Below are 140,386 nucleotides of genomic sequence, written 5' to 3' on the forward strand. Positions count from 1 at the left end.
TTAGCCAAAGGGGAGGAACTGAAAATGTTCATTTCTAGAAAATGCTGCATCATTTTGGTTGTTGGGTGGTAACTATGAGATGGAGGCTTGTGCGCAAGTGGCAAACCCAGGGGGCCATTCAGGAGTACCACCTACAGTGGAGGTCCAAGTTTTATTCTGTCTACAGACTCACGTGTGGCACCACTAGCTCCAATGTACAAGGATCTCAAGCCAAAAATAACCCACCCACCCCAAAACGGAAGACTCTACTTGAAGACAAGGAACTAAAGCAAGGAGGATTGGATGTGGGGCTCAAGTGGTGGAGTGACTGACTTGCAAAGGCTTGGCCCCTGGGTTCAAGCCCCAGTACCAGCCCCACCATGAATGTGTCTTATTAGCTATTAACTTTTCACAGCCAAAAATGTGGTTCAGCCTCTTATTTATAAAATCTGGAAGTCAAATATTTCAGTTAGATTTCATTTGTTTCACTGTGGTTAGTGAATACTATTTAACAGTGGATGTTTCATCATTGATTTCTCTTAGGTTGACCTAAACATTACAGCCAAATTAACATGATCATATGTTACCATTACAGATCGGTTTTTTTTTCCCTCATGATATTATCATTCACCACTGTCTGCTGACCTCTGAAGGAAATCTAAGGATGGCCAAGTTACACTGAAAGGGGAAAAATATTCACTGCAAATAAAGACGTGAGGGCAATTGACTATTCTGCCTTCTCAGGAGGGGAGGAATCCCCTCAGGAAAGGAAAGCTCTCTCAATTAATGATAATGATAATAATAATAATAATAATAATAATAATAGTTGAGACAGGCTGAGGGCTGGTGGGCAAAACAGAATTTGATGAGAGTAGAGAGACATATTTCTATCTTTAGTAATAGAAATTCCAGAGACTAAAGGCTCTGGAGAAACTAGACAGCAACACAGTAGACATCAATGAATATTCATATTTGGGAATTTTTTTTCTTCATGCACCTGTCAGAAACAGAGCACCCAAAATCCCAAGTGGTTCAAACCAGGAGGAAGCTTTTCTCTCCTGTGATAGTTCAGAGGCAAAAAAAAACCCACAACACCACAAAAACAAAACCCAAACTTCAACAACAACAAAACCCCCAAATTGCCACATTTAAAATGGTCAGTGAGGGCTGGGGATATGGCCTAGTGGCAAGAGTGCTTGGCTAGTATACATGAGGCCCTGGGTTCAATTCCCCAGCACCACATATACAGAAAACGGCCAGAAGTGGCGCTGTGGCTCAAGTGGCAGAGTGCTAGCCTTGAGCAAAAAGAAGCCAGGGACAGTGCTCAGGCCCCGAGTCCAAGCCCCAGGACTGGCAAAAAAAAAAAAAACAAAAAACAAACAAAATGGTCAGTGAAACCACCCAGCATGGTTGAGCATGGACCAGTTTCCTTTTTCTGGATTATTCCACCATCCCCTGAGAAACTGAGCCCCTCAGCATGGCAGAAACATACCTTGTTAGCAATTCTAGCCTAGTGGGTGGAAGGAGAAAGTGGAGAGCAAGCAGCTTCCCTGTTAACGAAGTGCCATTGGGCAGTTACTACAAAGCCAGATCTAGGCCAGCAGCCATGGCTTCTGCTGATATTTAAAGTGGTAGACAAAGTTCTGCTACTTATAATACGCAATCTTTGCTATATCCACTAATGGACAATCTTGCGACTCCTTAATACTGCTTCAATCTACCCAAGCCTTTTCCAGGATGTGTGACCGGCTTTGCACAAAACAGGATAAAAAGAAAGTCATAAAGGAATAGAGCCTTCTAGAATACCCAGAGATACAAAGGATAAAGGGGGGGGGGGGGGGGGCTCCTGTTTTACTATTAAGGAGAACAGTGGCGCCATCAAGTGGAGGACTTGGGATAAGCAGGTGGCTGTCGGGGCCTTCATCTGGGGCTGGACTGCAGAGATTGGACACAAATGTAAACCTTTTTATGAAATATGGCATGAATGACAGAGACAATGTGCACAGGAGTTCAGAGGATGATAGAGCTCCCCCACAGCAGGGCAGAGCAGGGCTGAGGGACGAGTAGATGACATTTACACTGACCTCTGACCGCCGAAGTGACATGCATTCATGGAACTCTAGAGTAGAGGTGGTTCAGGAGTGCATTGGTTTGAACCAATGTACATTGAACCAACGAACTTTTGCAGGCCACACAATAAAATTAGCGTATTGACTTTATAGAATACTAAAGGACCACAAAGACAAAAGATTTTGACCTGTAAAATTTTAATTGAAGAAAAAAAAAAAAGTTCACTCCGTATCCAGTAAAGCAAAAATGTATTAGCCACAAGATGATCGATAATACCATCATCTCAAAGCAGTGATCATGTCTAGATATTCATTACGGTATCCACTTCCCACTCAGTGACAAGAGTCTCTAAACAGAAGTGGCTCGATTCACAGCTGCCAGTCATCCAGGCTGCCCCTTTCCTCCCTCGAAGGAAAATCATAGTGATAACTCCAGGACTGCTTATCTGGCCTTGTCTCTCTGTGATTCCAGCAGCTCAATCTCCAGAGACAGCTTGTAGATCTCCAGGGCCATCTTCACCTCCTCCGCACTTGGGAGACACTGCATGAGTTTTCTGCCCTGCAGCACTTGCTTGCAGCCTTCAGGGGCATCCTGAAAGAGATGGGGGTGGAGGATGGGGGTGAGAGGGCCCTGCTGAGCATCCAGAGACAGGACAACAGTACGCTATATAGTCTAGAAAAAGCACAGTTAGGAATATGTTTGTCCATGTCCAGCAGACCCTGCTAAGGGGCTGAGCTTTTGCTGTTCTCGAGTGAGAAAAGGGAAGAGGAGGAGAGGGAGAGAGAGGAAGAGGAGGAAGTGGAGGAAGAGAAGGAGGAGGAGAAAGGAGGAAGAAGAAGAAAGGAGGAGGAGGAGAAGAAGCAAGAGGAGAGTAGGTAGAATCGAGAGGATGAAGAAGAGGACTGGGGTGAGGAGCGGGGCAAGAAAGGGGCAGTGGAGAGGAGGGAGGATTCTCTTGGAATGACTGAATCCTGCCCGGCAGATACCATCATGCTTGGCTGAGAACGAGCTTTGCAGAAGCCATCAATTTGAGGGTTTGGCAGGAGAGAATGGCCTGGAGTCGTACCACTTACCCACTCACACTTGGGCACCTTCGGATACCAGGTTCCATTCTCTGAGCAAGTGATACTTTGGGGACCCACCACGGAGAAGCCAGAGTCACAGTGGATGGTGACATTTTCAGGTTCAACATACTGAGCCTTATTCACAAATACCTTTCCATGTTCTATCTGTGGTTTCTCACACTGCGCTATAAGAGAAACATATTTTTAGGCGATATGCAACTCAAAGAAAGACATAAGAATTAAGTGCGTGTAGGTAAGACTTCTTGTTCTGCTTTTTACTTGCACTTTTATGTCCAAACTATGAGTTAACATTTTTATTGAGAATGATGGCTACACGTTTTATGTGACTGTTTCAATTAACTGTCACAATAGTTTTAATGAGATGAGCATTACTATTATTCTCATTTTATTTAGGAAAAAGTTTATCTATGCAGAATGTAAGAAATGTGCCCACAAGAATAGCATATTCAAATAATATAATAGGATGCCAGGTGCCAATGGCTCACACCTTGAGTAGCTAAGAGGCTGAGATCTAAGGAAAGAAGTTCCAAGCCAGTCTGGACAGGAAAGTCCCTGTGAAACTCTTATCTCTAATTAACAACTCAAAAAAGCAGAAAGTGATATGATGGCTCAAGTGGTAGACTGCTCAGGGACAGTGCCCAGGCCCTGAGTTCAAGTCCCACATAGACAAAAGAATAAATAAACAATAAAATGTATAACGTGAAAGGTTCTTCCTCTAGCCAGGAAGAGCTTTAGACTTTCTCCTGAGTGTTTTGTGCTCTTGGTCCTGCGCTGAGAAGGAAGATGACTTGCCTTTACACTCGGGGGCTGCTGGTGACCACAGCAAATCGCCACAGGTTAGTGTTGCTTCTCCAACTAGACTGTATCCTTCCTCACACGTGTATGTAGCCTTTGTGCTCCTGCCAAGGAACGTTGAACTGAGTTCAAACTCTCCATGGGCAATTTTAGGAGGAAATCTGCAATCTTGACAATAGGACAGAAGATGAGCACGTTGAGTGTGTAAACTATTGCAACATAGAATTTGTACTGTTTGTCCTTCTTTCTCTGCCCATGAGATTACTTGGCTAAACTCATCCATCCAGTTGGACTGTCCTCTGGGAGGTCTCAGGCAGAGGCCTAGAAGGTCTCGATCTCTATTCTTCCATAATCTGAATAGTGAAGCTCCCCTAGTAGCCCCTAAGTTGAAGGCTTTGTCTCCAGGTGGTGGAATTTTCAAGAGGCAGGGACTGGTGAGAGGTTCTTAAGTTAGAGTTGTGTCCTAGAAGGACATTGTGGGACTCAGACTTTTCTCTTTCTCTCTCCACCTCATAACGAACTGAGCAGTTTGGTACCATTTTATGCTGCTGCCAGGATGTGCTGCTTCTGCACAGGCCCAGAGCATCAGAGTCAATGGATCATGAGCCAGAATTCGAAAACTGCGAATCAACATGGACCTTTTCTGTTTATAAGTTGCTTATCTCAGTCATCTGTTGCAGGGACCGAAAGCTGACTCATACACAAGCCCAGTGTGTACTATATCCACTCGGGCATGCTAACTTCCTGAAGTTATTTAAAAATGCCTTCTACAATCTGCTATAGGAAATTCAAGGGTTGTAATTACACTTATGGTCGGCTATTTTTTTTTTCTGTGCTTTTAGGGGGTATCAGTATAGATACAGTCTTCTTAGTATAGTATACAATTTTCTTTTGTGTTAGTGACAAATCGTTCCATTTTACATTGCTTGGGGACCACATTTGCACGAAGCCTAGATTTAGACTTGAGTCAAATCGTACTGTTGCCACACCATTCATCATCTCATGTTCAATGCCAGGATGCCTTACACAGTCAATGGTTTCTCACCAGAAAATACTGTCCCTGTGAACTGTTGTGTTAAAGCCACTGAACATGCAAGGAGGTTCTTTGCCTTTCCAGTTTGCCTGATGGTGGCAAAAGAGAAATTCACAAAGGCAGCACATCTTTCTAGGAAGTGGTGCTGTGACTCAAGGGGTAGAGTGCTAGGCTTGAGCACAAAGAGACTCAGGGCAGTGCACAGGTTCTGAGTTCAAGCCCTAAGATGGGCGAAAAAATAAAAGATCTTTTTACCTTTTCCTGTCTAAAACAAAGCTATAAATTTTCACTGGTTTACTAGCCAAGAGACAGCATTCGCAGGCCAGAGGCATCTGGGAATAGACTTCAGAAATGTTCTTTCCTTTGAGTTGCCATTTCTCCAACATTTATGATTCTCTGTTTAAATACTATTTAATACAAGGTTCCAAGAAATTGCTTTGAATTGATTTTTTCCTACTTGGTAAGCCGAGCAAATGTTATTAGCTTGCTTTAAAAAAAATTCTTGTTGCTCTTTATATAGGGGTGTCAAACTACAGGCTTACCAGAGTTGCACAGATTATGTTTTTTCTTCCTTTTCTATATATCAGGTCCATCCACAATTTCTGAGTCAGTCATTTCTCCCCCATCAAAACTCTTCATCCATCCCCACCAAGAAAATTCTTACTGTACTGTATAATGTTTTAGCAAATAATTTATAGGAAAAAGAAGAACGATGACTTTCATATTGTAACAATAGTCATGACAAAAGTGTAGAACACCTCTCCAAAAGAGAATTGGATCAGTTTCCAAACACTGCACAGGATGTTAATAAAGAAAGGAGAGGTATGCCCAATGCTGGTGGTTCACACCTGTAATCTTAGCTGCTGAGAAGGCTGAGATCTGAGGATGGTGGTTTGAAGCCAGCCTGGAAAGTAAAGTCCATGAGATGCTTATGTCTAATTGGCCATCAAAAAGCTAAAAATGATGGGAGAAAAATGAGGGAAAGGGTAACAAGTTTGACAAGAAATGTAATCACTACCTTACTTGCATAACTGTAACCCCTCTGTACATCACCTTGACAATAAAATTAAATTTTTTTAAAAGATGGAAATGGAGCTGTAGCTCAAGTGGTACAATACCAGCTTTGAGAGAAAAAAAACCCCCACAAAACTAAGGGACAGTGCCCACAACCTAAGCTTAAACCTCAGTACCAGCACAAAAAGATTAAAATTGAAAAAAAAAATTAAAGAAGAGGAAATATCAAAGTACTCTGCCAGTATCCTATACTATTTTCAAAAGAAGTAATTATTTTCATAGTTCCAGATATTAAGAGAAAACCAGAAAGATAAGAGACACACAGGAGTGGGGAGAGGAAGTTAACGTACTTCAAGAACCATGCAAGAAATGTAAATCCCTTTATCCAATTATAAGCTTTTTCTTTGTTCCTTTTTGTTGTTGTTGTTTTCTGATTTTGTTGCTGTTGTTGAGTTTCTCATGTAATCCAGACCGGCATGGAACTTATTATACCGCCCCTTGAATTTGTGATCCTTCTACCTCAGCCTTCTAATAAGCCTTCTCTTAATAAACTCCATCACTGGGATACGAAGAATCTCCCCAAATAACGTCATTCTAAAAAGTTCTTACTGTGAAGACATGATGGTGTTCGGGGATGCCACGTGCCATCTGCTTGGCATGTTGCTGAAAACATCTTTTCCCCATAGCATGTATATGACACAACATCTTCATAGACGTAAGTGCAGCCTGTGTCAAAGTGGGCTTCTGTACGGTAGGTGGTTATCACATTCTGCAGGCTCGGCACTGGACAACATACCTCTAAAAAAAATACAATAATAAGCTTAAGGCTTGTATAGTTAACAATCTCACTTCCACTACTGAAGAGAAGCTGGGCAAACACCACAGGAGTGCCAAGGAATCTGTGCTCTCTGATTGCTGAATAATTTTAAGACAGTCATCCCTCCTCCCCCAGCTAAGTATTTTCATTACAAGCTTCCAAATGAGAAACTGTAACAAACCTGTGTCAAAATGTACCTTTTTACCATGATTCAAGGAGAAAAATAAATACCATCTGCTTATGATTTCACTGGCGTTGCATCATGATTGAATTCTCTAATAATTTACACTTATCATAGGAAGGAGCAAGTTATCGACAGTTTATATTTACCTGGTGACTAATACATAGAAATAAATTTAAGTTATGGCTAAAATTTTTCTTTCTTGATGTAAAATTCAAAGTGCAATAGTGATTCAAATCTTTTTAAAAACCATGATAGCTGATCTAGGGACACCATTTTTTTTATTAACAGATGGAAATGTTTTAAGATTAAATTTGAAGGCTAGGTGCTGGTAGCTCATGGTAGCTCATGTCTTTAATCTGTGCTACTCAGGAAGCTGAGATCTGAGGATCCTGGTTTGAAGCCAGTCCAGGACACAAGAGTCCAAGAGTTTCTCACTTCAACCAGCAAAAATTCACAAATGAAGGTGTGGCTCAAGTGATGAGTGCCAACCCGGAGTGAAAAGGCTAAGAGAAAATGTGAAGCTCTCAAATCAAGCCCCAGTACCAGAATAGACAAAAAAAGAAAAGGTAGAACTTGATATACTGCCTGACATAAGATAACAAAACATCACAATGGAATAAATTATTCTCTGTGCAAGAAATATAACAATCACCATGATGTAGTTTTATAGGTATGCTCCAATACTCATTTGTTAATGAAACAATAAAAACAACATTCATATGATTTTCACATTGTGAACTTTTATGAAATGCTTCACAGCATAGAGGACACTATGGCATAAGTCTAAATTCATAATCAGATGTTACATTGTGAACAAATACCATTTCACTCTGTTCTATAATGATTTAAATGTCCTATATTAAATAATTAAGTCAATAAGACTATTGTAAGCAAAATAAATTGCACTAACAAGTAGGTTTTTAATTATCTACCTGTAATACTTGGTTACATGAAAGGTGATACATTTTGCTTGTTAAGAATCAATTCGATTTGTGTCTCTTAGAAAAGTAGAATGGGGGATGGGAATATGGCCTAGTGGTAAAGTGCTCACCTCGTATACATTAAGCCCTGGGTTCGATTCCTCAGTACCACATATATAGAAAAAAGCCAAAAGTGGCGCTGTGGTGCAAGAGGTAGAGTGCTAGCCTTGAGCAAAAAGAAGCCAGGGACACTGCTCGGGCCCTGAGTCCACACCCCAGGACTGGCAACAAAAACAAAACAAATAAAAAATTATTTAAAAAAAAAAAAAGTAGAGTGGGTCTTAATAGCTTCAAATTAAACTTTGCTTTTATGCTAATATGGAAGAAGTAATCTGATAGGTTGATCTAGACTACTGCTTTTCATTATTTGTGCATTTCATACATTTTTTGAATTCTATTCCGTGGCATGAAGTTCCTTGTAGTCTGAGTCTCCATCCATTCACCTCTGAAAGGGCAAGGTTCTGATTGGGTAGGAGACATTTACTCCTTTTCTTGTCCAATTCCACATAGGCCCATAAAATAGCACCCACCTTTCAGGAAAACTAGAGAACACTTCCTTTCCAGCTTCCTGAGGTAAGAACGCTGGGTGAGGAGTCAAGATCTGCTTACCTAAAACAGCTAATGAGACCCCACTTTGTTGAACTTGCTCTCTCATGGTGGCTCGAGCTGGCTGAATACATGACTATCTCGCCAACTTTCCTGTCAGTCACCCCAAAGGTTACATTTGGGAAGGGAAAGGCTGTGAGGGAAGTCCATTCTGAGAGTAGTTGAGCTGTGTTCTCCATTCTATCACAGTAATGAAGCTAATCCTTAATGTGAATAGTGTTTAACACTTGTGTCTATTCCTCATTTGATTCTGAACTGGGCTAAGGAAAGATTTTAATTGAGTATCTCAAACTCTATGACCTTTTAATTATCTCTTTTGGAAAAATGCAGTTTACTATTTGATTGAAATTGTGTATTCTAAATTTATCTTGAGGAATAAATTATGCTTAAAGGTACAAAATGCTATCACTTACTAGGTGTTCAATATACAAAAACATTTGGAAAACAAAAACTTACTTTTACACCCGTTGAATGGACTCCATTTGAAATCTCTCTGACAGATCACAGATGTAGGCCCATTTATAGCAGGTTTATAGCCAGAATCACAGCGATACACTAACATATCCCCAGGGTAATATACACCCTCTCTTCTAACATTGTAGTAGTCTGTCCAGGAAGCATGTGGAATGTCTGGTCGGCCTAGGCAACTCTCTGTTCATAAAGCAAGAACAAAAGAAAAGAGAACTGTTATTATGGTTGCTCCAGTGCTCAATGAACCTGTCCTATCAAAGTCTATCTTGTGTCTAGTCAGGAACTAGCTAGCAATGTTTCATACATCAGTGATACCAGAAGACAACTATGAACATCCATCTGTGTGTGCCTACCATCAGAGAGGTTCTTGTGTATGGAACTACCCAATGTTTTCTGTATGTTGGACCAACTGTACTTAATATTAAGTCTGATTACTATTTTTTGAAATTTTATTGTAAAGGTGTAATTAAGACATTGAGCACATATTTCTTTTTGAATAGTGTTACCCTCTCCCTTATTTTTCTCTGACTTCCCCCTCCATTCCCTTCTTCCCCAAGTTGTAAAGTTCATTTCTAACATAGTGTCTAGTGAGTATCACTGTTGCATTGCTTCACCCTTTGTCCCACCATTTCTGTGATTCTCCTTCTCTTCCCCAAATCAGATAAACTTACACACAAGACAAAGTATACAGGAATAAAAAACAATGACAACAGGAAATAAACCAAAGGAAAAAGAAAGAAAGAAAAAAGAAATAACTGCCAACAGTATGCTAAGAAAATAACTCTTGTTTCCATTTCTTGGAGGTCACTTCAATAAACATCAGTTTATATGGTCCTTTGCTAAGCATACCCTGGACATATTCTATACAGCCTATGTTTGTTTGTGTCTGGAATGTTTCACTTAATATAATTTTTCCCAGGTCTTTCCATTTCCTTATGAATGGGAGGGCAATGTCATTCTTTGTGCATATATACCACATTTTCTTGATCCACTCATCTGCTGAGGAGCATCTGGGTTGATTCTATATCTTAGCTATGGTGAATAATGGCACAATGAACATGGTTGCACTGGTAGCTTTAGTGTGATTACTCTTCATTGCACTTCAGGAAGAGTAGTTTCTGAATGTAAGAATCACATATGCTAAGCAAATATGGCAACAAAACTGAGGGACAACCACTTCTAACTTTCTGTGTTTCCTGACTGACTAGGGAATGAAAGCCAGAGCTCTCTGCTTATCCAGACAACACCAGGAATGTGAAAGGGCTTCGCAAAGACAGATCAAGCTCTAAGAATTGTTTTCTTTTTAAGTCTGGATTTGTGGGTCCTATTTTATTTCTATTCCTGACTGCTTAATCATAGGCTATGGAAATAGAATACAAACGTCTTCTGAGTTGGATGTTTATTACATTTTATCTTCAAACATTTGGCATGAAATGTGGAGTAAAATCTTTTAGGAAGAATAATTCAAAGGTTTGTTTTTGTTTTTTTTAAAGTATACTCATGGAGTTATGTGGCCATGACTGTTAACTGTCTTTTCATCTCAAAGAGAAATCTCATGTTTATGAGCAGTTGTTCTCAATTTACTTATTCTGAACATTTCAAATAAATGAGATCCTAAGGTCATAATTTTTCTGTGGCTATCTCCTTTAACTTGGTGTTTGGTTTTTCAAGGATCCTCGTATTGAATCATATATCAGTACTTCAATTTTACTGTCAAATGGTGTTCCATTGTATGATGTACCACTTTTTATTTACCTGTTGTTCACGTATTGGACATTTTGGTTGCTTAGTTTTTATGTATAGGATTACTCTGGACCCCCATGTGACATTTTAAAATGTGAACATCTGTTTTCATTTCATAAAGGTGACTTCTGAATCATAAGACAGCTGTGTGCCTATTACTTCCCAAAATGGTGTGCCCATTTATAGTCCCTCTGTAGTGTATGAGAAGTCTAAATGTTCCCACACATGTTGATGAGGATGTCTAATTTCATAGTCATTCTAGTGGTCATAAAGTGGTATCTGCTTGTGGCTAGAAGATCATCCTTATAAGAGATACAGACATAAGTTCTTTAGGCTGAAAGCAGTAACACTAACAGTAATCTAAACCCCCAAAGGAAAACTATGAGCACTTGAAGAGGTAGTTTTGTAGGTAATTAAAATACAATATGTAATTCTCCCTTTGTATCCATTGGATTCTGAAACCCCAAACTCCGCAGGTACACATCTCAAATATCAAGTGACACAGTATTTCTATATAGCCAACCTGCATCTTCTTATAGACTTCTTGACTACTAAGGTACCTAGCACAATGTAAATGCCATGTTGGTGCCTATGGTACTGTATCATTTATTGATAGTGGAAGAAATGTCTGTATGTGTTCACCACTATAGATAAGAATACTAGGCACCCATGGTTTACTCCCCTTACCAGTCTTACAATCCATGGGTTCGTCACTTAACATCTTTGAACGATTTCCTCATCTATAAAATGAGGACAATGATACTGCCCACAATTGTTGAAGGTATTCATTGACCTAATTCTGATATACTGAATATTGTTTTATTTCTGATTATTACTTTTATCCGTAGTTTCATGATATATAAGGTCCTAATTTTAGAGTTAGAATCATAGCTAGTCCATAGAATACTTTCATATAAGTTAGGAAAAAAAGGCTTTTTTTTTTTTTTTACCCTTAAGATAACTTAGCTTTAGGGGCTGGGAATCTGGCTTAGTGGCAAGAGTGCTTGCTTTGTATACATGAAGCCCTGGGTTTGATTCCTCAGCACCACATATATAGAAAAGGCCAGAAGTGGCACTGTGACTCAAGTGACAGAGTGCTAGCGTTGAGCAAAAAGAAGCCAGGAACAGTGCTCAGGCCCTGAGTCCAAGCCCCAGGACTGGCAACAACAACAACAAAAAAGATTAAAAAGATAGTTTTAAAAATAATAATTATAGGGCTGGGGATATAGCCTAGTGGCAAGAGTGCCTGCCTCGGATACATGAGGCCCTAGGTTCGATTCCCCAGCACCACATATACAGAAAACGGCCAGAAGCGGCACTGTGGCTCAAGTGGCAGAGTGCTAGCCTTGAGCGGGAAGAAGCCAGGGACAGTGCTCAGGCCCTGAGTCCAAGGCCCAGGACTGGCCAAAAAATAATAATAATAATAATTATTGCTGGGTGCTGGTGGCTCATACCTGTAATCCTAAAGAACCAAGAGGCTGAGAGCTGAAGATCATGGTTCAAATCCAGCCCAAGCAGGAAAGACTCTTATCTCCAACTAAACCCAGAAGTAAAGCTATGCTTCCAAGTGGTAGAGCACTAGCTTTGAGCAAAAAAGGTCAGGAAAGTGACCAGACCCTGAGTTCAAGCCCTATGACTGACTCTCTCTCTCTCTCTGTCTCCCTCTCAGTCTCTCTCTATAATTCATTTTATATTTATTCATTATATATTATATTATTTAATAATATATTTCTTCAGAAGATAATTTTCTATTAAAATTTTTCGATTAAAAACTTGTTGAAATAAGAATTCCTGCAATATAGATGCCTCCCCTTCAGACTGGAGTGTCTACAACCTGCCAGACATATACAGCAACCTTTTGCAGTGACAGAGAGCTCACACTGACATTCCTGGGGGCCTGTAGATGTAGGACATGCAGGGCTTTTACTTACTAATCTCACAGGTGGGAGGAGAAGGATTCCAGTTACCATCAGCTTCACAAAGGATTACACTGCTGCCCCTGAGGGCAAAACCGTTCTGGCAGGTGAACATAATAGAGTGTTTGTAAGTATAAATGGGTGCAAACCCAGAGATGATCTTTCCATGTGGAACATCTGGCTGAGGACAGTTGATCTCTAAAGAGCCATGAGAAAAGACAGGGATTTTAGAAGACAAGCAACAGTCAAAACTATTTACTGCCACAACTAATAGAGTATAAGGGCATGTCATGTAGCTGCCAGAGAAACGTTTTTAAATGTTTCTAAATGAGAAACATTTGAAAAACATTTAAAACTTCTAAATGAGCTGGGTGCTGGTGGCTCATGCCTGAAATCCTAGCTACTAAGGAGGCTGAAATCTGAGGATCATGGTTTGAAGCAAGTCCAGGCAGGAAAGGCTGTGAGACTCTTATCTCCAATTAATCACAGAAAAAGTTGTAAGTGGTGCTGTAGTGGAAGTGGTAGTGCTAGCCTTGAGCAAAAGGAGCTTAGGGATAGCACCCAGGCCCAGAGTTCATGATCTAGGACTGGCAAAAAAAAAATATATATATATATATATTATATATATAATATATTATATATATATATAATATATATATATATGGCAGCTTCTCAAAAACTCAGCAAAATGAGCAAATGAGGTTTCATCACTTTGGTCCTCCTTTAAAATGAGTGTTCATTACTCTAACTTATTCACCAATAAGGTCTAGTCACATGTGACCCATTAAGAAACATCTATCTCCAAGGCCCACTGAATTTCCAGGTTAACAGCCTAATTTCCTAGATGGCTTGGGCTGTGGGTCCGTGCTCCCTGCTAGTGATATTATGGTCACAAAGAGGCAACCACAGCATCAAAGACCTGCTTCCCCATAGAACAGTCACGCTGACTCCACTATAATCCTTCAACTCCCCCCCAGGACATTGCTATGGCAACAGTTGAAACTACTACCCTCACTTCTTGGCTGGATGGTTGCAGTAGAGGTTATCTGAGCCCATTTTTGCTGCTATAACAAAATGCCTTTTACTAATTTATTTATAAGCAATAGAAATTTATGTTCTCACAGTTCTGGATACTGGGAAATCCAAGAGCAAGGCATCAGCAGGTGTAACTGCTTTGTTCTTGGTTTCTAGGAAGATGCTTCTACACTAGATCCTCACAGAGGAAGGGATGAAGACTGTATACTCCCATGGCAAAAGAGTCAAAGGGACCAGGTCTCTTCTTTTCAACCTCTTTTGAAAAGGGTACTTGTATCATTCAAGATAACAGAGTCCTTGGGAATGAGCCATTTCCTGAAAGCCTAGTTTCCAGTATGAATTGGAGGGACACATTCAAATCAAACCAGGAGCCTATGCCACACATACTGTACTTGTTTTAGAAAAGTCAAGAGTTGACATGGTTAAAGAGAACATATTTACTCTCCGGGTAGGGTCTCAATATCTCCCTTTCCTCTTCATTCTGAACTCCTCCTGGGGGAGACTCACAAGGTCCTTTATAAGACCTCTGTGAATTCTTCCAGCCTCCACTTTTGCCTTTTCGACCTCTAGCTGTCCCGACTTGGCATCTGAATTTGTTTTAAGTGTCATGCTCACTTGTCCCCTGGTTTGAAAAGCACTCAGGAACAAAGGGAAGATGCTTATGGTTGGCAAGCTAATACCACCATGGTAAATCTTCCCATTCGGTTTATAACTGACTTTGTCGTGTTGATCTTCTGTTATTTAGTGGGTTTTCACCTTAAACACATACACAGTTGACATTATAAATGCTAATCCATATTCCCAGACCACTTCCTGAAAAGATCACATTTCCTAATCCTCTGGTGGTAATGGCCTACATATTTCTAGTTCTAGACAAAGGCTGTGGTCATTTTTAGAGCTCTTTTAATAGGTAGAATATGTGTCAACATAGGGATGCCCTAAGACCAGAGCAGCTAAAGGGGCTGAGCTGATTACTAAGCACATTCAGAGCAACAGTCAGTCTCTCTCTCTCTCTCTCTCTCTCTCTCTCTCTCTCTCTCTCTGTCTCTCTCTCCTGAAGACTCTCCAGGACCTGTAATCTTCATATGAATGAAGGGGAACTTTTCCTCTACTAAGCCAGTGAGATGCTGCTGCTACTTGCGGCCTTATCCCAAAGCGTCAAATAAATGGCTGCTTTAGTGCAATCATTATTTTGTCTTTGAATTGTTCTAATTCCCCAATAAATTTATCATCACCTAAGGAAAAATTTAAGGCAAAATTCATCACTGTGACTTACTCTTACAAGTAGGAGGGTCTGGGCTCCAGACACCTATTGTTTGATTTACCACAGAGCAGAAAATGGTGGCATTGCCTATGAGTGAGAAGTTGGGGTTACAGCCATAGGTGACTGAGGAGCCATAGGTGAAGATATCTTCATCTCCACCACCATGCTTCCCATTGCTGATGGCCGGAGGGGGCTCACACTTGACACCTGAGAGATGCAAGTGAAAGAGAAAGACATGCTCAGAGAGGGCACTTTCCCAAATGCAATATTCCTGCACATCCATACAGGAGGGTACCACTAAGAATAATGAGTATCATTCATATTCACTAAGAGGGATAGCTCAAGTTTATAGCCAAGTCAGGAGAAGCCTTCACTTACTTACACATTCAGGGAGAGGATTGCTCCAGCCAACTCCTTTATTTTGGATCTCGCAGAAACTTGTCGTTGAGCCATGTAAAATATATCTGGGTAAGAAAAGATGGAAGATGTCAATGGAATTCTTCTTTCCCCCTAAGAAATTAAATAAAAGGGCCTAAGAATGGAGCTGTTCATATGAAAATGGAGAAATAATTATCCAGTTTTATTGCTTCCCACTGAACACAAACAGTGAGTAAAATTTTACCATGACTATGCGATGTCTGTACTTGCTCAGTTCTTGAATCTAAGCTCTGCTACCTTCTGGGCGTCAGGCATGATAGTTGGACAGGACAAAGACTCAATAAATGTGCTTTTCAATTTTTTCCTTAAAAAAGTACCTGGGTAGATTACTGACCCCAAACTCTCCTGACCTATAGCCAGCCCACAGCCTCCTTCTTCTTGAAGATGCCTGGCCTTCTTCACACAATATTAAATCCATTTGCCATTCCTGCTTCTTAATGGCTCTTGTCAGGCCCTAGGTTTTCCTCAGCTGACTTCCCTCAGGTCTGCTAATCGCAGAAAGGAAAGGCATAGCTTTCCCATTGTCCCAGCCTTGGGTGTGAGTAAACACGGCAGGAGGAGAGGGTATCACCTTTAGCAAAAAGCTTCTGGAAATGGATTGAGTAAGGCCAACTATAACTAGAAGTAGCCATTTCTTTACTTTGAATTTACTATAAAGGGCAGTTTTCCTGTGGAAAAAATAAAGTATTGATACTGGTTATTTCAATAGGAAGACCTTCAGTGTCCCAGCAGCACTTAAGGTCTGAGGCTCTTCACTTTCCATCCTGAGAGGAAACATGCCACAACGTGAAAAATCAACGGAAACAAAACTGCAGCAGGAAAGCAAATAGAGAAGAAATAGCAGATATAACTAACAAAGGAAACTTGCATGCTTTATGAAGAACAGAAGAGCCCTATTAAAATGTATTTCAAGTAAAGGTTAATATGCATATTAAAATTGCACATCATATAGCAGCAAGACATTAGACCAAATGGTCTAATTTTTCATGAATGTAACAAATAAAAGTGCATAGCATACAAAAAGTGATAAAAATATATAGTACTAAATAATATATCTATCAAATTAGATTGTTCTAAACAATGGTAATATGTCACTACACCCAGTACAAGTTTACACACATCCAAGATAATGCATCCAAGTGTGATTCAAGACTGGGAACACACATGGATTAATCAAACGGACTTTTTAAGTCAAAATATCACTATAAAATAAGATTCTATGCAACTAGGAAAGGAAATTAATGAGCAATCTATATACAAACAAATAATCTCATTTGTATATATCTATGAATAGAAAGGCAACGAGATTCCAAGCCACATTTTTCTAGTGAGACATTTAAGAAAAGTTTTTTTTTTTAAACTACATTTGCTTTTGGAAAGGAGAACCTTAAGGATATATGCATATTTCTAGCTCATTTAAGGAAATACCAGAAAAAGTACATAAGAAACCAATATAAACGCAGTGCTGGTGGCTTACACCTGTAATCCTAGATACTCAGGGGTTGAAATCTAAGGATTTAGGTTCAAAGCCAGCCCAGCAGGAAAGTCCTTGTGAGACTCTTGTCTCCAATTAAGCACTCAAAAAGCAGAAGTAGCACTGTGGCTCCAGTAGTAGAGTACTAGCCTTGAGCGAAAGAGTTTAAGGTAAGCACCCAGACCCTGAGTTCAAGCCCCATGACCAATAACAACAACAAAAAGAAACTAATACATGTAACATTTTTGTTTTACTGAGGAAAGAACAAGGTGCATTGGAAACGAGGTGGAAGTGAAAAGTTTCGATGTAAACCTTCTCTTATCACTTTAAATTTTGAACTACATGGACACATTAACACTTTTTTTTTAACTAAAAGAATTATTTCTCAATTACTTCACGCTCACCCTTCTGAACAGCTGAAATGTATTTGTGATCCAAAAGAGAAATCTGTCTGGATTTCCACTTGGCCATGACGCAAATCTCCTGGATTTTGGCACCGTTTCTCTGGGAGCAAAACGTAAATGGTTAGTGAATCCAAGCTGGGCACTGGCGTGGCGCAGGCATACAATCCTAGCTATCAGGAGGCTGAGATCTGAGTATCCCAGTTCAAAGCCAGCCCAGGCAGAAAAGTTGTTTACCCAATTAACCACCAAGAAGTTGGAAGGGAAACAGTGTTTCAAGCCAGCAGCATCCAGGCTTTGAGTTCAAACTTCAGGAGCAGCCCACATGTGTGTGTGCGTGCACGCACGTGTGCACGCGTGCACACACACACACACAGATGAATGAATCCAGGTACTCACAGATACAGCATAGGAAGAAATAAGAAAAAAAAAGAAGGAACAACTGGTGGTGCTAGTTCTACTTTTGCTTCCAGAAACATCCAGATGTTAAGATTCATGGTTATTTTGTTTACTTACTTATTTAAGTTTCCTATAGGCCACCTTAAACTCATTATGTAGCTCAGGGTAGATTCAAACTCACAATCCTCCCACTGGTCTCCTGAGAGCTGATATTACAGGCATGTACAACAGTACACATCTAGATTCACATTTATGCCTGATCCCCGTTAGCTGATATTATATATTGCAGGGGGAAAAATGGATATGAAGCCTGATCTTGTTTGTTTGTTTGTTTCAGCACATTTTACCAAAGGTCATACCCTCAGTTATAAGAGATACAAAAGGAGAAGGTCTAGATTGTAGGTTTTTACTGTTGGAAAACATCACAAATTGGACTCTTGAGAGCGAATCACCTTCTCCCAAACCCGATTGCTACAGTTTATCCACTGAAATTTTTATAATTCTTTAAAAGTAAATCTAGTTTCCAATAGAGCCAAATGAGATTGGTGGTTCATTGCTTGAGAGAAGTGTTTGGTGGCCTACTTTGCAGAAGTGACTTCTTCCATACAATCAGCTAGCTCCTAGTTCTCCATTCTATTTTTTGAAAGTGTCACATGGGTGGGCTAAAAATCAGTAGCTGAACAAACTGGAGGGTTTTTAGTAACTAACTACAGGTTCAAGATGTTTTGATGCTCTGGAAGTCAACCACAACATTGGTAGAAGCATAAGTGAGCAGAATACACATTGATACTTACTGACACAGAATTCATCATATTCCCATGTGCCGTCCCCTCTGCAGACAATGTCCGAATTTGAGCGGATCCTACTATAGCCCAGACGGCAAGTGTATTTCAGAACAGTCTGTGTGTCAAAGTCTTCCTGGTCCACCTTCTTTACAGGTAAGGCAAAGGCTAAATTGGGTGGGGGTCCACATTTTCCTGGACACCAAAATGACAAGGGACACCAAACAGCACACCTTGGGACACAGCAACTTAATGTTTCAGTAGTAGAATTTTAGAGCAAAGACTATTCCTTTCTCCTTAAAAAACAAACAAACAACAACAACAAAAAAAAACTCTTGGAGTCTTTAACTCCTCTTTCCTGAATTGAGAGCAGAAAATGTTTCTCTTCTATTTTTTTTCCAAAAAAAAAAAAATGGATGATCAGGAAAAGGAAGCTGAGAGTCTACACACACATACAAAAATAAATCTGATTTTCTTTTAAAAAATAATCACAATGATGAAGATGCATTTTTTTTGTTTTTGTTGCCAGTCCTGGGGCTTGGACTCAAGGCCTGGGCACTGTCCCTGGCTTCTTTTTGCTCAAGGTTAGCACTCTACCTCTTGAGCCACAGTGCCACTTTTGGCTTTTTCTGTTTATGTGGTGCTGAGGAATCGAACCCAGGAATTCGTGCATGCTAGGCAAGCACTCTACCTCTAAGCCAAATTCCCAGCCCCATGAAGATGCATTGGACACAATTACAGGACTGATTTTACCTTTACAGAACATGGCTAGAGGTGTGCAGTTCACCACTCTATTCTGGATGAACTCACAGACACTGAAAACTGTTCAGTCAGACTGATGGGTAATATAAATTTCTTTCAAGCCATATGTGGGAGACAGAATGCTTTGGAAACTTCTAGAGAAGACACTCTAAGGGAATGTCTAGAGGCTCGATTTCTTTGTGAGCAAAGCAAATGCTCTTACATTCCAGCTAGCCAAAAACACCTTTTGTTGCTAAAATCAAATTTCTGCTAATGCAACAACTCTTTTTTTTGGTCTTGTAAATATGGAGGATTTGAATGGTTGGCTTTCCACCACTCACCAAGAACAGTAGCCAACAGAGTGGTAACCAAGGTGATTCGGAACAGACTCGGATCAGAGACACTGCTCAGCCTAGGGAAGAGCCAAGCTGCCATCTTCTCTGCTGCTGCTCTGAAGAAAAAATAAAACCTAAATTTTCTAAACATAAAATACTAGGATACATGTGATGGGATCCATGTCTTCAAGAGATGCAGCCTAGTTCCCTAGAAAAGACATGTGCACAAATGGCCTAACTCCACTAAGAAAAGCCCGTATGGATGGATGTGCTGTGTTCCTCTGGCACTGTTCCTGAATACCTTAATGAATACTACATTCCACAGCCAGAGGTTTGGCTCAAGTAGGAGAATGCCTGCCTAGCAAGCACAAGGCCCTGGTTCCAAACCCCAGGACTGCCAGAAACCCAAACAAACAACAACATCTGTTTCCTCATGAAATACTGTGGATTCAATGAGGGCAAATGAAAGTATTTGCTCCAGTTTCTTTCTCTAAGCTGCTGTACGGTGGTTATCTCTAAGCGTGATGGATCAACTGCCTCCTTGAGGGCAGGAGGAAAATGTATGTGAGGTGTTCTGACACTTGTGTAGCCATCCCTCATTCACTCCAAGAACAGATCTGAGCTTATTTCTCCAGCTGCTCCCTAGATTGCTAAGAACAGGCACCGAACTCAACCCGCCACTGACTCTGGGGAAGAAGGGGAGGACTTGCAAGTGGAGGAGACCTGAGTTCACCATACTCTTACCTCTAATCTTGAAGCAGCTGCATCTGCTTCTTGCTACTCAAATTTCCTCATCTCTAAAACGATCGCATCCCACTTAGCTGATAAACTCTGTTCATGACAAACTCAGCCATTCTTTCTCTGTCCCCTGAAAAGCTGAAGCAACTCTAGCAAATATCTTTGCATTTCAATGACATCAGCATGTGTTTAATTTCTAGAGAAATGAAACTGAGTCCTGAAACCCAGGTCATCTTGCTGTCCTGGATGAGGTCAGCACTTGCCAATGAAGTACAGTCTAAGAGACGCTGGGAAAATCTTCAGTTCCTCCAACTTCTCTTTCCATTAGAGATTAGTTTTTTGTGTGTGGGGGGGTGGAGATTACAAAGTGGTGCGTTTCAACAGTACAGACTGGCCTTTGAATGTCCTTTGTGAAAGCAAGTGTAGTGTCCAAATTCATAGAGGAGTGGGAAATATCACCAGGGCTAGTATTCTTTCCCTTTCCTCTCCGTTGGGATTTTATAGAGATTATCTTTTAAGTGAGTGAATTTTCTAAATTTTACCTTTAACATTTAGATAATCTCTGAAAAAAATACTATTTATATCGTCTCAGTGCTGCTTCTTTTACACCTAGACTCTCAATTGTATCACTTACGAACACTAGAAAGACTTTCTTACATTCTTTGAATCTCTCTCTCTCTCTTGCTTGCTTACTTTCAGCTCTTTCCTTCAATGTTCACGTTATGTTTGCATGTATACCTAAGCCTACCACAAATCTTATTTGCTGCTTTTGCTTCTTCTATGTACTCTTGTTTTTCATTCTCTTCATACTACCCTATTTGGGGACAGAAAAAAAAATCAGCAAAATGACAATTAAAAATGAAGACCAGAAAAGAGTCCTGGACAACAAAGGAAGAAGAGAATTTCAAGAAGGAAGGATGTTACCAAAGTTGGAAAGGAAAGGAGAGAAAAGAAGTGTGTGACTAAGACATGTAGCTTCAGAGACTAACTGAAAGCTGATGCATATATTCTCATTGCCAAATCTAAAGGTCTCTGCCAACAACAGAGCTCTGGAAGAGTTAACAACCTCTCCCAAGGAAAATACACCTGCTTGCAGCATAGACTTTGAAAACCAGGTCTCCTGTGTTCCCTTTTGGAATCCTGGTTCACTTCTTGCCTCACTTCCCTATGTAAGGGGATCAGTGAAGGACTAGCAGAGCAACTCACTTGTCTCTTAGATGCAATAACAAGATCAACATCATCTTATGCTTCTTTTATACCCTATCTGATTCATAAATATTAGTTCCCCCTTTATTATACAAATTAAAGACTCTTAAAAGGTTAAAAATATATTTTTTCAAATCACACAATCCACCCCCTTCATTCAGGACTCCAATAAAGGTTTTTGCTGAAAACATCATGGTTTTGTCTTCCCAGTGCTGAATTCTCTGAGAAGACAAGCCATCAGCTCTTTTCCCAAGTGCCCAATAGCCCACTGACCTGCAATAGCAGAGGAAGGCTGACTGCAACGGTGCCTTGATCTCTCCTGTCTTGATTCCTCTGAGATCATGGCTTATCCTAATTTCCTGTTGTTAGCTAGTAGCCCATGCTATTGGCTGCTCAGGAATAGCTGAATGCAAATGGATGGGCAAAAGCTCTTCCCAGACCCAGTGAATGATTAACGGCAGAACCGGAGCAGTGCTTGCCTAACCTCCTTCCTCTTCTCCAGTTCTCATTTTTTATCATATGTTGCAACCATTTCTTTTCTCCTCTGCCAACCATTTCCCCTAAGTGAGAATGGTAATCTGAATTTAATGCCAGAATTCCTTTTTTTTTTTTTCATAAACAAAAGAGAGTTATGCAAGACACTCTCGAGGTAGCTTGGAAGCTTTGACTACTGCAGGATTCAGACAAGCTCCACCAAAATGATCCATTCCCGACAGCACCAGGGCCGGAGGCTTCCCAGGTGTTCCTGGCCCAATAGACTTGCCCTTCAATGGCCTCCATTAGTCCCAAGGAACACCAGAATGTGGGAAATTTATCAAACAGGGATTGAGTTTCTGATATGTGCTGAGTTAACCTGGGATGTACAAAAACCTCAAAAAACATACAACTACTATTCGTGCAGATGTGTTACATGTGGGTGCGTGCACGTATGTATCTGTGTGTATGCTGGTACTGGAACTTGAACTCAGGGCCTACATACTGTCACTTAGCTTTTGTGCTCAGGACTGGTGCTCTACCATTTGAGCCACAGCCCCACATCTGGCTTTTTGCTGGTTAGTTGGAGAGAGGAGTCTCGTGGGCTCTTCTGTCTGGGCTAGCTTTGAACTATGATCCACAGATGAGGAGCTATGATCACAGATGTGAGCTACCAGTACCAAGCTAAATATTAATGGCTACTATCACTATTAATACATACCAGGCACTAAAAAATATCCAAATACTGGTCTGTTGTTGAGTGCTGTTTAGATAAATGCAATAAAAGGCCAATAATATTTGATACCACATAGATATCATGGCTTTGTGTTCCTAGGAAGAAATTTATAACCTGACATTGTCCAATCAAGCTATTCACCATAAACTTTCAAATTTGTGTGCCCAAAGCTTATTGGCTTTCTGACAACATAATGTTCTTTCTGAAAGAAAGAAAGTTTCCATGCAGGTTTAGAAAGAAAGGAGTTCATAGAGCAGATTGAGTTCATCCCAGAAGTTTTGACAGCTGTGAGATTTTTAGGCTGAACTTTGAATGAGCAATGAAAATTATTAGCGGAAACTGAGAAGGATCTTAGTGTTAAAGAAAACATGGCTACATCCCCAAATGAAGAGACTGGTTGGATAAGAGTGAGCTTAGAGGAGGACTCCCAGCTGTGCAGTCTTGAAAGCTAAGTTCAAGGAAATAACACCTTTAAAATTAGATCTCCAGGGGGCTGGGAATGTGGCTTATCAGTAAAGTGCTTGCCTAGCATGCATGAAGCCCTGGGTTCGATTCCTCAGCATCACATAAGCAGAAAAAGCCAGAAGTGGTGGCATGGTTCAAGTGGTAGAGTGCTGTCCTTGAGCAAAAAGAAGCCAGGGACAGTGCTCAGGCCACTGAGCTCAAGTCCCAGTACTGGCCAAAAGAAATAAAAGGGATCTTCAAGGCATCATTTCCTAATGCACTAGAGTCCTTTTCCACTGTAATCATTGCAATTTTTTCTCTTCAGGTTACCAACTGGTATATCCATTCTCAAAAGATAATCTTGTTTCCTATTTGACTAAAAACCATTCTGTATTAGCCTCACTCAGGTCAAATTTTCTCTTATTTACTCCTGATTCAAGAAGAATGGATCCTATTTTTCCTCCTTCACCTTCCACATTTCTCATCCCAAATGGTTTCCATAATCTTGCCAAAACGTCAAATCCCATTTTCATTCCTTTTACCAGGCTCTGCAACTCTTCTCTGAAGTGTGACCTGTGCCTTCTGCATGCTCTTTCTCAGTTATCATCCCCCACGGCCTTGCTGCCTGGCTCCCGCCCGCCCTCCCAGAGACATGCCTCCCTACCGTGTGTTCTCTTCAACTCAAAAATTTCTTTCAGTCAGGCACCCGTGGCTCATGCCTGTAATCCTAGCTACCTAGGAGGCTGAGATCTGAGGACTGTGGCTTGAAGCCATCCCATGCAGCAAAGTCCTCATGAGACTTTTATGTCCAGTTAACCACCAGAAAACCAGACATTGTGCTGTGGCTCAAAGCAATAGATCGCTAGCCTTGAGCAAAAGAGTCGAGGGACAGCTCCCAGGCCCTGAGTTCAAGCCCCACAACTAACAATTTCTTTCTTTCTTTTCATTTATACTTGCTTCATAATTTGTATCTCACATTAAAACAGGAGAAGAACACTTATTTGAGATTTAAGCTAACTCATTCTCTCACAGACAGGAAATTAAACTCTCCCCTCTCTATGAATGCATTGCTAATTCTGGCCCCTAAACTGATTATCACTGCACTTGATTTTTCATCTTGTAAGTATAATCACACACACACACACACACACACACACACACACACACACTACATTATACAACTACTGCATTGGCTACTATGAAGTTGCATTTCAACCCAGTCAGAGACTTTCTGACAGCTTCTGAGCCAAGAAAATGTATTCATTGTTTTATTTCCATGACCAATCTTCTCAGCTATGATGTTGTACTATCTTTGCCTTTAACTCTGCTTTCTTCATCTCCAGAGAAGATTTCAGTTCGTCCACTGTTAAGCCACTTTCCTCTAGTCTTTTCAGAAAGCTCTTGGTGGCACTGCAAAGGTCTTTTCTCTCCTGAAAGGCGTGCTGCAGAAAGAAAAAAAAAAATCCAAACACCAAAGTTACAGCTGGAAGAAACGAGGAAGGGCTAGGTAGGACTCTGAACCCTACTAGCCCTTGGAACCCAGGAGCTTCAGCAGAGATCTGGATCTTCCGGGAAGTACTGGGATTTGAACAGAAGATTTGGCTTTGCATTTGGGCTCATGCCTGTGAATCCCAGTTACTCAGAAGGCTGAGATCTGAGGATCATGGGTTGCAGCCATCAGGGCAGAAACGCTCCTGAGACTCTTTGCTCCAACTAACTAGCAAAATGCCCAAAATGCATTTACCATCTCAAGTGGTAGAGCACTAAGCTTGGTTTAAAAAGGAAAAATAAGGGGCTGGGGATATGGCCTAGTGGCAAGAGTGCTTGCCCTGTATACATGAGGCCCTGGGTTCAATTCCCCAGTACCACATATACAGAAAATGGCCAGAAGTGGCGCTGTGACTCAAGTGGCAGAGTGCTAGCCTTGAGCAAAAAGAAGCCAGGGACAGTGCTCAGGCCCTGAGTCCAAGCCCTAGGACTGGGGAAAAAAAAAAAAAGGAAAAATAAAAAGCTAAGGGAGAACCTGAGCCCCCCCCCACTCCCCCAGGTTCAAGCCTCAGTGCTGGTCCCGAAAGAAAAATAATATATAAATAGATCATATAAAATGAAATAGACTCTGCACTTGCTAGGAAGGCCCTGTACCTCTTGAGCCACGTCCCCAGAATGCAGCTGGGTCCTAAACACAATACATCATTTACGTTTTCTAATCCGAATGCACTTGTTTTCCACGACAAATTATTTTCTCAGTAATAAATATAGATTGAAGGAAGAATCTCAAGGAAAATCCTTTTTATTGAAGTCAGAAGAACCGTAGGAAACTTTTCACGGCAGTCAGTGCTTAACAAATCTCAGGCACACTGAGTCCCTGCACCTTGTTCTATGAGGCAGGATGAAACACTGCTTTCCATCGGAGTTTAATGAGGTGTTTGCAATTTGGGGGCGGTGAATGGACATGTCCATTGCGTGCAGAATGTAAGGTGATGGTTCATGAAGCTCCTTCCTAGGAAAGCCAGCCCATTCAACAACCAGGTCCTAAACCGTGCAGGTGTCTACTGAGCACGTTCACTTATTAATTGCTTTGTAATTTGGAGCCGCAGCCCAGCAGTGGAGTTGCAGCTGAGAACAAGACAGAAGCCGCTACTTACAAGGGCCTTCTCAAAGGCAATCTGCCCGGCCGGTGTGGGAGCTTCTGGGTTCCGCTCGCAGGCCGGAACTTGGCCGCTCCACTCCCCGTCTAGACATCGAAGCTCCCGCTGGCCCACCAGATGGTACCTGCAGGCAAAGTCGGGTCACCGAGGCTGCTTTGCCTACTTGTAACAGGTCAGTATAGGCTGGGATCGGCCTCCCTGCCTCTGAACGTAGAATCTACGATTCCATTCTCTGAGTCTTACAAAGCAATTGGGTTATCTTCGTCTTACAAATGCTGGGCAAGGGGGACGAATCGATGTGCCACACACAAGAGTGCCAAATTCCCAAGCAACGTGTTTGTGCACAGTCGCTGCACGGGGAGGCAGAGGAGGACATGGTTTCCTCGTTCAAGGGGCAAGGGGAGGAAAGGGGCAGCAGGTCCATGATAAGAGCCACCAAGCAGTCTAAAGCTGAGCACGGTGGTACGTACACACCTGTAATGCCGGCCGCTAGAAAGGAATGCAGATTGAGGCCGGCCTGGGAAAAAATTAGCAAGATTCAGATCTCAAAAATAAGTAAACAAACCAGATTGAGGGGGGGAGGGGTGTACACACCTGTACTTCCAGCTATGTGGAAAACTAGGTAGTAGAATTGAGGTCCAAAGCTGACCTTGAGCAAAAAGCAGACTTTGCCTTAAACCACACACACACACACACACACACACACACACACACACACACACACACACACACACACACACACACACTGAAACCAGGTGCCAGTAATTACACCTGTAATCCTAGCTACTCAGTATGCTGAGCTCTGAGAATCATGGTTCAAAGCCAGCCGTGGCAGGAGTCTGTGAGACTCATATCTCTAATTAACCACCAGAAAAAAAAAAAAAAAAAGAAGTGGCATAGTGATTCAAAATGGTAGAATGCTAGCCTTGAGCAAAAATGCTCAGTGAGAGGGCCCAGGCCCTGAGTTCAGGCCCCAGGACCAACCAAAGCAATCAAAAACCACCCAACAAGCAAACAAACAAACGCTGAAAGCAAGCAAAGAGAAATCAAGGGATGCAGAGGAATTGCAGACATAGCTCAAGTGGTACAGTACCTGCTCTACCACAAATCCTTGAGTTCAAACCTTACCACCATCAAAAGGATAGACTTTAGGTAGGACTTTTTAAGGATCTCCGCTGTAAATCTTTATATTTTTGACCTTCTGTGTTTTGAGGTTTTCACTGAGGCCTTAGAAAACATGCATTTTTAGTACTTAAAAGGTATCTTTCAGATTAAAGAAGTAATACCTTCACTAGGAAAAATAGGCTTCTCTAAGTAGGACCCATCTTTTATAGGGACTGGAAGGAGCTACCTGTGGGCTAGAAGAGTGCTTACCAAAAAAAAAAAAAAAAAGAAAGAAAGAAAGAAAAAAAGAATGAGGGAGCCCAGAACCTTGAAGCAGCCAGAAATTAGTGGATTAGGGGGAGGGACATAGACTGTTCTCCAATAGAGCAAGAGCTCCTACTTGTAAGCCTGTGTGCGCTCACCTCTCCTTACAGAAATAAGTCACCACAGATCCCGAGGTGAACGCTCCTCCATCAAAATAGCCATGCTCCGGATACCCAGGAGGGTCACAGTCTCCTGAGCGAAGGAAGGGTACAGTGAGGAACGCACCTCTCTCCACTTGAATGACTTGCACCCCTGCAGCAGATGCCTGTACCTGCCTCTGCTATCTTCCTAGCCGTCCATGGGAAACCCAGGGATGTTGCCTTCTCACCCAAATCATCTTTGTCCCTGGGAAAGATCCCTCCCCTCCCCCCAATGGTCCTCTGACTTAGCAGGGATTCAGAATATGTTCTGACTGGCAGAGCATGGTACTCACTGGTAGCCTACTAGGAAAGAAAATTTCAACCACAGGTGAATGGCCTTTTTTTCCCCCAAATTCGTCGAGGTTTCCTTTTAATAACCTAATCACTTGGTTTTTATATTTATGTATTTGAGTCTATCTAGAATATGTTTTTTCAAGCAGGGTGTAAACTAGAGCTACTACTTTGCCTTTTTCCAAATGGGCAATTATCTCATTTCTACTAAAGCAAATTATGTTTCCCATAGATTTTAAACAACCTGTCCTGCCTTCCTGCCTTATACTTACTATTTTAGTGGCATACTAGAGTACCTATTATTTGCCATGCTAACTTATATATCTGTGTATATAATTTTGCAGTAGACAAATTATGACTTTTTTCCTGTTTTATATATTTTTCAAATGAAAACTTCTAAGTAATTATTTTGAAATGCAGTCATAACATTACAACCATATTGTTGTATATTTTACTATCTGTTAAAGTAACTTCTATTTTTAGACAAATACAAATATCATCATTTTCTTTTTAAAAAGTAAGTTTGCAACACTAACTATGTATCCTTTCAAGTGAGATTGTAAAATTATTTTTTTGCCTTATGTATATTTTAATTAAAAATGCCAGGGGACCACATTGTAATATTAAGTCTGCCTATCCAGGATCACAGTATATGTTTTCTTTTACTCAAGTCTTATTTAATGTCCTTCAGTAAATTTTCACATACATCATATAAGCATTATTTCCATATTAGCTAATTATTATTAATAAGCAATAATACCATCAGCCTTTCGATTTGTATTTATATTCCAATATGTAGCAAAAGTCTTTAGAATTTTCTGAATATCTCACATATAATATGCAGTAATAACAATCTTTAACCCAGCAATCATTCTAGAAATTTACTCCACAACATATGCTGGGCACCAGTGGCTAACACCTGTTTCATAGCTATTCAGGAGAGTGAGAGCTAAAAATCGTGGTTTGAATACAGCTAGGGCAGAAATGTCCACAAGACTATCTCCAAAATAACCAGAATACAACAGAGATAGAAGTGATGATCACTGGTAGAATGTACAAGGCCCTGAGCTTCAAGCCCCAGAATTGTGAAAAAAAGTAAAGGAAGAAAAAAAGGCAAGAGAAAGACAGAATAATGAGACATGGGTGCGTAAAACATCCATTTAAACACTGCTGTAAAACAATGTTTTGTTTGCAACGAAAGGTAAAAATAAATGTCCATCAATATGGGAAATGTATAATAAATTATAGTATAACTATATGTAGTTATTTAAAACAAAGAGATAAAGCTGCATTGCTAGTCTGGAAAAATTCCTATATGCATTGTTATATAAAATACAGTCGCAGGGGGACTGGGAATATGGCCTAGTGGCAAGAGTGCTTGCCTCGTATACATGAAGCCCTGGGTTCGATTCCCCAGCACCACATATATAGAAAACAGCCAGAAGTGGTGCTGTGGCTCAAGGGGCAGAGTGCTAGCCTTGAGCAAAAAGAAGCCAGGGACAGTGCTCAGGCCCTGAGTCCAAGGCCCAGGACTGGCAAAAAAAAAAAAAAAAATACAGTCGCAGGTATTTAAAAGTATGTATAGCAGGGTCTCATTTTTATAGCTATATAATTATGTGTATACATATATACATACACATATGTGTACATACATATCCATGAACATAAACATTTCATGTTTATTGAATTTAAAACATTTTACTTGAGTGTTTGCTATAAATATGTGCATAAATATAACAAAAACTCATGACATAAGCACATCTAGCTGAACACCTCTGAGAGGCGTGAACTATAGTGATTCACAGGGGATTGCACTTCTCCTTGTATATAACTTGGCAGCAGACAAGAGAAAATCATCAGGTCTTTTCCTGCTTTCAAATGAAAATTGTTTAGTCACTCTCTTGTAATAAAAACATAAATAATCAGGAGAATGAAGTTGAAGGTACTTGACATGCATATAGGAAGATAGAACAATGAAACTTGCTACAATTGTTTTAAGAAGGGGGCATAAGGGAGTCTATTAAAGAGGTGAAGCTGATGGGGTATATTGTATGCATGTATGGAAATGTCACAATGAAACTCCCCTTATACAACTAATGTATATCTTAATGAAACTACAACAGTCAACGCCCCATACCACTTTGTACGGGACATAGTAGAGCAGCAGTCCTGCTTATGCTTGGATACCATTCATTTTCTAGGAATACATCACTTGAATGGAGGTTGACTTCTGTGAGCTAGATCTCTCTGTTTCTTGGTTGTCTGTTAGATCCTAACAATTTCCCAGAAGACACATTGCAAGCATATGGGGCAACGTCTAGGGTAACACTATCATCTGTCTCTTTGGGCGTCTCCAGGACTTATTACTTTTGCAGATGGGGAGAGGAGGCTCCCAGGTGTGGTCCCCTAGGCACTCGCTCCAGTTGCTGCCCTTGAGGATGTAGTGGTCATCACACTTGAACGTGACTTTCTCTCTTACATTCACCGGTCCTGAAGAATTAGATTCTCCATTTGCCAGCACAGGACCAGGACAGTGGCCCACTGGAGAAAAGCAGAGAATGGATGAGAAAGGACCCGGATGGAGCCTATCAAAGCCAGACCTCCTTCAGACGTCAGAGAAAGAGTATGAGCCTAAGGCTGCACATTTTTAATAGGTAAAGGTAAATGGCACCTAATCATCTCAACGTGGGATGAGAAAAGACCACCCTGATCGTGGCCTTGATCACGCATAAGAATTATTTGACTGGCAGCTGAATTTATATCAATATAGCCAAGCACAGGGCTGGAAATTACCAATCATGTGACCATTATTATGTTAAATGTTGCTCTAAAAATGTGTGAGCCTATATTATATTAGTCTGTCCTTCTCTCTCATTCAGCTAAGTTTATATTACTGATCATTTTTTTTAATTCTCTTCTGTGAAAAAATAGGAAAGAATGCAGAAGGATATGATTTTTTTCAAATGAAAAAAGTTGAAAATATTAGTGTAAGTGTGTGGAACTATAACCATAAAATTCCCTCTCCCCTATATGACGAATTTAGGCTATTTTTAATTTAAAAATTGATGTAAGTGCATAGATATTGAATGTAATTGACTTGCAAATAGTTAATAATAAAGAATACATGGGGCTGGGGATATGGCCTAGTGGCAAGAGTGCCTGCCTCATATACATGAGGCCCTGGGTTCGATTCCCCAGCACCACATATACAGAAAATGGCCAGAAGTGGCGCTGTGGCTCAAGTGGCAGAGTGCTAGCCTTGAGCAAAAAGAAGCCAGGGACAGTGCTCAGGCCCTGAGTCCAAGCCCCAGGACTGACCAAAAATAAAAAATAAATAAAAAAAGAATACATGAATTATTTATCCTTCATCCTACCACCACCAGTTCTATGACCTTGGGCAAGCCAGGTGGATCTCACTTCCCTTATTTGTAAATTGCCAACATAATTTTTTCCCAGAAATTACATGAAATGAGTAATTGTACCCCCTTTGCACAACACCTTGTCATAAATTTTAATTTAAAAAAAGAAATTACATGACATGAGACACATTTTACATGAGAGATAAAATGACTTACTTTACATTAATAAGGTAAGGACAGAGATGAAATCATTTGCCAGGTATTGCTAAATGAATATAAATGTCACCTTGACTTTTTTGACTTTGTATATAGTTGGTGTTCAATAATATAAGAACTTGTTCAAAGTTCACTGTATGTATCAGAATAACAATGAATTCCCCTCAGATCATCAATATATGTTCATTCAAAGATAAACTTAAAAGAGTTTTTAAGCAGTATGAGATTAAATAAACTATAGTGAAAAAAAGAAGTTTTAGTAAATAGGAAAACATTCTTTTTGAAGAGTGAGGGTATAGCTCAGTGGGATAGTATATTGTGCAAAGCTCTGTGTTCAATCATGGCACTAAAAATTTTAAAAGACTTCCCTTTTCACAGGAGCAAAGAATTCTATGAGCTCAACTAAATTAAGACTTATCAAGAGCTGATCTTATACCTTCCAAGAGAAGCTTAACCACTACAGTGCTTTAAAATTGAATTCCTGGCAGAGAAAGATTGCCCACACCTGCAATCCCAGCACTGAGGAGGCTGAGGCAAAAGGAATGTGAGTACAAGATCAGCCTGGATTACAGAGTGAGTCCCTGTCTCTAAAGAGAACAAAATGGGGCGGGGGGGGGGGGGGGGGGAGGTGGAATGACAAGTCATTCGCCGGAAAGGGGATGGCAGAGGAGCTCATCATGTTAAGTAAAACAAACCAGTTCCTCCAGACAGCTAGCCCATATTTTTCTCCCATTTGTGGATGCTAGGGGGAAATAAAACAAAAAAACCCCACCAACCCATGAAAGTAAAAGGGGGACTACTGGGAAGGTGGGAGAGGAAGAGAGAAGGGAGAGGAAAGAGGAGGGCAAGAAAGAGTAATAGAGGGAGTGAATATAATCAACATCCATTATATGACTATGTATGGAACTGTCATGCTGCAATCCTATCCTATGTACAATTTTACAGACATCAATGGAAAAAATCCACTAAGTATTAACATGGTCAGGTAGGACAATATGGGCAAAAAAAAGCAGGAAGAGCCAACTTACAGCGGCACTCAGGGGTGGAGGCATCCCACTCTTTCGAGTCGTTGCACCAAAAACTGTCTGGTCCTACCAGGTGGTAGCCCTTAGTGCAAAGGTAGGTCCCCCAAAGCTGTCCTTCCGCCTCCTTTGCGATAAAAATGCTATTGTCCACTGGAGGAGGTTCTGGACAGCTCGCTGCTGGAAGAGAAAGAGAAGAGGTTTGTATGATATAGTGCTGGCTGCAAGAAAGCCTCCATTAGATTCCACATTCAGGTGTCCATTTGCTGGATGACGGATTCTAATTTCTTGCACTCTTCTCTGTCCATATATATCCAAGCCCTGCTCTTTCCAAAGATTCCCAGTTATATTTCTCAAGAAATAATAGGAACTGTACTCGAATTTCATGCAGTGTTTGAGCTCATCGTAAGTATAAATTCATAATCTTCACAAGTTTGGAATGGGCAAGATTTTAGAATACAAAGCAAAAGTCAACAGTAACCACATCCTTCAGAGAACAGGATTACCGCTAAATGTAATCGTCTAATGAGTACACAGTATTAGGTGGAGTGATTTGAGATGTCCTAGAAGTGAAATAACCACCATAAGTGTCACATTTATTAGAACCCTAAGAGAATGATGCCTCATACCCACAAACTGATACCAAGCACCCCATGAGCTGAGGAAATTATACATACCACCTGAGTCAGAAATCAGCCACATAATCATAAGACAGGACACAATCCTACAACACATCAGGTGATCAGACATCAGGTGACTTACTGAAATTAACTTAAACCCAGCCACCTAATTAGCACCAAAATAGATCTTCTTCTAACACCACTTGAGACTAAACACTTCCCTCTTAGAAAAGAGGTTATATTGATTCCCTTCCCTGGGGGGAAAAATGCAAAAAAAAGAAACTATATCCTGCAACAGAAAATAAGAACAGCAGTAAGAAACTTAGCATTGGTCATGAGTGAAAAGAGAGAGTTAAAAGAGCAGCCAGCGGTAAAGCTCAGTTTCAGAAATTTCCTAATTTCTGGGAATGCAAACCCAGTTCTCCAATCCCTTTTAACTGCAGGTTTACCTTTCTTTTGCACAGATGACCCAAATGGTTTTGCCATGACCTTGAGCTCTGTCAATATTTGCCAGTGTTTACAGTCCACCAGTAACTGTCTCCAGCACTGGGTTAGACAGAGGACAAGGCACCAAGCAGTGGTGCTTTCCTAAGGAAGACCCAGCCCTAAGTGCTGCCTCCTCTACATTTCCTCACCCTCAGACATCCCAAGGCTGGAAGCAGCCCTGAAGACTCAGGAGGATTGGAAAATAAAGGAAGTAAGCAAACCCCACCTGCCCCTGTCCTCTAGATCCATGGCTTCCTAGCAAGGATCAGATCTTAGCGGATTCCAAACCTGAGCATTCCAAAGTCCTTTGGTGACACCTTAACCCCACTTGCCAGGAATGTGCCAGGCTTCCCACTCTGTTGCTCCTCCTCAAATAGGTACTGGCCTGAGCCCATAGTGAACCAAGTGGACAAAAAGAGAGGTGAGGAGATTGCTTGGGAGTCAGGATTTAGAGCATGTCAAGTGCGCTAGGGGTGAGGGGAGGTGTTTTACAGCCTCTTGTTCCTATTGTAGGTTCTCGGTGCTCCAATGATAAAATTGAGATAGAGTTCCTAATAAATTTTAAGTGTTGATAAAATAATGAAGTATACCAAGGACAACAGTAACCTTTCCAATATTAATCTTTCATCCCTTTGCTTATGTCTTGTTCCCAAAGAGATCAGAATATGTCATCTCCACTCTAGGATAAAGACCATGTGAGCTGAAGACATCTCCAATTCAACAAATACAGAGAACAACTACTATCTTGTAGCTCCCTTATTGAGCTAAAAGCAGCAAGCTCTGGGAAATTAGACAGGCATGAGTGCCTTTAGAGGCAGATCTGAAACCAGAAGGCGGAACACCAACAAAACATATCCCAATTTCCACTATCCTATTGCCACTTCTTGGAGTTCATTTTGGTAAGCATCATGTTCTATGATCAGATGCGCGTAGCTGTTGAGCCCTTGTACAACACATCTTTATCTGCCCCTCCCATCTGCCCATTCACCATCCCCTTTCCTTTCAGCCCCCTGTAGTCAAGATATGCTTTAGTTTCCCGGCATTCTTTTCATAGAACTATTAATTGTCCAAAGAGGGGTTGCACCATGGAATCTCACTCCTGAATATACCATCTTTCATCAGTTTTAATCACATGAATATGCTTATGGCTTTGTGCGTGTTTTCAGATATGTCTGCATTTTAGGTCTAATTTCCACACGAGAGAAAACATGCGCCCTTTGTGTCTCTGATCCTAGCTTACTTTGATCAATATCATTTTCCCCCCGGTCTATCCATTTCCCTGCAAATGATATAATATTCTTCCTTGATCCATTTGATCAACATATTGATCCTTTCATTGGTCACAGAGCATCTGGGCTGCTTCTATAACTTGCCTATGGCGAATAGTACTGCGATGGAATGGGTGTGAAGGTGTCTTTATTGTATCCTGATTTGTAAATGTCCAAGAGTGGTAACACTGGGCCATAAGGTAGTTCTAATTTTACCTTTTTGGGTGATGTCCATATTGCTCTCCAGAGTAGTTGTGCTAATTTACATTTCCACCAATAGTGTCTTATGATTCTTCCCCCTCCCCCATCCTGGCCAGTGTCTGTTGTATGTATTCTTGATGATGGCCATTCTGACCAGAATGACAAGAAATGTCAACACTGTTTTGGTTTGCACTTCCTTTATTGCTAGGGACTTTTTTGTTTTTGTTTTTGTCAGTTGTGGGTCTTGAACTCGGGGCCTGAGCACTGTCCCTACGCTCTTTCACTCAAAGCTAGCACTCTACCACTTTAAGCCATAGTGCCACTTCTGGTTTTCTGGTGGTTAATTGGAGATGAGAGTCTCATGAACTTTCCTTCCTGGGCTGGCTTTGGCAATCCTCAGATCTCAGCCTCCCTGAGTAGCTAGGATTACAGGCATGAGCCACTAGCACCCAGCTTGCCAGGGATTTGAATGAACCCACACATCTACAACCATTTGATTTTTGAACAAAAAAATACACATTGGGAGAAAAAAATCCTCTTCAACAAATGGTGTGGAGAAAACTGGACATCCACATGCAGAAACCTGAAAGTGGATTCCTGCCACCTTGTACTAACACCAATTCCAAGTGGATCAAGGATGTAAGATATGAAACCTTGAAATTACTACAAGAAGTAAGGAAAACACTAGAACTTACTGGTATAAGCAATAATTTTCTAAATGGAATTCCAGGGACTCAACAAGTAGGGGAGAGAATTGAGATGGGATCGCATCAGTCTAAAGAGTTTCTGCATAGCAAAGGACATAGTTACTAAGCAAAAGAGAAAGCCTTTAAGAATGGGAGAATAACTTTGCCTGGGCTTGCCTCAGTCTCACAATCCTCGCGCCTCTGCCTCCAAGTAGACTGGGCTTTGACCTTCCTCACAAGTGAGTCCTAAGAGATTTAAGAGATAGTGTCATAATTGAAGCTGTGGGAGAAAAGCAACATGACCATCATCACATTAGCAGCAGAACATTCTTTGAAGTCATTTTCTGATCTTGATGTCTTTGTTAAGTTGCTAACTATATTTAACAATGATACAGTATGTGTTGCTTGCTTCTCAATGGTCAGGAATCTGCCAACCGATTTCCTAGCTCTGAGGTGGTAGCTTTGACAGTTCATTCTGTAGTGTTTATTTACTTGTCTATGAAACAAAGAAAATGACTTCAGATACTTCTAGCTTTTACAAGGGATGGTTTGAGGCTGGCTTTGTGCTTGCAAAAGTGACCAGAAAGGTGTGCTGTTGATCAAGATATATTATACACAAGACATTGAAGTGGTGAATTGAAACTCCTTTATACAACTATTTAAAGATTTTAAAGAAATCAAAGTTACTGGTGCTCTTTCCAAGGAAATTATAATACTGATGATACACCCTCATTAATGTTAGTCTTCTGGCTATAGTATTAAAGCAATATGTATTTATCAACACTGGTCACTTCTCTTTCTTCTATCTCAATACTGATAACTTCTCATCAATCCTTTTGATTCTATTAGAAGAACCCTAGAACTTCAGAGAATTTGGAAATGTTCAAGGGCTAGTAACTCCAAGAAAAAGCTTCCAGTTGTTTTTATCATATAGATTTACAAAAATACTATCTAAGATTCTTAGTGGGGAGAAAAGCAAGGGGAAATATGGGCCTGTTAACCTTATCCTTTCCAATAATAAACTCTAGGAAAAGGGCAACTAACAAGTAATCATTACATAATTGTATACAAATAAGTAAATAGAATACCAATAATGATTTAACACTGAAATGTTAGTGCAACTTAATAGTCATTAAGTAAAAACACTACTGTATCTGGGAAATGTAGTTGCTACTAATTTGAAAATCACTTTAAAGGAGCTCTTTCCAAACACATTGTGGATAATGTCATTCATATTTCTTGCATATATAATCAAAGATCACAAAATGTTATTTTCTTTTGTGTGTGACTTCAAAATCACTTGCTTCCTTTAATTAAAAATAACCTTTATTGTATTTTCTCATTATAAAAGCAATGAAGGTTACTGACATATTTTAACATGATTTTATTTATCCAGGAGATGAATGTTTCTTCAGAAACATATCTTTTTGGTTTATAATAAAACTCAATGAGAAAAATAACATTCAAACACAAAGAGACCCACTGAACCACACAGTATGGTATACCCTCTCACAGAACATTCATAGTCTAGAAATTAAACTTAGGGTCTATAAATAGCATACTTAAAAATTCAAGTCACCTAGATTTCTGCCCAGAACACAGACAACATAACTTACATGACAGTCCGACTACATACATGCAAATGCTAATACGAGAGCTTGAAAACGCCTTACATAGAATAAATAGCTAAATAAAAATATTGTCTGATCATCATCAGAAGAAGGGTCTCAGATGCAGAAAGAAGTCTGCACCGCGAGAGGAGCAAAATCATTACAGTACAGCATGCTACAAGCAGCTGATGAAAACCTCCTGCTGTGGGGCAGAGGAAGGAGCCTTCTAGAAGGCAGCTTGTGCATACAAAAGGAGCTCCAAGTTGCTGGATACTGAGCTGCCTGCAGCCCAGATCACTGCATCTTAGGTAACAGTCTTTGTACCATCCACAGTATAAAAGAACCACTGAGTACATAAAAACCACATACATTCTATTACTTTTCTTGCTACTCATTCTTTGGCCCAGCTAGTGAGCATTCTCAGCAAAAGGGGGAGACTGTTTAGAGCTAAAAACATAGTAGTATTCATTTAAAAAAATAGTCTTCGTTTATAAGATACAATAGACTTTAGGGAGCTTACATTCTTCCTCAGAAGTAATAGTATATTAAGATCACATTAACAAGAGACCTGTCTGTGCATTTGACACCCACGGATCTAGGGAGTAGAGAGCTAGCTAGCTAGTGCGTTGAGGTCTTGCTTCTCCCTGGCTTCTTCAGAGTGAGCATGCAAGATCAGCTGATCATGGCAGTGACTACTGTCTTCCATCTCAGTCGTGATAACTAGCTCTCAAAGTCGCCACCCAGCCATAGCTTTCATATAGACTACAGCACAACACCTCCCCTCCCCCTTTTCTTAGTGGAGGGGAGAGGGGTGTGCCAATACTGGGACTTAAACTCTGAGCCTGGGTGCTCTCCCTTAGCTTTATCACTCAAGGAGGTGATTTACTACTTGAGTCACAGCTCCAGTTCTGACTTTGTTTTGCTGGGTAATTGGAGATAAAAAAATCCTATGGACTTTCCTGCCCAGGCTGGCTTCCAACCATTGATCCTCTCAATACCAGCTTCCTGAGTAGCTAGGATGGTAGGTGTGAGCTACCAGCACCTGTCAACAACACTCATCGTTATTTCTTTGTGGGATAGCAACGACGCTCCACTTTTTTCTCTGCTTCTCATCACTACATAGCACTAAACCAGTCTTCTTCATCTAAAAGGAGAGAACATTCTTCATGTAGAAACCACAACAAAAGAACTTAAGTATGAGTACCCTTGAGGGGAGAGTGCCACAATCAGAAGCGGTCCTGAAAGGCTGGGGAAAGGAAATCTTCTCTAAGTGGAAAATGTGCTGTGGCCATTGCTCTTCTATCACCACAGAAGAGGTATTTTACAGAGAATTTCTCAGATACCCTTCCTTCCCCTGGCGATTTGTCTTTTTCCCACTGTTGGGGCCTGTAGGTGCAATGGATGCAAAGACCAGCTCTTAACTGCATGGGAAAGGCTTCCTGGAGTTCATTCCTCACCTAGAAATCAATTTTGAAGAGGTGCATTACACTTTAGGATTTTTTTAAAAGCCAGTTAGGGGCACACATAGTCACAGGTAGAATGTGAAATTCTTTTTGTTTCCAGTCATAGGGACTTGAACTCAGGGTCTGGGCGCTGTCCCTGAGCCCTTGTGCTCAAGGCTAGCACTCTACCACTTTGAGCCACAGCTCCACTTCCAGTTTTCTGGTGGTTAATTGAAGATTAGAGTCTCACAGGGACTTTTCAGCTCAGGCTGGCCATGATCCTCAGGTCTCAGCCTCCCGAGTAGCTAGGATTACAGGCATGAGCCACCAGTGCCCAGCCAATTCTTAAACAGAATGACATTTGCAAACCTGGGTGAAACCTAGCAAAGAGACAACAATCGATTGAGGCTGTTAAACGTTTTGAGGCACAGTATAGCTGATATCCCCACAATAGGCATGAGGGGTAAAAATGAGATGTTTCTCCAGGCCCCAGACTCCACTCAATGTCCTGTTCTAGCCTTTGGTGGTGCTGACTTCCCAAGCTTTTCAGTAGATGGCTTTCTCGGAGCAATCTGGTCAAGGTTGTAATGTGAGGGATGCCACAGAGACCGATGTTTGCATATTCTGCGGAGTGTTCACCCCCTATGAGTCAGAGAGGAAGAGAAGCAAAGCCATTTACTGTAGCCAAAAGATGAAGAGAAGGGAGTAGAATCCCTCCCTACCCCCATCCTCTCATCCCCAAGTCCCCATGCAGGCGCAGACATACTACCATGCATCCACATATCTGGACTCTGGGAAATCAGGCAAACTCTAATGGCATAGCTATGGGCTTCTTTTCCCGAGAAGCCCACCTTGTGATCACAATGGGCCAAGTGCCCTTTTACACCTGAGCCACAAGCTGCAGACCTAAGATGTGAGATGTGAGTGGGCATACCCCTGTGGTTAAAAACAGACAGACAAACAAGAGTATACAGGCTACTCAGTCAATGTGATCAGGAGCTATTTGGGTCCTGAGGACAATCTCTTCTGTTGTACCTGCCTGTTCTGAAATCAATTATTAAATAGATCAACCTCTTCCCATAATCTAGGACTTAATGTTTTACCTTGTAAAAACAATTTTCCCCCACCAAGTCTTCGTCAAATGTTAAATGTGCCTGAGTCAACTGCTACCATTAGAACGAAGGTTTTGATTTGGTGGGTATGAGGTAGAACCTGAGACTATGCATTCCTAATGAGCTCCTGGGTCAATGAAGAATAAGGCCAGGGAATAGTGAAACAACCACATCTGTCCAGAAATGAAAACACCCTCTTGGCTATAATCTTTTTAGAAATAGGCAGGGTATATTTTAAAAGCAACAGTCAACAAGTTCTAAAAGATCTCTTAAGTTCTTTCTTTATAATGAGTTATATGAGTTATATATTGCTGTTGGGAATCATGACCCTACATGGTCAAGTGTTAAGGATTTTCCTGGTTCTTATACAGGCACCAGCAGGTATGCATGACTACTGATGTTCATGTACCTCCAATGTCCTTCCCACCTTCCCCAGAAGGTGGTGACAGAGGGCCATGCCTGTTCCATGGTTTCCAGTCACACTGAGAAATACGTTGGTTTGCCCAAGTCTGTCTTGTACACAATGTTGACATTATGCCGCAGTATGAGGTAAAGGGGTAGGAAGTGGTTGTGGAACATAATCCAAGATACAAAACAAAAAACCCAGAAGTCTTCTGATAGGTTTGAATTATTCAACAATTTTATTTACCCATTCTATGCACTCCCTCTCTCTCTCTCTCATACCCTCCCCCCAAAAAAACCCATTTCAAATACAGTTATATATACCTTAAATAGATCTGAGTAAAATATTTTATCATTATCACCTAATTGAATTAGAATGCTGCTAAAGATTGACAATCCCACTTTCAACATAGTTTTGCCTAGGAAACCTGCAGTGGAACTCTGCTCCTCCAGCCCATTTCCATCCAAAATAGTACTCAGCCCCACTCCTATTCCCCTCCAAAGAGCACCATTCGTGACCAGTCCTTTGCCATAGAAAAGCCATCACCCTATGAGAATGATCAATATTGTTACTTCGGTGTAGAAAAAATATAAATATATAAGGAATTCAGACACAAAAACAGTAGGTAGATTTTGGTCAGATTTCCAGCAAAAGTCTTATTGGAAAGAATACTTGTTAGTCAGTCTTAAAAAATCAAGTTCTTGAATTCAAAATTTCCTTTGAATTCTTACTTATTAGATTAAAAGCTGAAGACATGACAGACTTAAAACTTTCATGGAATGGCATAAGCCAGGACAGAATAAGTGCACAATACCAAGAGTCCAGGAACAGACAGTAAAGCCCCAAAGTGGGGGACCAGGTGAGACAAAATCTAGCAGACATCACAACTTCAGGCTCTGAACAGGTACTACCTTAGCTGAGTTCATCCAATACCATACATATGATGTACAACTGTCATCTTAAAAAAACAACAAAGAGAGTTTGGGCCACTGTTATATAATATATGCCTATGAAAAATAACAGTGTACAGAAATTCCCAGTGAGGAAAACATGCTTAGTTTTGTAAGTATTTAGTGCCTTTTTTAAAATTAGGAAGCGTGGTATAGACAGAGAATTATAATCATGTGCATAGATTACCAGGCAGTACAATGGAAAAACAGGTAGGTTGTTGGCTTATAGACTTACTAGAACCTGTCAGTTGACATGGTAAATATATATTGGACATACTGCTGATATATGTTATCTCTAGGGGAAAAAACATTAAAGATCTGAAACTCAATGTTGCAACCTGATTCAGTTGTTATATATTCTTAAGGTCGAAGTATATACAAGGGAAGTTGGGTAATGCTAGTAAATTTCCTAACAATAAAGACAACATGGGTTTTGGGCTTGGAAAAGATATCAGATGTTCAGGAGACAACATCACCCAGCTGTTGAAATTAATTGCTACTGGACAAGTTTCACCTTGTCCACTGAAAACCCCAAGCATCAAAGAGTTTCTCTAGAACTCAAGTCTTCAGTTCCCGGAAAAAAAAAAAAAGTAAAATCTAAAATGGACTTGTTTCCAAACATGTATATCAAATTTGGTTCTTCAAATACCAGTGCTTCTGGAGATCAAATGTGGATTGCAAAGGGAACCACCCAGATCCTCGCTTGAAACACTTAACCAGTCAGTCTTAGAGTAAAAATATATTGGATCCCCAGGCCTAACTTTTTGAAAGACCAGGACAATGATATAAAGCTAGCACGATGCATGTTGTTAAAGGATTTTCTTACCTTCATCCCTTCTTTAAACTGAAACAAAACACTAACTTTCAAATAACTTACATACTCCCTCATTCTGCTTTGAAGCAAGAAAAAGAAATCTGTATTAGGAATTTCCTTTCCTTACTCTATACTGGTAATAAAAGGCTAAAGTCTTCACCTATTTTCCCATAGCAAAACTCAAAGCCTCAGCAAAGAGTACTCCAGAGGTCATCTTTTCTTTGTAGGATTTGTGATATAAACCCAAGAAAAGTAATATGGACCTACCATCAGTATGCCTTCAAGCTAACAAGGGGTGAGAAGGGCAGAAAAAGATGGAAGTGGCACTTCTTACTATTTGGAATAAGAGCTCGATTTGATTCTGTATTGTCCTGGCTTCCCCATTTTGAAGTTTCTCTGAAAGGCTCTTGCTCTAAAAATTGAAAGATGTCAAAAATCTTGCTGCTTTCAAATCCTAACTTCTTCTGTCCTATAATAAGGCCACCTTGGTTCCTTTTCTGGGTGAAGCAAATCAGTACTTTGCAAAATAGTCAACAGAGAGTCAGAACAGATGTCTAAGAACCTGTCTATGATGACGGTGTTTATAATAGGTTAAATCAGTGCTAGTTGGTCAAAGAAAGTTCCTTCAGAGACACACAGCCTAATCCCTCAAAGTTTGCTCTTCTCATTCATTATCTCTGATTTATTCTCACTTCACACATAGTAGAGAAGTTTGAATTCCAATCCAAGCAAAAGTTAAACAAGGCTAGCTTTAAAAAGTGTCATGTGGGGGCTGGGGATATGGCCTAGTGGCAAGAGTGCTTGCCTCCTATACATGAGGCCCTGGGTTCAATTCCCCAGCACCACATATACAGAAAATGGCCAGAAGTGGCGCTGTGGCTCAGGTGGCAGAGTGCTAGCCTTGAGCAAAAAGAAGCCAGGGACAGTGCTCAGGCCCTGAGTCCAAGCCCCAGGACTGGCCAAAAAGGAAAAAAAAAAGTGTCATGTGCACCTCCTGGGCCACATCTCCTTGTCACATGTGGGGAGAGGGCATCCCTACCCTCTAACTCTTTGTCCATGGGACAAGAGCCAGAGCAGCGATTTGTTCTCCACCGCAATGTCAACACTTCTAGATTCAGTGAGCTGTTCTTTTACACAGGTTCACTTGTTATGAATTGCATTGTCCTCTGTCTCAAAGTAACTTAGTTCAGGAGAAGAAGCTTTTCCTTTTCTTCTGTGGGTTCTTGGCCCAGTTCACAGTCCCACAACTAAGGACACTAAAGACATTGTGTGACAGCTCACTAGGAAGAGCAGGTTACTTTCTATCGTAGATATAGTGTTGAAGGAATCTCTAAAGTTTCCAGATTTTAGAAACTGGCTGAGGTATTCTAAGAGGAATGTAACAGTAAAAAGGACCTAAGGCTAGGAGGCAGCTGCCTAAAGTGACAGTCTTAATCATCTGTGTGTGTGTGTGTGTGTGTGTGTGTATGTGTGTGTGTGCTGGATCTAGGGCTTAAACTCAGGGCTTAAGTCCTCTCCCTTGCCTGTTTTGCTCAAGTCTGGTGCTTTACCATTTGAGCCACAGCTCTATTTCTGGAGTTTTGGTGGTTAATTGGAGGTAAGAGTTGTATAGACTTTCCTGCCCTCGGCTGGCTTCAAACCACCATCAGATCTCAGCCTTTTGAGTAACTAGGATTACAAGTGTAAGGCACTGGTACCCGGCAGTCTTCATCATCCTAGAGGTTCTATGTACCTCTTGCCAGCCTGCTTAAGATCCTTATCCAAGAATAGTAATTTAATTTAGTGCTTCGTTCCACATCCCCCTGCAATGTGAAGAGGAAAAGATGAGACAAGCACTTAGCATAACTTGCCTGCCTTTAATTTCATATTGAATTCTGCCCTAACATCTAACTCCAAAGAACTGTCCTCTCAGAACAAAGAAAGCTCAGAATTCTAAAGCTGAAATGTGTCTAAGAAACTACTGCACCCAGCTTTATCAGGTGGAGTTATTATCCTGGAGTATGAATCAGAGTCATAAGGAAACACATATATGTCCAGACACTAATCCCAGAGACTGAGAATTAGCACTCAGCCCGACTCAAGTGGACCCAGACAGATGTAAAAATTCTGAAGGGGATTCTAAGGAATGCTCCTGGTGAGAATGGTGAAAGAACTTCTAGCACAAAAAAAAAGAAAAAAGAAAAGAAAAGACTCTGGAAAAAGAGCAAACTTTCTCTTACCAGTTTCTACTACAAAACGATTGAGAGCTAGGGAGCCACCTAACTCTTCTAAGTCTCCAGAGAGCTTAGGAGAATGTACACATGCACACCCACTTATTTCATATGCAAATTTGGGAACAGAGGTTAAGGCAACATAGGCCATTAAGGGGCAGATAATCCCGGCTTTCGAGTCCTACTTCACACACAAAGACAATGACAGGGCAGAAATAGAGTCAAGGACTGTGGTTCCCTGGGACATCTTGGGACATTAACATGAAAGAGTCTCTTTAAAAATGAAGTGGGGAGGGGCTAGGACTATGGCCTAGTGGCAAGAGTGCTTGCCTCCTACACATGAAGCTCTCCGTTCGATTCATTAGCACCACATATATGGAAAACGGCCAGAAGGGGCGCTGTGGCTCAGGTGGCAGAGTGCTAGCCTTGAGTGGGAAGAAGCCAGGGACAGTGCTCAGGCCCTGAGTCCAAGGCCCAGGACTGGCCAAAAAAAAAATAAAAATGAAGTGGGGAAATAGGAGAGATTACATTGATCATCAAAGCTTTTCCACATTAGAAAAATGCATTAAAAGAAAATTTAGTTTAGGGGGCTGGGAATATGGCCTAGTGGCAAGAGCGCTTGCCTCCTACACATGAAGCTCTCGGTTCGATTCCCCAGCACCACATCAGGTGGCAGAGTGCTAGCCTTGAGCGGGAAGAAGCCAGGGACAGTGCTCAGGCCCTGAGTCCAAGGCCCAGGACTGGCCAAAAAAAAAAAAAGAAAAGTGTGATAAAAAAATTACTGGACAACAATGAGCAGTTTCCGTGAAATCTCTCTCTCTCTCTCTCTCTCTCTCTCTCTCTCTCTCTCTCGGAACAATTTGGACATCACTGTTGGCTTATAAGTCTAGCTCACTCCTTCTAAACAGGCCCAGAGATCATGAGCTGTAGCAAGAGAGTTGCTGTGATGAACAAGAAACCTGAAAGCCACAGGAGGAAAATGTCTACCTGAACCAGAGCCTGAAAGAACTGTTCTCCTGAACCCCATTCCACAGCCAGAAAAAGACCATACCCAGTTCTTCCCAGGGGGAACATCAACAAGACAACTCACATCCTCAGAGCCTTGGCCCCAGACCATTAAAGACCTGCGGTGTTTCTCATGGAAAGAGCCTCTCACCCTATGTCCGCCTGCAAGCTGCAGAGCATTCTGTGGATGTTCTATAGCCTGGGTGGACTGGGCTGGAGATGAGGGTAGAGGGAATGGAAAGGGAAGACTCCCCAAATGCAGCTCCATAAAGACTCACTGTACACACCACCAAAGGAACCCAAACGTCTCCCACACCAACAGCCCCTTCCTTCAAAAGACACCACCACGCCATGCACAACACCGGACAATCCAAGAGGGAGATGGAAGGGGGGGGGCGGTAAGTCAGGGAAGGATAGTGGCCAAAAGACACAAGAAAGGGACAAAGGTGAAAGACAAATGGGCTTTTGTGTCTCCGTCCAACACCATCCCCCAGTTCACCAACACAGGACATTGCTAAGTCTAGACACCAGGAAACAGAAAATCCCACATTCTTGAGGCGTGCTTAGCCCCGCTCTCCTCCTCCTCCTCCAGACCACCCCAACTGGTCACCTAGCCTAACAGACCCATCTGGCCATCTTGCCCCCAGGTAAGGAAATACTCCAAACTGGAGAATGGGTCGAGTTGGTCTGCACAGGCAGGACGCACGCGGCCCATTCTGCAGTCAGACAAATGGTAAGGTGCTCAGGGTAAGGGTGGGGGGTGGAAGTTAAGTTACTCCTTGGTGATTAGTGACAAGGGCTGGAGGGAGACACACGGTTACACCACCGGAATGCTGACTTGGGTCTTCGGCTGGTCGGCCCCTTCTTGCAAGTCCAGGGCACGAAGAGGGCTGAGGGGCTTGAGGGGCCGGCTCCCAACACTGTAATTTCTTGGACGCCTGATTGTATTCGAACTGGACAGAGGCGTAAAGCTGTTCCTTCTCATCCTTACAGGGGTTTGGTTCTTGGGGAGGTTGTTCTGATTGGAAATGGAGGGACACCATACAAATGAAAGCCATGCCAACAGCTGACCCATAAAGGTAAAAAAAAAAAAAAAAAAAGCTCATAAACCAAAACTTCCTTCCTCCTGCTTTTCTCTACATAGGGTCTCACAAAGGATACGACCTAGTCTCCTAGCCCCAGAGGCTAAAAGGGTCATAGTGCAATCCATTCCCTGAGCGTCACATTCCAGAGCAGGAAAGGGGCCTAACAAGGAAAGGCTTGACCTACTGCACAGTCTACCAGGGACAGATAGAGAAACCCACCAAAACCTGCTGGCCCCACCTGGCAGACTCCTTTAGGCCCTGACTTATAAGGGCCTTCTGGGGCAAGAAAGGGGGAAAGGGGTCAGGAAGAATCTGCGTATCACTCCAGCCAAACACTTTCCATATTTAACTGAATTTCCAGGAACCAACTTTCCAGGCTAAGATTCATGAAAGAGATACTCATTTCAAGAAATAGAAAAATAACTCCCACATCTTTTCCTTTTGGAAGTAAGCAGGCTACCTAGGCCATGAGTACTGGATCTGTTTCCCCTTTGAACATCAGAGAACCCCAGTCTCTTGATGCCAAAGGTTCGAAGACTCAAGGTAGGAACCTGGCATGCTTATCCGCGGGAAAATACTTACGGTTGGCTTGTCACGGTGTGTGTTCACAGCCTCCACATTGAGGGTAATGGTTTCTACTTTGCACCCTGAGAAAAACAGCACAAAGAAAAGCCTTCAGGAAAAGGAGTCATGGAACATTCCTGGAGTTCAGCACAGGGAATTGTACCGTCGAAGCATCACAAATACAATGGAAGGCACTAATGGACGTCTCTGATGCACAGGGCTAATGAAGTTCAATTTCCAGACAATTTTTCAGAGACAACTCAGATTTCCCAACCTCCTCCATCCCTACTTCCTGCCAGCCTGCGTGCATAGTTACCATAGGCCACAGGAGTAAGTTTGAAGATGGTATGGAGCGGACACTTCAAGTATGGTAGCTCATCTGAAAACAGAAAAAGGCAGGTGAAGGAAGGCACTTAGAACTACAGAGTAAGGTGGAGTGGAAGAGAGAATCTAAGATGCTCATGAGGTGTTTACTTTACCCTGACCACCCCCTGCAGTTCTAGGAAAGCATCAAGACCCAAGTGGTAAGGAAGGAAATATGGTCAATCTGGATCCTTTCACGAAAGCAAACCAGGAGTTAAGAGCTATAGACAGGACGAGAAGACGATGGCGTATTGTGGCCAGCCTGGAGGGCTTCCAATGGCTGGGGGAGTGGAGAAGGGAAGTACCAGAAGGCAGCAGCTCTTCCTTATTGTTCTTACGAGAAAAAGCTGCTCCATCCTCAACTCAAAAGATGAAGATGCTTCTAAGATACCACCACCTCTCAGTAACCAGAGCAACAAGCTGGGACTGGTCAGCCACTCTCTGGATGCTGCCAGGAACATCCACACAACACTGTGTGCTTTCGCCAGGCAAGATCCCGCAGTGCCAAAGCAGCTGCCCTGCACTGAGAGCTTTTGTAGTAGCTGAGTGAAGTCAGCAAGTAGTTGACAGATGGCTGCTGGGAGTTACGCTCTGTTGCCTGAAGAATGTACTGTAATTTGAGTGGAAGATGGGGAGGACCCATGGCCAGGAATCCTGGTAGTGCTGTGCGCCCCGCCCTCTCCCCAGGAAGGTGTCTCCCGGCCTGTCCCTTAATGGCACCTGCGCCCTTATCCAAGAAGTAGGCCAGGAGGCAGCGCATGACAGCTTGATGGGAGATGACAAGGACATTGCCCTGCCGTTCCAGCTCCATGATGACAGGCTCCAGCCGCTGTACCAGGTCCTGGTATGACTGTGGGGAGAAATGGGGTGAGCTGGTAGGAGGCCAGATGCAAGCTGGCTGTCAAGATGGTGACTGAGTCCCGGAGTCCAGAGGTCACTTCCATTCCCTGGCCGGCGTTCCTCCCGGAGGCTCAGCACGTCCACCCCGCATCCTCTTCTCCCCAGCATCTCGAGTATACTCAGATCTTGAAAGATCCGTATTTAGACCAAGAAAGCTACAACTCCAGGAAGGAAGTTGGAGTTCAAACTTTCTTTTCCTCTTTTGTCCACAGATTCATAAGTAACAGGTAAGGCAACAAGAAAACTTAGTTTACTGGACTTTTGCCATTTTATTTACTTATGCCTTGGACATCCCTAGAATAGAAAACCACTTCCATGAGAAAACAGCTTTCTAGAGATGACGGGGATATAAGTCATGACCCATGTACTTTACCTGGTGACTATTGGCTGGGGTGAGGTGAGATTGAGAATTTAAAAAAAGGTAAAAGAAAAAAAATGGTCGTGTTGATTCCACATCATCCTCAACACAGAGGACCTCTTATCACCTCCCCCCCCCCCCGAAATCATAACAAATGTGGTATGTGATTGTCTCGCCTGAATTATCCAAAGGTAGGAAAACAAGGGATGCCGGAGCCACCCTTTCTACATTCCCTCCCCATCCAAGATCACACTCCCCTCTACATTAAAGTCCCCAGGCAAAGGGTGGGGAAGTTATTACTCCAGGGGAGTCTCACCTCTCCACCGGGATATCGATACAGGTACTTCTCTTGATCTCGGAGTGCAAACTCCTCTGGGTACTGCTTCTCAATCTCCGCATACGTCATCTCCTCGCACACGCCCTGCAAAGGAGCCCTGCTGTCATGAGGAAGCCTGCTGACCCATCACACCCCATCACTAATGAGGATAATATGGAAGAATACATATTTCTCACCACATACCAGACCCTGTGCTGGACTCCTCATGTATCATGACTGGTTATGATGAAGGTATCACTAGTTAAGTGCCACTGTAGAGAGAAGCTAGCTTTCTATCTTTAGTGGCCACTACCTCCTACTACTGCAGTGAACCTAAGCTTCCAAAAGAATCAACACAAAAAGACTCCACAGGACAAAAAGTACAGGAAGCACAGAGGGAGAAGTGAAGGAAATGGAAATCTTTCAGTGGGAATAAAAACAGAGGGGAGGGGGGGAAGGGAAACGAAATGTCTACTTCTGTGCTCAATTTCTCAGCTAGAGCGAGCCAAGAGAAATTTTGGGGATGAATTTTTCCAGAATAATTAGTCATCTTAGCACAAAAATTTAAGGGCTGAATTAGCTATTTCTTTATTCCCAGGAACAAAATATACAAAGGAACAAAATGAGTCATTGTTAGCTCCAGTCCTCCCAGAGGTCAGAGTGGCTGGGGTCAAAACTTGTAAGTCTCATCATTGGCACTGATGTTAAAGTCATCTAGATGTGGACTGCAACTATTCCCATTTCCTTCCTCCCCCAACAATCCCACCCCGCACCCCATCCACTCCCCTCCCTGCCCTGACCACATATGCAGATTCCTCAAAGTTTCTACTGGGTGGTTCTAGTTATCTAGATAAAACTACCCAAATCACGAGTTCTGAGAGTTTCTTCCCGAAACTGAACCCGTGACACACACACACACACACACTCACACACACACACACACTCACAGCATCAATCTCGTTCAGAATCTTCCACTGCTCATAAGTCACCCCAAGAGATTCAGCAGTCTGGATAGTCCTCTTCAACTGGCTGGTCCACACTTTGAGGTCTTGTATCTCCTGTTCCTCCAGAAACTTCTTTAGGGCCTGGGAAAACTAGGGTTTTGAAAATAAAAATTAACACCACACACACACACACACACAGAGAGAGAGAGAGAGAGAGAGAGAGAGAGAGAGAGCGCTAACTCCTCCTGTAATGGGCTTTTGATTCAGTCATGGTTAAAATACAAATCCCAGAGAATATGTATTTCACCTAAAGCACCCATTATGCTAAGAACACAAGACATGCCCAATGACTGCCTCATGCCTGGACGATTCACAGGAGAAAGCTTTCTATTCTTTAATGCAGAGCTAGGGACACTGAGCAGGGGACATTTTTAGCACCTGTCTGACTCTGAAACTACTTGTAAGCCCACATGGGATTTAAGAAGAAGGAGATAAAATAGATGACCTCCACCATACCCTTCTAACTCTTAAGCCTAGAAAATCCAGCCTGTCGGTCAACTACTCACCTGCTTTCCCCGTACTGAGAGGCCAGAGTCACCCCCAATCTTCCCTAAGAGATTGAATTCACTCTCTCCATGTCGGCAAAGGTAGATGGTACGCGGATGGACATGGATATTCATGAGGTAGTAGACAATCTTGCTCTGGATGTAGTCCTGGACTCTGTTGACTAAAAATCGCTGGCCCACATTCATTACCTTGATGAAAGAAAGATCCCTAGGAGGCAAAATAGATTGACCTAAAGCAAGAAAACTTGAGAGTGAGCCTTTGCGGGGAGGATGCATATCCCAGCAGTTCCTCCTCCTCTCCCATCATCCCCTTGTTTATAAAAGTGAATGGTAAGAGATGGATAATCCCTTAAAGTCAACATGAGCTTCCTAGCAGCATGCTCTGTTTTCTCAGTGCCCGTACTGTAGTAGTACGGAGGTCAGATCTGGCCAGTGCCATCATTGGCCACATGGCAAGTTGCACTATCTGGCATCTTGTCTTGATGGGTGTGCCTGAATTCCTAGAGGAAGGGAAGTCCCATCCCCAGGTGAAGGGTGTTTCCAAATCCCTGGAGACAGGGGTGGGCCCTTGACCTATAAATTACTGAACCTGTCAGTCAAGTGCTTGGGACTGCGAACTTCCTGTGAACCAGCCCCTGACCCTATTTAGGGTCAGGCCAGCTAAGGGTGTCATCACGCCATGCCACATGTCTCTGTCTCTGTGTTCTGTCTCCTGGCTCATCTCCGGTCACTATGGTGTCCCAAGTCAGCTCTCCATTGGAGCTGAATTGGTTTGTTGGTATTGTTTTTGTTTGTTCTTTCCTCTCTGGCCTGTTAAGGGCCAGTGTTAAGGGTATTTGTGGGCTGCAGGCCTTTGTAACAACTGGCTGCCTGCAGACTGCTAATGCTCTAATAAAGACTCCAAGATTTGATCATTCAGAATGTGGCTTCTTGGATAATTTCCTATATAACAGTACTGTGGCAGGCAACATAGCTAAATACAGTAAACAGAAGTTGGCCTTTCCATCAGGAGAGCTTACCGAGGCTGGGTGACATGACAACTTTGCCAAAGCCAAAATTTGCTGCTAATTGTAAGCTTGGAGATGTGACTGGCATGTAGTGGGCAGGGGCCAAGGATATTCTATAACCTACCTACAATGTAGATGTTCCAGTTCAAACAGGAAGCATGTGGTTCAAAAATGTCAACAATACAAAATGGGAAAAGCAAAAAAGAAAAAGGGGCGGGAGGGGGGTAGAAAAACATGATATAAAAACCACTTCAGTATTGAAGAAGAAGATGCAATAATAATAATAATGTGAGCATTATAGTTCAGATTAGCAGACGGAACTCAAGGGTCAGAGAGTAAAAGGCTCCTTTCCCAACCAAGAGCTCTGCTTCAGCTCCTTCAAACGATGGCCTTAGCCGGGAGCCAGTGGCTCATAGCTTCAACCCTAGCTACGCAGGAGGTTGAGATCCGAGGATCACAGTTGAAAGCCAGCCCAGGCAGGAAAGTTCATGAGACTCTTATCTCCAATTAACCACCAGAATACCAGAAGTAGCACTGTGGCTCCAAGTCTTGAGCAAAATAACTCAGGGACAGTGCCAAGTCCCGTGACCAACAACAACAACAACAACAACAACAACAAAAAGTAAAAAAAGAGTATGGCCTTAAACCTTACTTGTCATAATTGTCCGGGTCAAGGGGCCGGTAGGTGACTTTGTAGCACTCGATTCTCTTGAGGAAGTCCTCCATCACATTCTCCCTGTTCCTTTCAGGGTAGTCGGGGCTGGACACCTTTACCTCCTGAAATCACAGGCATAGTCATCATAGGCCTGGCCAGAGGTCTGCTCTAAACAGCCCTCCTTATCATTAACCATGAGAAAAGTCCATGAACGTTGTCTTTCCCTACAGCACGGGCATTTCTGCCCACCTCTGTCCTGTCCTGTGACCCTGGCAACCAAGAAGGAACAGACAACCCGAGAGTCATGTGCCTGCCCTTGGCTGAGGCTGCTTCTGGGCCCCAATCCCTTTGGGTACTTTCTTGGGAAAAGAAAATGGGGAAAGAATGGGTTCCAATTTCTCCTACTGCCACTCCTCCTTGCCTGACTTGGGACTCAGGGCCTCTTCCTCAGATGACCCCAGTTCCTATGCAGCTGGGAAAGCCCCTTAGGTGGCCATGTGGAGGTGTCTACTTCTCACAGACCAGCACAACCCATTGAACAGGGCCTGTCTTAGTACTGTGATCCCACAGGGCATGAGGGATCCTCTATATTGGGTTTCTCAATGTATAGGATGCTGATAGATGGAAACAATATAGGTCTAGCTTACCAAAAGGGAGTCAGGGAATGGAGGGAAACAGGCAGGCTCCTTTTCCTCAGATTAGTCAGCAGATGACTCTCCTTAACTAAGGCAACCCTAACAGATAAGGTCTTTCATTTTCTGATCTAATGTAATATTCAGGTCCCAACAGCCAGATACTATCAGAACACAAGGCTAAGACTCTTACAGTCTAAATCTTGGTCTCCATTCAACAGCTAATCCTTAGCTTATTCTTGAAAGCTTTCTTTCCTTCCTTCTTCTCCCAAGAGAAGAGTATGGAAGTAGTGAATGGTTCTCTGATTGATAGAAAAGATCGATGTGATGTTAAACAGCTCTGTTTCTCTCTCCCATTACCCAGAAGCCCTCCCCACACAGATGTGCAGATATATATACTGGGCACAGAAGGTAACAGATAATCATGTCACCCACCAGTATATTGGCAGCAATGACATCAGGATCATCGCAGACAGATTCCACGAAGAACACCTGGCCAGAAGAAAGGGGAATGATTGACAAGTCAAAAATGCCAGACTGTTCATTAAGAGCACAGGTTCACCTACCCCCACCCAGCCACTACATCTCCCGGGATTTTTTTTCATGAAGGTGACCTTCAAAGCCTCCTCATTTAAAAAGGCCTCTTACCACATCCCCTGGGCCTCACACATACAGGCTAAAGGTCTGAGAAGGGACCTGAAAGAAAACACTCAAGGACTGGGGGTGTACCCCAAGAGAAAAGAATCATACATCCAACCCTGTTCTCACCAGATTCCAAAGAGCTCTTCCCCTCTCCCAATTCTCCATCTGTACTCATTTCCTCTCCTCTCCTCCTCCACCATGGAGCCTACCTTGAAGGAATTCTCCTCAGCGAAGTTCAAAATCAGGTCCCTCCTCTCTCGGGTGGTATTGGTGGCATCAAACACCTGAGCAGGAAGCGGAGAGGTGAAATGAACGGGAAGGGAGAAATGGAACCCCGTCAAGGCAGTCACAAGGGGGAACTGAGGAGTCCAGATGCTGAAAGGCTGGAGATGGAGGAGTCAAGGCTTACCGCAATCTGTCCATTCTCCTCGGTGAGATAGGCCTTCACATCCTTCAGGGCCACCAGTGCACACTGTCTGTCATAAGAGCAGAGGAAATAGGTGACAAGAGCTGAGTTCACACACAGCAGTGACACAAACAGTTGTAGGAGTCACATCCCTTCACACTCAGCTTCCCAAGGGTCAAAATGCTTCTTCAACTCCATCTTTCAACTTTCCCGCTGAGGTTTTTAAACCCTCCTGTGTCAGCCCAATGCATTTATCTTACTCCTCTTTAAGCAGACAAACATCTCCCTGTCCTCGATTCTCCTACCCAGCCAAGTGATGATCCACCCATCCGATAACTTCCACTAAAAACTCAAGATATTTAATAAGAAAACACAAAGCACTATCACATATAGCCTCATGATAACCCAGAGAGAGATGATTTGGATGTTAGGACTCCAAAAAAAAAAAGGCTTACTTGCGGATCTTCATGGCCTCCTCATTGTCATGCCGAAAGAAATCATACGATTTATAGGACTTGACTGCTTCCCGACGATACACTCCAAGATTAAACACTATGGAAGATACCCAAATCCATCAGCAGCAACACAATATGATGGTGCTGACAAAAGGGAATTTCTTGGCCTAATGGCAGAGTGTCCACAGGGATGAAAAAGTACTGTGGTGTGGTGAGGACAACAGCAGATTGAGTCAAAAGAGCTGAGTTTGAGTCCTGACTTTTAAAGACTGTGGTCAAGTGTTCCGCGGTCTGACTGGTAATTTCTTCAGCCAGTGTCTTATCATAGCACTGCTAAGGTTAGATAACAGGACACATGTAAGGGCTTATATATGTGAAGTTCTCGTCTCGTTTAATTGTGTGTGTGTGTATGTGTGTGCACGCACGTGCGTGCACACGCCTGACTGTATTGGGGTTTGAACTCAGGGCCTAGGCCTGAGCACAGGCTAGCACTCTACCACTTGGGCTATATTCCACTTCCAGCTTTTTGGTATTTATTTTGAAATCAATGGACTTTTCTGCTGGGTCTGGCTTTGAATTGTAGTCCTCAGATCTCAGCTTCTTAAATAGCCTGGAATTATAGGCATGAACCACAGATGCCCAACTTTTCACTTAATTCTTAATATTCCTAACAAATGTATCCTCTCAGCCCAGGCCAGGAGAACACAAGTCTGGGAATACAGAATAAATTAAGTAAACAAGGAAACTACCACTGCTTCAGCCAGAAGCATCCCATAACCTTGGTGCTCAGGAGAATTTGTCTCCCAGAGGCCTGTGAAGCCCAGAAACTAATCATTTACTTCCCAAGGAATTGTCCTCACTTACCTTTGGTGGGCACCCCAATCCAGTTGAGGTAGCGTGTTAGTTTCTTAGACACATAGGTTTTACCCCGGGCTGGCAAGCCAATCATGACAATGAGAGTTGGAGAGTTGGTCATATAGGAGGCCCATGCTACGAAAAAATAAAATAAATAGAACCAAAATGGCTGTGGGTGTAGTAAACTTTACATACTTCTCTGGGAACTTCATAGTCTCAATCTCATATCAGCCTCATAAACCTGTGGGGCAAAGGTTCAGAAAGAATGGGGGAGATCCTTCCACATTCATGTAAGGGATCATGCAGATGTTCAGAAACTACCCCAAACCAAAACATGACTTTTCCATGCCTGGGTAGTTCAGAAGTACCCAAGATAGGAAGAACGGCAAGGGTTAGGAAGTTACTGTACCTCCTCCCTGCCTAGTCAGAAAACCATCCAATTGTCATTCCATCAGTGCAGAACTGAGCTGGTTCAAAGTAAATCCCACAGAGCTTCTATCTTAAGGGTTCTATCTACCTCTTCAGAGTCAGGGACAGACATTTTCTGGCATACTGCTAAAAGAACCTAGCTGCAAGCTGCTCTGGCCTCCACACTTGGGTTATATGAGGGCTCCTCCATTTATAAACCATAGTGAGATTTAATAGGTAGATCCTTGCTGATGCAAGTTTCAAAGATGCCAGGAAGCTTCAGGGTACTGCTAGCTTACAAGAGCATCAAGGGTTCATTGGGCTTCAACTCTCTATGTAAAAGCAATACAACTGAAAAGGCCCACCCTTCCTTAGTAAACTTAGTTCAGGAATGCTCATTGGCGGAGATTAATCTCTCCAGATAAGTGATGAGGTCAGGTGACCAGCATAATGAGCCTAGCCTAGAGCTGGCACATTCCAGACCTCCTCCTTCCTAGATAGCTTCTCTCTACAGCCTGGGCTGGCTCACATTCTGCCACAGAGGGAAAGGGATGGAAGAACATGAACTCATAGCATCCCTTTCTTAGGGGCAAGACATAAACTGAGTTTACTGGGGAGGGCTCCGGTTCTACCAGCTCTTCTGGGGGAAGACCCCATATGGGCAGGAAACAAACACTTTAGACCTTTAGCTGCCCAGCACCTCTTTCCAAAAGGGTCCTTACAAAGCTATGGCTTCTTCTCTACAACAAGCATGGAGGTGTTTCCTGTTAATTTCATCATGTGTAAGTGTGTGTGTGTGTGTGTGTGTGTGTGTGTGTGTGTGTGTGTGTGTGTGTCTAATTGGGGATAAGAATCTTGCTGACTTGCTTGCCTGGACTGGCTTGGAACCACCATTATCCAATCTCAGCCTCCTAAGTAGGATTTCAGATGTGAGCCGTGAGCCCCAGCATCTTTAATCTTTTGAGAAAGAGATGTTTAAAGAACTTTCATTGGGGAAGTGGACATCTGAGAGCCTGGAGAGAGGAGTCACCTGGAAAGGAAGTTTCTTAAGGGACAATTAGCAAGGTGTACTAGGAAACTAAAGAGATGCTTCATGGTGAGGGAGGAGGAGATACCCAGATTCTGGCTAGAGGGCAGAACTTTTTAGTCCTTTACCACCTATGCATGGGAGAAATCCTGACTCTGGCCAGAAGTCACTCTCCCACGTTCTCCAGCTAATGGAGCGACATAAAAGGTTTTTATCTCTGTCCAAACAGGGATCTCAGAAGCAAAGAAACACCCTCCTGTAGGCTCAGCGGGCATTAATCCCAGATCACTAATGCCTATCAGGCATATAGATATTGCCTGGCATCAGCAGCCTTGGACTCAAGCCGTAAAATCCCCTGCGTCTTTGCGGTCTCCAGCTGAGTGCACAGCCTCTCATCCCCCAGGATCTGGCTCATTACCTGCACCTTTAGGCCTACTCTCGCTACACTTTCCAGCCCATTAAGCACTTTCCCTAAAGGTGCTCTAACTCTCCCTGAAGCTTAAAGTGCACAGCCACTCATAAGCAACCAGGGACCCAGCTGCTCTGTTTTCCACACCTGATAGAGAAGGCTGGAACCAAAGAAGCCCTGAGCCAACAGGGACCGCAGCACCCTGCCCTCCAGCACCTGGCCTCCAGCCTCTGCCCAGAACACAACCCACACAACCCTACAGCAACCAGGTCTTCTCATTTTCCAGAGTAAAAACCTATACCCATACTCCCTATCTCAAACTGCCACCTCAGAGAAGCTAGGAACACTCTGTCCTGTTATGAAACGAAACCACCTCTACATTAGTTTGAATAGATAATCTTTCAAACTGATAACTGCCACCATTTCCTGAAATTCTCTTCTATCTCATTTAACCTGTGTTCTCAATCTTAAACTCATTTTTTTTCTCATAAGAATGTTTAGAGGAAATGAAGGTTTGCAACATATAAATGGGGGGGGGGGGGGGAATACCAAGCCCAGAGAAGTTTAAGAGCTCTGTTCCCAGTCCCGCAATAGAAAGTCAAGGTCAGGGCTCTTGACCAGACAGACTCCTGGTCTCATGACTGTCCCTTCAGTTCCAGCTGCCAGCTCTTGGCCTCAGGTTAGCACTTGCCTCGGGGCAAATATTATGTTCCTGGGTTGATTTGGAAGGATAGTCTAGGAGAGCAATGGTTCTCTGCCTTTCCATGGTCAAGATGTACTCCACTATTCACTCTAAATAAATACAATACTTTAAAATATACAGTGCATAAATCATGGTAATATTTTTGTTCTTTGGAAGCAATAAAAAAAACTGTTACCCCTTGCTGTTTAACTGGTAGGTACGGGATAGTCGAGTTCATATAACTGAGGTCAAGATCTAAGAAAGCTGATGTTTTCCTTTAACTAGTTCGGCTACACTATCTCGCTCAAATTCCATCAAGTTGTGTGTGTGTGTGTGTGTGTGTGTGTGTGTGTGTGTGTGTGTGTGCTGGGGCTTGAATTCAGGGCTTAGCATTCTTGCTTGACTTTTTTATTGAAGGGTGGCGCACTACCACTTGAGCCACAACTCCACATCTGGCCTTTTACTGGTTATGGGTAAGAGTCTCACCGATTTGTCTGCCCAGGCTGGCTTTGAACCACAATCCTCAGAATTCAACTTCCTGGCCATCTGGGATTACAGGCATGAGCCCCTGGTACCTGGCTTGCATTTGAATTTTCATGAAGATGTACTGCTTTGGAATTTAGGGAAAGATACATGTAGAAATTTGTCTGTTCCAGATCCACTCACAATATTTTTAAAAAAATTAAGTAGTTTTTTTTAAGGAAGGGGGAAAAAGCATAGAAATGTCCCCTACCCCTCATTTCTGCTTCCAGAGAATTCTGAAGCAAGTCATCTGAGCAACCTAAAGGCACCCCAGTCAGCACTCCTTCTGTACCCTCATCCGTGGAGCGGCTGACAACCCAGTAATGCTCCCCTGGAGATTTTTTTGACCCCTAAAGCCATTCTTCAGCCCTCAAGTCCTAAGACTCAGTCACTTCCCAGACTCAAAAGTTAGCCAACATAGATATAATTAGCAGCTATGGATAAAACCACTGCTGGTGTGAATAGTGATCAGCCTGTCCCAAGGTACCTGTAGAACACAGTGGAAGAAGAGATCCACAATGTAGAATGCTTTGTAAGAAGAACGTGGTGGCAAACATATGACTACCTACTTTTAGTAGTAGGAAGCACCAGAACGAATCAAAATAAGGTGTGTCTCCACATAGCAGAGAAAAAGGAAATAAGCTGCATGTACGTACTCTCATAACTGTACGATCTCTGCCTAGGGCCATTCCAGTGCCGCAGACCAACCCTGAGGTAAGGCTCATGAGGCACATGAATAACTGTCACCAGAAAACCCAGAGTTCTCTAGTTTGGTAGGAAAAAATAAGTGGTTAGAAGAGAACGGTACAGATTAGAAAGGAGAAACTTTAGAGAGGACAGAGCAGGACGGAGAGTCTAGAAAACATGACTTGAAGAGACTTCTATTTCCTTAACTAAAAGCCATCCAGGGGGCTGGGAATATGGCCTAGTGGCAAGAGTGCTTGCCTCGTATACGCGAGGCCCTGGGTTTGATTCCTCAGCCTCACATATACAGAAAATGGCCAGAAGTGGCGCTGTGGCTCAAGTGGTAGAGTGCTAGCCTTGAGGAAAAAAGAAGCCAGGGACAATGCTCAGGCCCTGAGTTCACAGCCTAGGACTGGCCAAAAAAAAAAAAAGCCATCCAAGTCGAAAGCACAGAGGTGTTAGGATGGCAAGTAGGAGAGGATTAAAAACATAGAGACACAAGGTTTGACATTGGGCATCTCTGTCAAAAATACAACCAACAGCTCTGCTCCTGATCTCACCCCACCCCCCCCTTCTGTTTTCTGCTCTCTTGGATCACACAGAGCTACAGTAACTTGAGCATGCCCCCTTTAACTAAGGTATTCCGGGTCACCAAAGCTGTGTTACAATACTGCCAAACAAGAGAAAACATTCTTTACTGAAAAGAATAAATTCTTCACTAGCCTCTTTTAAAGGGGGAGATCCCAGCCAGGCATGGGGCTCACCCCTGCAACTAGCTATTTGATGGTTAGAAGACTGTGAATCAAGGCCAGGCTGGGGGAAATAAAGCTCAAGACTCTAGCTGAAAAGGAAAGCAAAAAGGGATATGAATGTGGCTGAACTAGTAAAGGCTCCAAATGCAAACCCTAGTACAGCCAAAAATAATGATAATAAAAAGATGGTGAGCTCCCAGTAGCATTGGAGTGCAATTCAATTCGAACACAATGTTTCAAGATTAAATATAAGAGGCAGGTAGTCCTCTGTGGAAAGTTACATGTAATCTATTTGCAACACTTGTCTAAGTGTTTTCTTATAGTTGCTCATTTAACCCCTAACTCTTGGAGAAGCTACTTTACAAGGAAGTAAACTGAGCTGGGCATGATGGTGGCACATGCCTGCAATCCCAACACATTAAGGAAGTTGAGGCAAGCGGAACAAAGGTTTAAGGCTCAGGAGGCAGAGGAAGAAGGTAAGAAGGGATCCGGACTACAAGGAAGACAAGGGGAAAGACCAGAATTTATTATTCTTAAGGAGTAAACTGCAGCATGGAGAAGATAAGTTCAAGGGCACCCAGAAAGGAGGAAATAGTAAAACCAGCGATCAAGTCCAGATAGTCTGATTCTAGAGACTACACTTAAGCAGAATGTGACACCTCTCTCTCTCTCTTCCCTCCTCCCTCGTGGCCTCTGTACCTGGATTCTTGCCTTCGTAGAGAAAGGAGATGGTAATCATACAGCTGTGGCAAGCACAGCATCCCACCCAAACCTGCAGCTTCTGCCCGGCAGGCCTCATACGCCCCAGGTGAAGATGGATTATCATCCTTAATCATGAAACTGACAAGGGCATGGTATGAAGGTCAAGGCTCTGGGCAAAGATTTTTAACTCCGAACAATGTCTGGCCTCATGCTTGTCAGCTCCTTTCGCTGCTGATATATATAAGCACAGAAGGGAGAACTGGCTGGTAGTGTTCCAGAGGAAAGGTGCAATCTGGTAACACAGCAAAGAGTTAGCTTTCTTTGAGATTCCCAGAAACATCTGGGAACAATGTTGCAGATACATGATAAGGGGCAGGGCTCCAGTCATAAGAGTGCCTGCCCAACAAGTACAAGGTCCCAAGCTCAAACCCCAATACCACGGTGGGGGTGGGGGGAGACTGCAGGAGAGACTGCAGAGAGAGGAAAGGGAACATGAAATGATGCTCACACATACACAAACACACTGCACCCCCACATGCTGTCCTTTTCTAAAAGGTCGGCATGAAGATGCTCCGTTGAGCCAAGCCTGTAGTCCCAGCACTGGGGTGACTGAAGCTTGAGGATCAGAACTTTCAGGTTAACGTGGGCTACATAGCAAGACCCTTTCTCACAAAAGAAATGAAAGAAGAAAAGAGGGTGGGAAGAAAAGAGAAGGAAGGAGCAAGGGAATAAGAGGCACATAAGGGAAGGAGGAAGAAAGGGGGAAATGGTCTGCCAGGTATAAAGGCTAAACCTTTAAGGAAGTAAGGTAAACTGAGAGCTGGTGGCTTATGCTTGTAACTGTGGCAATCCAGAAGGCAGAGATTTGAGAATTGCTATTCAAAGCCAACCCAGGCAGAAAACTCTGTGAGATTCTTATCTCCAATTAACCAACCACCCCGAAGAGCCAGAAGTGGCTCTGTGGCTCAAGTGGTAGAGCACTAGCCTTGAGCAAAAAAGCTCAGGGACAGTGCCCAAGCCCTGAGTTCAAGCCCCAGGACTGGCACACACACACACACACACACACACACACACACACACACACACACACACACAAAGGTGCCCAAGACACTTTGAGAAGTCACCTAAGGACTCAGTTCCCTGAGGCCAAACATGTGACACGATAGCACAGGCTCCTACCTGCCTTCTGCAGTGAGCAGCACTTCCCCACAACTTAGGCCAACAGGTAAAGAAAAACTAAAACAGTAACAGCCCCAAGCAATTCCTACACCCTGCCATTCTGCCTCACTGTGTGTACTCAAATGCTTTCTCTCACTTCTGACATCAAGCAGTTTGCAGATACCCCCCAAAGAAGGCCATCAAACATTGCTGGGCCAGGCCAGAACTCTAGCTCCAGAGATAAGCATTTCACTAAGTCTACATGTTCCCACAGGGAACTGCCCCCATGAAACTTTGTTTTAAATTTCCCATGTCAAAGGAATATCTTACTCCTACCCAGCAACATAGTCTACAATTACCATGATAGTCCCAAGAGATAGCAAGCAGCCCCTCCTCTTTTCCAGAACTCACAACATTTCTTCTCTGATCGAAGATTTGGGGGTTTGGGTTTACTGCTGTTGTTGCTTGGTTCTGAGGAAGAGGAATAATTCCCAGACATGGTGGTTTTTCAGCAGGCACCTGGGAGGGAGAAAAACAACGCAAGGAAGGAGGGAAGATGTCCCTCTAAACACCCAGGGTAGACAATCAGGGTGGTATAAGTGAAAGAACACTTGGCCAAGAGTCAGGTCCAGTCCTTTTTCTCCCAGTTTCTAGGTACCTGTTCTTGAATAAGTCATGAGCCTCCTGGGTCTTCCGGTTCTTCACCTATAAAGAAAATTGCACTTGAATTTTGCATCTATTTTCTGGTGGAGGAGTTTGTATTTACATACCTTTACCTCCCACACTCCTCCCAACAATCATTTATTATCTCTTCCCATTTTACAGATTTGAAAAAAAAACAAAAACGGAGGTTAAACGAATTAAGTGGTGTGGTCCAAATCCCTTCCTGAACTCAGATTCTAGTTCTGAGAACCATGGGGAAAGTCAGCTGCCGGTGGCGGAGCGGGCGGCTTGTGCCTGTAATCTTAAATGGCTCAGGAGGCTGAGATCCAAAGGATCAGAAGTTCGAAGCTAACCCCAGCAGAAAAGTCCAAGAGACTATCTCCAAAATAACCAGCAGAGAGTGAGGTTGGCTGAAAATGGGCGGGAGGGGGGAGAGTTAAGGAGGATGGAAATAGATGGAGTGCATTATTTCTTCAAGGTTATCTGCAAAAAAAAAAAGGGGGGGGGCGGCTAAAGATCTGACATCAAGTGGGGTGAGAGCCCCCGAGCTCACTCTCCAAAGCCAACTAGCAAAGGGCTCCTAAAGACGCCAGGTCCCACTGCTTTGAAGACCTGCTCTGGTCCTACACTGGGCGTGCAAATCCTTCCACCCCAACACCAGCTGTCTCCGCCGGTCTCCGGAGGTCCGCTACACGGCAGTGCCCGGCGGCCGGCAGTGCCCAAAGCTCGAGGGGGGTCGACGCTCGGCACCGGGTCCCCTCCAGCCTCCCGCACCGTCCCGCACATCCGGACGCCACGTAGCTGTCGCCCACCTACGGTCTCCCCTTGTATCTCTCGGGGTTGTTGTCCGGGCCCTTTCCCCGGCGATGCGGGCAGACCCGAGCTGACAGACGGGGGCGGAGCTGGGCACTCCCGGGTCCTCGGCAAGTCACGTGGTCCCGGCAGGCTCCGCCCACTCGTGCGTCATCCCTCACCTGGAGACAATCCTCGACCAATGGTGGACCTGTACTGCCCGGTGGGCGGGGTCAGGCGGAACCGCGGACCACGCCCCCTGCAGGAAGAGACGCCTGTCAAGGCGAGACCGCCCTCTTCCTAGTTCCCAGCGACGTAGGGGTTGGTTGCGTCGTTGCTTAGTAACTACCAAAGCTAGGAGGCGGGGTTAATAAAAATCCTCGCTTTTTTTTTGGGGGGGGGGAAGAGAGAGAGAGACAGAGAGTGTGTGTGAGTGTGTGAGTGTGAGTGTGTGTGTGTGTGTGTCTTGTAATTCTCGCGAGAGCCAGAATAATAATAGCTGTCCTGAGAGGGTGTGACGGGTGGTGGAAACGCGGCAAAGATTAACACCTTCATTCCTGAATCCCAGCCCTATACCTCGTTGCTTCCGTACACTGGAACGTCAGCTTTCAAAGCTGCCACTTGATGAATGGCACCTTGGAGTGTTGTTTGCATTCCCTCTTCCCACGTCAGGCGACCTTATCGATTTCCTTTTCCTCCTCCTCCCCGTCAAGCTATGGCCCTATGTTGTCATCTTGAAGAAACACAAGTCGTTAAAGGCGTGAATGGCAGCAAAGACCTCGTATAATTGAGTCACGGGTAGAGAGGCTTGGGTCAGGGTCCACACGTTCCAAAGTGACCTGCGCTTCTCAGTTGCTCCAGCAAGCGCCCCTTTGATGCAGCAAACAGAGCCTACATTTCTTGGGGGTGGGGGAACTTCAGAGGTATCTGTATTCCCCGTGAAGAAAAAGAGTTCAAAATGTGCGGTCACCTCCTCTCTGAGCTTTATAGAGTCGCCCCCTTCTAAGCCCCCGGTCTTTATCCATTTCGTACTTATGGACACCTTCTATGCATGGCGGGGGTCTCCAGTTCAGGACAAGCAGGATTGGAAAGGATCACATAACCTGGCATTAGCCCCCGAGGCTGTGCGATTCCGTGGCTATGTATACCCCCACCTCTCGACTACGAGGCAGGTAGGAATGGAGTATCCGATAGCTGTAAAGGGAGGCACTGAGCTGAAATCCCAATGACACGCCGTTGGTCCTCTACATCCCTCCTTTCTTTACGTCGCCACCACCCCGAGGGCCAGATGGCTGACTTCATACTGTGCTTTCTGATGTGGCAAATGGGCGCGACGGCAGTCCTAGGGCGACGGAGAGGCCGGACTTGGGGTCCAACTAACCCACCTGAGTCAGTGTTTGGTGTGGGCACGAGTTGGAGTCATGAGTCTCTGTTTCTGACAGGTCTGTTTGATTCACTGGCTATTCTTGGCTATTTGTTTGCGTCCTCCGGGATGGCTGTGTTTCTCCTGGTGTGGGTGGGAAGGCCGGGTTGAATCACCGCCCACCTGAGGGCAAGGTCACATTCCATGCCGCGGGATTCAGGAGCAATCCTTCCCCGCCCTCCGTGCTTCAGCATATATGCTGCCGACGCGGAGGGCACCCCACGCGGGTGTACAGGGAGCCAGAGCGGCAACACTTCCCTCACGAGGACCCACAAACCCTCGTCCTTGGGCTCCGGAGTGTGGACGGGGGAGACAACCCGCTGTCACTTTAAGAGAGAATCAGTGCGCCGGGGGGGGGGGGGGGGGGGGGGGCCGAAGTGTCGCGAGAGTTGCATCAAGCCGCGACCTCTCGCGATGTTTGGCCCCGCCAAGGGTGGCCATTTTGAAGCCCACCCCGCGGCTGGTTGCCCGGGCTGCGTCTCCCACCCTGCGGCCGGGGCCAAAGCTGGCTCCGCGGGTGGCTGGCCTGGGGGCGGCCCGACCGACGCGATGTGGCGGCTCCGCTGCAAGGCCAAGGACGGCACCCATGTCTTGCAGGGGCTGTCCAGCCGGACCCGGCTGCGGGAACTCCAGGGCCAAATCGCCGCCATCACCGGGATCTCCCCCGGCGGTCAGCGCATCCTCGTCGGGTATCCTCCCGAGTGCCTGGACCTCAGCGACGGGGACACCGCGCTGGGGGACCTGCCCATCCAATCCGGTAGGAGGCCCCGCGGACCGCGCCGCGGCCGGCCGCACGCGGAGGGACAGGGAGCCGGACGCACCGGGTGGCTGGGGAGGGGACCAGCCCGGGGGCGGGGGGGCGGGGGTGGGTGGTCGGAGAACCCGAGAGGGGACCGGTCGATCGAAGGACGGGGAGCTCTGACGGAAGCCCGGGAGTTGTTCAGCTGGGAGACAGGACCCGGTTGATGACTGATCAAAGGAAAGGGAGCCCTGACAGAAGCCGAGGGTCGGCTGGTGGACAGGGGACCTAGGCGAGAACTGATCCAAGAACGTGGAGATCTCTGACAAATGTTGTCTACCCGCTCGTCTTGATACCTGGACGAGAAAGTGAAGCCCAAGGCTTTCGGAGGCCCTCTTCCCCAACCTGCCCTTCGGGGCTCCTTCATTTTGTTTTCCTGGTGTTCACCAAGGTGTAAGAAAATGTGGAACCTGATTTGCTATCCTGAAGGTTCTTTCCCTATCCTGATGGGTCTGTAGGTCTGTAGGTCTGAAGGGTGTGGGATGCTTTTTCTTTCCTGATTTGTTCATGCAGTACCTTGCATGCGCACTTAGCTTGACAGATATATTCATTATGTAGTTTTCAAAAAGCCTTTCAGGTTCTAACCTACAGCAGTTCTTTCCCCCTGGTATAAAAACTTGAATGTCAATGTTAGTAATTAAAAGTTCCCCATTATGTATCAAGTACCCTTTAAACACTAGAGTGGATGTTAAGTTTCAGGAGGAGAACCCCCTAGTGGCCTGATCTATAGTTAACACCTGGAAGGAAGATTTGTTTTTGTAAAGGCAGAAAACATATGAGGAAATTGTGTATTTGAAATGTGCCTTTTTAAGTAACTTCAAAGATGTATTCCCCAAACCTCTTGACTAAACTAGGATGTAACTTGAAGTGGATTTCCCCCTCCCCCCATATTTTGTTTTCATCTTTATGAATAATATCTAAATAACTAAAAGTTGTGTGTCATTTACAGACTTGGCTAGTGATTACCCAGTTTGTGTGTAATATCTCTGCAGTTCTGGATTCTTTTTTCCTTTTTTTAACAGGTGACATGCTGATCGTTGAAGAAGACCAAACCAGACCCAAAACTTCGCCTGCATTTTCAAAATATGGTGCTTCAAGTTACGTCAGGGAAACTTTGCCTGTGCTTAGTAGAACCACCGTCCCAGCAGACAACTCTTGCCTCTTTACCAGTGTGTATTATGTCGTGGAAGGAGGAGTCCTGAATCCAGCTTGTGCCCCTGAGATGAGACGCCTTATAGCACAAATTGTAGCAAGTGATCCAGACTTCTATAGTGAGGCAATACTGGGAAAAACCAATCAAGAGTACTGCGACTGGATCAGAAGGGATGATACTTGGGGAGGAGCAATTGAGATATCAATTTTGTCCAAGTTTTATCAATGTGAAATATGTGTAGTAGATACACAGACAGTAAGGATTGATCGTTTTGGGGAGGATGCAGGATATACCAAAAGGGTTTTGCTAATCTATGATGGTATCCACTATGACCCGCTTCAGCGTGTCTTCCCTGATCCAGATACCCCTCCTCTGACCATTTTCTCCTCTAATGATGATATTGTTCTTGTGCAAGCACTGGAATTAGCAGATGAAGCTAGAAGAAAAAGACAATTTACTGATGTAAACCGCTTCACCCTGAGATGTATGGTGTGTCAGAAGGGATTAACTGGCCAAGCAGAAGCAAGGGACCATGCCAAGGAGACAGGCCACACCAACTTTGGAGAAGTATGATCTATGCATGATGAGGGCTGAAGCCTACTACCTCACAGATCCAGAAGGCTCTGGGTTTTCCAATAAGCTATTCGTAACCCTAAAGAACAAGGACACAATGCTTGAACCATCCTTTTCACTAAGACCACTAAGACACTGAAATTCCTTGTTAAGATTAAAATTAGTGTGCAAGTTTACAGATTGTGTCTACAGTGGTGATACGTGCCCTCTCTCTGCTAGGGTGACGGAACAGGTGGGCCTTTCCACCTACTGACACTATCCTGAAGACTGGATTTTAGTATTACAAACTAGCACCCAGCAGCTTTTACTTAGAGAAGAAATCATCCTATTTGGGGTAATGTGGAAGGCCTCACAAAAGGCCGCTGGACATAGACCCACCACCACCGTTTCTCCATAGTAGATTCTTTCAATAATGGAATGAGTTAATAGTTTCTAAATTATGAATTGATCCATCAAATGAAGATACTCAGAACTCTCAAAACTGGTTTTATACTACAATTTGGTAGACTTTATAAGTGTATGCTTAACCACTTAGAAGTTCATGAAAAACAACTTTTACAGGGATCAGTCTATTCCTTAAGAATGTTATCTAAAGCAGGAATCTGTTGAGTCCTGTTTAAGATTTCTAGTGTATAAAAGTAGAATTTATAAGGGAAAAGGTGCCTGAGCAGCTTACAGAAGCTTTAAAGACTGTTGGCCTCACATTTTAATGCAGTTCATGTATTGATCTTTGTCACATTGGATAAGATTTTAAAATTAAGCAGGGTATGCTTTTTAAATGAAGTTTTTTGCCGTTTGAGTGCTCTACTTGCTTTTTTTTTTTTTTTGTATACACATATATCTGAAGGGGGTATATTTTCCTCAGCTTTTTTAAAAGAGCTCTTCCTCACCCCGCCCCTCCCCAAATAGATCTTCGTTGAACGTGATAATGTTAGGTTTCTGTTTGTTTTTTGTAAGACTCTGCATATCTAAGCGGTGTTTCTCTGTTAGCCTCATCCCTTGCCAGTGCTCTTTTGAAAATGCCACATGACTTGCAAGTTAGCATTTGCTTATCTGCCATCTTTGACTTTCACACAGTTTTAAAATAATTGGTGTCATACTTTTGAGTTTATTTTACGTCCAGAATATGAAAGTTTCACAGTCTTTGCCTTATATCAGAATTCTGCTTCTGCCTTTTGCTTGTTGGACTAATCTTAAAGGCACATGCCCTCCAAAATTTAGCTTCACTACAAGATCTTCCAGATAACGTGTTCTACCTCTTAATGCTTCTGAAGATCAGGGATGCTCAATTATAACTCATTATGTATTATGTCATACAATGTGAAGGGGCTTGGTGTTGTGAGGTTTTGTTATCTTACTCTCATCTGTCTCACTTTTAAAATGCCGGTGGTTTTACTTTCTTTGAAGCACTTGTATCCCTTTCTACATATCTTTTTTTGGGGCAAAGGTTTTGAAATTGAGATGTTCCCTCTAGCATTTTCACTTAGTGAAGATAGCCATGTAAAATTAAACAGTTTAGGGGAAATGTTGCTTTAGGGAATAATTCACAAAGTGTGCTTCCAGTCATCAGATGACATTTCTCTAGTGTACCTTTTATGTTCATAGCTGGTTTAGGGTTTATAAATTATTTTGGTCAGTCTCTGTTCAAAGTGTTGAAACTTTCTTTGACTGAGCCTTAAAAGTAGCACTTGTAAGCTGAGGGCACTTAGTGTATGAATATGTATGAACACATATGGTATACAAATCTCTTTGCTCTGTCATCTGGTCTAGGTGGTTCTTGTATTTCGTTTTCCCCAGAAAATAATAACTTTCAAACCACAGATTAAGAGGGTACCACAGGGTAACATCCATCATATTGAGCTTTATGCATCATCATTCATAAAGTTTGTCTTATCTCTTCAGGAGTGAGACTTGACATTTGCTTAGATCTGGAACTTCATGCAACAAATATTTATTAATATATAATGTTCCAGACATGTTTTGCTGTTTTACAACATCATATTTGTCACTTTAAAACTGAGTATATATTAACGACAGTGGATTCACTTCACAAATGGAAAGAAATAGAATGCTGATATGTTGCTAATTCAGACCACTTTAAAACTGAGATTTAGACACGTACTTGGCATATTTATCAAGTATTTTCTTCAGGGGATATTTTATCATTTACCTAGATTATCCATTCACCAGGTATATACTCAGTAAAACTGCTACTTGGTCAGAAAGTTATTTTAAAATGGATTTTTAAATCAGTCATTTGCTGAGATTCAGCACTGGAACCTTACAGCAGTATTCTGATTGCAAAACATTCAAGTTGAAGTACTTTTTGCAGATAAGTTATTAAAGATTGAACACCTAAACTGCTCATTCAAAACTCAAACCTGTAAGGTTCATGGAATTTAAAGGATCCTTTTGTTCTTGTTAGGCTTATGCTCTTGAAATGAGTTATATATCATGTAAAGTCTCATTGGGAATTATGAAAAAAGTATATGTACTTTTGCAGCAGGATTAAAAGAAATTTTTGCACTGGGGCACAGAAACTTCTTCCTATTTATTCAGCTTTTGTCTATTCTATAATATTTTTTAATTAAAATGAAGACAGTTTACATTAGGGGCAGAATAGGAATAAGCTTATTCTTATTTTCACTCTATCTCCCCCCACCCTTCTTCCCCCTGCTCTCTTTTGGCTTATGTATTAAGTATTCTGTAAAGATGCTTTCTTAGGTAGAGAGAGAAAAACCTGTGACAAAGTAACCTTAAGCCCCCAGGATATTGCATCTTTTTTACTAGTGGTTCCTCCTTGACTTGTTTCTAGTGAATGAGAAATGGGCATTGTCAAGTGATACCCTTAAAGTATGGCCATTGGTCAACCTGACCCTGTTGTTTACTGTTACTGCATTTGAGTAGTCCAGGAAGTTCAGGTCCCAGCAAAATCAGGGTCAGGAATTGACACCTAAATATGTCCCTAAGTGCCCAATGCCTAACTCTCTAACTTCTTCCCTCTAGCCTGTGTAGGGATTAAAACATGAGCATTGCAAATTGTCCTACCTAAACATAGTTTCTGGGCTTTGAGGAAATTTTAGTGTGTAAGATTAAACAACCATGATTTACTTTTTTTAAATCAGGTGGCCTTTTAAACTTAAGATATATTAAGATTTTCTTTTATGTGTTGATGCTATTATTTGCAGCACTTTAAAAAAGATATGGAATGAAAGTTTACATAGCCCTCCAGGGATTTTGTTGAGGACACTAAGATACAATCCTTGAGTTGCTGGACATTAGCTCTTTGCAGTGTTCAGTGTATGTAGTGGCACAACATTGGTGTTTTGATAACAACGGAACTTGATTTCAGTAACATTAGGAGCACTGTCTTTGAAAAAAATGTTACTTCTTATCATGTAATTGTTCTTTGTTATTTGTGTTACATGAAATATTCAAATTTGTCCTTGTAGCTCTTCAGTCCTAAGCAGGCTTGTTGTAAGGAAGTAGGGTTTTGAGTTAGAGGCCTTAAATATGTCATATACAGGCAACATCATTAAGTCTCAAGTGAAACATGTGATATGAATAAGCTAGTTAGCTTTGTTTCACAGTGCTGGGGATTAAATGCATGGCCTCGTGCTTGTCAGGCAAGTATTCTACCACTTGAGTTACATCCCCAGCTGAATAAGCTAGTTTTTAATAAGCACTATATTTCAGCACATTTCACCCAACATGAATGAATAGAAGACTTCCTTGATCATGGGAAAATACTTCGATTTTTTTCCTCTCTGGAAACTAGCCTATTGTTTACAGTGCTTTCAATATTTGACTTCTGGAAAAAAAGAAGTATTACGCTGATACTGAGTCATGAATGTTGACTGGGGTCTTAAGAATGATAATCCTCCTATGATATTTCATATTGAAAGGAGGAAGGAATAGCAGATTAAAGTACCTCTAAAAAAGGAAGAGATTATCAAATGGATGTATTCTAATTTATGCTTTTCAAATAAACAATATTCCAAGCAATGCCTTTGCTACCCCAACCCTATTCCTCCATTCCTTAGTGTAAAATGCAGCAGGGCCATAGGTGGAAAAGGTTGGCATCAAAGTATCAGGCCAAAATTATAAATATTTTGCTATGATGACCTTTTATACTTACATTTTAAAAAATCCTAACCTATGTGTAGGAGTTTAGAGATAGCGAAGGTATGATTTAGTTAATGTTATATGTAAACAAAGCTTAAACTTTGAAAGGTATAGGGGTTTTTTGTTGTTTGTTTTCACAAAGATTGCCTGAGTCTTGACTTTGTAATGGTATAGAATATGTAGTTAATTATCAGCTGTAAGTTACTTAAAGGACCAGAGGACTTCCCAGTTTTCCAACTCATGTAGTGCCATCCAGGTAGGACTCATGCTGTTTACAGGAACTATGATAGCATGGTAAGGTTTTTCCTTTAAAAACTTGAATGCAGCTTAAAATGCAGAATAAGTAAACATAGCTTGTCAAAAAGATAGAGAATAACAGCAGGCTTCTAGTTCTCACATTGATATAGTAGAGACAGAAGCGAGAAACCACAGGTAGAAACTGTCAACTTTAGAACATGACTTGAAAAGGTAGTAGGGATGGGCAAAGCAGAACAAAGCTGTTTTTCTTGGCATAAAATATTCTTTCGTAACAAAGACAGTGTTTTCTCATTTTCAAAGTGTTCTTTTGTCTATTTGCCAGCCTTTTTTTTTTTTAAGTTAATGCATTGCTGCTACCTGGAGATGTCTAATTTCATTTTGTACAAATCATGAGATTTGTTTTGCCATTGTTATATTGCATTTTATTTATGAGGTGTGTGATTGAAAAATATCTAAATGCTGTATAAAATGACTTGTTTTAAAGGAATAAATGAACTGAAAACATTGCTGTTTGAGCCTATTTGGGGATCAGGGCAGAGGGCCAGTGAAAAACTGCTACACTTAATTACATATGATGAAATCAAACCACAGTTTTGACTTATGATCCAAATTTGCCAAACCTCACCAAATTCATATAGGTGGACTCAATGAATCTAACAGGAGAAAGTGTTTGTACCTTTTTTCACACTAACGAGCATTATTTGAAATATTTCTTTACCAACTAAGTTTCTTTCCAAATCTACAGTTGTACTTTATTGTCCTTTGCTAACATATGTCCAGAAAAGAATGTTGAATTGCTCCTGCTCCTTTTTAATAGACAGAGCTGTGTGGACTTAGATGCTTAAAAATTCTATGGGAGGGATGGGAATACGGCCTAGTGGCAAGAGTGCTTGCCTTGTATACATAAAGCCCAGGGTTCGATTCCCCAGCACCACATATATAGAAAATGGCCAGAAGTGGTGCTGTGGCTCAAGTGGCAGAGTGCTAGCCTTGAGCAAAAAGAAGCCAGGGACATTGCTCAGGCCCTGAGTCCAAAGCCCAGGACTGGCAAACAAAACAAAACAAAAAATTCTATGGGAGTTTACTTTGTTGCCAACATTTAAACACTTGTAACAACTCCAAGGTCATGAGACTCTGAGCTTAGGCTTTCTAACTTGAATTACTTTTCCTTGATGGAAGATTGATAAATCCTATATGTTTTCATAGAAATGTTCAAATAGTAGAAAAGATGGAAAACATTACTGGGAAATTTAGATAGCCTAGCAGCTCTTAACAGGTCTACACAGAAGCATTTGGAATAATCACTTTAATAAATGGTCTAGATATTCTACCAAATTCTATAAACATGAATTTATTTTCTCCAGTGATATCCTTTGCAGTAAACCATGTTGCAGAGCACATAGAATAATGGCAATGGTTTTAAGAGAGACTAAACTAACCAAATTAGTGCCATGGTTATAATGTGTCATCAGCAGAAATGTCCACTTATCAGCACTTAGTTTTTATTACATCAGACAGCAGTCTCCAGAGGAAAGAGGACAAAGGGTTGGAAAGAGAAGAGGAGGTCTATCAAATGGGAGATAATTTAGGACTGCCTTGAGCCTAGGTGAGAACAGATATGATGTACTTATCAGGAGGAGAAAGGGAAAAGACAAAAGAGAAGTCTGAACATGGACTTTACATTATGTGTATGCATGCACACGCGCGTGTGTGTGTGTGTGTGTGTGTGTGTGTGTGTGTGTGTGTGTAGGCTTGAACTGAGGACCTGGTGCTGTCCCTGAGCTTTTTAGCTCAAGGTTAGTGCACTACCACTTGAGCTACAAATCCACTTCTAGCTTTTTGTGTAATTAATTGGAGATAAGAGTTTTATGGACTTTCTTGTCTGGACTGTCTTCAAACCACTATTCTCAGATATCAGCCTCCTGAGTAGCTAGGCTTATAGGCATGAGTCACCAGTGCCTGGCAACAGGTTTAAATTTGAACCTGTTAAAATTTAGTGTTCCTTACAAAACTCTGAATAAATGATCTCAGCCCTCAACTGGGACAACTGAGTCCAGATTCCCATGGAATCAGAACCAAAGGGGGAACAATCCCACAGTTAGCAATGCCAGAACTCCTTCATCCACATCTACTTAATTATACCTCTTAGTTCCCATTTAGTTATTTAAGGTTTAAGACTTACTTTGGTGATTAATTTAGTGATCTATTAGATAGGGCTTAATCTGGCCTAACCTATGATTTGCAGCCAAATTAAAATTATCCTCATTAGAATTCTTCCCTATCTGTTCTCTTTCTTTAGTCCCTAGTTGAAGAACAGCTTCTTCCTACCCCCTCCACCCAGTATTTTAGAGGTTCACTTACGGTCCCAACATAGTATCATGAACATGTAGGGCACTAAGGTTGTTTCCTAAGGATGGTGATAGTATATTTTCAAAGGAACTTAACTTTTTAATTTGGAAAGGAAAAAAAAGACAAAAGATACATGTGACTGTAATATGAATAAGTATCATGAATAGTTTGGATGGAGGCCCACAACTATTTTTCAGCACTGTAAAGAGCCCAAAAATTGAATGTGGTTTTCTGTGGTTTATTTTGGCTTTAAAGCTGTGTGTGTGTGTGTGTGTGTGTGTGTGTGTGTGTGTGTGTGTGTACCACTTGGGTAGAGGAAGTAAGAAGGGACCTCAACGAGAGGTCAGGCTGATTATGAGGGAGGTGACTGTACCCCAACAGCATACAAAGATGGACATAAAGCATGGAGAAGGATGAGTGAGGTGACCTGAGCTGTTGTTAGGTTTCAGAGTCAGGTTATTAAACAAGAACTCATAACAAACAGCCACACACTTCAAATTGCCTATGTTTGCCAGGGAGCCCTGTACTTTCTGGTATTTCTGACTTTGGAAGTCTTCCCTCCCACCTCCTCACTCCTGTTGGAACCTTAGATCCTTCAGGCAAAAACAAAGCAAAAGTAGAATTGATTCCAGGGAAAACAGTCAAAGAGAGAATAGCAAAGATCGAAGCAAGGAATCATGATTTCTTCCAGCTTAGATGTTTGTGTGATTTGTGAGAAAGCTGAGGCTTGTAACTTCAGCTGTAATGACTTATTTCTTGAACTGGTTATTAGGTACAATGGTGTTAGTCCAGTGTATCTGAAATATTTCATGATTTTTCCAAAAGAAATGTCTAGGGGAAAAGAAAAAAAAATAGGATGTCAAATTCTGTGTCTCTGGATCCCACCTAATTATTCTAGTTTTATTATAAAGTGAAAAACTGTGTCTAATCACAGATAAGGCATAGCAGATTGTGCTACTACTCTCCTAGGGATTAGTGCTCATTAAGTCAATTCATTTTTAAAGCAAATGTCCAAAGTCATACACCTATGAAGCTGGATCCACTTCACTGACTCCATCCATGGGTGTTAACGCTGGTCACATTGAACCCTTGATTCAAAGATGCCCTTCCTGCTTTGTAAGTATTATGACATCATATACGTTGGAGTGACATGTCAGGAAAAGAGGTCAGAGCCCTACCGTGCTCAGTCAGCTCTGCTAGCCATATGTTGCTGGGAGGGTCCTGGGTTGTGCCCGACTTCCTCAAATTTCCTTCCTGCTCATTAGTCCTGCCGACCTGTTCTTCATCTTGCTTCTAGGATCATTGTTTTTGCTCTACTCAACCATGATTACAGAAAGAGAAATGGTGGAGGCAATGAGTCATCTTCTTGTAAAAAAAAATAAAAAATAAAAACAGTGAAATAGGAAAGGATGGCTCTAATGATTAGCATTAGACCTACAGATTATTGGTGGCGCTCGCTACCCTGCGTAGTCACAGCAAGCATGGAGGCAAACTACATGAATGGAAACTCCTGGCCTTCCTAGCTCTATGATCCTGGGCTGCTTCACCTCCCTGTGAAAGGTGGACAGCAATGGTGCTTAACTTCAAAACTCGAAACCAAAATGCAATAAAATGTCAAAATGCTTTGCACAGTATCTACCCCTAGCAAGAGCCTACCTGGCAGTTGTTAAATGACTTAGTCCTCCTTCATGCCTTTGGAGTTTCTAATAAGTAAAATACCTGAAATGCAGATTGTTAGCTACTGAGGACAATCAAAGCCAGGAAAAACTAGGCTCCTCTCTTCTCCCCACAGGTACCAAAAAATCTGCTCAGAAAAGGAGGCAGGAAGTCCTAACCTGGTAGTTTATTTTGTTTTTATTGAATATTCATCATTACCTCCTTGAACAGCTAGAAGACCAGTAACCTAAATGAGCCAGAATTCAAACTCCTCCTAGGCTGACCAGCGGTGACATTTTCATCAGGACTGGGACCTTCTAGGGAAGAAAATGGCCTCATGTCTCTGAGAAATAAATGAGACCAAGAGGGCTGATGCAGGTATTGGGGTGCGCTGTTATCACTGACAGTATCCCTGATCTTCAGTGAAGTTGCTAGGATTAGGAGCTGCTAGGGTATAAAACACACACACACACACACACACACACACACACACACACACACACACACACACACACACACACACACACGCTTGGTATGAAAATGATCCTGAACAGCCAGAAAAGCTAGTAAGGGAAACTGACCTCAAGGGATTTTAGCCTGGAGAATTCTGAGGAACACTTAGCTCCAAGTGGAAAAACACCTGGGAAACCAAGTATCCGGAATACTCCTAGAACAACTCGTTTGGGACTGTCTGCGTCCCTTTCTACCAAAATTTTAAAAAATAATAATATCATCTTTGGCTTACTCCTTCCTAGCTACTTCTTTTCTCTCCCTTCTCCCACTTCCAGATCAAACCGGCCCCAGATCCTGGCCTCCCTCCCAGTCCTCCTCTCCCAGCGGAGGAAGGGGAGGACAAGAGGTGATTGGCTAGGTGAGCACAGCCCCGCCCTGCGCATTCCCTCCACCCCCTCCCTCCAGAAACAGCTGGAATGGGAAGTGGGCAGGGAAGCGGCGATTGGCTGAGAGTCCGTGGATGGGTGTGGCGAGGCGGCGCAGGTGAACCATTTACCTGTCCTGGTCAATCCGAAGGAGGTCAAAAGCAGAAGGGTGGAGGCCCGGGAAGCCGTGGGCTCTGGCTACAGCTCTGCCCTTTGGGATAAAAGGGTATTTCTTTCCTGTCTTCAGTCCCCCAACTCACTGAAGGTGAGTTAATTACCGACCATTACTTACTCTGCCAGGGGAGGATGGGCTTTAAGGGGAAGGGGCAGAACTAGTGGATTTGAGGGTGGGCAGGAGCTAAGGAGTTTCTTCTCTGTCTTTCAAGGCTTTCAGTCCCTCCAGAGATCGGATCCAGATGCTGGCTGTCTGGAGCCACGGTTCTTTTGTGGAGACCAGGACTGAGAAACAGCTTTTCTTTTCCACTCACCTATTTAGATTGAGTAAGCATCACTGCACTAACATCAAGAAAGGAAAATAGAGCAGGGTGTAGTGGTTTACACCTATAATCCCAGTCCTCCAGAGGCAGAGACAAGAGGATCATGACTTTGAGGCCGTCTTAGGCTACCTGAGGAGATCTGTCTCCAAAAGCCAAAAGAGGAAACTTTGGAAATTTCCATCTCTAAACCATAGGGATTGCGTTATGGTTTTGGAAGAGGTTAGTGCTGAGGGAACTAACGTAGGGCCTCGCCAAGGTGAGCAGAGAGCCTTGGTTTTCCATTGCTTTTGTTACAGGAAAATTCTCCTGTGGCTTTATCACCTCGGTGTCTATCTTTATTTAAATAAAAGGGCGCAGTGTGTGTCTGGCCGATGAGGGTGGTTGATAATGGGGCACTCTGCGGGCAGGTGTGTAGAGTGCAAACTGTGCTGGGTTGTTTGCGAGTGGATGTAAGGTTTGGACATGTTGAGAAACCTTGTATTCAGGCTGACAGCTCGTTTTCTGGAGAACCCACCAGAAGCCACCAGGTCAAATTGATTTGGGTTCCACGGGTTGATTTTCTGACTTGGCCTGTTAACAGAACCAGACATTGGCAAATGGAAAGTTACTTGGCTGTGTCCCGCCCCGCCCACATTTTATTTTTCAGCAGCATGTTGTGTCTGGTCAGAGTTCCAGTCCAAGTGGAGCGCAAGCAAAGGCACTGTGGCAAAGTCCGTGGGAGAACTACCCAGGATAGTGGTTTTTCTCTCGTGTCCCAAGTAGCAGTTTGTGTGGTAGGGGTATCTACATCAGGATGTTGGGTATAAGTGCTCTGGTCTGATTTGGTGTTGTTATTTTTTAAGCAATATTACAGCTTCAACTCAGAGTTTCATGCTTGCTAGACAAGTTTTCTACCACTTGAGCCACAGTTTGTGCTTTAGCTTATTTCACATTGGCCTTGGTTTTTGCCCATTGCCAGCCTCCGACCAAAATTATCCTACTTATGGCCTTTTGTATAGGTGGGATAATGGTCACACACCACCCTGCCCAGCTTGTGATTTAAAATGGGGTTTTAATGATAGTTTTTTGTCCAGGCTTGCTGTCAACTGCAGTCCTCCAGATCTCTGTCTCCCATGTACCTGGAACTACAGGCATGAGCCACAATGCTGGAAAGGGAGTTAGTATTCTAATATCTAACTTTGCCTCATTCTGATGCAGAGATGAAAAGTGGGAAGACCTCAAGACCAGGCTCGCAGAGTCTGGTACACAAAGCCTGAAAGATTATGCTGATGGGGGCTTCTGGTCCTGAAAACAACAGCTCTAAGGCTTAGCTTTCCCCACACAGTCTGAGGGTTCCATGGATGGTACCTTGTCAGGCCTTTCCTTCCTCCCTCCCCCCTTTCCTCCCTCCCTTTCCCTTCCCTTCCCTGCCCTCCCCTCTCCTTCCCTTCCCTTCCCTCCCCTCCCTTCCCCTCCCTTCCTCTTTCCTTCCTTCCTTCCCCTCCCCTTCCTTTTCCTTTCCTTTTTCTCTGCCAATACTGGAGCTTGAACTGAGGACCTGTTGCTGTTTTGCTCAAAGCTGGCACTCTACCACTTGAGTCATACCTCCACTTCTAGCTTTTTTGTGGTTAGTTGGAGATAAGAGTCTTGAGGACTTTCATTTGTAGTCTGGCTCTGAACTGCGATCCTTGGATCTTAGCCTTCTGAGTAGCTAGGATTGCAGGCGAGAACTACCAGCTGATCATGGCTCTTCTGTGCGGATGGTATTTCTACCCAGCCCTTCCCTCAAAACAATGGTGAAAGAGAAACTATTGTTGCCTCAATACAGAGAGAAACTTGCCCAAGTGCTAGTGGCGAGGGATGCGCACACAGTCTCCTTGGCATTCTTAGGATGGTCTCTGGTTGGAGGCACATTTGTGGGTAATCATCCCGAAGCAGAGGCCTTGGTCTAAGCAAACCTCTCTGACTTCTAGGAAGAGAGGCTGAGCTCTTTGATATGGAGGTAGGCGTACAGGAGGAGGTAGGCAAGTGGGCACTGGAAGCCGAGAGTGGAGCTTGAGCCCTCTCCCATCAACCCACCGCACGTGCCAGAGCTCCACCAGCCAGGCTGGGGGTTCATTCCCTTCCCAGGCCTGGCTGGAATCAGGGGAGTAGTTAATCTTTAATATGTTTGGGGATGGGTGGCCCTCACTATTCTTAACCCCTTCCCTCTTCCTCTTAAGTCCCCTCAGGAGGTCAAGGGTGAAAAGATTCCAAACTCACTTTGAATGCTTTGTTTGTTTCCCAGGCTTCTTATCAGGCAGAAATACCTTAAGTTTCGATGGCTGCGCAGATAGAGCCCACAAGTTTCGAGGTTGTAAAGCCTGTACAAGGAAACCATGTAGGTTGGATTAAGCCTAGTGAGGGAAGGTGAAAAGGTGGAAGAAGGAAAGATGATGGCTCTTCTTATTAGTTGACTGTTCAAACTCTACAAAGTAAGGGTACGTTAGGTGCCAGTACTCTAAGAGCTTGCTTTGCTTGGCGGCTCAGACTAATCTCTGCAGTGACTCTGTGACGTCTGGTCTCTGAGGGCCTAAGGTGTCATCACTTTACTCATGCTGAGCTGTTTGGGGCGGTGGACTGACGTGGAAGTACAAGGTGAGATAAGACTTGAGTTATAAAGCCCAAGGAAAAAAAGTAACAGGCCAAAGGTAGTAGTGTGCCAAGGATTGCCGACGGACTCTTCTTTTCTGTTGTTATTGTTGGTTGTGGGGTTTAAGCTCTGGGCCTGGGCACTGTTCCTGAGTTCCTTTGCTCAAGGCTAGCCCTTTACCACTTTGAGCCATAGCTCTACTTTTGTTTTGTTTTTTTTTGGTAGTTAATTGGAGATAAGTGTCTAATGGACTTCGCTGCCAGAGCTAGCTTCAAGCCATGATCCTCAGATCTCAGCCTCCTGACTAGCTAGGATTACAGGTGTGAGCTACCAGTGCCTGGCTGGGCTCTAGGCATTCCCTGAGGTGCCCCTGAAAGTCCCAGAGCCACAGGTTGCCCTGGTGGGGGTCATTCCTTATTCCTTAGCAAGGAGTAGTGAAAAGAGCCCAAGCTTTCTCATCTAGAAGTTAAAGAAAATATCACAGGTTATTCTGAAGATCTGGGTTGCATTTCTGGGGGCCTTTTGGAAAGTAGCGTGCCATAGAATGTAGGTAACATCGGCTGGAGGGGAGCACGTGTGTGCACACACATGCAGATCCTGAAGCTTGGACTCGGGGCCTGGGCACTGTCCCCGAGCTTGCTTTTATGGCTCAAAGCTGGCACTCTACCATTTGAGCCACAGATCTACGTCTGGTTTTGTTTTGTTTTGTTTTTGGTGGTTAATTGGAGATAAGAGTCTAACAGACTTTCCTGCCCAGGCTGGCTTTAAAATCAAGATTCTCAGATCTCAGCCTCCTGCGTAGCTAGGCTCTCAGGCATGAGCCACCTGTGCCTGGCTCGCATGCAGATGTTTAGGAAGCAGAAGTGCCCCTACTGTGTTTATCTCTTCTAGCTGCTTCAGGCTCTGAAATGACAGTGTGGTGGGCAGCCCGGGGAGGAAGGGAGGCTGGCCACCCTCTGCAAAGTGCCAAGGATATGTGGAAGAGGAAGGGTAGCAATTCTCTTTGAAAGTAAGAGCAACATCTGCTCGCCCATTCAGAGAGACTATCACATTAACAACAGCGAGTTGCTTTGAATGTGTATTGCCCCAAGTTGACATTTGAAGAAAACTGGAGCCCAAAACTGGATGCTGGGATCTGCTCTGACTTTTTTAAAACAATACCTTTGCCTTATACAGTTGAACAACACACCAGTGCCTATTGGGAGATCATAAATGTTAACTGAAAACATTCCCCAAATTCCATAGAGCCACTTATTCTTTGGGAGTTTTTCTTTTTAAAGCCTGCAGTAATAGGTTAGAAGCCAAGAAGAAGCCTTTGGACAGCTCCACCCAGTCAACCTGGGAAGTCATGCAGTGTTTGGATGCCTTCTCTGTGCCTAAGCTTAAGAGCTATGAAGCCCTTTGCACACTAGCCTCAACCCTACATAGCATGCTAGGAATGGGTTAGCACTCGCTGAACTTGAACAGTCACTAATGACACACATGGCTGAACTTTATCCACATTTCTCATGGGCCTGTTGCTTTGAGCTCTAGACACTGAGGAAGTAATCTCATAAGGAAATTCTAAGAGCTCTGTCACTCTGTGTTAATTTATCACTGGGCCTCTTTACTGTCTCTGCTCTTCTGGTCCCCTCCTTATCTCTTGAGAGACTTCAGTTTGATGAACCACATGCGGCTAGCTCGTTAGGGAATCTTCCCTTTCCTTTCCCCTATGTTCTGTCACTTTTTTCTTCCCCATTTGAGGGGCTCGTCCCTATCGGGGAGGCCAGAAAGCAGCCCCGTGAGGGCTTATTGCCAGCACTATAGAATTAGAAGGCTGAGTCACCCTACCCTGCCCAAACCTCAGTGTTGGCACTGGCAAGAACTATTGACACAAAGCCAAAGGGATTTCTAACCTTGCCTTCAAAGCTTCAAGTCCCCAGATCTCAAATAGAAGGCCCCACCTCCGGGACATTTGACCTAGCATTGGGAGGGGAGATGGTTCAACCATAGCCTGATGTTATGGGCAAAATAGGGATTCAGGATCAGATATGCTTTATTGTAATTCTAGCTCTCCCCCCACTTTCTGTTTGGCCTTGGATCTGGATTTTGATGGTGACTGCTTTAGGATTTCACGTGGCACACAAGTGTCACCCTTGGCCCACCCAGCTCTCACAGACCTACGAAACTGCTCAGGACTTCCAGAGACACCACTGACTTCCTTTGCCACTGTAATTGTCACAGTGTGCTTGCAATCATTTGCCTTGAGGGCTTGGGGTTAGAAGGCTGCTACCTAGGACATTTTTCTTACTCATCTGACATATGCTAGAGTGCTTTGTTGGAGCACGGGAGGAAATTGGCTTTGTGACAAGGCCTCCAGGTACCATGATCCATGGCCCCCAAGGGACAATGACCATGATGCCCACTGCCATGGCAGGCAGGATGGTGGTGAAGAGATTGTTACAGCAGCTGACAATTACTCAGCCGTGTGCCGCACACAATGCTGTGTGTATTGTTTCCTTTCTTTTTCTTTGTGGTAGTGGAGTTTGAACTCAGGGCTTTACACTTGCAAGACAGGTACTCTGCCACTTGGGCCACACCTCCAGCCCTTTTTGATTATTATTATTTTTTACATCGGGTCTCATGTTTTGCCCAAGCTGACCTGCACTCTGACCCCCATTTATACCTCCCACATATCTGAGATGACAGGTACATGTCATCACACACCTACCTTGTTCTATTAAGATGGGGTCTTACAAATGGTTTTTGTCTGAACTGGCTTAGAACCCAAGTTATGTGGCAGGACGTGCACACATCACTACATCCAACTATTGTTTGAGATAGTGTCTCATTAACTTTTGGCAAAGGCTGGTTTCAAAACCCTTTTGTCCTAATCTCGACCTCTCCGCTATTCAGGATTACAGGCATGAGCCACCAGTGCCCAGACTGCACAAAGTGATTTACTTGGAATATTCCATCATATAATATTCTCATAATGTCTAACAAAGTAGGTCCTGATCTTTCTCTCAAGCATATGCTCCCCCATTTTACCAGAATCGATTCATGGCTGGTGGTATGGCTCAAATGGTAAATTTCAAGCCTTTGAGTAAAAGCATTAAACACTGAGTTCAAGTCCCAGCCCAAGAAGGAGGAGGAAGAGGAAGAGGAGGAAGAGGAGGAGGAGGAGGATCCCTAAACTCTTGTTTCCCTTCCTTTCAGTTTAATTCCATCCTAGATGGGTCTTGTTTTTTCTTACCCACTATAACAACCGTAGTTATCATTTTTAAGTATTTGCTGCCAACAGAACTATGCCATTCTCTCATTTAATCCTTTCCCTATTTATCAAGATAAAACAGATTCAAAGAGTAATTTGTCTGAAGTCAAATGACTGTAAAATGACTCAACTGATATCTGAACCCAGACCCAACTGCAGCTAGAACCCAGGCTAGTCCCCCTGTAATTGTTTCTGGTAATGAAAACATTAGGCTCATCAGGTTAAGCTCCTGGTTTGGAGAAGAAGAAAAAACAACCTAAGAGAAGGGATGGAAGCTCTTTTCTGGCTAGCCTGCCTCTCCCTCATCTGAGCCCGAGCTCCTGCATGTATGAGAGCCAGCTCATGTGCCCCTCCATGCCGGCTGGAGGGGCTTGGGTCACGCTGTCCGCGGCCCACTTCCAGCTCTCTGCTTGCTTGGTGTCTCTGTCGCAGAGCGGAGCCTTGGCTCACACGTGGCTTTGATTCTTCTTTTTTCAGGCCCAGCTTGGGACATTCTTCACTTCCCTTCGCTTCCCCTCTGGAAGCCCCTTTCACCACTCCTGCACCTTGCTTCGGGCGATGCCTGAGAAGGAGCTGTGGCCAGCGGGGCCCGGCTCAGAACCCGTGACCCCCATCGGCAGCTGTGACAGCATGATGAGTGCCACCTCCAGCCGCTCTGGATCTGTACGTACTCCCTCCTGCCATCTGGCTGGCTGGCTGCACACCTGCCCTGCCCTGCCCTGCCGTGCTTTGCTCTGCCACCCATCATCACTGCGCTTCTCTTTCATCCTCCTCTCCAGCAAGTGAATCACAACATCAGCGGACATGCTCTGCCTCTGAGTCACCCCTGGTTCTATGGAGAACCGGGTAAGATGGCCTCAGAGAGTGATAAAGGGGAGACTTTTCCCCAGCTGTCCTTCGGTTGAGAAGGTTGAGCAGGGGAAAGGAGCAGGCCTGTGATCTGATATCAAGGTGGAAACTAAGCATCAGGGCCTTGAAGCTTGTGGATTCTTGAAGTGCCACAGTGCAAGGAATTACTTCTGTCTTTTACAGAGATCAAAGAGAATACAGAAATTTGGTGTTTAAGTCCTGGATGCAAACAGGTCTGGGTTCTCTGCCTGTAAGCCATATGACCTTGGCAGATGACCTGATTTCTCTGAGCTTTCTCCTTGGTTTTGAAATGGGGATAGTATTTTTTTTATTATTATCTTAAAGTAGTTGTACAAAGGGGTCTCAATTGAACATGTTTGAGTGATTGCTTTCACTTTTAATCACTGCCCCCAATCTATTTCAACTCCACCCATCCAAAGTGAGCATGATATTAATGCCTAATTCATAGAGTTTTTGGAGGGAGTTAATGAGAGACAGACAAAGCACTTAGCACTTGTCTCTCTCTAAACAAACCAACCACTGAACAAAAACAGCCCATCTAGGAACAGACACAGAAAACTCCCAAGTCACTGTGAGTTTGGACTAGTGTGTAATAAACTATAATTTTCATAGGCTTGAATTTCACTCTTGGTTGTGGTAGAGCTAGTGTGAAAGAATAAATTTGTCCTCTATCCAAATGGTGAAACTAGAGAAATGAAACTGCTTTACATTCTCTAGAGATATTTAAATTTTTAGAATTAGGGTCTCTATTGAATGTCCAAGGATGCTTACTATAGTCAGTGGACTTTGTTGGGTTTTGTTGTTGTTTGTTTCTTTGTGCTGGTATGGGGGCTTAAACTCAGAACTTTATGCTCTTTCACTCAAGGCTGGCGCTTTACCACTTGAGCTGCACTCCTACTTTCTAGTTAATAGACTTTGACACATGAAAATGGAGTAGAAGAAGCAACACACACACACACACACACACACACACACACACACACACACAGAAAAAAGTTTTTTTTTACCCTAGAGGATGTAGATACAGAACCATCTTGTTTGTATTAGACAGAAGCCAGTGTAAACAGTGACATTCTACAGGACACAGAATGTGACAGGGATTAAGGGTTCCAAAGTGAATCATCCACAGAGTAGAAATTCAGAGTTGATTTGTCCTATTTGAAGACTATTTTAGGAGGAAGAAAGTCTTTGTTCAGGAAAAGCCAAGATCTATATTGGAGGCTTCCCTAGACACGTGAGGACCCAGTCAGTCACGTGACCAATGATGCTTTAAGGGGTAGGTTAAAAATCTACCTCCCTTGGGCTGGGGATATGGCCTAGTGGCAAGAGTGCCTGCCTTGGATACACGAGGCCCTAGGTTCGATTCCCCAGCACCATATACAGAAAACGGCCAGAAGCGGCGCTGTGGCTCAAGTGGCAGAGTGCTAGCCTTGAGCAAGAAGAAGCCAGGGACAGTGCTCCAAGGCCCAGGACTGGAAAAAAAAAAAAATCTACCTCCCTCTCATAATATTTTTAGGGCTATCACAAAACCTTCCCTGTGATGCATTGTACTCATAATCTAACCTGTTGAATGGAAACCCCTTTGTACAACTACTTTTAAAAAACCAACACCTTCCATGGCCATGATCGGAGCTCTGGGGAATAGACTGCTCTGAAGTGTCCCATAACAGGAACAGAGGTGGAGGTGCTAATAAAGAAGGTTCAGGTCATGTTTCTTATCTTCCTATTTTTCCCTTTGGTTTTTTTCTTCAACCTCCTCTCTTGAAAAGCAACTTTCCCGTCAATCTTCCTTGCCTGGTAGAGGGTGGGCTGAACCATTACAGAGGCCACAGAGTCTTCCAAATATCCCTTTAGGCCTTCTCATGATGAAACTGATATTCTTCAATGTCTGTCACTGTTAACACTAAGTTCCTTTCTCCTCCCATCAAATCATCTAGGTTCTTTACCCCCTTAAGTTAATATTTGTTTAATCTGCACACTTACTTGAGTGTCAGCTAGAGCCAAATACCATCAAGGAAGTAAATACACAAGGGGAAAGAAATCCTGGGTGGAATGTACTTCAAAGTCAAATATAAAGTGTTTAGTAAGTTTATCTGTGGTTGGTCATGCCACTGTTCACATTGGCCTGGCAGCCAGTCACCGGCCACATTTCCTGTTTGTCCTCATATTGTCCTTGATATACCAGAGCAAGTATGTAGAAGTCCTTTGAAAAATTAAGAGTAATGTTCAAGTTTCAGGTCAAACCACCGTCATGCCTGCGTAATTTGGTGGTAAATCAGAGGTACATGCTTTGAAATACTTGACAGAGGTCACCCAGAATTAGAATTAGAACCTGGAACTGCTTCTGACCTGTATCCCTTGAGAGTTCTATCCAAGGCTCAACAACAGAAAGGCTCCTTGCCTTCTGCCTGCCCAGCTCCAGGGCTGGATTCCGGTAGGCCCCTCAGCCTGATCATCCCCCCTCTCTCTGGTGCCCACAGTTCACTGAAGCAGCCCTATCAGGCTTGCAGAAGAGCACCAAGGAAAGGGGACCAGCTCTTCAGCATTCTTTCCCCATAGCAGGGTGGTTCTCAGGCTCCGCCAGTTTCTACCAGAGCTCCCTCTCACACCTCCCTCTCCTGCAGACTGACAGCTACGACTTCCTGTCTGCTGAAGAGAAGGAGTGTCTGCTCTTCCTGGAGGAAACCATTGGCTCCTTGGATGCTGAGGCAGACAGCGGACTATCCACTGATGAGTCTGAGCCAGCCAGCACTCCTCGAGGTTTCAGACCACTGCCTGTCACTCAGCTGACTCCCCAGGGTAAGATGGATTCTCTGGGGAACAAAACCCAGAAAGTCAGTGCCTCCTTGTGGTCCCTTCCCTCTTCCCCTGCCCACTGCTCTAATGGTGACAGATGACAGAAGAAACTCTGTACCCTCTCCTGACTGGAGTAAAGCCTATTCCTTGCCTAAAGGGGAGAAGGGACCACCACAAGCCAGCTGTAATGGTTTGGGGTGGGGAGGGATTCAGGAAAGGGTGGGTGATTGGCCTTACAGGGACTGAGTCAGCCTCAGGAGCTAATCGAGGTGAACCAGAGGACAGGGCTGCAAGAGATAAGAAGAGGGAAGGGCTCCTCAACTGCAGGTGTGGGTGCCTCAAGGCCCTTGTTAGAGAGAGGGTGGTGAGCTCCAGCTTAGTAGAAGGGGACAGACAGAGTGATACATAAGTATGGGTGTGTGGAGAACTTTACTCCTGAGAACAGTCGCACCGGTATAAGAGCTACAATCATTTTTCAATCATTCAACCACTGAACAAATATTTATTAGCCATGCCTTAGACAGGGAGCTTGCATTGGTCCTGGAAGCCAAACACTAAGTCCAGTGAGCCATAGGCACCTGCCACACTTTCTGCAAAGGCAAAACACCATGTATGTTACTTCCTGGAGATGGTGAAATTGCACCTTGCTATTTCAGAGTGGTCCATATGCTCACAGAACATGAGAGCAGAAAGCTGACCAAGTCAAGAGTGAATGATTCTACTAGACACAGCTATCTGGAAGCCCCAAGGTCACTAGAAGGAACCATCCCAAGTTATTCCCCAACTTTGGAGCATTTATAGAAAGTTGGGAGAGCCTGAGGCAAGGATGTAGAGCAATCAAGGAACAACCTCCCCCTAAATATTTTGAAAATTCCTCAGTCCAAAGGAATTGCTGTTCTATTACTGTAGACAGTATCCAAAGATGGCTGGCACCAGTGGCTCACACCTGTAATCCTAGCTACTCAGGAGACTGAGATCTGAGGATTAAGGTTCAAAGCCAGCCCAGGCAGGAAAGTCCATGAGACTCATCTCCAATTAATCACCAGAAAGCTGGAAATGGCACTGTGGCTCAAGTGGTAGAGCCCGAGCCTTGAGCCGAAGAGCTCAGGGACAGTGCGTAGGCCCAGAGCTCAAGCCCCATGACCAAAAAAAAAAAGCAAAGAAAGCCCCCCTCTCTCCAATGTCCTCCTCATCACAGCTTGTTAGGGGAAGAGAGTTTAGGAAGTACTTGCATTTCCCTCTACAACAGGGTTCTCTCACTTTTGCCCACTGATTTTTACCTCTTCTCTCTGATCCTCCCAGGAAAGCCAGAGGAAGCGCTCACTCAGCAAGGAGCAGAGCCACAGAGAGTAGCCTTGTCCTCTTCATCCCGTCCTCCTGAGCCCCTGGGCCCGGGCCTCAGGTCAGGCTCCCACAGCCTCCCTAGAAACATCCACATTGGCAGAAACCAGAGCCTCAAGAAAAGCCCTGCCCAGACCAACGGCCACTTCCCCAGAACGGAGCCTGGGAAAGAGCAGACCAGCCAGGGCAGTGAGCCTGGCCAGGTGCTGGCCTGCCCCCAGGGGGCTGCTCTTGACCTGGACGGGGTGCTTATCCCCCCACCAGAGGCTTTCCAGGACACTCAGCCAGAGCAGGCTAGGAAACACAGCCTGCCAAAGGGACCAGGAGGGCAGAACCACACACCACCTGTGTCCACCAGCTCCCAGAAGAGACAGGAGAGTTCAGAAGCCATGTCCCAGACGGCCAGTGGGAAAGACTCATCCGCGGGCCCAGGGCAGCCACCACGGCCTCCTTCTGCCCAGTCCTCTCAGAATGCACCATCAGGAGGCGATCTGCATGCTGGACCAGCTCCCCTGACAGCTCCCAAGCCCCGGAAACTGCCCCCGAACATAGTTCTGAAGAGCAGCCGGAGCAGTTTCCACAGCCAACCCCAGCACTGGCTGTCGCGCCACACGGAGACCGGAGACGCCAGTGCGGTCGCCTCTTCCCTGCAGGAGCAGAGGAAAGCACGCAGGGAGGCACTGGAGAAGCTGGGGCTGCCCCAGGACCAAGATGAACTGGGCCCCCGTGACAGCAAGACGACCACTCCTGGCTCCCTGAGACTCAAGGAGGCTCTGAGGCCTGGCCAAGCCTCAGGGCCAGCCCAGCCAGCAGCTCCAGCTCCCATCCCTCCAGCTGCTGCTGCTGGAGGAAAGGCTCCAGCTTCGGCACTGGGGCCTTCTCCAATGAAGTCTGCAGGCTGGGGGTCCTTGCCAAGCAAGGCTCCTCCTCAAGAACCGGCCCAGGGGAAAATGGCAGCTGCCAACTCCGTGCCTATTCCTATCCCAGCAACTCCAAAGACCCACAGCCCCCTGCTTCCATCAAAGCGAGACTCGGGGCTAACGCTGCAGGAGAGCAGCATCCCCGGCCTCAGGCAGATGAGCTTCAAGTCCAACACATTGGAGCGCTCGGGCGTGGGGCTGAGCGGCTACCTCTCCGCTGAGAAAGACCCCAGCCCCCCAACCAGCAAGTCGCTGGGGAAGGACTCCTTCCTGGACAAGACTTCCCCCAGTGTCTTGCGCAATTCCCGGCCCCGGCCTGCCTCCCTGGGCACTGGGAAAGACTTTGCAGGCATCCCTGTGGGAAAGCTGGGTGACCTGGAGCAAGGTCAGAATTCCAAACGCTTGTCCTACCAAGGCCAGAGCCGTGACAAGCTCCCGAGACCCCCCTGTGTCAGTGTCAAGATCTCCCCGAAGGGCATCCACGATCCACACAGGAGGGAAGCGCTGAAGAAGCTGGGCTTGCTGAAGGAGTAGGCCCTGCTCACCCGGGCCACCAGCTCTGTCCAACCAGCCTGGCTCTGCCTAGGAGCTTTGCAACCTTGCAGCTCAGGCCCTGCACCGGGGCCCGCATCTCTCCGATGCTCTCCTCTCTCCAAGGGGAAGAGAGGGAGAGACTTGACACCAAGAATACGTTTCTATTCAGAGTGCTTGTACCACTGAGTGCCTGCCCTGATCACCCTGAAGATGAGTTGCACAAGTATGTGTGTGTGTGTGTGTGTATTCTCACTAACACTATTTATATAGCACAAAAGTCATTACTGAGAGTTCTAGTCTTGCTGGAGATTTTCTTATAATGGATACAGTTTATCCTACTTCAGAATAGAGGGAGTAGGAGAGGAGAGAGCTTGAGAAGAAAAGTCAAATGAGATGATAGATGTGATAGTAATGTGAAAAACACTACTGTGCATTAAAGAAAAAGGTCATGTGAAATATAGAACCTTGCGATAGATGGAGACAGGCCGATACCTGGCTAGATCTCTCTCTCTCTCTCTCTCTCTCTCTCTCTCTCTCTCTCTCTCTCTCTCTCTCTCTCTCTCTCTCTCTCTCTCTCTCTCTCTCAGTTGGACTTCCTGCATGACGCCTGGGCCCCAGAAGCCAATTTGTTATCTCTTCCCACACATCCTCCTCAGTATCACCAGTCCCAGCATGGGACACATCCCTGTGACTGAAGCTCTTCGTTCACTGATAGCAGAACAGCTCTCCTTGGTCTGAGAAGACAGGGTACACGAGTGCACGTTCACTCCTCCGCCTCTACCCCCAGAGTCCTTGTTCATAGGGTGGCAATGAAAATAAAGTATGCCACGGTCCATGACTCTGCTGTTCCTGTTCTTCCTGCTCGCTGCCTCCCTGTCTCATGTTTGAGGGTGGGATAATAAAGCGATCGAAGCATAGCTTACAAACTTTCTTTTTAAAATAAAGTCTGTGAGACTCTTATTTCTGATGAGCCAGCGAAAAGCCAGGATAGAGATGTGGCTCAAATGGTAGAGCACCAGCCTCGAGTGCTCTGCACAGAACGGTTTCAGACCTTGTCCCTGCTGTCGTAAGTTCCACTGACGGAAAATCAACCTGACACAGACTGTCATGGTGGGGAAGAAATCCTGAACAAAGCACCCAACTTGGGGAGATAATCATTGGTGAAAGGAGTGACCCATCAAGGTCATTTTACCATTAGAAACAGAGCTGCGTTGATACCCTTGAGCTTCTGATTGCCACTCCATGAGACCCCGGCTGCCTCCCTCAACTGCTGTTCTCCTACATCTTCCCAGCATTGTCAAGATGCCCTGTCACAGGCACAGCCCCTAGGCCCTTCAGAATGCCAGTATGACTCACCAGATTCTGGTGGCTCACCTGTAATCCTAGCTTCTCAGGAGGCTGAGATCAAGGTTCAAAGCCAACCTTGGCAGGAAAGTCCATCCTTGTCTTCAATTAACCAGCAAAAAGCCAAAGTGGCAAAAGTGGTAGAGCACCCCCTTGAGTGAAAAAGCTAAAGGACAATGCCCAGGCCCTGAGTGTAAGCCCCAGTTCGGTCACAAAACAAAACAAAAATAACACAGAATGCTAAAGTGTCTTCCCCTGCACCGAGAATTAAATGTTCAGAATACTATTTAATGTTGAGATTTTTTTTTTTTTTTTAATTTAACTTTGTCTTCTTCCTCTTGAGTGGCTGGAACCACAGATGAGCACCACCACACAATGGCAATAGCTCATCCTACCTAGAACAACTCTCCCTACACATTTTCCATCTGCATTTTGAGAAGATGCCAACGGAGCAGAAAGAGTAGGTGATGTGGGCTTGTGACTCAGGCGTGGTGATTAGACATGGCCAGACATGACCCTGCCTCCCCGCTCTCCTGGACAAGTACATCCTGTAGCTGTGACTACCTTTCTATCTAGGATCTCCAGATGTGAGGGGCAGATGCGCTTGGAAAGGTGCCTTTTAATTTCAGTGAGCATTTCTGGGGTGAGTCCTTTTGAACCCATCATTGTCAAAAGCTTAGGATTCCTGAAAATGATGGCCAGGCTGGGGTTGAGGACAACGCACGCACAGCTCCACCCGGCCATGGTATGTGGTGTGTGGGTGTGGCGGTTTTTATGTACACTCTTACATAGACTCACACCCCAAACCCTGGTGCCTCATTCCTAGCCCTGGGCGAGACCCGCTCTGTCATGTCTGGTAGGGACTCCCATACTGGCCAAGCTATATCTTATTGCAGGGCTTCAGAAGAGAAAAGAGCCTCTGGAGCACTGATTTGACATACCAGAAGAGGTGAGATGCCCTTTGTGTCTATTTCCAGATACAACCGGAGCCCTGATTCAATCATTATTTTAATTGATAGGAACCCATGAGACTAATGGGTTAATGAATGGAGAGAATGTGGGGTCCTAACATGGATAAAAGGCTGACCTGCATGGGTTAGTGAGGGGTACCACCTGCTAAATCCCACCCCAGGAAAAGAAATCCCCCCTTCTAGACTTATCTAGCTCCGTAAGACCTGCACCTGTCCCTCTGCATCCTGACTCCAGGGACAAGCTCATTCCTCCATGCTGCTTCCAGAATGGTCTTGGTGATTGAAGAGTAATGAAACCAAACGCAGTTCCCTTCATTTGGAAGGAAAGGGCAAGGGAAACTGAGGTACCTGGGTATCTCAGATAAAACTGTGTACACAGATAAAACTACTCTTCTTTCTAATGGAACTGATTGACTGGAAGGTGAGCTGTTTATCTCTTTTCAAAGGATTTTGGATGGAGATTTGTAAAGTCAGGTTTAACTTTAAAGGCCAAAGTGAGTCGGGCTCTGGTGGCTCATGCTTGTAACCCCAGCTACTCAGGAGAGGGGGCTGGGAATGCGGCCTAGTGGTAAAGTGCTCGCCTCGTATACATAAAGCCCTGGGTTCTTTTCTCCAATTAACTGGCAAAAAGCTGGAAGTAGAGAGGTGTGGCTAGAGCACTAACCATGAGTGGAAAAAAAAAAAAAAACCCAAGCCAGAATGTGAAGCCCTGACTTCAAGTCACAGTACAAAGAATTAAACAAAATAAATAAAATATGTACATAAAAGCTGAAGTGACAGTTCTCTTTGCATGTGACCTTGGATCTCTGCCGTACACCACCATGATGCTACTGCTGTGCACAAACCACCTGCCAAACACAGAGACCGGCCTCTGCCCACCCTGGCACTGTGGAGTTCGGTCTTCTTTCCACATGCTATCCTGGGACTCATTCATTCTGACTCAAGGGCGACAGGACAGACCTACGTGCCACTTTACACTGAAGTCAGAACAGGCTCACTCACCTCTACCTGCCTCCCTCTACAGAGCGAAGCGTGATCTAGAAGAGGCTGTGCTGTAACTTGGGGTAGGCAGGTGTGCAAACATTTGGTGTTTGTTTTGTGTAAGGAAGGGCAGGGGAAAGAGGAATCCAAGCCCTCACTGATGTCCCAGATTTGAGCTGGAAGTGAAAGGTAAAGAGGATTCAGGATTTGAGAGCGTGATCCATCGAGGAACCACTCCTTTTCTGGATTCCATGATTGACGTCTGTGTAGGCAGAGAAGGAACAGCCAGTTAGGATGTCATCAACTAGGGGAGGTAAGGCCCAGGGTGTGTGCACAGGAGAAGTCCTGTCTGTCTCAAACAGCTTCAAAGGAGGACTGTGGATCCAATGCGTCTGTGTTCTTTTGCTCATGTAGGTGACTATGGAGCATAGACATCTAGGCTGAAATTCTGTCTCCATCATGGACCAGCAACTCTGGGGATGTGACTTTAACTCTCTGAGCCTCACTTCTCATCTGTAGGATGAGGGAAGCACCACCAGCCCTTCAAGATTTGGAGGAATCAATATGCATAATTCAACATTTCATACGGCATAGCGACTCAGTAAATTGTAGTAGTATTTCCCATCTCACAGGGAGTGAATTTAAAGAGGGTTGAAAGCCAAGAGCTCACCCCCACTTAGCTTTGAGACAAAATAGAAGAGAGCTTGCTGCCTTTGAAACTCCAAAGTAACATCTAGTGCTTGGCATGCCCACCAAGTGACTCAACTTCACCCACACCGCGTTCCCTGCAATTGGAAAAGAAAGGGATCAGCACGAAGCTGTTGTTTGAGCTCAAGCCTCCTGCTTCTACCTTCTGAAATCTCAAGCCTCACTTCTTGGCCATCAGTTTCATGCGTTCCCTGGCCATACAGTTTATTTTGGTGGGGGTGGGGGGGCTGGGGAGGTGGGGGGGGTGATATAAAAGGGAATGGGGGAGGATGGGGCTTGAACTCAGGGCTGGGCACGGCCCATAGCTTTCTTAGCGCTAGTTTTTTTTTACCAGTTGAGCCACAGCTCCACTTCTGACTTCTGACTTCTGTGGTGGTTAGTTAGAAGTCTCATGAGCTTTCCTGCCTGGATTGGCTTCAAGCCATGATCCTCAGATCCCAGAGCCTCTTGATTAGCTAGAATTATAGGTATGAGCCACTGCTACCCAGCTTGAGTTTACTTCTTTATGTTTCCTCTAACTTCTTTTTGCTGTGGAATCCCAGGCTGTTCTATAGTTGTTTATTTTTAAGATGGAAGGAAGAAATTTCTGCAACACAGGGATCTATGGCTAAAGTCAGACAGAGATAAAATGTAGAAAATGTTTCAAGGTTCCTGGAACTTTTTTTTTTTTTTCCACTAGTCCTGGGCCTCGAAACAGATACACACAAATTGAAAGATCTTCCCCAACATCATTGGCCAGTGCTCTTCAAAAGCACAATGGCCCTGATGGATACAGAAAACCCCGAGGAATGCTGGAGCCAGGGAAAGAGATGTGATCCATCGATGCAAGGTGGAATCCCGATCAGTCCAGTTTTGGTAAGTGTGACAGATAAGATGTTAGCACCAGGAAGAGCAAGGTGAAGCTGATACAGGAACTCATATTGGTTTGTTGTGGTGGTGGTGGTTGCAATTTTCTGTAAGTTCAAAATTATTGCAAAATAAGAAGCTCAAGAATATATACATATATGAAGTCGAAGTAGACACATCATGACCTCCCTCTGCTTTTAGGACAGGGATCAAAATAAGGGCTGTGAACTGTCCAAACTTCATCCCTGTCTGAATTGTAGTCACTCCTCCAGTGCAAACGGAAGGCAGGACCCGTCTAATTCACTGGGTTTGATGCACTGTTCAGATTTGCTTCAATATGCCCAGTCCATCTTGGGCCTTCCAGCCGGGAGGCCACCTGGCCCTCCAAGTGGTCCCTTGGGTAGTTAGGGTTGGGAGACAAGTGTGTAGACCTTGCCTCTGCTTGGGGGTGTTGAATAGTATTGGGAAGCTTCTGACCAAAAGTAGAGAGCATGCTCATCCCAACAGTGTACTCTGAGAGGCAGAAGAGGACCATTTAAGAGGACAGACTATGGAGTCCATCAGGTAATGTGCGGAGAGATAATGTTTACTGCACTTAAATCACACAAGACCGAGGCTTCTACATTGGCCTTATATGCTACAGTTTCTCCTTTAAATGTCCTCCAAAGGCCTGCACATGAAAGGACTGGTCCTTAAGATGGTGCTATTGGACAGTTGTTGGCGGGGGGATGGGGGGGAAACTAATGGAAGTTTTCAGACCATCGGGGGAGTGCTCTTGAGGGGGATTGGATTGTGTGACCCAGCCTTGCTCTCTTTTGCTCTCTGGCCATGAGGTGAGCAGCTTTGTTCTACCACATGCTCCATTACCATTTTGAAATGTGGCTGCTGTGATGGAGGAATTGACCTTAAAAAAAAAAAAAGCAACTTTGTTTTACTTTAATAGATCTAAATTAATTCGATCTAGATTAAGTAATCTAAATGAATTAGGCTCTGCTGGGAGACAACCCCATTCTAGAGTTCTGACCTCTCGGCTTCTCCTCCGGAAATGCTGCGTGGAGCAATCACAACTTCTCCTTTTTCCATTCAATGTCACTTCCTCCTCTTGCTTTAGAACTTACATCTGTCCCCTCCGCACCCCGAGGCCAAGCTTCTCAATCACCAGTGATGTCCTTGTGGCCAGATCCACTGGACCCTCTCTCATTCATCTATCTCTCCTTTCTCCTCCTGAGTACTATGCGTTCCTTTTTTTTTTTTTTGGCCAGTCCTGGGCCTTGGACTCAGGGCCCGAGCACCGTCCCTGGCTTCTTCCCGCTCAAGGCTAGCACTCTGCCACTTGAGCCACAGTGCCGCTTCTGGCCGTTTTCTGTATATGTGGTGCTGGGGAATCGAACCTAGGGCCTCGTGTATCCGAGGCAGGCACTCTTGCCACTAGGCTATATCCCCAGCCCTATGCGTTCCTTTTTGAAGTCTCCTTTACCAGATTTGGGCCCCAGGTCTCTGTTTCCATCTTTGCCTCCTTCTCAGAACTGCCCCGTATTCTCTAGCACATTAAGCTTGTCCCAGGTCTGGGGCAGCTTTCACTATTTCTTCTGCTGGAATTCTTCCTCAAAGGCCTTAGCTGGTGCCTGCTCTATCAAGGCAACGCCAGTCTTTTCTTTAATTGCACCACCCAAATTCTCTGCGTAGTTCTCACTACCATCTAATCTTTTCTTGCTTATTGGTTTGATAATTGTATTTACTTTCCCTCCACAAAAATGTAACTCCACGAATGCAAGAACTTTGTCCACCTTGCAAAAGAATTCTGCAAATACTCAACAAATACTTGTATAATGTGGTAGAGTGCTTGCTTCCCATACAAGCCCTGGGTTCGATTTCTCAGCCCCACATACACAGAAAAGGCTGGGAGTGGCACTGTGGCTCAAGTGGTAGAGTGCTAGCCTTGAGCAAAAGAAAGCCAGGGTCAGTGCCCAGGCTCTAAGGTCAAGCCCCAGGACTGGCAAAAAAAAATAATAAAAAAAAATATATATATATATGAAAGGCATTATTTGAGGAGAGAGAAGTTTTGAAAGCTGAAAAGGCAAAAGTCTGCCAACACAGGTCCACATAACACCATATGCACATAAAATAAGATGATAACGCAAACATTTTCATGGAATCTGGAGAATAAAGGTCATCAACAATTTCAGCGGAGAGGTTTGTTTTGATTTCTTTTGATATCGTTTGTCTTGCTGGGTAGCCCAGGTTGCCTTCCAACTCTCCATCCTCCTGCTTTGGGCTCCCTAGCACTGGGATTCCAGTCTTGTACCACCACATGCATCTCGCTGGAGCGCTGAGTGTGGAGACCGAACTAAGCAGGTTGTAGGGCAACAGAAGTAGATGTGGTAAGTTTGGCTTCAGCTTAGCTAGAAAGGGAAAACGGGAAGTTGATGAAAGGTGATAAGGGTCCAAGGAAGCTTGATATATCCTTTGCTTTAAGAGGGAATAGGTTCGAACATGATTAGATGCTAAAAGAAAAGAGTCAGTGGAGGGAAAAATTACATATAAGGGGGAAGCAGTCATGCGAAGAAAGTCTCCTGAATGAACACAGAAAGATTGTGATCTAGGGGCTGGGGATATGGCCTAGTGGCAAGAGTGCTTGCCTCCTATACATGAGGCCCTGGGTTCAATTCCCCAGCACCACATATACAGAAAACGGCCAGAAGTGGCGCTGTGGCTCAAGTGGCAGAGCAAAAAGAAGCCAGGGACAGTGCTCAGGCCCTGAGTTCAAGCCCAGGACTGGCCAAAAAAAAAAAAAAAAAAAAAAAAGATTGTGATCTAGTGATTAAATAATAAAGAGTCAGCAGTCAGGAACTTCTCCTCGGAGTCAGGAACAAATAAAGAAGGCAAATAAAGAGAGGTGTGGCAACAAAACAACAACAAAAAACACTCCTCATAAGTACTGGGTGAAAAAGGGAAGGCTCTTCCTCTTAATGGGTTGATTTTAGAGCAGCATTTCCTGTTGAGATCAGGAGATTTAGGGGTAGGGCCAGGAGATTGATAAGAGAAGCTTTAGCACAGTGCTGAAGAACTGGTTGATTTCAATCAGGGACAAAATCAAAACCAAACTGAACAATGGGAAGGCCAAGAAGTCAAAGACCATCTCCTCCTGCTCTGTGGGGCAATGAAGGTCTGTTCAGGCTGCAGGGATGGAGGCTCCTCATTCCACTCCCCAGCTGCTGTCTGATACTATCCACAGCGATGGCCCTAGTTCCTACACAATGAAGCAATACCCACAATTCCTTGAGAGTTTCCATAATCTTCCACAAACTTCCAGCACCCTGACTGGACTGGAAGGGCCTCTGTCAGTATCTGAAGGTGAGGATAGATAGATAGGTGACAGGGAAAGTAGCAAAACCTAGCAAACCATTAGATCTCACTGGGTGAAATGACGTCTAGGTGAGAATACATGATGGAATCCTCAGCCCCAGGTCATCCCAGACCTTCAGGATGGGGAGTAGAGGCAAGAAGCAGAGGAGGCAAGTTTCATTAGGACAAGGATGGAAAGGGTGCTATGTGACAAGCTGAAAGGAGTCAGAGTTTTGTGTCCAGTTGCAACGGTGGGGTGTGGGAATTCTGCGAGACCTGGAAAGGGTTGAAAGAGTAGAAAGCCATCTCTGCACACTTCTCAGAAGGCTGAGAACTGTGCCCTGGGAAGGTCAAACAGTCAAGGCAAGACAGAGCTATAGGATACTACCCTAAGTGTGTTTTAACTTAGAGTTGTTTAGACACTAAAACCTTAAGACCTTGGAGATAAGATAGACGTCTGTGAAATGTTTATTGTTCCCTTCTGCTCCCCAACAGTAAGGGAGTTAGTTATCACTATGTATGTAAACTCTACCTCGTGTTGATGGTTGTAACCACAAGATAGATTGATGCCCTGGTTTGTGCACATACCTGTAGCCCTCCCCTCCCCCCCACATTAAACTGAGTAAAAAGATTGTTAAGGTGGTGGTGGGGGCGGTGTCTCAGGACTCTCAATCTGACCTTTTGAGTCTCCTGGTACCCCGTTTTTCTATTTCCTTCTATTTCTCACTTCTCCATCCCAGTATCTCGTCATTGGGCTGTTCTGTTCCATAGCCGTGGTTAGCAACAGTGGGTAGGGGGAGGTTGTAGAGAGAACGCTGGCGCGCTGGTATATAGGGCCTTGTTGGACACTGGCTGAGGCCCTGCCTGGGTGAATCTGTTCCTGCACAGAAATGCACAGACTGAATGATCTCTTTCCTTCTCAGATATGGGAGTTGGCAGGTATCAGCAGGGCAGAGGAAGTGATTGACTAGGTTCAAAAATCCTCCTTATTTACTGTCAGTAGTGGTCAGGATTAGCTGTCAGCTAAGTTCACTCGGCCTCATATGTTATAGTTAGTGCAAACCTGATGAAGGGTTGGATATTGGTCAGTGAAGTAAAGTGGGGGTTCGCTAAAATGAAGTGCCCCCCCCAAGGGAGGGGATTCCTGGTTCCCCCAAGAGTCCACCACACAGTCTCCAGCTACAAGATGACAAAAAGACAGATTTATTGGGGAAGTAAAAAGTGAACAAAAAGTGAACCGACCAGCCTTGGTCGCAGCCCAGACTTGGTCGCCGGAACTGCCGGCCACGTGTGCGGGATCAGGGCCCAGACTCGGGAGCTGGAATCGCCCCCACGTGTGCAGGCCAGACTCGGGAGCTGGAACCGCGTGCCCGCGTGGCCTTCCAGCCTGGTTATAAGGCAAACATCACAGCCAAACTTGCCACACACAGGCGACCAATGAGGATACAGCACTTACAGAGCACGCTAGGCCACACGCAGGTGGCCAATAGAGTTACAGTCTGTCGCATAGTATCTATTTGAACCAACCTATCATTCTAGTTAGAATTGGCGCATGGATTTGGCGGGGCTCACAGGATGCAGGTGGATACGCCTACTCATAGGAGGGTTTAACCTGAACGTTCCTTGAAACTTCCATGCTTCAGGTGGTCAAGCAGTTTACACAATCTTATCACAGCGAAGGGGAACTTCCCTGGATAGGGTGGGGGAGATCTTAGTGAAGATGGAGTTGGCTTCTGCTCTAATCTGACCTGGAGTCAATCTGACACCCCTCCACAGTTAATGATGGCACTGGCCAGATCTGACCTCCCTATTACAGTCAGTGAGAACTAATATGACAGACAAAGAAAGAGAGACCCACGTGTTTTCCAGAGTTGGGAGTTGCTTCTCTGCCCTTACTCTTCTAGTTGTTCCTTCTTTTGCTACCTTCGTATCTTTCCACACAGGTCTTTAAACACTATCCTTGAGACATGTGGTTAAAATTGGCATTCAGAAAACATTTAAAGAATGGGGGGTGGGGCATAGAATACAAAGAAGAGAGCTCCCAAGCAAATGGGGGAGATGCAATTTTGTGACCCAGAAAGCATTCTGATGTGAAAGATGGAACACACCGAGGAGAAACGCACCCACAATAATGGGGGGGGGGCAGATCCACAGTCCTCTTGGGATGGGAGTGGTGACGGGTGATCTACGGAAGTTTGCTGAAAGCCAGAGATGCTGGACTCACTTGAAGGGTCAAGGGTTCAACCTGTGGAACAAGAGGAAAAAGCGTTCTTTAATAGGAAACAGTTGCCAGCCACCGGTGGCTCACACCTGTAATCCTAGCTACTCAGGAGGCTGAGATCAGAGGATTGGGGTTCAAAGCCACCCTGGGCAGGAAAGTTCATGGGACTCTTATCTTCCATTGCCACTAAAAAGCCAGAAGTGGAGCTGTGGCTCAGCTAGTAAGAGCACTAGACAAAGCTCAAGGACAGCTCCCAGGCCCTGATTTCAAACCATAGTACTGGCATAACTAAAAAAGAAAGGGGGGTAGGAAGGCATCTCAATTGCTCATCCTCGGACAGGAATCTCTGAGAAAAATAAAAAAGGCATCAGAGCTACCCATCCCAGGGTCTCCATCACCCAGAGCTGGCTGTGTCCTTCTTCCTGCATCTTCACACTCAGAGAACACAAACAGCAACCCGAGGCTCAGGGAGGCCTGGGAAGTGGTGGTGGGCTGTGCTTTGCTCAGGAGACAAAAGGTCCATTGACAGGACTCTTGCTTTGGCTGAGTCCCCTTCATTCCATAAAACTGGATTCCATGCAGGGAAAACAAGGAAGAATGCAGCCTAAGGAGAAAGCCCTTGTCTCCCCAGAAGAATGTGGTTGTAGAAGGGGGGTGGGGGTGTCTTTGAACCCTGACCTCTTATTAATCGCTGTGATAACACCTCCTTCACACCCAGCAATTTCCTTCCTGACTCTGAAAGAGGTGGGGCTGGGGCCAGGTGGGTGTACCTGATAGAGAATAAGGACTGTGTTTGCATTGGGGACCCCTCCCCCAAGCAAGCTTCCCTCAGATTAGAGTCCCTGACAAGAGGCCTCTTCCCTCTGAACAGCCAGTTCCTTGGTGAGTCTGTTATTTATTTGATTTTTTTTTTTTTTTTTTTTTTTTTTTAGCTATTCACCTTTCCAAAGTAGAAAGAGATGCCACACACCACCCTTTAGGAAAATGAGGTACTCAGCTGTCTGGAGAGGTGGCACAGGGCAAGAAGACCCCACCCCAGCCATGAGCTGAGCCAGGATGAGCCAGGGCCAGGGCCATGGTGGGAAGTAGCTGTGGCTATCCGTGAGTTCCACCTCCACCCCCCCACCCCCCCCCCCCCCCCTGCACTTCCCTCTTCCCGGCTCTCATTTTTCCTTCCTGTTTCCCACAATTCATCTGGATCACCCCTGGACTATAGGCCCCGAGTCCATTTAAAAAAAATAAGAATCAACGAAAAGGGGATAGGGTTATTTCTCAAGTAATATAGTGCTTGCATGCACAAGATCCTGAGTTTCATTCCCAATACCACAACGGTCATTAAATAAAAAGAGTTTAGAAGAAAGCATACCATGCTGGACACAGAAAAACTTGGTAAGTCTACTGAATCTGAATATATTCATTCTATAAGTCCTTATTACATTTAATTGGACTGGCTCACTGACACATAGTACTGAATCTTAAGTTAATAAGTACTTACTCCAATGAGTCTGACTGGCTTACGCTCAAACAGTGCTGTGGTGTCCTAGTGAGTGGAACTATTTTCTTTCCTTTTCTTTTTCTTTTTCTTTTTTTTTGCCAGTCCTGGGGCTTGAACTCAGGACCTGAGCACTGTCCCTGGCTTCTTTTTGCTCAAGGCTAGAGCACTCTGCCACTTGAGCCACAGCATCATTTCCATCTTTTTCTGTGTATGTGGTGCTGAGGAATGGAACCCAGGGCTTCACGCATGCTAGACAAGCCCTCCACCACTACGCCACATTCCCAGCCCTGAGTAGAACGTTAATTTGCTTCCGTCCTCAGGGAGCCTTCAGTCCAGCAAAGAATGAGATAGACATCAACAGCAACTGTCCATGACCCTAGCCTTAGTGCAGTAAAAGGACGGTCGGGAGTATGATGGGATGGCAGAAGGGGCTGGGTGCTGCATAAGACACTGAGCTCAGAGCTGAAAGGGTCCAACAGTGGAGACAGAGGGAAAAGGGATTAAAATTGGACACAATCTTCCAGGCCGTGGGAGCAGTGGGTACAAATACCCTGTGGTGAGAGAACACAGGGCCTTTTCCTGAACTGGACTTTAGCTTGGTTTGCAGTGAGGAGCTGGAGGGAAGGCTGCAGATGGGCCACCCCAAAGCTTTCAGAGCCTTGCTGACCTTGAGGAATTTTGAACTTGATGTCCATGGTGGCCTGAGGCCAGGGAGTGTAACCCCTGATCATGTTGGATATTTTGGGGGAGCTTATTCTGGTGGCTGTGTAAAGAACAGATGCAAGAACAAAGGCGGACATGGGAGAGGAGAGTAGAATTAAAGAGGGGAGAAGAGAGTTAAAGAAAGCAGAGGTAAAACACTGCCAATAAAGACCCCACAGTGCCTGAGTGATGGAAGGCCTTGTGCTGAGAAGTGTGGAGGTAGTCAGGAATCAACGCCCCTCCCAAGCCACTCTCTTCCTTCTAATGGGACAGCTTGGCTTGGGGGTGGTAGAGAGAGGGGGGAAAAAACGCCACTTCCACCTCCTTCTGACATGCAGGGGAAGCCACAAACTGGTTTGAACCTGTCCATCCAGAGCTGCCTCCAAGACAAGGACTAACCCGACCTGCCTCTGAGTGGCCTCTCCACATTCCTCTGCCCATGCTCACTTTGGGGAGGCCAGGCCCTCCCCGCCCTTCCTGTCCCCGCAGCAGCCCGGCCTCCCGGCTTGCCTAACCTACCTGAGCCCAGGGCACCGCTGTGGTCCCCTGGGTGAGGCTGGGAGTCACAGGCAGGGGCTGGGTTACAGGTGTGTCTCCAGTCCTCTAGCGCCGCCCACTGGCGCCCGAAGGTATAAACTGCGGGCATAGCTGTAGTTCAACACCCCCCCCCCCCACCTTCCCACCCCAGTTCACTCCCCCACCCCTGCCAGGAGGAGGAGGATGGACAACCCTCACTGTGCAATGTCTTCCAGGGGTGAGACACTAGAATGACCCTTTGCCGAAATAAAGAGACTTCAGTGTTAGGTTCCTGCTCTGTCACCACCATGGCCAAATTATTGATGTCTTGCTCTATGGAATGGAGACTTTCTTACTCCTGTTAAATACACCTCATCAGAGAGAAAGACCAAAGTGGAGATGCTTAGATAAGTTAAAAAAAATATATCAGGACAGGTGCAGGTGGTACATGCCTGTAACCCTAGCTACGCAGGAGGCTGAGGTCTGAAGATTGAACTACCCTGAGCAGGTGAATCTATGACACACTTATCTCCAATGAACAGCTAAAAAGCCAGAAGTGGAGCTGTGGCTCAAGTCATAGAGCACCAGCCTTGAGCATCTGCCTAGCAAGCTGGAGGCCCTGAGTTCAAACCCCAGTGCAGCCAAAAAATGAATAAATAATAATTATAATTCTTTTAAGTCTTGAAAAGATATGGGGGGAAAATGTGCTTTTAGGCACTGGTGGCTCACCCCTATCATGGTAGCTACTCAGGAGACTGAGATCTGAGGATACCATTTTGAAGCTGGTCCAGGCAGAAACATCCAAGAAACTCTTATCTCCAGTTAACCAGCAAACATTAGAAACAACAGGAGTGGCTCAAGTGATAGACACTAGTCTTGAACAGAAAAGCCAAGTGATAGCATGAGGCCCTGAGTTCAAGCCCCAGTAATAACACAAAAAGGACACTTAATACATTGTTTGTGTTCAGGAATTCAACCTTGTCCATGTCCTTTTGACCTTGTATGAGGCCTCTGTGGCTAGTCAAGGTCATATAGGAATCTCTATGCTAGTGGTAAATGGGGGAGAGTAGGAAGATTAAAAAACTACTGTACTTTCCCTCAGGAAAACCCTTGTCTATACACTTGTTCCTTCCCCCTCTCCACAGTCCTAGGATGGTCCTGAGTTCCACTTGCTGTCTGGGCACAACGGTTTCAAGTGTCCACCTTGCGCTCACTCATTCATGACTAGCCATGGAGTCTTTCTAGCACAAGGTGGCAGCAGTTGCCCACAGTTGAACACCCACAACAGCTAGAGGCCATTCTGGATTCTAAGGCAGCAAGCAGTATGTTCATTAACCCAAAGTAGGAATGAAAGCACAGCACCAGAGCCAAGCGTTAGTGGCTCATACCTGTAATCCTAGCTATTCAGGAGGCTGAGATCTGAGGATCAAGGTTGGAAGCCAGCCCCAGCAGGAAATTCTATGAGGCTCTTATCTCAATTAACCAGAAAGTGGAGCTGTAGCTCAACGTGATAGTGCACTAGCCTTAAATGAAAAAGCTCAGAGACTATTCCCAGGCCCTGAGTTCAAGCCCCACAACCACAAAAAATACATATCTCCTCTTTATGAATTGAAATGTGCCAAAAAAGGCAGACTTGTCCTATACCTCTGCATGCTTTTATTTAGAAATAAAGTCATTGAAGGGATGCATATTTTCTCTCATATGTGGAACTACATCTAAATGATAAATATAGGTAAGCATAGTTAGATACATATATCGTTAGATGCATATTAACTAAGGTATGGAATATGCAAGGGAAGATTCCATGCTCTGTTCAACAATTTATGGTTTAATGAAATGAATATCGAGAGGCTGGGACTTGTGGTGTCAGGGGAGATAAGAGGCCAAGGGGAAAAAGGTTGATGAAAGAGGGAGGAAGGGCGGGAAAATGCAGTCATAATACTCAATACATACATGAATGTGGGTCTGGTAAATTGAAGGAATGGCTGGGATTGGGAGAACCGAAGAATTTTGACATTGATCAAGATGCATCATAGCTCATAAACTGACATGTTGAGCTGAAGCCCCTTTGTACAACTTAGGAAAGGTAATACCGTTTTAAAGAACAAGAAATAGGGTCATTCATTGTCCCATGTGTAAGGAAATGGAAGGACTTGGAAAAAATTATACTAAGTGAAGTGAGCCAGACCCAAAGAAACATGGACTCTATGGTCTCCCTTATTGGGAATAATTAGTGCAGGTTTAGGCAATTCATAGCAGAGCATCAAAAGGCCCAATAGCTATACCCTTATGAACACATAAGATGATGCTAAGTGAAATGAACTCCATGTTATGGAGACAATTGTTATATCACAGTTGTAACTACTTTCAACATCCTATGTGTATCTGTAGCTTCTATTATTGATGATGTTCTTGTATCACCTTCCTGTGGTTGTACCTACACTATCTCTGTAATCTTATCTGAGTATTTTGGAAACCGTGTATACTGGTATTGGAAGTAGGAAATTGAAAGGGAATACCAAATTTGAGAGACGCAGGATAAAAAAAGACAAACAACTACAAAAGCAATACTTGCAAAACTGTTTGGTGTAAGTGAACTGAACACCTGGGGGGGGGGAGGGAAAGGGGGAGGAAGGAGGGGGGTATGAGGGACAAGGTAACAAACAGTACAAGAAATGTATCCAATGCCTAACGTATGAAACTGTAACCTCTCTGTACATCAGTTTGATAATAAAAATTTGAAAAAAAAAAAAAAAGAAATAGGGTCATTAAGGTAAGATAAAATCATAGCCTCTGGGGACCCTTAAGAAATGAAAGCTGGTATGCCTCTTCCATCTATTTCTTCCCTGACAAAACAAACTAAAGGGACAAGGGTTGAGAGGCAAACATTTGATGAGTCCACATTAGAAAAAAGACATATTTAACCCCTCACTGCCCAGCCAACACCCCAAATAGACTACTGGAAAGCTAAACAACCTCAGTCCTCGCATCTGGCAGGAGAAACATTCAAGCAAGATGCAACCATAGTTAAAGTGGTAGGAAAGTATATAGGAAAGGAAATCTGACAGAGGAAGAGAGCATGTGGCAGAGACACAATGAAGGCGGCACTTCAGCCAGTCTGAAGGGAGGACTCCACTTTAGGCTAAAGAGTGGGAATTGGAGGCCTTGAAGCTGGCTTTCGGATTGGTGGGTCTCGCTTCCTGTAAGGTTGGGATGCCAAATATTTAGTACCCAGTCCTCATTTCCCTGTTTTTTTTTGTTTTTGTTTTTGTTTTTGTTTTTTTTCCAGTCCTGGGCCTTGGACTCAGGGCCTGAGCACTGTCCCTGGCTTCTTCTTGCTCAAGGCTAGCACTCTGCCACTTGAGCCACAGCGCCACTTCTGGCCATTTTCTATATATGTGGTGCTGGGGAATCGAACCCAGGGCCTCATGTATATGAGGCAAGCACTCTTGCCACTAGGCCATATTCCCAGCCCCCATTTCCCTGTTCTTTTGTCCTTCTTGCTTCCTAGTTCTTCTGTAAGTCCTCCTCACCCCCACAGTGTCGTCAGGCAGGTTTTGATTTATTGCCTTATCCTACCCATCGGCAAGCTGTACAGGTGGCATTCCCTTGCCAGCTTTTCCTCTAATGCTCTAGCAGAAGGACAGCTCCACAAGATGGAGGAGCCTTTTCTCTGAGAGGTGGGTGGGAGAGCTCTGGCTAACTTCCATGAAACTGTATTTATATGAGAAATAAAGAGAGTGTCGTGCTAAATCACTGAAGTCTGGGAGGGGGGGTTGATTTGTTGCCTCCATTTAGCAATAAGCAAACCGACACAGAACCATCATTATTTGTGTTTCTTTATCAGCCTGCAAGCAAAAATGTCAGGAAGCAAAGCTAGGCCACACTCTAGTTGATGGTCCTGAATGGCGCTGGCACACCCCCCCCCATCCCCTAAGATAAAGAGATCTGTGGGTACTTGGATGGAAAAAGGGCTCTTTCTTGGTTCTGTTCTCTGCTTCTTGAGAACGACATGGCTGGAAGTACACCAGTTAATCTCTGTGTCCCATTTTCCATACCCCCTACCTCCAATAGTTTTCTTCTAATTAATACCTTCTTGTAGTTTTGATGGATTGATTGAGATAAGGTCTTCCTAGGTGGCCCAGACCAGACTGGCCTCCCATTCGCAACCCTCCTGCCTCTGCCTTTTGAATGCTGAGATTACAAGCATGAGACACTGCTCCCCAGCTTGTGATGAAAACCTGTAGGGCAGTAGAGGAGTTCCTTGCTCGCTGAAGTTGTGTTGGCTGAGGTAGAGATGCACTTTGGGGAACCAAGGGGAGAGTCACTTGAAGTCTCACCCCAACTGCTCAGTACAGGCCTCTGGGGCTTCTTCTCAGTCCAGGTTGAGGGGTGGGAGTTACATTGTCCCCCAAGCAACTCTTCATTTAAATTCTTTCTTCTTCCTTTTCCTCTTCCAGTCCCTCTTCTGAGACATTACCCACTTTAGATCTATGCTGGAGCATATTTTAGAGCCCTGTTCTTTACTTCCTAGTAGTCATCAGCATTTGTAAATCAGGCAACCTTTATCCATAGCTGTTCTGTGCTGATTGGCTTAAGGGCCTGCTTCCATCAGACCATCGGTTCCACAGGAAGGAACCTGACCTGTTTCATCCAGTCTAAGTTCCTGGCACAGTTGTCTAGTGGATAGAGCTTCATCATAATTACCTGAGGTCTCATTAAATCAATTGCCCTATTTCTTTTTATCTCCTGCCTCCTGCCCCTTCTCTCTCCCCCAAATCACAAGAACATCACGCTTACCTTCCCTATCCTCCCAACCTCAACACCCTCCATCACAGTCACAATTTCTTACTAGGCTTGCATTTTTCTTAATGTTTTCTCTCCAGTACATTCTATTACTGTTACCATGCTTTAAAAATTTGTTGGGGCTAGGAATGTGACTTAGTGGTAGAGTGCTTGCTTAGCATGCCTGAAGTCCTGGGTTCGATTCCTCAGTACCACATACACAGAAAACGCTGGAAGTGGCGCTGTGGCTCTAGTGATAGAATGCTTGCCTTGAGCAAAAAAAGAAGTTCAGGGACAGTGCTCAGGCCCCGTGTTCAAACTCCAGGACTGTCAAAAAATTGTTTACTAGATCAATTGCCAAATTATTTCAAGATATACTGACAAATTCATCTTGAAGGGAAAGCTGAGAAGTGATGGGAGTAGAACCTCCTTCCTAAGGTTCCAGAATTCTTATCCATGCAGTAGGGAGTGTGACACTGGAAGATGAGGTCATTATAATTACGATACCTCATTGCTTGCCTCATAAGGACAAGTTACATCAATAAGATGGATGGCTTCATTCCAAATGATAAGTGATGTTCAGGTAAGTGAGCAGAGGACTCCAGGGAACGATTTCAACAGCTACAGAGGGAAGAGGAAGGATATTTAATCTAAATTTCTCCTTTCAGAAGATTTAAGTAGAAATTTAAATATATTCAACATTTCTCCATGATTTCCTATAACGTACAAATATTTAAAAATGAAATTGATTTAAAATGAGTTCGCTGGCCCTGGCAGTGACCCAACAGAAACTGAGTTCCTAATTTTTCAAACAGAAGTGGAGTCCCAATGATTTTAAAGAAGTTTTTGAAGATATTGTGACGTCTAAGGTCCCTACGTTATAATTCTATGGGAATTCTAAAATAATTCTTTCCTAACCTCTCTAGCCCATTAAATTTTCACTCTTCAGAAGTCTTTTTCTGGTGGAGTATCTAAGAACCATGTGGATATTTGGATTTTCATATTCATTTCACAATTAGGTGTTTAATAAGACAAGAAAAGAAAAATAGGGTGAATGAGGAGTAGTGATCTCTGAAAATAAATTTGCCCTCTCAAATTAAGTAATTTTGGCAGGGTGGAGCTTGGAGGTGATAGTGGAAACTAACGACCTTTATTGAGTCTTCAATTAGGATAAAATGGAGCCTGTCCCGTTACAGCAAACTTAGAGATTAAACACTTTTACTGATTCTGGTATTTGCTAGAGAAATGATCCTTGGGATTCCTGTAGCCAGTGTTCCTGTGAGAATCCAGGTGAATTGAACAAGCCCCTCTGAAAAAGAATGTTCGCTTTGCCCTGTGTGGTTTGCAGACATATCAGGCTGAATAGAGCTATTTGGGGGAGCAATGGGATTCTAAAATGTGCTGGAAACATCTGGACAGAAGACTTTCTTAAACTTCAAACTCCTGGAGTCTTCCAAATCTGAGCATGCAGACTTTGCCCACCTCTCCCTACTAATTAGGATCCTCTCCTTCCCCACCCCACCCTCCTTCACGTTGTTTGAAGACCATAGAGGCTCTTCCACCAAGAATCCCTCTGATCCCTGTTGCTAGCTTGTAACTAGACTAAGTCATTGCATAATGCAATGGGTCTGTGCTGTGTCTTGTAATGGAAGAAAGGGACTACAGACCCCAAGTAAGTAACAGGTCCTAGTCAGTATAGACAAACAGAAGAGGTAGTGTGAAAATGGATCCCGAAGGGTCTGGATCAGATGGGCTGAAACACATGATTGGACAGAGGGGAATCGATCATTCTGGTATGGCTCCAAAAATACAGGATATGGCACCCTGGCAAAAACTGATGGAACCTTGCTTTCAAATGTCTCTTAGGAGCATGGAAAGAGTGTTAGCCCTAGAGACATCAAGTTAAAATGCCAGTGCTATCCAGAAAGCAGTGCCGGAAGGAACGAAAAAGCCCAGGGAAGTAAGCTAGAACGAACATGCCCTAAAACTAGGTGGCTTCTGGGATGATTCTTTTCTGTAAGGAGGCCATCCCAGAGAATAAACTACTCACAAAAACCAAGAGAAATGAACTAGTGAGGAATACAGCAGCATCGCCACAATGGGAAGCAGCGGCTCTCCACTGCGAGACAGGGCAGACAACAGGAGGGGGAGGTAGACAGCCTGACTTGGTGGTACCAGTGGTGACAAGAGGCATGGGACAAAAGAAGCCAGGTGGATTTTCTGTAATGAGCAACAAGTCTGGTGTGGCAGCCAAGGGGGCTTGAACCAAAGAGTTGTGCAGATGAGTAAAAGTCTACACAGGGGAGAAAGGCTATCCCCAAATCTCCAGGGAGACCATTGGGCACAGAGACCAAGCTGACACGATATCAAGAGAACCAAATCATTAGTGTGGATGCCTGTCCTAACAAATGGGACAAAAGAAGTCCAGATTAATAAAGCCCAAGCAAAGGTCCAAACCCAGTGGTAAATTCTCTAGTCTTTGGATGAATGACTGGAATGGATGCAATTGTTAGTTGGATCATTGGGTTCTAAACTGAGGTTTAAGGGGAATAGTATAGCCAACTAAAACCCAAGTGAAGCCTTTAAAAGTGTCCCAGTCCCAGTAAATACAAAAAAAACAAAAACAACAACAAAAAAAACCCGGTATTTCATGGCTAGAGTAATTCTGGATATCAGCACCACTCTTAATGATCTAAAGGACACAGAGTGGTAGTTCATACAATGTTTCCACTTCATTCAATTGTTAACCTCAGCAGAAATCAAGTAGACCTTGAACAATAACAGCAAACAACTGCAAATGCAACCAATCACTAGCTCCAATTAGAGCCATTGTGTTCAGTTTCCTGCTATGAATAGATCAACTTGGCCTCTGATACAAGGTGTAAACCTTGGTTTGCTGAAAGCATTCTTTGCTCTTGTTATCAGAGAAGATGATTAGCGACCATTAACATCATCCATATAAATAGCATATATTTTTAGTTTTATCCCAATTCTTGGCCAAAATATAATCCAAAGGAATCTGGGTCATGTGGACATCACAAAGAGTGTCCATTGACCTGTTATTTGGTGATATTTGTGCTAATCCAGCCACGTGAGCAAGAAGTGGCTTGTGTAATTGTGACCTGTTATTTGGTGATATTTGTGCTAATCCAGCCACATGAGCAAGAAGTGGTTTGTGTAATAGAAGCCTAGTAACATGTATGTTACTCAAATCATGGATAGATTTAAGATCTTACTCTATTCCGAATGTTTTTAGGGGTTCAGTGATAAGAGCATGCCAGATAATCTCCTCCAAAGTAAAAGACAAAATAAAATCTCTTATAACTCCTACCACAATGAAAGAAATGAGGCATCTGCTAGCTGCTACATATTCCATACAGGGGGAAGGAACACTATTCTGGAATATTAGAAGGAATTTTCTCTTGTTAGCTTTCAGGGCTTCTCTTATAGTACTCCTATTGTATCAAGCTTGCTTTTCTTGTCCTCCACCATCTCTGCCGTTTCAAGTTGTGTTCCTATATGTCCCTTTATTCCACAGGGGAGAGCTGTCACTGTGGTAGTTGTAATGGCATCTGGATGACGCATTTATGGAGCTTGCTTGTGCCCTCAGATCCTTGTAACTCGGCCCCCGATGTAACCCTTACAACTTACAACAAATGGCTACCAGGCTTGCTTGACCTGGTGTCTTAGCAGATGTAATAGTGCTCAGCTTGTGATGGGCAGGTCCAGATACCTACTCACGTAGTGTCCTATGTTCAGGTCTTATGTCTCTGTTAGGGCCTCGGATCACACCAGGATCTGATTGTCAAAAGGCATGTGGTTCTTCTCTCCAGATGGCATGGCCTTGCAGAAGAACTAGAGAAGGCCCTGCGATGAGGCCATGGCTTTCCCACTGTGGCTTGCCATAATCTCCACATAGCTGCCTTGTCTACCACGTACATGGGTTTACAACTAACTAGCAATGCTACTTACACCTCAGCCTGGACCTGCCACAGTCCTTCCTTTCCTTTTCCTTCCTGCCTTGGTCCATACTCTAAGGTCCTTCCAATGAGCTTTGGACAGTACACTTAGTTGTCTGTTCAGTGAAAGGAAATGGCCTGATATGAGGCCTAGATGGAGATAGACTGAAAGACTGGATAGAGGCGTATGGACTGGCAAGGGAGTGGACAAGACATGCAAACATCTTTATATCATTTGCCAATGCCCACCACAGAAAAGTCAGTGCTGGAAGAGGCCCTTAACTGCCAACTGCACTGAATGGATTGGTCACCTGACATCAGCCAACTTCAGTCATTAGCCACTCTGATGCTGGCACAAAAAACACATGAGGGGAAGGGACCACTGAAAGAGGAATAGTACTTGTGCTGGGGGCAGGGGGAGGCATACGCAGCATTGAATCTCCCTAACCAACGTTGAGTTAGCTCCTGTTGCTTTCTTGTTGTTGTTGTTTGTAGTGCTGAGTATCTAACCACTTGCACACAGAGTTCTTGACATTTGCTCTCAAAAGTCCGCCAACAACAGAGTGGAACACCAAGTCTCCCATAGAGCTTCACTCCTTGAGGGGACCAACGGCCTTCTTGGTGAGATGTTATTGACTTTAGGCTGCCTTTGCACTGCAAAGGCTGCTAGGATGATCAGGAGTATGGCCTGTTCCAAATTGCACCTTCACTGAACAGTCGTGAACAGTAAGAGCATATTCATTTCAACGTTTCCACATTTGAGTTACTGCAGGGAGATCACATCAAGAGCTGCGAGCAATGTTTTCCTGCGTGGTAGTCAGCCACATCCATATCCCAATGTGAGCTACAGCGAAGGTTTGGGGCGACTGCATTCTAATCCACGAAATGGTCTCCTAGAACTCTTTGCTCTGTGATTTTGCAGCAATCTGAACGTGAACTTAAATCCATCTGAGCCCTCCTCCTAACTGCCTTTGGAAGCCTTCTGTGTTGGGGGGTTGAACGTTACAGGATCACAAGCTTTGCTTTCGGCTAAATGATGGCTGAGGTTGTAAAAAATCTGCTAAATGACATTATAAAGTAATTATGTGTGCAATCAAAACAGGTTTTATTTCTGTTGTCATTTGGAGCAGTGACAAGTCTCATAGTTCAACTTCCTTTGTGGATTTCTAAGTAAGTGATCAAGGGCTGCAATGTGGGTGTTTCCTTCTATACTTGGTATTCCAACCAGAATGAGAAGGAAAAGTCTTTGTAGCACATAACAAGGGAAGGGGGGAAGCTTGCAAAGTGGGAAGCAGAAAACTTTTCAAGGATGTAGCTATAAGCCTTGACCATCAAGGAAAGTTGGGGAGAAGGGTGAGCGTGCTCCCCAAGACACACCAATACCTGCTCCTTGCTCTTCAAGGGCCCTGAAAGCCCACATTTCATAGGGAGATGATCATGAAGGAGTGTTTTATATCACAAGTCGTTTCTTTTTTTGTTTGTTTGTTTTTTGCCAGTCCTGGGCCTTGGACTCAGGGCCTGAGCACTGTCCCTGGCTTCTTTTTGCTCAAGGCTAGCACTCTGCCACTTGAGCCACAGCACCACTTCTGGCCATTTTCTGTATATGTGGTGCTGGGGAATCGAACCCAGGGCCTCGTGTATCCGAGGCAGGCACTCTTGCCACTAGGCCATATCCCCAGCCCACAAGTCGCTTTTGTTGATTAGGTTAATTTTTGTTTGCTTGTTTACCCTCCTGTAAGTATGTTTAGCGAACACACCCCCTTGTCAAAGCTTGGGATTGAAGGCCTGGAGAATGAAAGGGTAGTCAGGGGGTGGGGGAAAAAATCACTTTCCAGAAGTAATCTTTGGTTAAAATAATATTTAGCTTGATACTCCCTCAAAGTAGTAGCCCACACAGATGACACAGAAGATATAATACCATAGCCCTGGTGAGTGTTCTGAAAACAAGCCCAGTACATGACAACAGACACCCATTAGGATGCAAAATAATCACAGGATGAAGATGGGGACGATCATGGCTGTGGTACTGTGGCTTGAACCACGGCTTCATGCTTATAAAGCAGGAGTTGTATCAATTAAGCCACATCTTCAGCCCTGTTGCTCTTTTTATTTAGGAGGTAAGAGTTTCACCTTTTTCTTGGGCCTGCCTGGACATGGTTCCCGTGACCACTCCCAGCCTTTTCTGTTAAGATGAGCATCTTATGAACTGTTTTGCATGGGCCTCAAACAATGATCCTTCCAATTCCAATCTTGCGAATAGCTAGGGTAACAGGTGTGAACCACAGCTGCCTGGCAGACTTCACTACTTATCAATGGTAAATACAGCCAGTGTTTACTTAAAAGTACGAATTAAAATATATGCAAATATTACCAAAGAAATACTCTTAGGCAATTGATTCTTTTCAGTCTTTCAAATGATAAAATGATAAAAAAAAAAAAAAGATGGGGGGAAAGTAGAAGGGAGGGAGGGAGAGAGGGAGGAGAGGAGAGGTCTGAATGATGAAAATGCCAATGTTGTTTATTTGAGGGTCTGATTATAATAAGTTTCATCAAGTAAACATCAAGTTTCTTGATATAAACTGATGATACTATTGGTTTATGATTTCTGAGAATTACTACACTCTAGGTACTTTGAATACATAGTTTTCACACATGTTCTACAGATTACCTGTTTGAGATTTGTGCAGCTAATTCCTGTTGAACAAATTAGGAGAGAAAGAATAAGTAACCTGACTCAGAATATTTTCCCATGGAAGTTTGTGGTCAAGGGGAGCCTGACTCTGAGATCTGTGTGTTCCAACATGAGGAATGTGATACTGCTTCCTGAGAAGGGGAAAGGGGACTCCAGCCACCTCTCTACCCCCTGCCCGAGTGCTATTCAGTCCCCTGAGAGCCAAGACACTGCATACTAGTTTGATTTGCACACTGCTCAAGGCTACCACTTCCCACATCCCAGTGCCAGGCACCCCACAGAGTTCCTCTCTTCCTCTCCGCTCCAGCTGTTTTCACACCTGGAAAGGGGAGGATGTAAGTCACAAGGAATGGGTGAGCAACAAGGCTCTTACTGCATTCACCCTTCTGGAAGTATATCCTTTGAACTCACCCAAGGGTGCCACAGCATCTATTAGGGACCTTGCTTATAGTCCTTAACTGCAGCCTGCAGTGCCCCCATTTCCTTGCTTTTTTTTTTATTAATTAAATTTTGTTGACAAGGTGTTGTGCAATAGGGGTACAGTTACAGAATAGGGCAGTGTGTACATTTCTTGTGATATCTTACACACTCATTTTTCTTTCCCTTCCCTAGATTAAGTAGGCATATATACAATACCCAGTGTACCAAAATCATATACAGTAGCCACGGGGCGTATGCCAAAGGAGATTCACCTAGAACTTTAAATATAACGTCAACAATAGAGTTTGCTTATCCTCATCTTATATGATCATATATACATAGCTGTTGAGCTATTGTGATCCACTGAGAGGTCTATTCTAGACCTTTTTATGTTTAGTAGTTGTTTGGTTTTAGATACATAATGTAAGATTGCTGACCCAAACCTGTGGAAATATCATTTGACAAGAAGTTTTTTTGTTTCGCAGACCTGGTCTCTACTGTTCCCCACCCCCCCCAACAGTCATATATCAAGGAGACCATGCCCCTTTGTTCTCTGTGTTCTAGGTTTGTCTCGCTCAACATTATTTGTTCAAGTTCTGACCATTTCCCTGTGAATACCAATATTTTATAATTTCTAATCGCTATGTAGTATTCCATTGTGTATAGGTACCACATTTTTTGGATCCATTCATCTGTAGAGGGGCATCTGGGTTGTTTCCATATTTTGGCTATTGTGAATTATGCAGCGATAAACGTGGATGTGCATATGTCTTTTTGATATCCCGAGACCTGTTGTTCCGGATAGATGCCTAGGAGTGGTATGGCTGGGTCATAGGGTAGGTCTATGCTGAGCTTTTTGAGGAACCTCCATACTGTTCTCCAAAGTGGTTGTACTAATTTGCACTCCCACCAACAGTGGAGAAGGGTTCCTCTTTCCTCGCATCCCCTCCAGCATATGTTGTTGTCTGAGTTCAGAGTATAGGCCATTCTAACTGGAGTGAGGTGGTATCTCAGGGTTGTTTTTATTTGCATTTCCTTTACTGCCAGGAATGTTGAACCCCCCCATTCCCTGTTGAGTGCATGTATGACCTGTGTCAATTCAAGACCAACGGAGGAAGACACATCTTTTATATGGAAAAGAACCCCTTCCATCACAGATTTTCCCAAGGGAACTACTGGGATATTTTCTAGTGTTTCTCTGCTGGAATAAACCACATTTGCCCATGGTCTCTTTTCATGAAGATTGTATTGATGACTATGGTGTTCTTTGTCCTGGGTATGAATTAGAAAGCACCAGGCACACAGTCAAGCGAAGTCAGTAACCCGAACAACCCAAATGGCTTTTCCCTGGAAGCCAGAGGGGCAGGTCAGCAGGAGGGCACCGCAGGCCGCTGGGGGCAGGGGAATTCCTCTCCAGACTCCTGAAGTGCCCTTCTCTCTGGCTCAGTCGTTACATCAGTGGCTCTAGAAATGCCTGAATGAACCATCTGACCTGAGGGCATCCTCAAATATCTGGTGTCTGCACTGGGGTGGACAGGAGAGAAGGGAAGGAGTGCATCTGTATATTGGCCCTGAAGCCACTATCACCACCCTGGAAACGGTCCCAAGAAACAAGGGGCATTAGAGACAACACATCACGAGGCCCAGAGAGAAGCTTGGAGCAAGAAGCAGGAGGTGAGCAGCAGAGCTTCCCTGCGCCTCAAGCTTCCAACACCAGCTCAGTACACACACCGTGTGGTCTTCTCTTTCCAGGTTTAGAGAAAACAACTAGAAGACGCCCACAGGCCAACGTCTTCGAAGACCCAAGGAAACAGTCCAAGTGGGTCTTATTCTAGCCTGAGATGGATGCAGAAGCCCCAGCTAAGCCCGGAGAACGAAAGGTGAGCTGAGATTCTGTCCCTGAGGTTGGGCTCTTGATACATTGCAGCGGCAAGCTGCCACCCCAGCCCCAATCCCCTTCTGGGTGCTTCCAGAAGCCAGGTAAGGATCACTTTCTTAGTGTAGACAGAAAAGGAGGTCATTCCATCCAGGTCATTCCGTCAATTTCAGGCAGAGCAGAACCTCCTAAACCCCAGTTCAATGCTCCTCTCTTGCTTTGCTGTTCCCTTCATTCTAGTCTTCTGCCCAGGGAGGGAGGAACAGCAGAGTAATGGGGCTCCGTGGGACTGAACAAGGCCAGGAAGTCAGACCCACCTGTGCTGAAGATGAGGTCGCTGCAACTTCTAGCAGGACCCTCCACCCCACCCCAGGCCACTAAACACAGAGCCCTTTGGTCTCAGCTACCAAATTAGGGCTTCTGTCTCCTGGAGGAATGATTCCTGAAGGTCACTGCTGGGGAGGGTGACTTGGAGACACTCCATTGAGTGATAGCCTCTCAGCCTCCCAATCAAGCTTGATAACTTTTATCTTACTCTGGGCTTCCTCATTGCTCTGTAGAGGTCGATTTGGCTCCTGGAGCCAAGAGATTGCTGCACCACTGGGCATCAGAGAAAAGGGGTGGCACAAGCAGAGACTTTGGCCCCAGGACGTGCCATGTTAGGACTTAGGCCTTCAGAAAATGCAGCCCCAGGGGAATCTGGGTGCCAATGCCAGAGGTAGCCAGGTTTGGTGAATAATCATCTAACTGTGGGGACAGCCACCCATTGAATGAGAGAATAGACAGGAGCCTGGCCCTGTATGGAAAAGTGCTGTGACAGGGCCCAAGGGAGGGGGCCTACTCAAGAGGGACATGCCAACGGAAGGGCTAGGAGATGTCAGAATCTGGGAAGAGTTCACTATCTGAACTTTCTAGGGACTCATGACAGTAGGGGAGCCAAGGTCTTAGTGGACATGACTGGGCAAGCTAAGCCAGGTAGCAATTGTCACAGAGCCAGCACAGACTGGCTTTTCCTCTTCCCACCTCCCCTCTCTGCTCTTCTCCTCTCCTCTCCTCTTCTCTCTTCTCCTCAATGTTTTTGAAACTGCATCCTTCTAAGTAGCCTATGTTGTCCTTGAACATGCAATCTTTCTGCCTCATCTTTTCCAGTGTGAAGATTAGAGGTGTGAACCACCACACTTGGCAAGAATCTTTTTTTTTTTTTTTTTGGCCAGTCCTGGTGGCTTGGGATTCAGGGTCCATCCTTTCTTTCCTCCCCTCTTCTCTTCCTTTCTTCCTCCCTCCCTCCCTTTATTTTTGTTGAATTAGGGATTAAACTCAGGGCCTCTGCCTTGCTAGGCAGGTGCTCTAACATTTGAGCCACACCCTAACCCAAGATTCTTTTTGCCTTCATTTTCTTTTCTGCTTCTTTCACGTTCTGCCCTTCCTTTCCTCTTCCCCTCCTACTTCCTCTGCTTGTTTTCTCCTGATTGGATTTCCTCTTGCACAGCCTATGGTCCAAGCTGGCATTGGCTTTGTCTGACCTAATCTAGTTGGAAGTCAAAGAATTTCTGCCATGGGAGAAGCCACTGGCTTACAATTGGAGCACTGACTGTCCTTAACACTAGTCAAGTATGGTTTCTAGTAGGAAGGGACGAACAATGGCCCATTATAGGTCCAAGAACTGTGAGCATAGACAGAATCAAAGAGTAGATATTTTTGAGATAGGTCTCACTATGTAGTCCAGCCTGGCCTCAAAATTGTGATCCTTCTGCCTCAGCCTTTCATACATTAGGATTATAGGTATGCTCCAACACACCTAGCCAGAGTAGGCATTTTTTTTAATCCATCAAAAAATCATCCACGAGCCAGGAAGTGGTGGCTTATGCCTATAATCCTAGCTACTCAGGAGGTTGAGATCTGAGGATCACGGTTCAAAGCCAACCTGGGCAAAAAAGTGCCTGTGAGGCTCTTCTCTCCAATTAACCACTCAAAAACCAGAAGTGGTGCTCTGGCTCAAGTGGTAGAGTGCTAGCCTTGAGCACAAAGAAGTGCAAGGACAGTACCCAGGCACTGAGTTCAAGCCCCACAACTGACCAAAAAAAAATATCTATGAATATCCTACAGGGAATTCAAAAGAAAGGCAACAATGCCTGTTTAATGATCAGTAAAAGATCATTGAGTGGGGAGCAATCTGTATGGTGTTCATTAAAGGAGCAGAGGGGCCCTGCTCACAGTTGCTGCGCCTTGAAGGTCATGACAGAAAACCCTGCCCTTAAGGAGCTGCCCAGGCAAGTAAGGAAGCAGCAGCCTGGACCAAGGGGCAGAGAAAAGCTTTCTAGAGGCAGAAACAGAACAATACCAATAGGTACTTGGCCTGAGGTTAATTTCAATTTCATCTTCCTGGTGGAGGGGCACTAGCGGTGAAACAGAAAGCTTTCACACAACAAGGAAGGGGCGAGGAGAGAAGGGAAAGCTACTCTGTCCCCGGGGCTCACCCCACACAGCTGCTCTCACCACACTCGACCGAGCAGTAACCCCTCCCCTCCCCTCCTCAGATCCTCCAGACTGCATCCTCCAAACCCTATCACTCCAACTGAACTTCCGGTTTGTGCTCTCTCCACTCTGATGCTCTTTCCTCAATCAGGGCTGGACTGTGGGCATGCAGGTCCTGGGGCTGGAGTGCTACACAGGGTGCTTCGTCTCTCCTGGACACTGAAGCTTCCTGATAAAGGACATTTCACCATAGTGACAGTCACTCAGGCCAAATACATGCATAGGAACTTGAGGATATAGTGGTTATGCTTTCCCAAGAGGGCTGCTCTCATCATGCTCTGGGGCATATCCAACTGCCCAGCTCCCCCCACTCAGGGCAAACTGAGATTCCCCAAATGAGAAGGCACCCAGCCCAGGCCTCACCACCAGCTTCTCCCTTGCTTCCCTTTGGGCCTTTCTCCATATAGAGTGGGGTGGTTTTTGTTTTGTTTGCAGGCCACCAACCAGAGCACAGGATGGAAAATGCCCCTGGTCCTCATATTGTGCGTGCTACAAGGTGAGTCCCAAACATAGCCAGGTTGAGTCTTCTAGGCTGCACACATTCCTGGAAGGCACTTCAGGGAAACCCAGCATGGTCTGGGTAGATCTATGGCTGTCAAAGCCAAGGATCCTGAGATCTAAGGTCCTGCAATGGATTCAAGGAGTGGTGAGATTAGACACTAGGATGAGGGGTAGGAGAGCTCTCAGACAGGGACTAGGCCTGATGACAACATCGAAAACATCCAGGGTTTTGATGTTTCCCACATCTTTGCTTTCTTAAACAAAGACCAAAAATCAGCTGCTATTTCAGGATAAGACTTCAGAGTGTGTGAAATACAGATATAGCCTTACTTTCTTCTCACTCTTCTTCATACCAGCACTAGAGACAGTAAACATGATGTTGATTCTACCCTAGTCTTAAAGAGTTCTTTCTACAAAGACACTAATGGGGTCAAAAAATTATATTGACCCATTTATTTATTTGATTCACACTTGTGAAGGATTGACTATGTGCCAGAGAATAAGGACAAGGGTGTGTGTGTGTGTGTGTGTGTGTCAGTCCTGAGCTTGAACTCAAAGCTTAGGTACTGTCACTAAGCTTCTATTGCTCAAGGCTAGCACTCTACCATTTTGAGTCACAGCTCCACTTCTGGCTTTTTCTGTGATTTTCCCCCCCCTTTTTTTTTCTTCCCAGGTTGACTTTGAAACATGATCCTCAGATCTCAGCCTCCTGAATAGCTAGGATTATAGGCATGAGTCACAAGCACCTGGCTCAAAAAAATTTTTTTTAATGAAAGACAGGATTTCTGTCCTAAATATCCTTGTGAGTTGTGGTGGTGAGTCTGGCCACATAGAGCTCAGGCTCAGATTTTATTCTAAAGGTAATGGGAAGCCACTGAGGAATACAGTGTGTGGCGCAGAGGGTGTATTCCCTAGAATCTAGTCCCCAGTAGATACTTACGAAGCAACTATTAAATGAAGGAAAATGCTTTATCTGTGTTAAAAAGAGACTAGCCACGTCTGGTGTATGGACAATCAGTTTTAATGAATCAAGGGTAGAGCTAGTATGTGAGTAATGTCATACAATCATGCCACCTGCTTATTTGAATCTCCCACGGCTCCTTTTTCACTTTTTACAAAGCACATATAAGCTTCCTTGTCTCTGACCACGCAGATCCGTGACTCTTTGCTGACATGTAGATTAGAGTCCTAAATCAGTTGTTTTGAGTCTTGAGTGTTCTAAATTTGATCATATCAAATATCTGGTTCAATATTTTGGCCAGCATTTTTTTTTTTTTTTTTTTTTTTTTTGGCCAGTCCTGGGCCTTGGACTCAGGGCCTGAGCACTGTCCCTGGCTTCTTCCCGCTCAAGGCTAGCACTCTGCCACTTGAGCCACAGCGCCGCTTCTGGCCGTTTTCTGTATATGTGGTGCTGGGGAATCGAACCTAGGGCCTCGTGTATCCGAGGCAGGCACTCTTGCCACTAGGCTATATCCCCAGCCCCTTGGCCAGCATTTTAACCTTGATTCCAGGACACCCCCCCCCACACACACACCTCCATTCACTGTAGACTGGAAGTGGGTGTGGCGCTGCCCTGGCTCTCCCCACGGGATACAGCAAGTCAGAATAATAGAGGGAAGAGACGCCACAGAACAGGCCACACTGACAGGAAGGGGTGAGGGAAGAGGGGGTTTGCTTGGCTCCCTTCCTCTTCCTCTTGTGGGTGCTTTGGTGGACACTTGTGGCTCCTCTCTTTACCCAGGCTCATCCTCCGCGCCTCCACATAAAGATCTCCATCTCAGATGGTGGCGGGCTGGCTCTCTCCCCTCCAGGACTCGCCTCTGGGCTGTGGATACATTCCCATCCTCCTCACCCTTCTGCTGGCCAGACAAGCAGTCTTCTGCAGGTACATCCCTTGCTCTTCTTTGTTCTGCCACAGGCCTCCTTCAGCCAACAGAGCTGGTAGCCTGCTTCCAACTGCAGGCCTCACTCCCCGGTTCTGATGGAAGCCATAGCAACAGATAAGTGCTGCGGACTGATGGATGTGAGAGCCCGGTCACTTCTACTGCCTACTCGACGGGGCAGAACACTGGTGATAGCACCTTGGTGATACCATATTGGTTTTAACATGCTAGTCCATTATTTAAGTCTTACAGGTGACTAAAATGGAATTTCATAACCCTTCAATCACTACATCAACAAAGGAGGAATGGATTGGTAATGTACCACGTGAGTTTTTCATTTGAGGTTTTCACTTGAGTGGTAATTTGTTTTAAAATGGACCTTGATGAAAGATTGTTAATCAGCTTCCTATTCCAAAGTCAGATCCCTACATGCAGACCAGAAGAACTCCTGGAATGTGGGCTATGAGCATTTTGTCAGAGCATTGATTTTGTTATTCTGAGATTGTTATCTGCAATTGGGAATATTCTTTGCTTTTTAGTGGTAAATTACCACTTACCTTGGGGCGTGTTCTCCAATTACCCCTACAATGGGATTGACACCGCCATTGCACTTATGGTCTCTGTTCCTCCTGTAGCAAGAGCTCAGAGCACACAATAGGCAGGTCACACACGACTGGTCTAAGGTGGCCCCTTGCCTCAATGTTCTGCATTTCCCATCTTGATTTTTTTCTTTTGAGATAGGTCCTGACTATGTAATCCAGTCTAGCCTCAAGTCATCCTCCTCCTGCCTCAGCCTCCTAAGTGCTGTAATCTATATGCTTCTAGCATGTGCCACCATACCCAGCCTCATCTTGAAATCCCTAATAACTTGTGAACAAGGCATCTTGCGTGTTTAGTTTGCACTCAGACTCACAACTTAGTAGCCCCTGACAATAGGATAGTAAGGAGATTTTTTCTTGGGTTCAGGGGCCCTACAGATACAGAACAAATTGACAGGTGCTCACCACCTAGAGCAAGATGTTCAACTACTTTTGTAGGACTGTGAGAAAGAAATGATAACGCTAGTCCCAGCAACAGCCCCTCAGGTAGACACTGTGGCCAAGTGAGTGAGGCAGGGTGAAGAGCCTAGGGTGGCAGAAGAACTCACTGTGAGAGCTGTTTGGAGCGAGCTATCATCTTGTGGTATTCCCTTCCATCTGCCCCAGAGGACAGATAGGATCTGTTTCTGCCACTCTAACTCAAGCAAGAGTAGGAACTTCTAAAATGTTTGACGTATGTCCCAGGTTTCTTCAGGCAGAAGGGGAAAAAAATGTGCTTTCTGGGCTAAATATATTGTTTTCATAAAAAGGGCCACTTAGAGGGGATTGGGACCACCAAAAGAGGACCAGCCATCCAGAAGGTTGTTGTTGTTGGCTAGAAAGGGCCAGTAGGAAAGACAGTTCTCAGAGGAAGAAACAGGAGCCAGAAGTTACCCAAAGGAGCGGGTGGCAAAGCCATTTAGACATTTCCCCTGCCCACCAGGAGTAGATTGCAACTATCTCGTGCCCCTCTCCTCTCTTTGCCCATCTTGGATGCTCCCCAGACTGTAGCCCTGACTAGAGGAAGCATAAAGCAGAACGAGAGACCCCTTCTCCATGGTAGGTTGCCACGCTCCGCCAGGACCAAGGGAAGAGCTTCAACTGAGTAAGAAAAGGCCATCACTCGTTGTCAAACTGCTCTGGGTCTACAATTTTAGATGAGACTTTTGAATTTCCAAGAGAAACAATGAAAATCACTATCCAGGCAGTCATATCCGAGATTGCATCAAGGTGCAGAGAAGTCTTCAGAGAAAGTAGAAGGAAGCACCCCATAGGGAGCTGTTCTGTATTGTGGCAATGTACTGCGGTTCCCTCTGGTTTGTCTTTGTGCCTGTGGCTACAGTGGATAATCATAATCCTGCTCAGCTCTACAGGTCTGTGTTCATCTACGCTTGCTTGTCTGTTTCTATAGAAAGGGGGCCATTGTGAACTATTTTATGGATACCAGTCCAGAGATGCACCTGCCCTTCCCCCACCCTAAATCTAGCATGATGCTTGTGTTTGGGGAACTCTCTTTTTTTCTCAGAGGAAAAGCATGCTGGGATGTCCACACTGTTTAGCATCCTTCTTTTCTGTCCCATGCAAACCCCAGGCCTCTGTCAGATACTTGCTCCTCCCTTATGCCTGCACTCAGGCAGCATCTGTTCAAACCTCTGCATGGGGGAGTGAACCCAGGCTCTGGATGGACTCACACGAGAACACTGACTCTACGGCCCAGTTAGTGTTAGATGAATAGTGGGTACCATTCTTGTTGAATCTCAGGAGGGACCTTAGGTACAGCTTTCTGCTACTTCTTCTGGTCACTTCTGCTTCCCCAGTGGCTAAACTTGGCCATTTCTACATTGGTTCTGCTCCACTTCCGTGGTGACATTTTCTGACCCAACTCCCTCTCTTTTGACAATGTCTTCTGCCTGCAGCTGCGGATGTGTTGAAGGGCCCAAGGCTGGTGTCTGGAGAAGCTGGGGGAGCTGTTATCATCCAATGCCATTATACCCCCTTATCAGTCAACAGGCATCAAAGGAAGTACTGGTGCCGTCTGAGGCCTCCAACGTACATCTGCTACACCGTCGTGTCCACCAATCACTACACTCACCATGATTACCTGGGCCGTGTGTCTCTAGTCGACTTCCCACACAGTGGCTTGTTTGTGGTGCGGCTATCCCAGCTGTCCTTGGATGATGTGGGGTACTATCGCTGCGGTATTGGAGACGGAAACAACTTGCTCTTCCTTGCCATGAATCTGATTGTCTCTGCAGGTACGAGCCAAGGGCTGATGGGTCAAACTTGTAAAGTCAAAGCTAGGACAGGAAAGGTGAATGAGAAGGCTGAGACCAGGAAGGCTTTACCCCTTAGGCCTTAAAAAAGCTGGACCCAGGACAAAGGCTCTCAAAGGCTTGCAGTTGAGAAGGAAGCTGCCCTTCCCAACCAACTGTATACGTGCCATCCCACCCGGTCCTTCCTGACACCAAATGTTGTAGAATCTGTGTTTGAAGTATGTTCCAAGAAAGTAGACTTAGGGGCCGGGAATATGGCCTAGTGGCAAGAGTGCTTGCCTCCTGCACATGAAGCTCTCCGTTTGATTCCCCAGCACCACATATATGGAAAACAGCCAGAAGGGGCGCTGTGGCTCAGGTGGCGGAGTGCTAGCCTTGAGTGGGAAGGGGCCAGGGACGGTGCTCAGGCCCTGAGTCCAAGGCCCAGGACTGGCAAAAAAAAAAAAAAAAAAAAGAAAGTAGACTTAGATAATGTGGCTTCTTAGGGTCCTAAAAGTTCCCTGTTCACACATACAAAGAAAGAGGGTAGGAGCTTGGTGCCCGTGGCTCACGTCTGTAATCCTAGCTACTCAGGAGGCGGAGATCTGAGGAGCATGTTTTGAAGCCAGCCTGAGCAGGAAAGTCTGTGAGATGCTTATCTCCAACAAACTACTCAGAAAAAGCTGGAAGTGGCGCTGTGGCTCAGGTGGTAGAGCTCTAGCCTTAAACACAAAGAGGCTCAGGGACAGTGCCCAGGCCCTGAGTTCAAGCCCCAGGACTGGCAAAAACATAAAAAAAAAAAAAAAAACCAAAAACTAGAAGGGAGCAACACTGGAGAGCAGCTATGACAGGCAGGACAGGAGAACTGGAACTGGACCCTATCATGACAGACCCTTGCTGAGTTCATCTGCAGAAGAAGGACATCTCTCAAACCCAGGCTTTGTATAGAAAATTCCAGAAGGTTGATCCAGAGTCAAGTACCTAAAAGTGCAAGGAGGAGCCTTACAGAGTGAAAGCCACTCTCCAGAAGAAGTGGCATGTTAGAAAATGGCCTACTAGCTGGTGTTTTGACACAAGATCTTACTATATAGTGGCAGCAGATCTGAAGCTATTATTCTAGGCTGGCCTGGAATTCATCAACATCCTGTCTCAGCTGGGATTACAAGTGTGTCATCACACCAGCTTCCTTATGTTTATATTTTTTGGCAGTATTGGGGTTCGAACTCAGGGACTCTAGCTTGCTAGTCAGACCCTCCACCATAGGGCCTCAACCACCACCCCCCCAGCCCTCTTTTGCTTTAGTTATTTTTTTTTCAGGTAGGGTCTTCTGTTTTTATCCAGGGCTGGCCTCAGATCTATCTACCTATGCCTTCTGGGTGATTTGGTTCCCAGATATGTACAACCCCTAGCTTATTAATTGAGGCCTTGCTAACTTTTTGCCCAGCCTGGCCCAAATTGCAATCTTCCCAATCTCCATCTCCTAAGTAGCTGGGGTTATAGGTCTAAGTCACCGCACCTGGCTCTGGCTTCCTTTTCTGAAAAGCAGTCCCTGATGTGCTACGTGCCTCTGGGGAAAGGGATATCACAGGCTCCTAGGCTGATGGGGAGAAGACATGTGTGACTTGGAAATGGAGACTAGGAATACGCAGTATCAACATTGGCAACAGGCTAGAGAACACATGGATTCCCACCTTTTTATTTCATCTCACATATTGACCAAAGATTGCATCTCTTAGTGAGGTTGTATCCTATTCAGCAAACATTTTAAAAATGACTGTCCTGGGCTATGTCCAGTAAGCAGCTTGCCAAGTCTTCCCTTATAGTCTTCCTGTACTGTTCATGCAGGTCCTTCCAACATGATCCCCATAACCCTTCCAGCTTCTGGTAAGCTCACCACAGCATCCTCTGGGACAGCATCTCCGGGAGCCAATCCTTGGACCCCAGAAGCCACCCAGACTCCAGAAGAAGAGGGATCAGAATGGGATAGAGTTGCTCCAAGTGCTGAAACCACCCAGACCACAGCTTCAACCAAGGGAAGACAAAGGCCAGGGACAGACAGGGAAGTAGCTCCAGAAATGGACAGCCAGGCAAGAGCCCCCATCAAGATAACAGTCCCTACTGTGCAGAGTCCAGCTTTAAATCTCAGAAGCTTGTCCAGTACACCAAAGGATGCATGGACATGGAGCACGGGAAGCTCAGTAACAAATGGAATTAGGATCTTCCAGGGTGAGCCCCAGATGACAACTACACAGGCCAGTTGGCCAGGGGAGGGAACACAGAGACTAAGGATGGCTCTGGTTACAGCCAAGAAGACCACAGGGACCATTAGGCCATTGCCCTTGGTGTCAGAACAAGCAGCCTGGGAAATCCTTAGAGAAACACTAGTGGTTTCTCAGCAACAAGCCCTGGGCTCCACAAAGGGATCAACCCCAGCTCCAGGTGCATGGACCTTGGACACCCCCCACTTAGAGGCAGCATCTGGGAAAGGAAGCACTGACCAGGACTCAGAAAGTACTGTTGCAGACAGTGATCTCCAAGGAGATAGTGGCTCCCAAGCAACACTGAGCCAGGCCCTAGCAACAGATTCCCTGAGGCCCACTGGCAAGGGGGCCTCCATGCAGAGGTGAGCCTGAGGCCTTTTCTTTGGGAGGGGACGTGACATCTACCTGACCTATGCTATGTGCCTTTCCTTCTGCACACATCTCCCTTTGCACCTACAAGACAGTAAAGGCCGGGGGACATAATATCAGCTACCACCCAAGGGTTCTTGCTGTGTAGATATTATTTGAGTGCTTTCATGTGGCTAGCGAGAAAACTCTCTGTGTGTGTGTGTGTGTGTGTGTGTGTGTGTGTGTGTGTGTGTGTGTGTTGGCAATGGGGCTTGAATTTGGAGCCTCATACTCTTGCTTGGCTTTTTCATTCATAGATGATGCTCTACCACCTGAGCCACCCTTCCACGTCTGGCTGCTTTTTTGTTCTGGTTAATTGGAGTCTCAAATTTTTGACTGTCTGGGCTGGGTTTGAATCTCCCCAGATCTCAGCCTCTTGCATAGCTAGGACTGTAAGTGTGAGTCACCCGTGCCTAGCTCAAGCAAAATCTAGATGGTAGAACCACAGAATTTTCAGGCTGGAACATTTAGGATGTTTAATTTTTTTCCTTGTTTCCTTTCTTTCTTTTCTCTTTTTTTTTGGGGGGGGGTGGGGGGCACTACTAGGGTTTAAACTTATGGTCTTTGCTTGCTAAGCAGGTGATTTACCACTTGAGCCACAACTTAGTCCTTCTGCTCTTTAGTGATTTTTTTTCAGATAAGAGCCCATGTTTTTTCCCATTGTCAGCCTTGGGTTACAGTCCTCCTACCTATGCATCAGATGTTGCTGAGATGTCAGGTGTGTCACCACACCTGGATTATTTGTTGAGAAGAAATCTCATTAGCTTTCTTTCTTGAGGATAGCCTCAAACTATAAGCCTCCTGATCTCTAGTTCCTAAGTGGATGGAATTACAGGAATCAGCTACTATGGACAATCTAGAGCTTGTTTAAAGGCAAAGAACAGAAGAACCAGGCCGGGGAGGGAGGAGATGGGGGGGGGGGGACAACTTGCTGAAGTCATAAGGAAAGATAGTGGCTTGAGTCCCAAACTCACTTGTGTTCCTTCTCACCACAGTTCATACTGTGGCCCATACATAGAATCATGGGGTAGGGCAAAGGATTTGGGACTTCAGAATCTGAGGACAGCAGCACTGCTATTAACCCGCATGGGGACAAGCCCAGCTGATTTGCCTGAACCTCAGCCTGTTCACCCAGCTCCAACCTCCTCTCTTGTGTTTTTCCTTCCCTTCCCTGACCCCTTCCTCTCCAGTGCTTTTCCAGAAGAGGAACGCAGCTCTTGGATCCTGATTCCAGGCTCAACTATGCTAGCCTTGCTTCTGCTTGTGGCTCTGGTCCTGTCACAAAGGAAGGTCTGGAGAAAGAGGACCTGTGAGTTGGCTCCAAGTATCCCCAAAGTTAGGGAGAAGGTGACTTAGAAGAGCTATGTTCTAGTCTGAGCCATTTAATGACACCATGATTTTGTACTAAGAAACCTGCTGCTATTCGAATGGGCTTGCCATTCATTGTATGTGACTTGTCACTTCTCCGCAGTGTTCAATATTCCTTCTTTGTTCTGTACATTTTGTATTTTAATTACATTATGTCTAGGGATGTTTCTTCTCTGATTTTTCTGGATTAGTGTTCTGTAAACATCCTCTACCTGGATGACCCTATCTTAAAGTTGGGAAAGTCTTCTGCTATGATTTTATCTAGCTATAGCTCTTATCTCTTCACCTTCTTCTGTACCTGTTATCTGTAGATTTGGCCTTTTCATGGTGTCTCTGGAAGTCTTGTGACTTCCTTTATCTTTTCTTTGTGTTTTGTTTTTTCAATGCTTTTGGCTGATCTAATTCCTCTGCTGTGTCTTCAATCCCTGACAATATACTTTTGACTTTTTCTATTCTTTTAGATAGACTTTTGAGGTTTTAATTTGAGATATTGAATTATTCATTTCCAAGATTTCAATTTTACTTTTTGAGTCTTTTACATCTTTATTGAATTCCTCTTTCATACTCTGTGTTGTCTTCTTTATTTCATTCAGCTGTCTGATTTCTCTTTGAGCTAAATTACTTCTTTGTATTCCCTTTTAATTCATTTGGCTGTTTAGACATCTCTTTCATTGCATTGATCATTCTCATCATTGCTTTTTAAAATTTATTTGGAATTTCTTCCTCATCACCATCATTTGCACTTTTTATTGTAAAAATTGTTGGCTTTTGGAGGACATATGTTTCCTTGTTTACTCATGAACTTTGTGGTTTTTTCCCCCTACTGGGATTTCTGCATCTAGAACCTAGCTTTTAGGCAGAGTTTTCAATACCCTGTGTCCTTTTATTTTAATTGATAATTTCTCAAAGGTTACTTAAAATGGGGCAATGCCTGGGTTGTGGTATATTTTCCTGTTAGTAGTTCAGAGTGGTGTATATCAGTAGTCAGACATTCAGTTTTAATGTCCAAGGAAGTGAGTGGTTCAAGGAGCCACTCATGGTGAGAAAACAAGGCTGTAAAACTGTCACCATTAATAAAGCCACAACTTTGTGTGTGTGCAGCAACTTCTAACAAAGACGAGACACCACTGTTGCTCTAGTATCTTTAGATGAATATAGAACCCTCCCAGATGTCTCTAATGACACTTCTGCCTGGCATCTTGAGCCCTAGTCACATACCCTTGTAGGTGACTGGATCTGTTGCCACACTTGTGCCTCTGCTGTGTGCCCCCACAGGGAGGCTTGACCCTCATCCCTGCCAATTGTTTCTGTCATGTCTACCTGACGGAGGCCATGGCCTCTGGTGTCTAAGCTACCTTTGCAGTTCCTTGCAACTTCAGTGCCTCTATAGGGCCCTGTCACACTCTCTCCTCCTTCTCAATCATTTCTTGTGACTAACAGATGCCAAAATTCTATGGCAAGGTGTACCATGACTCCTTGAGTCATGGATATTCCTTATTCCCCCGGCCCCCCCTCCAAAGGAACTCAAACTCTTTAACAGTAAACACTCTCTTAAGATGGCATCTTACTGTTGCCCTTTGAGATAAATGAAATCAATGCTTTGGTTCACCAGAGCTAGCTTTTCCACTCCAGAACACTTGCTGTCTTACAAATCCCTGTACTGAGGTTAAGGCTTGTGGAAACAAGGCACTAAAATGGTCATTCGGTCACCAGGACCATCTATTTTACCTTGTAATAAAGTGTTGTGCTTCCTTGCCCATTCTCAGGGAGTCAGTACTGGGCTTGGAATTCCTTGCTGCCCCTTCAAGGTTCCTGGCTCTCTTTCTCTCTTTGGAATCTAGCATAGACTGTGTTATCAGAGTTTTCTCATTCATAGAGTGCTAGATACTTCAAATCTGAAGTCTTTCCCTGCCTCCACTTTGACTTGGTTTCTTAATTAGTAAAATCAGACATCACCTCTGTACTTAGGGTTCAGTGGTACCCAGAGCTCATAGAGAAGCTCTCTGCAAGACAGTGGGACCTACCTTAGCCACAGGTATGGAGACAACTCTACCCACAGAACACACAAGTGTAGAGATCAGTCCCAGGGCCACAGTCTGCACACACACCCTTGTGCATGGTCCCATAGACAATCTCACAGAAAAGTGAAAGGTTTAAATTATTCCAAAGTGAGTGCCTCATGCTGTGAAGATATGAAGAAAATGAAATCTTTTCTGTAAATAAATTAGGGAGGCTGAGCTTCTGGGAGCTGGGAAGCTGAAGGTCTGGGCTAAAAATTAGTGTTCCAATGTCTAATGTCTTAGCTGCTAATCTTGGGTTATTAGGGAGCTCTCTGGAACTTGTGGTAGGTGCATGGGGTTTGCAAGAACAAATTAACCAATATCTACCCAGAATCTTCACACCCTACCCTGTGTCTCTGTAGCTCAGGAGGCCGAAAGGGCACCAAGAGTCACTCTGATTCAGATGACACGTCTCCTGGAAGTGAACCCCAAACCAAAGCAACTCCTTCGCATGCAAGGGAAAGCACTTCACAGTAACTTTCCTCCTACACAAGCCAGTCTGACTATCCAGGAACAAGACCCAGGACCCTGAGAAATGGAAACAGCTCAGTATCCACGGAGTAAGAATTAGGACTAAACAACTGCATGATGCTAGCCCTTTGCATCTTCCTTCTTCCACCTGCATGAAGACAAGCTAACCAGGCTTAGCGCCCACAAAGGAAAACAGGGCTTGGTCATCTTGGTTCCCAGAAAGTTCAAGCATTCTCCATAGTCACCAGTGACCATGTGACTCAAAGAAGCTTTCAAGACACCACCTTAGGAAACACTATAAGAATCTACCTGGCTTAAGTGTGAAATTTCCATTTCTGGAAGCTTCCAACAGTGTGGAAAACAACGTTTTTGGGGCCATCAATGTTAACCCTTTGGGTGCCCACTTTTCTGATGTCTGTTCAACCTTGGCCTGCTACTCACATTTAATAATATTTGCCTCTATCAGTGATGCTTGCTCAAACGGAGACTCGGCTACTTTAGAACAGTAATTATGGGAAGTGGAGCTGTGGCTTACGTGGTGGAGCACTAACCTTGAGCAGAAGAGCTAAGGGACAGCGCCTAGGCCCCAAGCCCACTGCGGCCCAAGCCGCAGTGCCAGCATACAGACACAAAAAGAACATTAATTGTATTTTATTCATCTCATTATGTCTCCAGGAAACTTCCAGCTCAGTAGGACCCTAGTATCTCTCTGTGGCTTATTTGCTTGCTGAGAGGGAATGAGATCAGTGGCTTTGGAGGACTCACCCTGAGTCTCTGCCCCATTACTTGGGAGGCCAGTGGATGACTCTATTAGCAGGTGGTTTCTATGTTGAAACCAGCACTCAGTCCTCAGATCATTACTCTCCATTTAACCCTGTCCATATTGTGCTATAAACCTTGTGACCCAATCAAGATTTTCTGGGATTTTCCTAAATTCATAGGAAAAAAGTGTTTTTCAGTAGATTTTTTTACTTTCTTCATCAAGCCCTCTTGTTCAAACACTTTTGAGTCTTTGAGATCAAAGACTGTTGACAAAACTAGAAATTAATTTTGAAGGGTGGAAGTTGAGAACAAAAGAGGAATTTTATGTGGATTCTGCCTTATAACCACATTATCTCATGGCTGTTGGGGAACTTTTGTTCTCCCCTTAGCCCCACTGACTTTTCAAAAAGTTACATCTGTTTTCTTTCTTTTATTTTTTTCTTTTGCCAGATGTGTTAGTCTGTTGTCTGGACTCTGTGTTTGGACAGAGCAGCACTTTGAATAACAGGAACAAAAGGGTAAGGCTCCAATATGAAATTGAGAATTGTGTAGACATTTCCAAAAAACCTCAGCCTAGGCTGTCAGTAGCATCCAAACCCTTCATTAACAACCCTTCCTCCTCCTATCGTGTTGTGACCCCAGATGCTGAACCCAGAAAGCTAAGGAAGGCTGTGAAGGGCTTCTGAGACAGACTTCTTGTTTTGAGTCAGTAGGTTGTGCACGTCTAACCAAGTAGAACCACAGAGCTAATAACTACTTAAGAGATTAACTATCCTAAGTCCTTCCATCTAGCAGTGAGCACACAGAGGCCTCATTGATGAAGTCACTTGGTAGAAATCACTCAGTGAAGCTAGCTAGTGAGAGCAGAGACGTTAGTACAGAACTCGTGGCCTTATTTTTCTGTCCTTGCCAGTTCACCGTTGTGATGGAGCATTGCTGTGTAAGTGATATAATGAAGCAAAATGCTCTACTCAAAACTGTACAATTACACAGTTGTTCTTCTAGACTTGTTTCATGCCCACAGCCTTGGGATCTGTCTGAAAATCTGTCAGAGACTCAGCAAAGACTATTATCCAAAGCTAGTGAGGAAGAAACCCTGACACAATTCATCCAAGAACCATTTGGCTCATTAGTGGCAGATACAGGCCAAAACTTGGGCTGTTCATTTCACCCAACCAGCCTTTACCAGGGTGTCTACCGAATAGAGATTCTCAGCATGCTAACAGGTGTTAGGAGAAAAATAAGACTTAGTAGATTGAAGAAGTTTGGGAAAATGCTGGACCTTAAATATATTTTTCTATTCAGAATTTCTGAGCTGTTAACGTATAAACAAATATTATAAATACCTCTGCACGTGGGGAGGTTAAACATCTGGACTATCATGTTTGGTGAAGTAGTCACCCTGAAGTGAAGTTTCTCGTACCACTGTCAGTGATGTCTGATGCACTAAACCAGGAGTTAGCCGACTTTTTCTATAAAAGGGCCAAAGAGCAGATATTTTAGACATTGCCAATTACACAGTCCCTGTGGCAGTCATTCAGTTCTGTCCAAGTAGCACAGAAGCAGCCAAAGTCCATCAGCAAAACAATAGCATGCTACATTCTACAAAAATCTTGTAGAAAAACAGGATGATGTTGTATTTAGCTCTGAAATGGAATCTGCAATCCCCACAACAGCCACAAGACCCTGGAAGACTCTCTGCTGTCTCTCTGATGTGAAGGTTCCGACTCTCCACCTTAAAAGATTCCCAGCCACCCATCTGGGGGATCTTGCCTCCTTCTGAATTGCCCTATACTTTCTGTGGCATGTGGATCCATTAAAGTATTCTGTCTGTCTGCCCAATCTTGGTAAAAGAGGGGAGAGAGAGAGGGGAAAGGACCAACCTAGAATGTGGGCTGGCCAAGCGACGAGAGCCAGGAGTGTGTCAGATGTAAGATGTTTGAGAGAAAGCTGAGCTCTATCCTTGGCAGGAATCAGCATAAAGAAAGAGACAGGGCAGAGCCAAAATGAGCCTCAGGGCACTGTCTTTAAAGTGAAGCAGAGATAAGATCAGAGGAGAGCTTCTGGAAGTGGGGCAGGCAGCCCCAAGAGCTTACAACTGTCCTTTATGAGCCAAATGATTCCAGGATGGGTCAGGAACACTGCAAAGGGTCAAGACAAAACCAGGAGCAAGACAACCAGATCAGGTGGGATCCCCAGAGATGTCCTTTTCTAAACTTTTTTTTTTCTTCCCAGTGGCCTTTTGCATGGTAGTCAGGTGCTGTAAGCCCAACAGCCTCCTTTCCTGTAGCATAGCATGCTCCTTTCCTAAGCAACACCAGGCCCATCTAGTGAGGGCAGTAAATAATCAGCTTCCACCCCCTATACCTTGAGCCGGCACTCCTGTAGGGCAATCATAACCATACAAGGCAACAAGATCTCCTTAGAATGACCTCCAGGCCTGGGCAGCTGCAGGCCTCCTTATCTACCATTTGGGCAGAGCCATAAATCCTAGCCCACCATGATGAAGCCCCTGGTCTGCATGTCTACACCAAGGTCCCCACCTCTAAGACCTCCTAGGTTATATGGGTCACCCCAGACAATAGACTGCACTTCTCACTTCTCCCTAGTGAGAAGGGGTCTTGCCTGTCCCTTTGCTGGCAATAAACCTTTCCTTTGTTCTTTGGTACCTGGGTATCTACGCGGTTCTGGTAAAGTCTAATATATTTTAACAGGTACTCTACCATTTGAGCCATACCCCCAGTAGAGATTTCCTTTTTTCTTCCTTCTTATATCTTCCACTAGCATGATGTTTTCACCATTGCAATGAGAGGCAAGACAGCATTCCTTACTAGGCTGGGACCAGAGAAACCTCCCTGAGAATTTCTAACCCCCCCCCAAACAGGGAAACTACTGGTGTTCAAAGCATCAAGCATCTTCCTGCATCAAAGCCAGGCTCTCAGATGCTAATTTCCCTTCTCTTATTAATATGGCTACTGCTTGTTCCCATGTTGCTGTATGGCATGTTCTGTCTGCAATATTTGATGCGATATTTCTGGAAGGTAGGAATGACCATTCCTGTTTTAGAACTGAGAAAATAGATCTCAAGAAATTAAGTAGAGACACTTTCAGGGAAGAGGCAAACTGGTACTTGAACACAAAATGGTCAGACTACCTAGGTTAACTGATCCTTGATCACCTCACTCCCCCTTTGGTTTTATAACCTGAGCATCTGATCAAGTCCTTTCCCGTCTATAGAATTTCATAGGCTTGCTCATGTCTCTCTTGGACATTCACAAAATAATTTTTATTAATTAATCTTTACTCACTAGCTTATTCCTATGTTGTTCTAGTAAAGTGAGAAATAAAAAAGTTCTGGAAGCCAGAACTGAGAGCTAAATCTTCAGGCCCCAAACTCGAGGCCTTTGCTGGCCTTTGTACAAATAATGATTCGTAAGCATGTCCATGTATCTCAGGTTACTGAAGGCAAATGTCAGGCCATAAGTCCACTTTTCACTGCCCCCACTAATGATTGAGTTGCTGCATCTCCTCCAACAGTCAGTGTGGACTGAGAAATACAGAATCCATTGAATAGCCTCCACCTAACACAAAGAAGAAGGTACCTCTATGGAAAAGATGGGTTATAACACACTTCAACACTGAAGGGAGAGCAGAATGGACTCTCTCTGGGTATCTCTGAATGCAGGGCCTAGGGTCACTCTACCCTATACTTCTCATGAAATGACACAGCAGGATTTAAGGTACTGGTCCTTTCACTGTTAGCAGAAGAAGCTGTCACTTCAATGCCCATGCTCGGGGGCTGGAGGTTGGGGGGCACCGCTGAAACCCACGCAAGCAGCAGAGAGGAGCTAGCTGCAGGAGAAGACCCCATGCTCACCCTTGCAGGCCTGTGTTGGACTTCTTTGCTGGGGCCCTGGGCCAATAGGTCTCAGTGTACTAAGGATACACCCTCACTGATGAGGATCTGGACTCTTCTGTCCTGCCTCTTTGAACTCTGGCTTTGTTCCCACTTCTTGCCCAGTCACCTGCTCTGCTTTAGATCTACCAAATCCTGCTGTAAGCGTGCAGTGCAAACAAAGGCCACCACTCTCCTTGAGTTGCAAATTCCTGCCTTTCCTGAGTATTGCAGGGGAGCAGGAGAAAGCAGGACAGCTTATCTAAAGATGTAGCAACCTACTTCAGACAAGAGCTCAGGCGAAGGGGATCAAAGAGTTTTTACTTCTTGGGGGCCTGAAGGCGAAGGCCATTTGGCTAACAAATGCAACCAGCATGGAATTTTCCTTTCGCCAGCTCTCTTCTCTCCTACCTCCACCAGTATCATACAGACAACTCAAAATTATATAGAGTATACATCACCAAGAAGAAAAATTCCCCTTCTATAGATGGGGCCACGAAGGCTCAGGTGCACAAAGGCTTTGGGGAGGCACAGTGGCTCTTTTTCCAGTGGCTGCCTGTCAGGTATGCCTTGGGCTGGAGGCCAGACTCAAACCAGGAACAAGGAAAGAGCACGTTAACGTTAGGGGAGACCCCAGTGGCTAATGAGAGAGGCTGGGCCCTGTCACCTGACTCTAAACTGTTGACTTTGGATGTCAGCTCCAAAAACTCTTCCTCCTCCTGTTCCTGCCTAGCTAGGTGTGGAGGTAAGAAAGGGGCAGGGAAGTACTTTGGTAACCTCAGAGGAGTTTCTTCATTCGCCTCTGCTTCCAGGAATCAGAAAATAAGAGCTCTTTGGAGCCCGTGGATATCCCCAAAGTTGGCTTTGAGTCAAAGCCAGCTTTCTACTGGCAGGTTCTTTTACCTTTGGCTTTACAACTACTTGTGCTCTGGAGAGCCTCCCTGGGGTAAAACTCAGCCTGTCTCAGGGGCTCTGACACCAGCCCAAATAATAAGGGGGGCGGGGGTGACAACCCTCTACCCCGAAAGCTCTAGAAATATCCTCACACTCTTGATTAGAAGTCATCTGAGTTAGCCAAACAATGAGAGACTGGGCAGTGACACAGGCAGTCAAGGAGAAGGATGTGAATCAGAAGTTGTGTATTAGGGCAAAAGAAGACTAGAGGTTCACATGCATCTGTTTGTCTAATAAGTCACTCTTCCAGCCCCATCCAAAGGCCAGACCCTTCACATGCCCTCACTTCACCACCTACCTTGTCATTCTCTGGATGTTCTTCCAAAGACACACGGCTATAGATGGCAGCCCATTCCGAGTCTCTATAGAATCAGCCAATTGTCAGGCAAAAAAAGGGGGTCTTTACAGTCAATTCTACACTCTTTACAACTGCTCTCTAATAGGAAGGCTAGTCTGGGAAATAGCTTAGACTTCCAAATATGAGTCTGGGCTCAGAAATGCTCAAAAATCTTGCCTAAGAGCAGCCAACTAGACTATTCCAATTCTGTCTTTCTGAGTGGGATTACAAGCACTGAGTACACACTTAGATTGTTGCTAGCTAGTAGCACTCTAGTTACCAGTTGGGGAAACTAAAGATATATAGTCTTATCCCATGCTCTTCTCTCTCCAGCACAAGACAGAACCGAAACAGGAAGGAAGAGGTTGTACTCCCACTGATGATAGCAGCTGAGGTAGAAAATACTGTTTAGTAAGCTCCCAATGGGGGAGGTGGCTGCCATGGTATAAAAACATTCTGAACAGGTGATACCCTTCTCAAAATATGGAACAGAGAAGTAGTCCCTGTAATGCTAAACACTTAGGAGGCTGGGATCCGAGGATGATGGTTCTAACCCAATCTAGATGGAAATGTCTGTGCGGCTCTTATCTCCAATTAATCAGCAAGACCTTGTAAGTGGAGGTGTAGCTCAAGTGGTAGAGCACCAAGACTTGAGCAGAAAAAGCCAAGTGAGACCTCAAGGCTCTGAGTTCTAGTAGTACTGGCACACACCCACAAGCATGCTCGCACGTATGCACATTTGCGCGCACACACACACAACACAGTGTGGAGGATCCACGACGTTAGCAGATTCAGTATCACAATGCTATTTTTCAGTGATTAATAGTAAACTGACTCCGTATTCTTGGCTTGACAGAATACCAGATACTAGGGTTGGCTTGCCTGGGATTAAATATTGACTCCAAACAAGGGTTAAACATTGACTCAGCTAAAGATGTGCAAATGAGAGCAGAGAGCTGGCATTTCATCTGTTCACTCTTATCTTACTCATTTGGCAAAATCAATACAAGAACCAACTACAATCAGGCATGCCAGATGGGTAGTAGAAAGTAGGGGGAGGACTGGAGGGGTCCCCTTCTCTACTGGTGATTGGGTCAATCTAATAATGACAGCTGAGCATCCCAGGAGACCTCCCATCCTCTCTGGATGAATAAAAGGTATACCCAGAAACCCTTGTGTCCTGAGTGTGAAGGCTTTAGGAAGCGGAAGAAAATGCCCAATGCTGGAAGATTTGGGTTATAGTCCCAGCTGTGCCATTTTCTCACCATGCACACGCAGGCAAGTCATTTCACTTCTGTGCCTTTCAGTCTTCAACTAAGTGGGAGACGACTCAGTTCTGAGAAGCTCTTGCTGACCTGTTCAATACTGAACCATAAGTACCTGTTAGGTGCCAACCACTGTTGCGTATTATACTTAATCTTTATAACATCCTTATGGGGTTAGGATAATTAGCCCTGAAGACATTAAGTAAGGTATCCAAAGTCCCCTGGCTAACAGATGGCAAAGCTTGGATATGAACTCAGGACATTATACATGTGGAGCCATGTACTTCCCACAAGGCCGTGCTGCCTTTCCAGGGCTCATGTGGTTCCTTAACAGGTGATAACTCCTCAATTAGTTGAGGAGAAATCATCTCTGTGATGGACACACACATAAGTAAGGACATACTCCTGTGTGTCTTTTAACTCCCTGGTCATGGTCATAAATAGCTGCTTAGGGTAGGCTGCAAATACTTGTTTTCCAAACGACACCGTAACCTAATTCTTTGAACCTATAAATATATCTTAATGATGGGGAAGGTCTTTGGAGATGGGATCATAAGATGAAGATTATCTGAATAGGTCCTAAAAGCCATCACAAGGACCCTCCCGAGCGGCAGCTATTGGAGACACACACAGATGAGCTGGTGAGGCAGAGACTGGAGCAATGCAGCTACACGTTGAAGAATGCCAAGGAATGCACAGAACCAGGAACTGGAAATGGCGAGGAACAAATTTCCTCCACAGCCTCCATGAGGGGGTGGGGGTGGCAAGTGGGGGGGGGGCTGGCCCTGTTGCCACTCTGTTTTTTTTTTTTTTTTTTTTTTTGGCCAGTCCTGGGCCTTGGACTCAGGGCCTGAGCACTGTCCCTGGCTTCTTCCCGCTCAAGGCTAGCACTCTGCCACTTGAGCCACAGCGCCGCTTCTGGCCGTTTTCTGTATATGTGGTGCTGGGGAATCGAACCTAGGGCCTCATGTATCCGAGGCAGGCACTCTTGCCACTAGGCTATATCCCCAGCCCCTCTGTTGCCACTCTGATTTCTGTTGTTTTAAGCCACTAAGATTGTGGTCACTTGTTACAGCATCCACAAGAAATGGATACAACAACTCCATCAACACACAGAATCCTAGACGTGGAAAGGGCTTGAGAACTATTTGGTACTGCTCTCTCATTCAACAGGTGAAAGTTTGCAGATGTAAAGAGGAAGCGATGGGGCAAAGGTCATGCAGCAAGTTAGAAGCCAAATCAGGATCATGAGAAAGGTGTGCTAAGCCCAGACTGATCTCTCTGGTTCTACCTACACTGACATATGGGGTGTCTCAAAATCAGGAAAGGTAAATAAGAAATGGTGCTCCTTCTTATGTAGTTTCTTATAGTATTTTTTCTTCAAGAGAAGGTAGGTTGATCCAATGAAGTGATACAAGTTTGGTAAAGCTCCATTACCACTGTTGCCATCAATATAGAATGTGGAAGTTGCACCTTCTTGGCCACCAGTCCCTCCACTCCCAGGCCTAGTTTAGAGCCACGGGGCCCAGACCAGGAAACCACAGTGTGAGAGGAAGCTGGTGACTCTAATCACACCATCAGCATGTGGCTGAGCCCCAAATCAGCCACAGGACTTTTACTTCCTAACTCTTTCCCAGTTTCTACTTTTCCTTTTCCCCTTTCCTTAGCTAAGCTTTGGGCATGTATGGTGTGTGTGTGGGGTGTGTGTGTGTGTGTGTGTGTGTGTGTGTGTGTGTGTGTGTGTATCTGTCATAGTCTGTTAAAACAGTTTTGAGACAGCTGGGAACACGCACCATTGAATGACCTAGTGAGCTACCCACCACCCTGCCATTGTGAGTGGAGAAAATCTGCCCCACTTTAGGCAACATGAGAAGCCGTGGTTTTGTGATGGTGCTTTCCTCTTTTTCCACCAGTCTTTTCTCCTCAAGTAACAGCATTCAATCAGCCTCCCTTCATCCCTACTCCAGCCCAGACAACTAGACACAAGCTATTACCTGATATGAGAAAAACAAATTACCGAGAATTGAAAAAACACATCCGAAAAATATCCTGGCTGTTGAGTTCAAATAGAGAGAGGCATATGGCTGAGAAGCTCTGAATGGAGCTGGCAGGTGGCAAAAGCAAACTTATCCCTCCCTCCTCAACATCTCCCTCTCCTCCTTCAGTATCATTCCTACCCTGGAATGGAAGAAAACTGATGGAAAATTGCTAAGGAGAAGGAAAAATAATTTAGTTGTTATTGTCTTTGTGTCCCTTAGCCCTGCACCATGGGACTAAACCTACACCATATATATATATATATATCCAGATGGGCTTGGAAATCCCAGACCTGGGAGGTTTTGCATCTTACCTCCTGTGTAGGGAACTTTGCTGGCCCACAGTCTTGCCAATATGCATCGTACCCCTAATTATACAGGAACCTTGGTGCACAGATGGCTACAGGGTATTAGAAGAAACACAGCTCTGTTGTGCAGTATCTCTCAACAACCTCAGAGATGTGGGGATCACAAGAAGGGAAGGGGGGCCTGCAGGCCCTGGAAAGCCTGCTGAGCACAAGGGACCAGAAAGCTTCCCGGAAGACCTCAGAGCTTCAGGATGAGCACAGTTCTTTAGCCCACTGACCACGAAGCACCAACTGCATCTCAGTTGACAGAAAAATTTCTTCTTGGACCACTAGGCCAGTATGACAAAGCAACATCAAAATGATGGGCCACACCTTCTCACTGCCTCAATAGTAACACCGGGCATCCAAGAGGAGAGAAGCAAGACAAAAACAAAGGAAGTCCAGAAAAAGACAGAGCTCCAAATCTGGAATGAAGTGACAGATACTATTGCATTAGATAGAGTTTGCCTAGAAGTGACTATGTGATTCTATTTTCTTGCATCAGTCAGATTACGGGATTAGTGTGAGAAGTTCAGCTCCAAAACAAAACAAAGAGTATGATTTATTTTGTCACTATCCGAATCTGTGATCATGGGTTCATATGCACAAGTGAGTGGGTAGTTAGCTATAATAAGACCCGTTTCTGACTTCCCTGTATTTATCGAGGCCTCTGTTTCTCCTTTTCCTCCTTCCTGTTCTGGGCTTTGGACTACAGAACTCTGCAAGGGACAGCTGGGTGAACCCTGCCCAGGTAGGCTGGGATAGGATTTCTGTGTGGGGAGTATGATGAGGGCTGGGATGTATGCATGTGCCTTGGGGAGTGGGCCTCACTCACTTGGGTGACGCGGAATGATAGAGGATAATGTGAGGAACGTCTGGAAACCTAAGCACACACATCATCCTGGTAAGCCACGATGAACTGACTGCAGCAGGAAGGAAACTGCTGCCTTAAGTAGGC

The 140,386-nt window shown here is 44.5% G+C and overlaps 5 protein-coding genes across 18 annotated transcripts; 3 read left to right on the forward strand and 2 right to left on the reverse strand.

The window, feature by feature from the left end:
• Positions 1-2,239: 2,239 nt before the first annotated feature.
• On the reverse strand, positions 2,240-21,946 carry LOC125359312 (C4b-binding protein alpha chain-like). Its single transcript, XM_048356978.1, has 12 exons — positions 21,780-21,946; positions 19,569-19,673; positions 18,499-18,681; positions 17,309-17,408; positions 15,371-15,456; positions 15,005-15,199; positions 12,709-12,891; positions 9,020-9,214; positions 6,586-6,774; positions 3,927-4,097; positions 3,123-3,298; positions 2,240-2,640 (listed from the first exon to the last, which is right to left on the reverse strand). The coding sequence occupies exons 1-12, from the start codon at positions 21,847-21,849 to the stop codon at positions 2,491-2,493; spliced, it is 1,803 nt and encodes a 600-aa protein (XP_048212935.1). The 5' UTR covers positions 21,850-21,946; the 3' UTR covers positions 2,240-2,490.
• A 2,391-nt stretch (positions 21,947-24,337) lies between these two features.
• LOC125359314 (6-phosphofructo-2-kinase/fructose-2,6-bisphosphatase 2) lies at positions 24,338-62,472 on the reverse strand. Of its 14 annotated transcripts, none has more exons than XR_007212533.1 (18): positions 62,394-62,472; positions 61,822-61,868; positions 61,578-61,682; positions 54,829-54,954; positions 53,965-54,061; positions 53,513-53,579; positions 53,313-53,387; positions 52,897-52,953; positions 51,827-51,951; positions 50,168-50,375; positions 49,605-49,751; positions 48,658-48,762; positions 47,804-47,933; positions 47,037-47,099; positions 46,739-46,803; positions 45,910-46,089; positions 32,271-32,441; positions 30,096-30,208 (listed from the first exon to the last, which is right to left on the reverse strand). XR_007212533.1 is itself a non-coding variant. In XM_048356983.1 (17 exons), exons 3-16 carry the CDS (start codon positions 61,660-61,662, stop codon positions 45,889-45,891), a joined length of 1,554 nt encoding a protein of 517 aa, XP_048212940.1. In that variant the 5' UTR covers positions 61,663-61,682; positions 61,822-61,868; positions 62,394-62,462; the 3' UTR covers positions 32,420-32,441; positions 45,887-45,888. The 14 variants fall into 14 exon arrangements, 11 of the variants coding, with proteins under 11 accessions (XP_048212947.1, XP_048212946.1, XP_048212948.1 ...); XR_007212532.1 differs by having other exon boundaries at positions 61,575-61,682; positions 62,394-62,468; XR_007212534.1 differs by lacking the exon at positions 45,910-46,089 and having other exon boundaries at positions 32,271-32,444; positions 61,575-61,682; positions 62,394-62,465.
• A 1,954-nt stretch (positions 62,473-64,426) lies between these two features.
• Positions 64,427-69,958, forward strand: Yod1 (YOD1 deubiquitinase). The gene is made up of 2 exons (XM_048356996.1): positions 64,427-64,798; positions 65,863-69,958. Exons 1-2 carry the CDS (start codon positions 64,456-64,458, stop codon positions 66,564-66,566), a joined length of 1,047 nt encoding a protein of 348 aa, XP_048212953.1. The 5' UTR covers positions 64,427-64,455; the 3' UTR covers positions 66,567-69,958.
• Positions 69,959-75,938: 5,980 nt separating this feature from the next.
• C11H1orf116 (chromosome 11 C1orf116 homolog) lies at positions 75,939-89,165 on the forward strand. Its single transcript, XM_048356979.1, has 4 exons — positions 75,939-76,097; positions 82,671-82,856; positions 85,688-85,862; positions 87,162-89,165. The coding sequence occupies exons 2-4, from the start codon at positions 82,752-82,754 to the stop codon at positions 88,652-88,654; spliced, it is 1,773 nt and encodes a 590-aa protein (XP_048212936.1). The 5' UTR covers positions 75,939-76,097; positions 82,671-82,751; the 3' UTR covers positions 88,655-89,165.
• Positions 89,166-118,489: 29,324 nt separating this feature from the next.
• Positions 118,490-130,565, forward strand: Fcamr (Fc alpha and mu receptor). The gene is made up of 6 exons (XM_048357599.1): positions 118,490-118,546; positions 120,293-120,436; positions 122,929-123,267; positions 125,110-125,887; positions 127,124-127,242; positions 129,724-130,565. Exons 1-6 carry the CDS (start codon positions 118,513-118,515, stop codon positions 129,891-129,893), a joined length of 1,584 nt encoding a protein of 527 aa, XP_048213556.1. The 5' UTR covers positions 118,490-118,512; the 3' UTR covers positions 129,894-130,565.
• Positions 130,566-140,386: the final 9,821 nt, after the last annotated feature.

Source organism: Perognathus longimembris, chromosome 11 (assembly GCF_023159225.1).
Source record: "Perognathus longimembris pacificus isolate PPM17 chromosome 11, ASM2315922v1, whole genome shotgun sequence".
NCBI classification, from domain to species: Eukaryota; Metazoa; Chordata; class Mammalia; order Rodentia; family Heteromyidae; genus Perognathus; species Perognathus longimembris.

Coding starts and splice junctions, on each gene's coding strand:
- Fcamr (XM_048357599.1), top strand. CDS start 118,513: ATGCCCCTGGTCCTCATATTGTGCGTGCTACAAG. Junction 118,547..120,292: donor CATATTGTGCGTGCTACAAG/GTGAGTCCCAAA, acceptor CTCTTTACCCAG/GCTCATCCTCCGCGCCTCCA. Junction 125,888..127,123: donor AAGGGGGCCTCCATGCAGAG/GTGAGCCTGAGG, acceptor CTTCCTCTCCAG/TGCTTTTCCAGAAGAGGAAC.
- C11H1orf116 (XM_048356979.1), top strand. CDS start 82,752: ATGCCTGAGAAGGAGCTGTGGCCAGCGGGGCCCGGCTCAGAACCCGTG. Junction 82,857..85,687: donor CCTCCAGCCGCTCTGGATCT/GTACGTACTCCC, acceptor CCTCTCCTGCAG/ACTGACAGCTACGACTTCCT. Junction 85,863..87,161: donor CACTCAGCTGACTCCCCAGG/GTAAGATGGATT, acceptor TGATCCTCCCAG/GAAAGCCAGAGGAAGCGCTC.
- LOC125359312 (XM_048356978.1), bottom strand. CDS start 21,849: ATGATCTCAGAGGAATCAAGACAGGAGAGATCAAGGCACCGTTGCAGT. Junction 6,775..9,019: donor TCCATTCAACGGGTGTAAAA/GTAAGTTTTTGT, acceptor TATTTTTTTTAG/AGGTATGTTGTCCAGTGCCG. Junction 3,299..3,926: donor AGCAGCCCCCGAGTGTAAAG/GCAAGTCATCTT, acceptor TTTCTCTTATAG/CGCAGTGTGAGAAACCACAG.
- LOC125359314 (XM_048356980.1), bottom strand. CDS start 61,662: ATGTCTGGGAATTATTCCTCTTCCTCAGAACCAAGCAACAACAGCAGT. Junction 53,388..53,512: donor AGGAGAATGGACAGATTGCG/GTAAGCCTTGAC, acceptor CTTCCTGCTCAG/GTGTTTGATGCCACCAATAC. Junction 47,100..47,803: donor CTTCTTGGATAAGGGCGCAG/GTGCCATTAAGG, acceptor TTCTGTTTTCAG/ATGAGCTACCATACTTGAAG.
- Yod1 (XM_048356996.1), top strand. CDS start 64,456: ATGTTTGGCCCCGCCAAGGGTGGCCATTTTGAAGCCCACCCCGCGGCT. Junction 64,799..65,862: donor GGACCTGCCCATCCAATCCG/GTAGGAGGCCCC, acceptor TTTTTTTAACAG/GTGACATGCTGATCGTTGAA.